Genomic DNA, 144,179 nt, shown 5'->3' with positions numbered 1-144,179 from the left:
CTGACACAAGGGACTAAGTGGCTCAGGTATTGTCTCCAGAATTGACGGCCATGTGTTTGGTGCTGGAACCTTTACAAAGCAGGGGCAGTTATCAAGTGTAGCTCGCCGTACGGAATGAGTCAGTTGTTGGAACCACATGTTCTTATTAGCCCATGGGTCAGTAATTTGCAATACCGAAGAATCAAACCCAAATGCCCTCCATTTATTTTCTCTTTTATAAATTGTCTGTTCATCCGCAGCTGCGTCATTTTCTTGCTGTTCAAAATCTAGTGTCTCTTTGTCTAATTTCCTATTGACATGGTAAATGGTGTCCGATGGTACCACCTTTTTCTCTACCACGTTTGTTGGCGGAGCAGATTTCGCTGTGGTATTCCCTATCCTGTTATTGTTATTGGAGGTAGTGTTCATTTTCGCTACAGTCCCCCGAGCAATACTAGTGGTTGCCGGTTCTATTATTTCCCCTTTGGATGTGTGTACGAGTGGAGGGAGTTGTGTTGAGACAGGTGTTGTTTCAGGAATTATCGTCTTTGTTTCCGCCCCTCCATTTCTTAACCTTAACCTTACATATTTGACTTCAGGTTCAGCTCTATTACGCCCTTCTTTCCCCTGGGTTGGGGACCCAAAATTTATACACGTATACATTCCTTGATCCCTTTTTTGAACATGATGCACAAAAAGACTACAGTCTCCTTCTTTTTTCACCCTCCTTGCCTCATTAACCAGTACATACTTTGGTGGTGCGTTGATGGTGGCGTTTGAGTAGGTTATCAGTTTTCCGTAGTTGTCTTTCCACTGTGGTCGATGGGGTCCTCCCACGTCCACCACTTTGCACTCGCATGGAAGCTGGGCCGACTGACCCTCGGCCACTATTACCTTAATCGCCGTATCTCTCGGGTTTGGTCTTTCTGCGGCCGGACTTTGGCCTCCTTGGTACGGCTGACTCTGTGCCACTTCTCGAAGCGTCATTGTTGTTCTCTTTGATCTTTGTTGGATAGCTTTCTGGAGAGGAGGCCCCCGTTGTCTCTGGCACGTGTTGCAAATCGATGACCCCAAATCTTTGTATTGGTGGGCCCCGGTCAGTGTCATCAGGAACAGGTACAGAAGGATCATAGCTGTTTGCAACATTATCAGTCTCCTCTCTCGGACCTTGATATTGAGCATTCTCGGGTGTTTCGACTCTGTCCGTGCTCCCTCCGTTTGACCCTTTGTCTTGCGTACCTTTAGTTTGAGTCTCTTCTTCTTTTGCTGCCTTGACACAGTGTGATAGGTGGTACCACGTGGGAGACCTTTTTACTTGGACCGCTGTCCCTGTGTTGCGCACAACTTCAAATGGTCCTTCCCGGCGTGCGTTAAACCACTTTCTCCTAAAGACCTTTATGAACACTTTGTCCCCTGGCTGCAAAATGTCTCTCTTTTGCTCCGCAAGCTTCTCCTGCTCGTGGTCCTGTTTCTGCCTGTCAATGACATACGTGGATATGTTCCTATGTAAAGTAACCATATACTTAACGTATGTCTTCATTTCATCTTCCAACAGAGATAAACTTGGACCTTTCCCGTTTGTTCGCAAAAAGGGCGTGGGCATTCGTCTGCCCGTCACCAACTCATGTGGTGTCATTTGTAAATCGCGAAGTGCGCCTGAACGGCATGCCATTAGAGCAAGTGGAAGCGCTGCCACCCAATTCAGTCCCGTATGTTGACAGATTTTTACAAGACGGTTTTTCAACACGCCATTCATTTTCTCACACATGCCTTGGCTCTGTGGATGATAAACCGCTCCAAGACGTTCCTTGATTCCTAGTTTCTGTAGGATCAGTTTTACAGTTCTATCAACAAATTCTCGCCCGTTATCTGATGATATTCTATCTGGAAGCCCCCATCTGGGTATGACTTCACGACACAGGAACTTAGCGACAGATTGAGCGTCTTTTCGCCTAGTTGGGCAGGCCTCTGGCCATTGTGAGAACCTGTCCACTACCACCAACATGTACCTTTTGCCATCCACTGGTTTTATCATGTCAACAAAATTCATGACCAACTCCCGCATAGGGCCTTTTGGAGTCGGAATATGCCCTAGAGGACATGTCATACCTCTCCTAACATTATTTTTCAAACAAATGGCACATCTTTCGATGACGTGATCAGCCTGTTCGAGCAAGTACGGTGCCCAAAAAACGTACTCTTGTGTGATCTTCCTCCTGACTTCCCCCCTTGCAACATGGGCTTGCCCGTGTGCTTCCTGAATGAGCAGACCTAACAAATCTGGGGGCGCCACCATCAAACCCTCATGGTTTCTCCAAAGACCCGTAGGGTCTTGACTGGCACCCCTCTCAGCCCACAGCTGCTTGTCCATTGCCGAGGCTGCTTCCTGTATCAAGATCACATCTTTAAGTGTGATTTTGTCTTCCAGGTACACCTCATCGGTGACCAGGAACATCTGACCCGTTCTGTGAGCCCCTGTGACTGCTTTCGCTGCCTCATCTGCCGCTGTGTTACCTTGCGTAACTCTCGACGTATCTGTTTTGTGGGCCGCGCACTTCGCTATTGCTATTGCTTTGGGTTTCATCATAGCATGCAACAGTTTAATTATTTGTTCATGGTGGTGTATGGGAGAACCGTCCGTTTTCTTAAATCCCCGGTTCTTCCACACCGCACCAAACAAATGACATACATTGTGAGCATATGCCGAGTCTGTGTAGATCGTAATCCGTTTGTTTTCTGCCATCAGGCAGGCTTCAGTCAGGCCAATAAGCTCCGCCAACTGTGCTGATGCAGGTTGCGGTATTAACTGAGCTTTGTCAACAACAAAATCCGTTCCGTGTGCTTTCACTATCGCATAGCCGGCCACCAACTCACTGCCTACCCGATAACAGGATCCATCGGTCCAAAGTTCCAGATCTACTTCTGGCTTGCAGATCCGATCTCAACTTAGAGTTTCTCTCTGCTTCTTTCACACAATCGTGTGGCTCCCCATCCTCAAGAGTAGGGAGACTTTCAGCCGGGTTCACAGTAGTACATCTTGCCAGACTAACATCCTCCTTCTCCAGGAGTCTGTGGTAGTTTCTCAATCTGGACATGGTCAAAGTATACTTTCCGTGATTTAACAGATTCCGCAAACTGTGATGGGTAAGGATTGTTGCCGGGTAACCCATGGTAACTGCTGCTGCTTTTTCATACATCAAATACACCCCCACCATGGCTCTGTAGCACAATGGTAGTCCCAGCTCCACTTCTGAAAAAGCAGTGGAGTAATAGGCAATGGGCTGTGGACTCGTTCCTGTGCCTGTAGGCTGACAGAGAACTGCGCATGCAAATCCACCCCCTGTTGAGGTTGACACGTATAACACGAAGTTCTTTGAGTAATCAGGTAATGCCAGCGCTGGTGCCTCCTGTAACTTCTGCTTCAGTGTTTCAAATGCCAGACAGCCGTCCGACGTCCACGTTAAGTGGTGATGAAGGTGTTCACTTCCTGTGTCCTTGATCATGGCTCTCAACGGCCCTGTCAGTTTGGCGTAGTCCTCAATCCATGATGAAGAATATCCCGCCATTCCCAGGAACGTCATCATTTCTCTGACCGTCCTAGGCTTTGGTGCCTTTTGAATAGCGTCCACATGACTGTCTGAAATCCTCCGATGTCCCTTGGTTATAGATTGTCCCAGGTAGATCACTTGTTCCTGAACATATTGCAGCTTCTTTTGAGAAACTTTGTGGCCTTTTTGTGCCAAAACCTGCAATAGCTTGACTGAATCTTTGTGACAAGTCTCTCTGTCCGAAGAGCAGATGATGATGTCGTCCACATACTGAATCACCACACTCTTCAAGATCTGACCTATGCCCTCCAGGTCATCTTTCAGAACTTTGTTAAAAATGTGAGGACTGTGTTTAAATCCCATGGGAAGCCTCAGGTATTTGTAATACTGTCCCTGATATGTGAACCCAAACAAGCCCTGGGATTCGATGCTGAGAGGAACACTAAAGAAGGCTCCACACAGGTCCAACACCGTGAAATATGTTGCTTCTGGAGGGATTTGGGCCAGCAAGGTATGCGGGTCCGGTACTTCTGCTGGGAAATCTGTCACGACTTCATTTACGGCTCTTAGATCATGTACCATGCGGTAAGAACTAACTGGCTTCATTGTTGGCAGCAAAGGTGTGTTGCTTTGTGGGTTTTGGGTTATTGCCACGACCTTTACTGTTAGTAGTCCTTCAATTTGTGATGCAATTCCGTTAGCGGGTACTGGTTCTTCCATGGAGGTCTAGCTCCCGGTCGGAGCTCAACTTTCACTGGTTGGGCTGACTTTACTAAACCAATGTCAGTACTATGTTGTGACCACAAACCTTCTGGAACTTGTCGTAGCATCTCTTGTCTCAAAGTATCTGAACCTGGCTGGACACTGCAAATGGACTCATATGTTATCCGTACCGTTTGTGGTCGTCCCAGACCTTGAGCTGAGGTCATGATTTTCAGAAACCGTTGGTCTTCACTTCTCCAGATAGCAGCGTTTTCTTTTATTGGCGTGAAGGTGATGTCCTCCGCTTCAGCCACCATTTCTCCTACATGTTTCTGTTCATATCCATTTGCTATCCTTAGAGTCACATGTGGGATGCTATGTTCGACTTCATGTTCTTTGTTGAGATAATTGCTTCGATCGATCTTCATAGCCGCCCCTTGTGGTCCCAAAATTATACAGCCTGAGCTAAGCTGGACTTGCTGTGGCTGGTGGCTCAGCCAGTCATCAGGGTTTGGTGTGGTCTCTGTTTTGAAATATTTGAGTGTACAGTGAGGTGGGTATTCGGGGGTTGTTGTGTCATGCATGTTTGCGGTGATGAACTTTTCCCACACTCTGGCTGGTTCCATTAGATCTTGACTCAAATCTCCGATCCAAAACACAGAGCACAGTCTCTGTTGTCATTGTTAATTGTTGGTACTCCTTATAGGGCACTTCAACCTGACAGCCGTCAGGCGTACATCGTATGGTACAGTTCAGTCTGCATAGAGCGTCTCTTCCCAAAAGACTGATTGGTGTATTTTCTGACACTAGTATGGGTATGGTTGTCCTTTGGGTCCCATAGCTAATCTCGACAGGTTTTGTGAAAGGAATCAGCTGTTTCACACCCTCAAACCCGATCGTCCGTACAAATTTGCCAGACATGGGGAGGTGTGTAGCATCTTCGGACTGAACACATGTAAAGGCAGCTCCACTATCCGCCATCATGCTTAATGGTTGCTTATTTATTCTTACCATTATTGTTGGATCTTGCTCCGGTCCTGACACTACCAGCTGACACCTCCCACTCGGGTTCTCCGGGCCTCCCTAGAACCCAGGCTCCGGGCCCCTGTTGGGGTTTACCGGTCCCCGGGGTGGCTGTGGTTGCCCCCTGTAACCTCCTCTGTAACCTTGACCGCGAAATCCTCCACGGGTTTTGTTACATTAACGAATTAAGTGTCCAAACTGTCCACAATTACTACAGGGTCCTAGAGGCTGTTGAAAACCTGGATTGAAAGATCCCCTTCCTCCGTTTCCCCAGTTTCCTCGGCCTCTTCCTCTCCAAGTCTGGGACTGATCAACGACTGGGGGTGTCGAAAAGGTCGTTGAATTTTCTGGTAGCTATGGTCTTGTCTGGTCATACAATGGTTGTGGTTTATTCCATTGTTGTGGTGTAGACTGGCCCTGTATAATCACGGCTTGTGTCTTCTCATTTCTCCTGTTCTCCGTGAGTTGTATCTGAGTGAGCTTCCTAATAGTGTCCTCATCTTGCTGTTTTTGAGCCTGTTCCTTTTTCCGGTGTAGCTCCACCTGGTGTGCTACATAATCAGTGTAGACGCTCTTTGTCATACTCCCAAGTCCTACCACCTCAGCCAGCTTGTTTCTTACTGAGGGTGGCAGTCCCTCTTGTAGCTTGGCTCGGAGGATTGACTGTTCCATTTGGTTTATATCCGGATCATTTCCAGTGACATTTCTCCAAGATTGATGAGCTCTCGCCACTTAGGCTCTCGGATTTTCCTGGTCTCCCATTGGCTCGATGAGAATATTGTCCGGGTGTACATTAGTAGGGAACGTTTCTCTCAGAGCTCTCCAAATTCGTCCTCGACTTGCTGCAAACAGATCAGCATCATTTATTGTGCTAATAGCATATCTGCGCAAACCTGCTTTTTCTTTTTCTGTTATCTTCAATGTATGCAGTTTTTCTTCCAGACGTTGCTGATTTTCCAGACTGTTAGCTTGGCTTAGGTCTGCACGACATTGTTTTATTTCTGACCCGATTGTTATCAAATCTCGTCAGATCTCTCGACCTTCAGGTGACCACAAGGTGTAGGGCGAACCCCGTTCTTCCAAGCTGTGGTCACTGTTTCCAGACTCAGGTTCACTGGTGTCAAGGTCCACTGTGAGTGGCTTCTTTGAATGTGCCGATCCCTTTGTTTCAGCTTTTTCCAATATCTTTTTGATCTTTGGGTCGTATCCTCCTACCTCTTCCTCTGTGTCACTCTGATCACTGTCTCTTCCATCCGTTGTCTTCTGGGATCCTTTTTTCCTGTCCTTTGGTGTTTTTTCCTTCTTGCTTCTGGGTGTGGGGTACATTGTGATGGTTGTTTGTGCCTTCCCTGTTTCTATTACACGCTCTTGATCATCTTCGATATGATACCTGCCTTCTTGGTTGATCACTGGGAGCTGAGGATAGATGTCCACGTACGGAGTGTCCATCTCGTACGGTGGGGGAGACTGTACTGGTGATGTGTGTGAGAAAGGTTTATCAGTCTCCATCCTCAGTTTATCTGCTCTTGCTGAATTCTTGTCAATGGTTTCTTTGAAGTTCCTCTGTTTATCGATATCCGCCTTCAGACGTTTCTGTCCTTCTTTCAGAAACAGCTGTAGGATTCCAAGTTCCATGTCCCGTTTCTCTGTACGCTTCTTCCCCTTCTTACCTGTCTTCTGTTTGGCCTTATATAAGGACACCAGCACTCGCATTGTCCCAATCACTCCAGGGTTAAGAGTCCCTTCCTCTGGCCAGGGTTGGTCTATTTCTGGCCAACGCTTGCTCCATTTCTTTGACACTTTATCAATATCTTTAACAAGAGGATTACTCCTCTGAACTAACTCGACTGGGGTAGTCCCCTGTAAAACTTTGGAAATCTTTTTTGGCATTATGAAAAAGATTTGCTACAAACAATCACGATATCTGAATTAATACACAATGCAAACCTATATTTTTAATACGTCTGTGAACTCAAACCAAATAATTTGCAAAATTATATTTCTGATACGTTTGTGAACTCAAACCAAATAATTTTCAAAAGAAGTACAAAGCAACGTGTAAATACGGCAGACCAACTGAAAGTATAAAAAGACAAAGACCAGATCACCTCCCAGGGACTTTTTTTTTATTTTATTTTTTTTAAAAAACAATAATTCTATATGACGCCCAGTCTGTCACCAAGTTATCCTTTTTATTTATGAAATTTATCTATGTGTGTATGGAATAGTACGGATGTCTGATATCAATGTCCCCGTTCTTGTGTTTTTCTCACTTGGTCCTCATTAAGTGTGTACTACAGGAATGTGTGTGTGTGTGTGTGTGTAAGTCTGGTGTATGTCTTAATCAGAATCAGAATCAGAATCAGAAAAGGTTTTATTGCCAAGTAATTTGTACATCACAAGGAATTTGGCCTGGTCTGTTTGGTGCCATAAGAACAAGACAAAAAATATAATAATAATAGAATAAAGTAATAATAAATGTAAAAAAATTTAAAAATATGTGCAAAGTATTTTTAAGAAGAGTGCGTTAATGTAACGTTAATATATAAAGTGTCAGTGGGGATAAGGGGTCATTGGGGTACAGCGGGCCTTGTTGGTGAGGCCAACTGCAGAGGGGAAGAAGCTGTTCTTGTGGCGGGAGGTTTTGGTCCTGATGGACCGCAGCCTCCTGCCAGAGGGGAGTGCCTCAAAAGGTTTGTGTCCGGGGTGGGAGGGGTCGGCCACAATCTTGCCTGCACGCCTCAGCGTCCTGGAGGCGTACAGGTCCTGGAGAGATGGCAGATTGCAGCCGATCACCCTCTCCGCAGAGTGGATGACACGCTGCAGCCTGCCCTTGTCCTTGGCGGTGGCAGCAGTATCAATCAGTTTACCGAAGCTACAAATGGCTCCAAGACCGAAAACAGTATCTGTGATTTCATCTCAGCAAATTTACACCTTGACTAATATGTGAGAAGCAAGCGCCACGCCTTCACATTGCACAGTTATGATGCATTATCGATGAAACCAACAAGAAACATTGTGACTCAGAAGGCCAGCCGTGACGAGCGCGCGTCCGCGATCCCCACCAAACTTGACCAACTACACTCTGTATCACTTAAAACAACGAATATTGAGCAACATTTCCCACTGGGCGTCCACCGGCTTATCAATTTTGCGACGACGCGGAGAAGGCCTATTTAAGCCGCTCAAAATCCTAGTGACATCACTGCGTATCACGCACACACTTTTTAATAACAGCAACTCACAGTCCTGTTAAAATTTACTTCATCAACTTCACTATTTATATCAACCTTAACAATTTAGACAGATTCTTCCCCACTCACTGATAACCGTAGGCGACCCCTCCACCCGGACAGGCCCTAAGCATGCCCCCCCTGCAAAACAGTTTTCCCCCAGCCCCCAGTGCAGCTAAGCAGCCCTCATGAGAAGATGACAAACTCACCCATATTATTTATTAGCCGGCCTCACGACGACTGCAGTTCCACTGAGGACAGGCGGAACCCAGATGCTGGAGCAGAAACTTTCAATTCGTGACGCCAAAATGTAGTAAATGTGAGGTCGCCGAGCCGGTAGAGATGAGTGGTGAAGAAGTCTGAAGACACGGCCTTAGTCGAACAAAAGAAATCTTTATTTCTGTCGTCAGGTCCGCTTCATTACAGAAAATGCATCTTCTGGGAGAGTGTCAAATCGCTAAAAAATGGAAAACCCTCTGCTCTTGGAGAGAAAGTCCCTTACCTTTAAAGACGATTCAAGGCCACTGGTCCAGGCGTAAAGCCAAGAGATATGGTCTGACTGTAAGGATGTCTCCTATCAAATCTACCTTATTTGGTCATGTTAAGTGTTTATTTTCCAGTGTATCTGGAAAGCGTGGAAGCGCGCGCAACAATTATGCACTTGATGAACTTACATAGCTGTGTACTCAAATGAACTCAGTAAGGCCTGTTCCTCCATTTTGCCTGTGGGTCCATACACCTCAAGAGTAATGAATCCAGACGGGTGTGGTGAGGGGTCCAGCACATAACCAACTACAGACCCAGACGAAATGGAGCGGCTGACAGTGTGGTGCACAGAGAACAACCTCATCCTGAACACCACCAAGACGATGGAGATCGTTTTAGACTTCAGGAGGAGGAAAAAGGCCATTTAGCCACTATTCATTGGCGGGAAATGTGTGGAGAGGGTCTCCAACTTCCTGTTCCTCCAACATTAAAGACAAGTTGACGATCAGTAACAGGTCTGACTCCAAAATCTGTAAGACCCTTTTGAAAAAACCTGTCGGCAGGATGTCTAAACAGCAAGAGGATGAGTTCAGCTAACATAAGATATCCTCCAGGTCTTTGCTGTTAATGGGTTGGAACTGTGTCATGGTGTTACGGGTTTTTGGTGGAGACGGTACATATGCTCAACTTGCTGCTGATGTACCAACTGCTTTTCTAATATTTTGGATTTTGTCTGTAAAGAATTTTGCAAAGTCATTGCAGGCCATGGTGGAATGAAGTTCAGTTGCTACTAACACAGGAGGATTTGTTAGCCTGTCAACTGTAGCAAATAATGCCCGAGCATTATGACTGTTTTTGGTGATGATGTCAGAGAAGTAGGACTTTCTTGCATTCCTCAGTAAATTATAAGAGTGAAGTTTCTCTTTATAGATGCAATAATGAACCTGGAGATTTGTTTTTCTCCATCTGCGCTTAGCTTTCCGACACTCTCTTTTCCCATTTTTCACCAGTGTGGAATTTCGCCATGGAGACTTCTTCCTTCCAGAGATAATCTTCACCTTAATGGGAGCAATAGCATCCATAACATTTAACATTTTAGCATTGAAGCTGCTGATGAGCTCATTGACTGAACCCCCAGACAGGGCAGGTGTTAAAGACAAAAACCTAGTTAAAGATCTCCCTACTGTTTTCAGTTATACACCATTTTGAGATCACTGCTGTTGAGACATTTGTGTGCACTGAAATTGTACTCTCAAAGAAAACACAGGAATGATCAGACAGGCCCACATCAGACACAGTAACCTTTGAAATGAGTCAGCCCAAAGTTGTCCAGAGTGTTACTCAGGTCTTTAGTCCCTTTGTCCTGAGGGTTGTCCACATGGATGTTAAAATCCCCAACAATAATTACACAGTCAAAATAAACACAGATCATAGAGAGCAGTTCACTGAGGTCATCAAAAAAGTCTGCACAGTATTTGGGGGTCCTGTAAACATTCAGAAACAGGACTCTGGATGAGGCCTTCAGCTGTACAACCACATATTCAAAGGACTGAAAACTTCCAGGAGATAACTGCTTACATTGAAATGATTCATTAAATAACACTGCTACCCCTCCTCCTCTCCTGCTCACTCTGGCCTCGCTGATAAAGCTGTAACCAGGAGGGGTCGACTCAATGAGAACAGCAGCACTGTTATTTTGGTCTAACCAAGTTTCAGTTAAAAACATAAAATCCAGGGTGTCCTCAGTGATAAAATCATTAATTAAAAATGTTTTTCCAGCTGAAGACCTAACATCTAATAAAGCCAACTTAAGTGTTTTAGAGGTATTATTTGCCCCCTCGTGTTTGGGAGCAGTCTGTGGCATACAAGGTATGTTTACTTTATTTAAAGATCTTTTAGAGTGCAACTCTCTGTGTTCTGACTGGGCCACATTTCTCCTTCTTTCACCTAAAAGTACAGAAATTTTAGTCACAACTGCCATAATCCTTTGACTTTGTAAATGGTGCAATTCGAAGAGAGCGTGTGTTCAGAGACTTCAGAGATTTGCTGGCACATGATGGCAACTGGCTCATCAGTCATTTTAGGTTCCCGAGGGCTATCCTCATGGAACTGTGCACAGAGCTGCAACAATCTGGCGTTAGAGCGCAACACAGAGGCCAACCAATTGGGACTTTGCCAGTCGACCCTGAGCCGAGACATGCCAGTCGTGTGGGATGGAATTATCTGCATCTCAGCCAGGTATGTCAAATTCCCATACAATGCAGTTGAACAAGCCAACATTAAGCGCAATTTGCAAAGAGCCTGTTTTCCTAATGTAATCGGAGCTATCAACTGCACACACATTGCCATAAAAGCCCCATCACACGATGAATTTGTATATGTCAACAGGAAACATTTTCATTCAAACAATGTACAGATCATATGTGATGCACAAATGCAATTAACCAACATTGTTGTGATGTGGCCCGGTTCAACGCACGATTCATACATTCTGAGTATCAGCATTCCGACCCGCAGCATGGGGGGCTTCCCGGTGAATAACTTTATTCTGTAATTGTCCTAATATTATTCCCCATGACGTGCATCGAGCATGTGCCAATTTCTATCCCGTCTTCACAGCATCATTACTAGTCAGTTGTTAAAGATAGTGCTGTTGCTTGCTCTTTTTTGCTGGTTTAACTACAGCTTAAGATCTTTCTAACAAGCCCCTGATCGTCTCTGTGTGCAAATGTTAATTTGCTTTGAGTGGAGTCTTTATTTAGTGAACAATAAAAAACAACTCAATCCACTCGTACATTTGCATTCTAACTCAACAAGAGATTTTTGAGACTTTGCAATTTTGGTGGGAGTTTGTTCTCTCCCAAGCCAAGCATCACTCTTTGAATGAAGCCAAAAGTGTTTTTCATGGCTTTCGGGTAGTCCAAATGTAAAGCGTATGACAGTCCAAACAAAAGGCAAAGTGCCTCAGGTAGATTCTGGAGACCATCCATTACAATACCTCCCTCAACAATGATGGCAGTAGACACTGGGTGAAGGTGGAGCTGATTTGGAAGGAGCTGCACATCTTCACGGACAACAGTCAGCACCCCGACAGATACTTGTGCCCAGGTCTCATCAGTGTCACAATCCTGTGATGAAACCAAACAAAAACATTACATTACAACAGGGAAATGTTGTAAATTGTCAATTCGAAATTGTCACTATTTCATGTGTCCTGCCGACAATGCCTTTTTTGTGTCTGCACGTCCAGTAGCCAGCTTTCAGCTCTTACAATCGCCGCTTAGCTCAGCGCAAACAATGGCAGTGGATAGAAGTCAGTGGCATACTCGGTAAAAGTGAACAAAATATTCACTGCCGTGAATTGCGCTAAGCTAAGTTGCGATGCTAACAGCTAGAAGGCAGCCACTGGACTATATCAATCTAGAAAACATTTAAGATTTTTTTTAGGCATTTCTGCTTTATTTGATAGTGACACATCAGGTTACGTAGAGCCCTCTCATCTCCTTCTCTCCTCTCCTCTCCCTTCTCCTTCTCCTCTCCCATCTTCTTTTCCTCTCCTCTCCTCTCCTCTCCTGTCCTCTCCCCTTCTTCTTCTCCTCTCCCCCCTCCTTCTCCCCTTTTCCTCTCCTCTGCCCCTCTCCTCTTCTCCTCTCCCCCCTCCTTCTCCTCTCCTCCTCTCCTCTCCCCCTCTCCATCACCTTCTCCTCTCCTCTCGTGATGTGAGGGTCTATAGGCAGAGGATGTTGTTAAGATGCTATGTAAAGCTCTTGGAGACAAACTGTTTGTAAAAATGGGCTATACAAATAAAAGTGCCTTGCCAGTAGAGAGAAAGTAAAAGCAGGGGGGGGGGAGGAGGAAACATGCACCAAAGTGCTCCTTCCAAATCTAACCCCAGATGCTGTGGTTTGGACTCACCCTTGATATGTGATACATCTCTACCAGGTGAACTACCAGACAAACCAAATGCATCTGCATTTAAAACATAATACTTTTTTTCTTTTTTAAATGTTAAGTCAAATAGGCGAGGCAGGAGGGGTCTGGCAGGTCACCTGGTAGAGCATGTATCACATATTGAGACTGTGTCCTTATCACAGCGAGCCCGGGTTGAATCCGTTGTTGGCCATTTTCTGCATGTCATCCCCTCCCTCTCCCCTTGGATTTACTGTTTCTCTCCACTGCATCATTCAAAATAAAACAGAAAATCACAAAAAAGAATATGTACAAGGTCTTGTACTTAAAGAACTCAGTTTTGGAGATGAGAGGTATTTCTCTCACTTCACAGGAGCTAGGCTGGTAACTTCACCCTTCTGGTATACACCAAGCTCAGTTAGCAAGCAGCCCATGTCAATGTTTGTACTGAACTCATGGATATATTCAGTACTACGTTTTGTTTTGTTTTTTAATCTCACTCACATTGAGACACTGGTAAATACAAATCAAGTTTCCCCACAACTGTGTGTGCTCCTTGAAGATGCTCCTATGAGAACTTACGAAGCAAGTGTTGTAGAAGTCACTGGGGTCATCACCAAGTAGAACAGGGAGGCCTCGGAGTACAATGGTGCGCATTGCAGTCACATCTGGTTTCTAGAAGTGGATGATGAACAAATTAATCTCTAGATAATGCAGCATTCAAAAGCTACAGTACAAAAATGTCTGTGAAAGTCTATATGAAACAAGTGTCACTGCATTATTTGAAAGTGCAGCAAACAAGTTATTGATTGGAGAATTAATTTTTAAGAAACAATCCACAGCTGTAACAGCGAGTAGCAACGTAAGTTCTACAGGGGTTGTAAGTTGTACTTATATTGTATCATATGTACTGTATATTTCTTGGGATAATCCATCTGAGTTAATCGGTGGAGGCGAGTTGGACACCTTTGCTGTGATCATCAGAGACAGCTCTTGCATTTATCAGTCTCTCCTTACTTCCATCAGGAGGACAAGTTCTTCAAGGCCAAAAACTAGCTTCACACCATCAGAATGTACCCCTACTAGGGATGTTTCTGGCGACTAATTTGCTAGTTGATTTGTCTAAAATTTAAATTTAGACTAGTCGACTCGTCTAAAAGTAAGAAAACACCCAGAAAACTGTCGAAATTTACAACAATTTAATCGACATGGTCTGAAAAAATACTGCATGTATGTAGCCTGGCTGACGCGTCCACATCTCGATGAGATGGTGGTCTGGGAACTAGGTGTGCATTTTCTCGTATTTGAGGCGTGGTTTACGAATCCCTAGAGCCGTTTATTGGGCGCTACGAATGTCTATCAAATGGCTAAACTTGCGCTCTAAGCTACTTAAAACACTTTCTAAGGCTGCATCGAACGGTAATGTTGTGTCCGCTGCCATGTTGAATTAACACTCTACAAGCTTCGGTGTAGCGCATAGACGTCGTCATCGTCTTGCACCAACTCTGTCAGGGTCTGTCCCACACTTCCTTTCTTTGCCTTGAAGATCTCGAAAAAGTGTGGTGTGTGGCGGTCCAGGGCCTCAAAGAAGTCCACCTGTAGGTTCTTGGTGACTACCCTATTGAACTCTGCATACACCTGCAACACACAGCAAAAAGCATGGTGACTAAATAGGGTTGGACCAGTGTGGAAAAATACATTCATACATACTATTGCAGAGCAGAGAGGGTGGAGTACTGCAAAAAAGTGCTTACTTGTCTCTCCGTAAAAAGAGCTGGCCACCGATCCTTCAAAGTTTTCACTGGAGGTCCAGCCTCCGCAATCTCTCTTCTCCGCAATGGGAAGATCTGGTCCATCTTTGAGGCAATGACTGCTCCACTAGGGTTCCGTTTTTTAATTTCTTCAACCAGGAGTTTTCTCTCTGCCTCTAGGCTATCTTCATTCTGCCCCTCAGGAATGTCCGGTAGGTAATTAACCTCATACCTTTTGGGTCTTTTGAGGCCTTTTGAAGCCATTTGTGGTCTACCTCCTTTCCCAGCATTTATCGCAACCTCTATACATCCTGCTCTTTTCAGTTTACCGCGATAGTTCCCCATTTTGAATTTCAAGCTATACTTCCAGCCAGAACACCCATCTGGTGAACCTGGTTCCCTCAAACAGGGATGTTTACTGATGAGTGCAAGTGCCACAGAGTGGAGCCGTTCAACACTTGGGTAGGTATCAAATTTGTAAATTGTTTCAGCAAGCTTTTCCAGAATACTATGCTTCACGTCTTTCGGTGGATTCCAGGGTGTTTTGTCTCTTAGATATACAAGATTGGCCTGTCTCAGTCGAAATTCCACATCAACTGAGAAATTTGGAATGTCAAAAAAAACTCTGGCCATGGCTCTGGTCTCATTGATGAAGTTGAGCTGTGTGTGGACAGAATCTCTGTATCATCGGAGGCACACGAGGCATCAGATGTGCTGGTGGTGGCGGCAGTCACCATCAGTGGAATGACCTTCACAGTAGCTCTTGTAGCTGGCAAGTCTCCTAGGTTATCGAGGTTGCAGAGGGCATTGTCAAAGTCAGGATCTTCATACATAACACTGAAGTCATACTGCAGCTTGCATTTTTCCTTGATTTTGGTCTTCAATTCTTCAACCGTTTCTGGTTTTCCATCTAGTGACACTTTCTGCATGTCCTGTTCCGTTATGATTACTCTCAGTTTGTAGCGTTCCATGGTCCTGGAAAAAGTGAACATAACTTGAGTGCATAACCCACATACTGTCATTCATCATGATATGTAACGCTTAAGTGTCACATACACGTTGCCTTTCACTTGGTAGGAGGATAAGGGGAAAACGTCATTCAGCTCAGGCAACTGGGTGACAGTGAGAGAACCTGCCCCACTGGGGCACAACTCATAAGCACGTAAATGTTCAACATACCACGCAGTCAAAAGCCTGCAGACAAACAGGATTTCTGTGTTGATGACAACAATGTGTTTTATTTTCCTGAACTCAGGGAGACCGGAGCAACTGCCAACTGAAATGATCATATCTGTGCCGTATTTAACACCATGAACATAAGCAGAAGATGCAACTAGCACTGTACTTTGCTTGGCATTTCGCTGATGTAGCAAACGCTGAACATTGTCAGGGAAAGATACGACCAACACTGACCTCACTTTATCAATTTCCAAAGGAGGCTTGAAGAATGTTGAGGAGTCTAAATGAAAGGCCATCATCTTCTGGTGTCTTACAGCCAAGGTATGTGCCAAATTCTTGAAGTTACGAGTGTCATGCACCACCTTTTTGAAAAATTTATGTTTCCCCTCAAAACGCATCGTCCACGTATCTACTAGCGGGCCAAAGATTTTTATCATTTGAGGGTAATGTTCAATGAAATGATGTTTTGGACGAAGTTTGTAGTTCGGAAAGGTTTCCTGCAGCAACCCTCTATGTTCTGAGATTTTGCAAACCAGGAAGTGAATTAACTCATCTGTAAAGTGTGATGACATAACCAACTCCAGGATATCTTTAAGAAGCATCAGAATCTCCCATGCTTGGTCCCCCTCAAGGATATCGTGGCCTATCATCAATGGAAGCAGCCTCAGGAGAGACCAATTTTCGTGTCCATTTCCCCCAGTAGTTCCCTTAGAGATGAAGGTCTTTGGAAGGATCTGTGGTTGGTCAGCTTTATCAGAAAATGTATAAGGAAACTGCAGAATGTCAGGTGGGAAACCGTCAACCACATGGAAGTGTGTCAGGTTTTTATTTAATGGACACACTCTTTTAAAACCATGATATCTGGCCATAGTAGGGTCACGTATAACCTCTTGCACATGTGAATCATGGTTCTCTCTTGTCCTTGGATGGTGTAGACCTGATCGGACCTCCTTATCCTGTATGTCATCTCGCTTACACATACAAAACCGACAAAACTGATCTGCTTCAAAACTCTCCTGGAATCCTGCCAGAGAGTGAGCCCCCAAGTTGTCTGCTGCTACATGCAATACAGTGCCTCTGACACTTTCGGCTAATTGTTCTATACAAACACCATGTTCCTCAAGAGTTGCAAGATCCTGAAGGAGTGGACGAAGAACCTCTGCATAGCCATGTTCCTTTACAGTGTTGACCTTACACAAGTGCTAGTTGAATGGAGTGAAGAGCAGATCGATATTTGGAGTCAAGATTAGCAAGTACCCAATATACGGCACATAGTTTATGTTTTTTCTTGGAGGTTCCCAGTGGATTAGCCACTTCAAAATCATCGATATATAGCCCAAGAACAATCCTGAATTCTTCCACGTTCAAAAGAACATTTTCTTTGAAATGAGAGCCATCTCTGAATGAGTGGTATCCTTCTGATGAATTCATCTCTCCACACAGCACCTTGTCCAAAATATCCTTATTACTTAACAAAGCCTGTAGCATTTTCAGTACAGGGACATATACAACAGACTGACTATCTCTGTCAAGAAGAAACTCAACTGGCATTACAACTGGAAATTCTTGCAGTATATAAGATGCTCTCCTGGCAGCTGTTGATAGGGATCCTCCTTTATTGGTGTACTTCAGCAGGACATTACTTTTTGAAACTACACCTAAAATCTCACTCACTATGGAATTATCCACATCACCACAATGTTGACTGATAATCCTCTGGACTGCACTTTGTAGTAATGGCTGTGAAAGTAAATGAATCTGGTTGATCTGCTGAAATACTTCTTGTGCAGCACTTTCAGATATGTGCAAGATTGGTTGCATTTTCAAAAAAAGTGCAGCCAGGTTACGTTCCAGTTGGATTTCCAAGTCCTGTATGTCATCTACAGACTCAAACTCACCCTCAATGTCATCCTGTAAAGGGTTTTCTTCCTCTACTTCAGGCAGCTGATCTGGACCTTCAATATTTGACACTATTCCAGTTTTAAACTGTGATGTAGCACTCCCACTGTGTACTCTACTTTTATGTGCATTAAATGTTGCATATACACTGCTCTGAAAATTGCAGCCTTCATAAGGACATGGAACTCTTTGTTAAAGTTTTAAATGGCTGCGTAAATGTTTGAAAAACTCATCATCTGTGCAGGGCTCCATAAATTCACATAACTGGCAATGAAACGCAACTGTGGGTTTACTTGCTTGTCCAATGTCTGATTGAGAATGCCAAACAGATAAATGAACTTTGAGTGCATTAAAAGATTTAAAAACGCACAAGCAATCCATATGAAGACATGGTATTGGTAGTTGCCGAGTAAAAGCTCCATGTTTTAGGCGACAGTGTTTTAACAACTGTCCTCTTTTGTCTGCGGAAAAGAGGCACTGCTTACAGCCCCAATGCATCTGCAAGAAATAATTTAAAAGGAGATTATAAGTAAGAATAGTCTCTCAATTTAATTTAATTAAGATGCAGCACTTTGTCAAAAACTGTTCTACTGCTGGTGGTTATAACTCCTTAAAGGAATAGTTCACCCAAAATTTAATATACAGTTATCATCTACTCACCCCCTTGCTGGTAAGATGTCAGGGGAAGTTTTTTTAGCCCTCTATGCACAGCTGGAGCTCCACGGGGAAACAGCTTCCTGTATTTTTCCAAACAATGGATGTCTGTGGTAACCACAGGCAAAAGCACTCTGAAAAAGACAAAGAATATTGTAGTTACAAGGAAGTTCCACTGATATTGGGGTTTGTAGATTACTGAAACATTCCTTAATATGTGCATGCTTGACAGAGGTATTACAGGAACATGTTTTTAATAATAAAGTACAATTTCAGGCAAATTCAACCTGGGACTATAGTTTCCTAATAATTTTGGTCAAAAGAATTATCTGTATTTATTATTTTTTTAATTGCTTCTATTATGCAGTAGTTCTCTCTGTCCTCACATTGGCACAGCAGCTTAGAATGGGAGCGGATGGAAAAAAATTGAAAATGTGAAATGTAACATTTTAATTTCATTAGACCTTAAAGGTGGTCATGTAATTAATCAATCTTAATATATATAGCACATTTCTACACCCAATGTGCTGCACATGATAGAAAGACCCTGCAACAAAAACAAAAAGCACAGCTGAGCAAGGACACAACAAGTAAGATAGCATTAGGCTATAAATGAACTAATAATGGAGGCACCTTGCTTAAAATTCAGGCTAAAAAGATGTCTTAGGATTTCTTTTTAAATATCAGAGGTGGAGGTTATGATTTAAAAATACTTTTGGCAGTAAAATTGCACCTAGAATAACAACTTAGCCTGGTGGTCTGGGAACTAGGTGTGCATTTTCTCGTATTTGAGGCGTGGTTTACGAATGCCTAGAGCCGTTTATTGGGCGCTACGAACGTCTATCAAATGGCGTCTGGATCTTCCCATGCTGCTTTGCGCGCGATTCATAGCCAATTGTATCACTTATACCAGATGACGTATGTAGAGCGACAGAAATTCGACGAGGAAGAAGGCAATGAAATCTTTCAACGCCAAACGTTGCTCTTTTTTAAAAGTAAACTTGCGTTCAAAGCTACTTAAAACACTTTCTAAGGCTGCATCGAACGGTAACGTTGTGTCCGCTGCCATGTTGGATTAACACTCTACAAGCTTCTGTGTCGCGCATAGACATCGTCATCGTCTTGCTGCCCCCCCCACCCCCCGTTCTGTGATTGGTTCCCTAACTCAGGCAAAGCAGCATGGGAACCAAAGTCCGACTGTGTTTTAAGTACTTGAGGAAACTGCAAAAATTTATATTAACAATTAACTATCTTGGCACATGGAGCTATTTTTTGTCCGCCTGTGTATAAATGCTATAATCATAAAACATTGCATCAAAGAATGAACTTGAAGAAGTATGACTTCCATGTCCATGGCTCATGTTTTCATTGTATAGTATTCCATTCATAGGTAACGTTTTGGAATCAAAATCAATTAAAAATGTTAACATTTGAAAATGTCCACACTTCTCTACTAAGCTGTCATCTCTAATTTCTCATTAAATATCCAGCCCCTCAGCCCTTCAAATGACTATACATTGCTTCCCTTGAGCTGCCAGTTCGCTTTTATTTCTCCTCTCCCTCGGTCCAAGCCTCCCGCTGCTCGTTGACGTCGTCAAGTCAGAGTCTCCAATCACTCCAGAAAAGTCTCTAGATTTGTTGCTAGTCGCTTTTTGGGAAAAAAACAAATCGCTAGTGAAAAGTCGCTAAATATAGCGACAAAGTCGCTAAGTTGTCAACACTGGACCACTGATTAGTGTGTCAATAAACAACCGAAGCAGCGGGGTTAGAGGTGGTGCACAGGTGGTATGAGTTGATGCAGTGCATTGTGGGATTTGTAGTTTGAGTGTAGGGAATGCGATTTACCGGCGGGCCATTAATAATAGACGTATAAAATTATCCGGCCACAGAAAAAATATTAGCAATGACTTATCGAGTCATTTCATGCAAGTCTAAGTCAAGTCATGAATACGAATATGAATATTTCTGCCATGGCCTGAACAGGCTAACGTTACGCCTGTTTGGTTCGCTAGCTAGCGAACACTAACAGTCGTAGCAGTAATAAAAACACATTAACAGACAAACTTACTTGATAACTTACCTTACTATTTTTCTTCAAAAGAATAAGCAGGCTGCCCTCAGTGCCCCGGCCTATACTGGACTGGTGCGCTGGTTGCTGAGCGGGAGACTGAATCTTGCTACTGCGCATGCACACTTCTTCTTCTTCTTCTTTGAACGCGTGGTGGGAATGAGACTGTTTTGGCTACTTTCAATTCAATTCAATTCAATTAAAAAATACTTTATTTATCCCAGAGGGAAATTAAATGTTGATGTAGCTCAATTAAATCAAAGAGTTATTACAGATGCTGATGGCTGTGGGCAGGAAAGATTTCCTGTAGCGGTCCGTTTTGCATCCAAACTGAAGAAGCCTTTGACTGAAGAGACTCTGTTTTCTGATAACAGTCTCATGGAGAGGATGTTCAGGGTTGTCCATAATTCTCTTGATTTTATGCAAAATCCTTCTTTGCATTATTGTCTTCAGAGGTTCCACAGTCGTCCCCAGAACAGAACCAGCCTTCCTTATCAGGTTGTTGAGTCTTTTTAGGTCCCTGGTTCTGATGCTGCTGCCTACTTATTGTTGCGAGTGAGCTTAACTCTAAATAAAGTAATCTTCACTCTAAACACTAAGTATTTTGCGTTTTTCACCATGCAAGTAACTGTTACTTCATAAATATAAGTCATAAGTGCATATTGTTGATAACCTAGTAAAGTTAACTGATGAATGTATGTCAGGGCAGCTATTAGATTTTACAGTGCACAGCGTAAAGTGTGAAATTTCTTAATCCACTTCAACTTTTCCCTTGCGCACTTCTGCACTAGATTACTGTATGAACACGTTTGTTGTGAGTTACACAAATACATAGGTATTTACCTTGGTGGGTAATCAGAGTCACCCACATGGGTTCCCACCACCCCTGGGAGAGCAGTATCACCCATAGTTGACTCTCTGATCAAACAGGGTGGACCCCTCTTCTCTTGCCTCCCATTCTCTTGCGTGGACAGGAAGGAGTCGGGTACTCCAACATGTGCACTCAATTCCACGTTGATTGGGATGTACAAAGGAAATGTGCCAGGCACCTACAGTTTTTGTCTGTAGTGCAACTCGCCCAGCAGACAACACGCAAAATCACGAGTCGCCTTCAAAGCTTCATGTGTTTGTTGGATATCAGCATGTTGTTGACCCTCAGAGAATGCACAGTCCAGGAGGGCCGTAGAACAAATCCCAGCTGGTAGATGAGTGTCTTCGAGCTGATGGCATTCCTCGCAATCCTTTTTCGAAGGGCTGCCAAGGGCTACATTGGTGCCATGCGACCAGAGCCGACCCAAGGCATATGCCAACTACGCGGTCGCTTAGGGCCACGCCACCAGGGGCCCCCAGAGAGCACCGAGACGTTGTGATAAAAAAGTAAATATATACATGAAATTAAAATAACATTGAATAATTTAAACGGACTTGTATTACACCAGAAAAAAAATATATTAATTTTGACAAAATACTAATACTAGGTTAATTTATGCCTCCTGTTGGCTGCTGCCACCGTTGGGCAAAATTATTTAAGTATTGTATTTATTATTTAAGTATTTAATTTTGATTACAACTTTATTTTTCTGTAAGATAATGTGAATGTCATTTGATTCTATTTTGTATTTGTATTTTGAACATTTTGCACACCATTGCACATCTGAAAGAAATTAAACTATTTAACGTGTTTACTATAAATGTAGTCTCCAGCCTGCTGATGTTACTTTCAAATAGTTAAATTAATGAGCCATACTTATACATCACTCTTTATGTAGAAGTTAATTAAACCATATTTATGAGTTTGCTATCCCTTTAAGGTTAAAAACAAGAATGACACCTGTATAATGTAAGATGATTACAAATAATGCTAATGATTGTGGGTCCGTTACACACATAACGGTGTAGCCTATGGAATAATGAGGCATCTGGAGCTGAGGTGATGGTAGGGGGGCCCCAAATGAAATTCTGCTTAAGGCCCCATAAAGGCTTGGGCCGGCCCTGCATGCGACTCATGTCGGCCAATAGATTCGGCAACCCAGATATGAAACCGCTATAATGCCCCGTAACCGCTTTCTTGAAATACAGTGGAACCTTCGTCTCGACAACAAGAACACCAGCAAGGAGCGCATACGAACAGACAGATTTGCAGCAATTTCAGACAGACAGGCAGCGGTTTGTTCAGAATTGTATGTCGTCCTACAGTCCAGTGCAACATGTTACCGTGGATGAGCAGTTATTTCCTTCAAAGGTTTGTTGTCTCTTTCTGCAGTACATTGCATCCAAGCCTGACAAGTTTGGAATCAAGTTTTGGATTGCAGTAGATCTGGGGTCCGTTTCACAAAGCAGGTTCAACATACTCTGAGTCTATTCCTGACCTCTGAGTTGATCTACTCTGAGATAGAAAACTCTGAGTTTTCGGTTCCAGAAACGCTGATTTGAGTGAGTTTAATCAATTCTGAGTAGGTTCACCTTGAGTTTTGCGTGTGCGCCACAACTTTAAAAAGCCAGCATCAATGGAGCCCCGATTCGACGAGTCACCATGGCAACGGGGAAGAGGAGGGGCTACTTTTTTCACCAACCTCGAATTGGAAATCTTAATGCGCTCATACGGCGAGTTTCAATACGTTTTTAGAAATAAGTGCACCGCTGCAGCAGCAAAAGTGTAAGTTTAAATGTAGTCCTTTGCAATCACAATAATATTACAGGGGAAACTGCTTGAATGGTAGCCCATTCATTTATTTCATTTAGGTGCAATCCCGCGGGGGAGAAGCGCACTTGGCACCAGTTTAAGATGAAATATAAAAACATTGTTCAAACAGGTGAGACCTCGGCATGGAGGTACCTCATTTTGATCATATTTTACACTGTAAAATAAATATTAAGTGGCTATTTGACTGTGCACTTATTTTATCCCCAACATAATGCTGTTTTCACACACATAAATGTCTTCTCATCTATATCATGTTCTGTTAAATAATTAAGCCTATTTAAACTAACACAGACTTCTACTCAGCCAACAGAAAGAAGGCAGATGCCCGTAAAACGGGTGGTGCCCAGCACCGCCACCTCTAACGGGAGGGCAGTGGCTGAGGGAATCCACCCCCAAGACACAAGTGTCTTTATAAAATATAATAGGCCTATATATCTTTTTTGAGCCTATTCATAAAAATATTTATTTGTCTTTTATGTCTTTTTTTTCTTTTGTCCCAACAAAATTCTGATGGTGCCGCTCAAAAAGATAATTGTCTGTAAATGCATAAACATCTGATAAACATCTCCCAACGAATATTTAATTCTCTGCTCAATAATGCTGCACCTTCATCCACGGGATCGTTGTCAAAAGGACATGCCATGTTCATGAAAAAAGTCATCTCCTACTGTGCCTAATGGACTTCTAGAAGTAGAAGAACTAGCTCTGCTGACTGAATGAATGAGGAAATCAAATGGCGTGTGTGGCTGAAAGAGGGCGGAGACAGAGAGAAACTCGAGGTTTCTTGAATAAAACCTGGTCCCGACCAGGTTAGGTTCATAGAGTCTGTTACTCCAGTAACTGACCGAGAGGTTAAGTTACCTCTCTTTGTGAAACAGGCTAGAGTTACCCCTCTTTCTCGGGGTTGAGTTATCTCCCTTTGTGAAACGGAAAACTCAGAGTTTCCCTCATTTCAGGGTTAATCAACTCAGAGTTTTTACTAAACCTGCTTCGTGAAACGGACCTCTGGAGGCAAAATACATGTGTAATGCCATCCCTTACTTGGGAAAAGATTCCACTCGTCCGACGGGAGAGAGGCTGTCAGAGAATGTTGTATTGAAATTGATGGAACTGTTATAATTGGCTTTGTTCTTAGACATTATGTATCCATATTCTGTATTTTATTAAATAACCTATGTTCCGAGCTTGTACTTTTCCACTCTGCTCATACAACGCAATGTATGTCCTTGAACGGTCCAAGACTTTAAGATGACATAACGGGAGTCCAGCGCTACCATACTTTACATCTGACCACGAATAAATACTTTGTTTAACTTAAGATTTCTCCAGCTCGTTCTTCGGCTTCCAATGAAAGTATCAGGTTAAGGGGCGGTCGGTGGCGTAGTGGGTTAAGCAGCCGCCCCATGTACAGAGGCTGCTTGCCCCGGTTCGAGTCCCGCACCGGACGGGCCTGTGCTGCATGTCTTCCCCATCTCTCTGCCCCCTGCTTCTTGTCTCTCTCCAACTGTCTATCCATTAAAGGCATAAAAAGCCCCAAAAAATATTTAAAAAAAAAAAAGAAAGTATCGGGTTAACAGAACCATTCATGGACCAGGGAAGGACTGTCACTATGGACAATTTCTTTACCTCTTTGTCTTTGACTGCAAAACGAATGATGTTGCAGGGGCAACTGGTAAATATTAGAAACGCACACGAAGTATGTTGAGCTGATCAGAGTTCATTCAAACAGCAGTTTGACCTTTGTCATTACAGGCTGCAGCCTCTGTACAGGGTTGGAGTAGCTGTTCACAATTCAATGGAGACAGTTAGTACCTTGAGAGGAATACACAATTTTTGCAGAGGGGAGGGGGCAGAAGTAAAATTAGCCGCTTTCGGACAGAGCCGTTCTAAGAACGGTCCTCCTCGAATTCCGTTCTGATAACTGTCCTTCCCCAGCGGAACTGTTTCAGTCTGCATTCACACATGAGTCGGGACCAGGTCGGGACTGATGCGTCGCAGCTGTCTGCGACAGTGACGTGTTACTTTAGCGCAAAACAAACAAAACAAAACCCGCGAAAAGTAAGGAGAGAAGAAAAAAACACCACAAAGAACCTAATACTAAAGGCTGAGTTATACTTCTTAAACTGCCCTTGCGCTTGCGTCTTGCGCTTGTGTTAATGGCTCGAGACGTTTATGCTTCATTTAGCTTTGCCGGCGCTTGCGTGTGCTGCGTGGCGATTCACCGCCAGGACAGTTGGTGGAGCAACGGGTTTTTTCAATGACAAGCCTACCACGATGAAAGGAAATTCACCGCCAAGACCTCTTCGGCAAGTCTCTCTTCGAGTGGATTCATCATAGACATAATATATATAATATATTATGTCTATGATGAATCGACTCGAAGAGGGATTCATGCTTCTTCTTCTTCTTCTTCGCTTTCTACCTTGGCGTTTGAAAACAGCGGTCTTTTATTAGGGGATGAAACCGGAAGATGAACACGCTGCCGGATGTGATGTAGATAGTGGCTTGTGCTCGCGTCCAGAGTGGCTACTCTATAGCTCTGCTCGCGTCTTGCGTCTTGCGTGAAGTTTAGAAAATTGAGGTGACACACGCAAGCACGCAAGGGGGGGCTTGCAACCGCGCAAGGGCTTGCGTTGCGTCTTGCGTTGCGTCTTGCGTTGCGTCTTGCGTTACCGACTATAAACCAGGCTTTAGGCCACCGTGTTCATGGTCTGCATGATGGTGATATTAATCATGAACAATCACATCGGGCGTCTAACATCGAGGCTGGAAGAGCACACAGAGAGAGTCAGGAGACGAAGGATCGAGCGCAGGCGATACTTCTTCGTTTCATGAAGGAAGAAAGGAAAACTGATCGCCGCAGACAAAGGAGACAACGTGTAAGTTTAACTTATTAAACACGCGCAGGTTGTGTCCGTGTCTTATGAGTAAACATTGCAGCCGTGACAGCATGACATGGGGCGTAGCTACCGACCACCACACACCTCCGTCAGATGTGTTCCTATAGAACCCAGAAAAGACCCAGCCTCGGAGAAGGAGCTAAAATGGTTATAGGAACTGAGGGAGATGGTCCCGAGTTCCTGTATGTCCGAATGCGGGAGAAAACGGCCCCGTGGATTAAAAGGTTATAAGAACTGCCAAAAGTTCTTACAGTCCGAATGCAGCTAATACCTGGGCCTGCTAGTGTTAATTAACACCCAGAAAATAATTGTTTTAAACAATTTGTCTTTGAATTATCAACGAAACCATATCCTACATCCTGCTCCAAAGTGTGAGACACCCCCCACCCCGCCCCTTCCTCAGGTATAAATAGCCGCATTTGGAGAAAATGCTAGTTGACCAGCACAGTCCCTCATAAGCCTTGTACAGAGACTCCATCTGGGCCTTTTATCGGTTAAATGTGTTAACCGATTTAGTGTTGTGTATCTGTTTAGTGTTGTGTCTTTGTCTGTTTGTCTGTTGCCCTGACACTCTGACCATATACCTACACTCCCGGTTCCATGTTTCTGAGACAAAGTAATATGCACAATTATCAGAGGATGTTTCTGACTTCAGTTTAGATTTTCCCCAGTTTTCAGATTACAAATCCCACAATAGAATAAATGATATGGATCAAGAGAATAACATTTTGAAAAATATTAATTGTGCATATTACACAACATTGACACAACATTTACTGAAAAGATAGCATTGGATAACATGTTATCAGTAGTTCACTTTAATAGCAGGAGTCTATATTGTAATTTTGAAAACATCAAAGACTATTTGTCTCAATTCAAATCAACATTTAATATAGTTGCAGTCTCAAAAGACATGGATACATTTGGATAAAGTTACTGACTTTGAAATGAATGGCTATTAATGTTCTGTATGAAGAGACAACATAAGGAAGGAGGGGGTGTGGCTTTATATATTGATAAGACTATGGACTGTAAAATTATTGAAAATATGTCACTGGCAGTGGAAGAAGTATTCGAATGTATTACAGTTGAAATTATGTTGCAAAATAGAAAAATATTCTTGTAAGCTGTGTTTACAGAGTTCCAGGATCAGACATTAGTTTATTTACAGACTGGATAGAAAGATTATTTCCTGTAAAGTAAAAAAAAGACATTATATTATGTGGTGACTTTAATATAGACTTACTAAATGCAAATAAACACAAATGTACAGAAGATTTTACAGACACAATGTTTAGCATTAACCTGTGTCCATTAATCACTAAACCAACCAGAATAACGGCACATAGTGCTACTTTAATTGATAATATATTTTCCAATATTTGGGATAATAAAGTAGTTAGTGGTCTTTTACTACATGATGCCAGTGATCATTAACCAGTTTTTATGGTGTATGATGTCAACTGCAAAACAACTAAAGACAAGGATAGTCTAAGCCACTCTAAGATCAAAACAGAGCAGTCGCTAAGAGATCTGAAAAATTATTTATCCTCATATAACTGGGAATTTATTTACCAGGAGTCAGATGTAGACACAGCTTACAATTCTTTTATGGAAATATTCACTGCACTCTATGACAAACATTGTCCAATTAGAAAAGGCAGAATTTAAAAAAAAATAAATAAATAAAAAAAAAATAAAAAAAAAAAAATCACTCACTGGACTAGTGAACGCATGCAAAAAGAAAAATCACTTGCACAAACAATTTCTTAAGTACTGAACTACTGAGGCTGAAGAAAAATATAAAGCATACAAAAATAAATTGACAGCCATCTTAAGAGCAAGTAAAAAAGAGTATTATACAAAATTACTTGATAGTAAAAGATATAATATTCAAGACATGTGGAAGACACTGAAGTGTAATTATGTCACACCCAGGGAACGGAGGACGCAGATGCAGGAGTTGTAATTCCAAAGCTTTTATTGTGAGGGCAGAAAGTTGAACAAGCTCCTCCTGAGAGAAACTAATCAGGCTATATAATATTATTCTAATAATATACTTTTCCAAAATGGAAAAGTACATCTATATAAAAATTATCAAAACTCAAAAATCACTCCACTAAACGGAGGAACAAACAAAGAACTATAAAACGTTACGGGTAACTAAAGATCACTCCTGCTGCGGAGGAAAAACAAAACACCTCTCCTATAAAACGGAGGAACTACACTATGAGAAACTTACAAACAAAAATCACTCCAACTAGGAGGAAAAAACAAGAAGGCTATAAACAAAGCTATCACTGTATCTCTTACAGGATTTAATTATCAAATTTAACATGAAAAAACAAAAACTCTCTTTCGAGGATAAATACCAACTGGTAAACTTGGAAAACGAGGCTTGGGTTCAGGCTTGGACAAAGGCGAGAATGATGCACTACAATTGGACAGATACACACTGGCACAGGACAGGGGGAGACGCAGACTCTTAAGCACACCGGGGTAATGGGAAACAGGTGGAATCATTCATAGGACAATCAGACTGGAGCACGAGAGGAAGAGCAAGTGACCTGAAACGAGAGGGAAGTTAATCTTTCAAAATAAAACAGGAAATGACGAAACAATACATGAGACGAGACAAAAACCCAGCTTGACCTCACCGCGGTGTGACAAATTAGAGGAGGTTCCCTGCTATCCAGAGTATTTTATGGAGAATGACAAGGTTATTCGGGAAAAGCAGGAAATTGTGGACAGATTCAACAACTTTTTTTGTGAATATTGGACCTGAACTCGCTGGTCAAATTCAAACTAATAATGAACCAATGATTGATACTAATCCAAATTCTATGTTTCTTGCTCCCACTGATGAAAAAGAGGTCTTAGACACAATAAAAAAATGTAGTAATAAAACATCTCAGGATATTGATGACGTAGACATGAGAACAATTCGAAGTGTTGCAGAAGCAATTGTCAAACCGCTTACACATATTTGCAACTTATCATTTCAGTTTGGTCAATTCCCCTCCAAAATGAAAACCGCTAGAGTTATCCCTTTATTTAAATCTGGAGATAAACACTGCTTCCTATTACCGCCCCGTCTCCCTCCTGCCGGAGTTCTCAAAAATAGTAGAAAAAATATTTAATGTAAGATTATTCAAATTTATTGAAAAAAATAATTTATTATCCAACAGTCAATATGGTTTTAGACAAGATCGATCCACAGCACTTGCGTTGATTGAACTTTCAGATTGTATTGAAAAAAACAAATTTATTATCGGAATTTTTATTGATCTCCAAAAGGCTTTGGACACTATTGATCACCATATTCTATTGAACAAATTGGAACGTTATGGCATTAGAGGAACTCCATATAACTGGTTAGAGAGCTATTTGCGGGGCAGACGGCAGCTTGTTCAGGTTGTTCAACATAAATCTATATGCAGAAAAATTACATGTGGGGTCCCACAAGGTTCAATTTTGGGGCCAACTCTCTTTTTACTTTATATTAATGACAAATGTAAAATATCTAAAATCATGAAATTTATTCTATTTGCAGATGATACAAATATATTATGTTCAGGGGATGACCTGGAGAAACTTCTGAATAAAATAACGCAAGAAATGTATAAGTTAAAAAACTGGTTCAATATAAATAAATTATCATTGAATTTGAATAAAACTAAACTTATGCTGTTTGGAAACCAAAGAAACAATGTGCCTGTACAAATAATAATTGATAACATAATAATTGAAAAAGTACAACAATATGTGTTTTTGGGTGTAGTTGTTGATGAAAAACTATCTTGGAAACCTCACATAACACATGTACGATCAAAAGTGGCTAAACGTCGGTGTGATGAAACGCTGTAGTTTTGTATTAAATCAAAGTGCTTTATTTATACTATATCACTCCTTTATAATGTCATATTTAAGTTATTGTATAGAAATCTGGGGAAACTGTTACAAGAAAAATTTGTTACCTTTAATCACACTTCAAAAACGAGCCATGAGAATTGTTCATCACGTTAAAAATAATGAACACACCAACACACTTTTCCTCAACACCTTCAATTTAAAACTGTGTGACTTGATTAATTATAAAACAGCTCAAATAATGTACAGGGCATCGAAAAATTCTCTTCCTAGAAATATTCAAAACCTATTTCAAGATAGGGAAGCTCACCACAATTACAAATTAAGGGGAATTAATAAATTATACTAACCAAAAGTAAGAACAACCCTGAAATCTATGTGTATTTCGGTGAGGGGAGTCACATTATGGAACAGTCTAACAGAGGAAACAAAAACCTGTACGAATTTGGTCAAGTTTAAAATAGTGTTCAAACGAAAGGTGATGAGGAAATACCAGGAGGAGAGTGACTGATGCCCAAAACCTATTGTATTAACTATTGGTAGTTTTATTTTTATTTTTTAACTACTACTACTACTCTTGCTGCTACAACTACTATATATATATATATATTTTTTAATGTATTATTATTATTTATTTATTTATTTATTTCCCTTAATATACGGATTTTATGTATGTTATGTGTGTATATGTGTATATTTGTGTGTATGTATATATATGTGTATGTGTATACATATGTATGTATATAAATGCACATGTATATTCTGTGGGGAGAGGGGTGTAGGGTTGGAGTATGTCTGGGCCTGTCTGTGTCTCTGTCTTTGTCCTGTGTTTGTGTTGAGAGTTATTGTAGTGTATTGTGTTTTTATGTTTGTTTTGTTGTGAATTTTGTGATTGTTTTGTTGTGAGCGGTTGAGTGAGGGGTTGGAATATTAAAAGCAAAGCTTCCTCCATCCCCTTTTCAAATCGTAGTGTTGTAGCTAATTGTGAAACTCTATTCTGTATACAGATTTGAAACAAATAAAGAAACAAACAAATAATTCGAATTTTCTGTTTATGAAGATGTTTTTCGAAAATCAGGATTTTTTTCCGCCAATGCACTCCGTGGGCTTCCGAAGTTCAGAGTGAGCTATCAAAGAATAACTTGTTCCCAAAAAGGGCACCATTTCATCAATTATATGGAACTGGTTCGGTTTTGAACAGTATGTTTTGAACCTTATGAATGAAGCAATTAATATATTTTAATCAAATTAATACACATCTATACAAAATGTACATGCCTGATTCATCATGATGGTATATGTACCATGTAAGTGAGTATGTGTGTCTGTGCGTGCCTACATCAGAAAAATGTTGAAATCTGAAAAAAAAATTGTTTTGACATGTAGGTTGAATGTAGCTCATTATAACAGTAAACTGATGTGTTTGTGTTTTCATTACTGTACAGAGAGGGGTGTGAATGACCCTCAGATTGAATGTGGCATTGGGGTTTGTAATAGGCTACTGCTGCCTTTTCCTATAGTTGGATAAAAAGAAGAGAAATTAATTAACTAATCTGGTATAGACTGTTCTTTATTGTAATCTGGGTGCATTTTACTGCAGCTGCCATGACAAGGGATCATCAGATATTCATATTTATCATGCAAACTCACAATTTATTTTTTGACCATGTGTAGTTGCACCTTCACATCATGTGATTAACTGAATTGTTCTCATAAGAATGCAAAAAAAAGCAGTAAAATGGCCCTTTTCTGCATTTTCACAAATCAGAAAAAGGTTTCACAATTCCCAGACAAGGTTTTAATGAATCTACAGCCTCTTTAGAATAATTCTATCCAGATTTGAGCAGTGTAACTATTTTAGTTTCCATACAGGACCTAGTTTAAAGGGATTAAAAGCCACGTTTAAAGTAGTCCTCAATGTACTCACAATCCATTTCTGTGTCAATCTTCCCACACCAAAGAGCTTTAACGGCTGTGCGAAAATATCTCATAATTTTGACTTAGTATCTCATAATTTTGACTTATTATCTCATAATTATGAGATAGTATTTCTAAATTTATTTTTATTAAGTGGCGGAAAGGTGTTCCATACATTAACTTAAAGCACTTTGTAGAAAGGTGCTGTATGACGTTCAGTCCATTTCCTTTTATCAGTTTACACGCAGATCTGCCACATCCAATATGGCGGACGCGCTGACGTAACGCAGCAACGGACCAACCTGCTCAATGAGGCGTTATATGTCTATGGGCAACTGGGGCAACTCACCATCTTGCCACGTTCCAGAAAAAATTGGGAGGAGGGGCAAACATAGGACTATCCACACGGTTGAATAAGCCCAAAGCATCTTGAAATCTATTGGCCTTAATACTTTTCAGCTCCCGCCCATTTTTGTGTGGCAAGTACGTTATTGGCTTAGAAAGCTGTTCGTCTTACAGTGGACGGGTTCTTTGGATGTGAGCCTTATGAGGCATTTTGATTTCTTTTTACTGCAAGAAATACAGGTCCAGGCTGCTCCAATACCTTCTCTGCTGTTTTGTCAAGCTGCCACAGACTCACCATGGCTTCAAAGAAAAACGCTAAAGTGCACGTTAAATCAAAAGGTGCGTTGATACTACTCCTTTTCATTCTGTCATAGGTTGCAGGCCTTTAAAAGTTAATCGAAGGTTCGGCTATAATTTCATTCTATAGAAAATAATATCACTGATGGATGCTGGGTGGAAGGGAGCTGATTTCGTAGTACTTCGTAAATTCATAGAGCATGTAAACAGTTTGAGTGGAACCATGGTGAGTTTAACACGTCAACGCAGCTGAGTGAAAGCTTTTACTCGTTAGCTTTACGTCAAGCTTGTTGAAAATGATTTCATATCGAGATGTTTCACTCCTTGCCACCATATTGTTTTAAACCATAACGAGTATTATAGCTCAGCTTTTGTGGCCGTTTGTTCATGCTCAACAAATGGGCTTGTTTACCAAGGAAAATCCAGTGTTTAGGGTTTCTGTGGGACACTTTCGCACGCGAGATATCGTCAGCCTTCTCTCGTGAGGCTTCGCTGCCTTTTCCACATAGTCAGTAGGATAGTACGTAGGTCCCAACGCTTACTCATACGATAGGCCATTTCCCAATCAGCCCTCTTGGATAGACACGTCGAAGTGTACCACTAAAGAAAATGTGCACCCGCCTCTCAGTTTATTCCTTCTCTAAATGCCCACGTGTCAATATACCATAAGTGAGTGGGTCATACGTGGCGCTCGGGGATCCCGGACCCTATGCAACAATTCGCCTACCGATTGAGGCTCCAGAGAACGGTGCGCACTAATCTGCTCGGATAAAGTGCTATTGGATCTTTAATCCTGCGACATGCATTCGATCTGCGATTGTACTGTTAAATCTGTCGCACAAACCGAGCCCTTTACCAAATTAACTTTTAATTTAGTCCTATATAGATAAGACAGTAATAATTTTCAATCCGACACGTGGCTGTAAGTAGACGAGTGAGCCCACGTGATACAAACTATACCGAAGGTGTGTGTAGTTCAACTTTGAGAACACACTGTCCTGTACAGAACACAGAACTTTTTTTACGACCCCCATACCCAATTAAATCTGAAACGGATATGTAACACAGCTTTAAATTATGCACTGTTTATTAATTTATTTTATTTGTTGTTATTGCAGTTTGATCAGCAGATAGCTGTGTACCAAACAACAGGGAAGTGTCAAGGTCGAAAAAAAGTGACTGAACAAAATGTTTTTTTCCCTGACCCCGCCCATTGCAGTTCCTATATATTTGGTGTCTGACTCAAGTTAAAGCTGCAGTCTGCAACTCTTTTTCAAGCATAATGCCTGGAACTGTCCGGGGATTCTGAAAGTAGTACATTAAATACCCCAATACAAAATAAAATTAGTTCTCTAGGTCCCCTATATGTCCCGCTAGGTCCCTCCAAAGCCAGCAGGTTTGTTTACAAAATTGCAGACCGGACCGGTAAAAGGTAACCAATCAGGTTACGAGCTGGGCTCTGCTGCCTGTCAATCACCGATCGTCCCCACGCTTATTTATCTAGACTATTGAACTTCATTACGGGCTAGTCTACTTACTGTGTCTTCCATGATCGTAAATGACAGGTGAGTTGATGAATGAGGAGTCGTGTATCTGGCGTTCACGTAGACGTGCACGAGTTCTCATGTGTTTTGATGGGGCGGGACAGGAAGTTGAATAACTTTTTATTTTTCGGTTAAAAAATAAGCATTTCTTGCATTTTGCGACTATGGAGGTCACCGTTTTCAACTTCAAGCGTTCTGATAGATCATGTAAACTCTTAAAATGCCAAAAATTAGGACTTTACGTATGACAACAACAAATCCTGCAGACTGCAGCTTTAAGCTTCAGATACAAAATATTCTAGATAGAAAGAAGATATCAAATTGCTTTTTCAAACAAAGATTGGTATTGATTAAATTTGTAATGATACTTTGGGTCTTGTTTTGAATGTCAGCATTCCAAAATAAGTCATGCTCATTTGTTTATGAACTGCCTCTATAGCCCAACATGCTACTTCAGTGAATTTAGTGAATTATATTTACATTTGGAAAAGTGCAGCCAGATACAGTATGCAGTGGTTCTTAATAGATGAGCTCTGAAAGAAGCACACGAGACTATAGGACACGTTGAAACAAGAGGATGTATAACCTAAACATTAATGTTAAAGCCCTGCCAAATTTGGACCTTTAACTCAAACTAATGTTGACCAGGAACTAATCTTCCTCAAATCCATGGTAACATGATTTCTTGCCTTTTGCACAGTAGAACATCAACGGAAGTGTTCATGAAGCAGTGGTGAGTTCATTAACATAATTGAAAGAGAGAAACTAGTGCACTTTGTTTCCATTTACCTAAGTTACATCAAGTAATCAAATACTGATTGTGGCATGTCAAATGCCAATTGTTTTTTGCCTTGCACAGTTGAGCTTGAGTAATGTTAGCAGTGAATTGTTTGAAAGCCTGATAATATTGAATGGATCTTGGAGAATACATGAGAGGGATTTGTGTATTTGTTGATGACGTGCAGATCCTAATTTAATTTTTTTGGCTTGTTTTTACTAATTAAAAATAAAGAACTATCTCTCAGGGTTCTCTTTCCTTCCTCCTGGAAACTGCTCAACATGGGAAAGATGGAAGGGTAACAGACTTGTCTATTGTGCTGTGTCCTTTGCATTTGCAGACTGTTTACGTTTTCTTAACTAAACCCTTTACACTGAAATGCATGAAATTGCAGTGTTGTGTTCATCTATATCAGGGAGAGATATTTAATTTGTAGCAGCATTGTACTGATTGCTGTTGAATAACACTGACAATTCCAAGTTTAATTTGAGAACCACAGTTTTCTTCTTTTTTGATGATTGAGATTGATAATTAACAAGGAATGAGATGAATTTAATTAATGTAGAGTTTATCATATTGTCCTTTCAGGTGAGGCTGTGTTGTATACCAAGTTTTTTTTATTTATACCAGTATGAAATCAGATTATAGCATTGATACTGATATAAACTAACCCGGTCTGTATTCCCTGTAATGCTACCTGTGTGCATTTTGTCCTTTCTCACAATGTTTGTCAGCAACAAGCTGAGCTGCACTTGCTTATGTTGTCTTCTCATTTTTGCCAACTCAGCAACTCGATTTTTCAAGAAAGCATTCACCTTTACATTTAGCGAGATCTTGCACAAACTATGGTTAATTTCTTCAGAAGAGTGTCGCCACAACATCCCCACAAGGGTCTGCAGGCGACAGCTGTCTTTTAACCAGGACTGCCCCTGCCTACAGCTTTCCCGGTCAACCAGCAGTTTCAATCCAAAGCGAATGGTTGATGCCTGAATATATTTGGCAAACAACATGCATATTTTTTATCTCTTGCTAGCTGAAATTGTGAAAAATTCAGAGCTGCAGACGTCTGAAGCTCTACAATAAAGCTGTCCACCTGTCATACTCCATATCAAGAGATGTAAGATGCTCCCTGAATGTGTGTGTATACAGATGTACAGTACGCACATATATACATACTTATACACATATGTATATACATAAATTTGTTCTTTCCCACAGACCCAGATTTTTCCTCCACTATGGTTCATGGTGTGGGATATATTGTTTGTGTTGTTGTTTTTTTTTTCTTTCTGTAGGTCACAGCCAGCTGGTCTAACACCACTATTAATAGATGTCTATGATATCTGCAGCCACACTAGGCACAGAAAAAAAATTGATAGAGCTTGACTCACTGACGAACTGAAAGAAAGCCAGCCAGTCAGTCAGTCGAGAGAGGGTAGGGCCAGATAGAGACCCACAAGAAGTGAGACCGGGGGCGTGCAAGGCTGTTCTTGTCCCTTGCTTCAGACGACAGCTTTTCATTTTGACCACTTAACCTCTTCTCAGTTATCCATCATACGGGAGGGATGGGTGATCCAGCAACCTTGGTAGAGTCTGCTATTTTTCCGGCAATTCCTACAGTCATAGCGGGGGAAGTGCAAGGTGAGAAATGTGGCTATTCAAGAGCTGCTGACTGGCGAGTGAAGGACAGGGCAGTGTGGAGGTCAATGTGGGCCTTTTTTTTTTTTTTTTTTTTTTTAAAGAAAAAAGGGGGCGGGTTATTTTAAAAAATGTTTTTGTTGAAGGACAGAGGTCTCCTCAAAATTCAGTTTCATTTTCAGGATCCAATTTGCACTGTTTTTTTTTTTTATCTTATCAAAATCTGAGTTATTAATCTGTCAGTTGAGCGTAAATCCTGAATTTCAAATGTAGTTTTGAAAGGAACTGTTGCAGTATTCTCATGGAAATGTATAACCAAATCAATTTCCAAATTTTTGACTATTGTTCATGTGGACTAATTTAGATGTAGATTAATTTAGAAAGTGTTGATGCAGTAGGCTGTGTTCTCTTTGTATGCTTAACTATATAAATAAAGGGGACCCAGAGAAATTAAGCCAATATTGATACACTCAGATTCTGAGAAGACATGACATCTGCTAATTTCACTGTAAGTAGGAGTCTTTAAGATTAGTCCATACGTTTCAGCCGGGTTGATGGATTTTCAGCTTATTACACTGTTCAGAGTAACACTACATGGGAATTTATCTTTGTAAACGAGTGTTTGCCAGTGTCTGAAATTTGACCTCTTACCATGTTGCTACTTTAACACCTGTTCATTCTCTCTTGCTATTTTTTCCCCTTATGTACTGTAGGGTATCTTTAGCACTCCCAAAATAGCTTCTATATGGTATATTTTATCCGTTTCCTTTGCCTGTTTGTCCTTGTTTCCAGTGCAAGATGAATTGGTTATTGCAGATATTATTGATGATGTATGGTTCCTAACAAATTTTCTCAGGTTTACTTTTAAAATTTAATATTCTATTATCACTGGGACATCTTGGTGTTCCTGCGCTACTTGGCAAGTCGGTCCTCGTGACACTTTGCTGGTTTTATATTTAAATCAAAAAGGGAAGCGGACAAAGTTGAACAAGAGATTCTGAGCAGATATAATCAAGTTCAACAGTTTTATTCAGGTTGTGCCCTTGCAAATTACATTTAGCTGAATCTGTTGGTAAAAATGCCATTTTATGAATCATTTTGTTTTAGTGTATTATAAAAACACTGCACAGGTCCTCTTTCGTTAAGCTTGAAATATTGCATGGCCTTGTTTCATGTATAGCTAAATATTGGCTCTAGAGAATACTCATTTGTTTGTTTTTCCACTGCTTCCTGGAAAAGGTAGTGATGTGAGGGGTACTTAGTTGGTGGCAAACTGCAATTTTGCTGCAAGATATTGCAGCAAAATACACACCATTGCAGCAAGATACACACCATTTCTTTAAAATGCTTGAAGTCTGGCAGTTTGGTGTTAATGCATTTTTACCTAAGATGTGTGACTATCATTCTTCTAATTACTTTGCAGAAAATATCTTCCTTGTCCTCTTACTTAACTTGGTTAATTCAAAATATATACATTTACAATGTGCTGAGTGTGTTAGGCTAGATTTAAACTCAATATTTAATTATAATCATAAGGAAATGCCATCAATAAAATATGTTAAATCTCCCATCTCAACCCAATATTATCTCTTTTTTTATTTTTTATTTTTTTTTTCCACAGATGGCACTAAATCTCAGTCAGCCAGTAGGAATGGGAAGAAGGCAGACTCCGGATCAAAAAGTGCCAGCTTCTTCACTTGGTTCATTGTGCTGGCCCTGCTGGGCGTATGGACATCTGTTGCTGTGGTTTACTTTGACTTGGTGGACTATCAAGGAGTTCTTGGTATGTACATGTTGTAACACATACATGCATGCTTCCGATATAAAGAACATCTGAATGTGATTATTCCACTTCATTTGTCCTGCTTGAAAGGTGTGGTAGCACCTAGTTTGTCCTTTGTCTTTATGTGTTGATAAACACAGCACCTGCTTCTTTCAAAGTGATTTTTAACCCTTAATAGCAACCAGTTGAACAAGATATATATTCTGGTCATTAGTGTTTCGACCAATCGGCAGCAATAACAAATCTAAGATTAGTATGCTTTGTTCTTTGCGCTGCAGAGCAGCAGTTTTTAAATAAGTACTGGAGTAAATAGAATGCAAATTAGCAATTATAAACTGGCCACAGGTAAGTTAGACTAATAACTTAAAAAGTAAACTAAAAACAAAAAGAATTGACACTTGTAACTGAGCATGTCTGCTGCTTTGAAGAGTAGTCCTACAGATGCATCATAGACACGTTATGAGTGTTAAGGCCAATCCAGTCAGGAATATGACAAATATTACTAGCATAAAAATGGACAAGCTTCGAACACTTATGAGTAGGGATGGGAATCGAGAACCGGTTCTCGAAGAGACTAACAATCCCGCTTATAGGTTCTACCTTGCCTGCATTCAAAACTTGAGAGCCCTGTAACGTAAAACTTCCATGTCCTGTTGATTGTAATAATGTTAGTGACATACTGTATGAATAATTTCCATCCATCCATCCATTATCTTCCGCTTGTCCGGGGATCGGGTCGCGGGGGCAGCAGCTTGAGCAGAGAAACCCAGACGTCCCTGTCCCCGGCCACTTCCTCCAGCTCTTCTGGGGGGACCCCGAGGCGTTCCCAGGCCAGTCTCTTCCCAAACATAGTCTCTCCAACGTGTCCTGGGTCTTCCCCGGGGCCTCTTCCCAGTGGGACGGGCCCGGAACACCTCACCAGGGAGGCGTCCAGGAGGCATCCTAACCAGATGCCCGAGCCACCTCATCTTCCAATAATTTCCATCTAATATTAACATTTAGTTGACGAGGACTGCAAGAGTGAGGCAGGCTCAGAGGCAGGCTCAGAGGCAGGCTCAGAGGCAGGCTCAGAGGCAGGCTCAGAGGCAGGCTCAGAGGCAGGCTCAGAGGCAGGCTCAGAGGCAGGCTCAGAGGCAGGCTCAGAGGCAGGCTCAGAGGCAGGCTCAGAGGCAGGCTCAGAGGCAGGCTCAGAGGCAGGCTCCCGCATACCTGTAGCTACCCCTTTCATTATGTTATATCTTCATTTGTAAGTCGCTTTGGATAAAAGCGTCTGCTAAATGCATAAACATAAACATTTAGGCAGGGAAAAGTAAAATGATAGAGCTTGGTGCATACTTGAAATTAAAGTGTTACTGCAACCAAAGCCATTTGTACTATATATAACTGGATGAAAGTTGATAATGCAACCGGAATTGCTAAATTCTTAACAATTCCCATCTCTAATTATCAGGACACAGCAGGAAGATATGCAGTGCAGTATTATGTGGGTCATCAGATGCAGGATCCTGTACCCAACTCCAATGCCTGGCTTTCAGACCGAAAAAGTATACCATTGATACTGCCGAAAGTGACAACAAAAATAAGGGTTAACAACAGATAAAAATAAAATCAGTTTTCATGATCTTGTAATTAAAAAGAGAAATCTAGAAATCTATTCAAGAAAACTTTATATATCCCAATGGGAAATTATAATTTTGCAGTACAACACATATATATTTATTATTTTTTTTTTTTCAAACAATCATAAGCTATCATTATGCATAGTATTTGCTGCTGGCAGGACCAATGACCTTCTGTACCAGTCTGTGTTACAGTGGAGCTGAATAAGCCACTCACTGGTCAAAATTTTTTTTAGCAGACATTGAGGGACCTAAGCTTCCTCAAGAAGAACAGTCCGTTATTCCTTTCTTGAAGACACTCGGTGTTATATTTACAGTGTAGTCTGCTGTACACATACACACACAGGTATTCCTCAACCACCTTCACTTCTTTATGTAAGATGGAGGCGGTGATTTCTTATGCTGCATAACATAGTCCACCTAAAACCCACAGTCATCTGTTTTTTGTATTGTTTGTGTTTAAGCTAATGCTAATGCCACAAAGGCAAAGCACAGTCACACCTTTGAAGGAGAAGCCCACCGATCATTAGCCTGACTACGTCATACTCACGATTCTAGTCAGAATGTGAGTCTGATACCGCTCAATAGAGATTTGAGTATGGGGCGTGTTTCAACCGAACCAGGAGAAAAAATGACTCTTCGCTCAATTGGATAGACCTACAACCAATCAGAGCAATGTAGTATGTGACGTAGATTAAGCAACACACACTTGTTGTAGGAAGGACGGCAAAAACTCTTTTTCTATCGATAAAAGCCTTTATCGCGTTCCTCTGTTCGTCTTTCAAAATTAATGCAATGTGGAGATCCTGTAGAACAGACTCGATGGCTCGTTCATGCTCGCACTATTTTCTTAGCGGTGGCGGAGTAATATCAACGAACATCCAGTACAAAATGTCAAATAAAACACGACAGAAGCAACTTTTCGCCACGAAATTTGATATGGATTACCAGGGCACACCAGTAACCACTCCGGTGAGTTGATTATTTTGAAAACGGACGTTTATTGTGCTTTTACGGACCTTTCTAGACATGCGCATGACATGCCATTCTGAAGCAGGTTGAGAAGAATCAAAATTAAGCAAATACCGGAGACAGCAGTAAACATAAAAAAAGCGGTGAGGGGGGTTCTAAAACATTGCAGACGACTCAGAAAAGAGGCTTAATGTTGAAAATACCACAGTTCCCCTTTAAAAAACAGCTCTAATGCAATGAGAACCTAAAATGATGGCAAGGGGACTAATATCCTCAAAAAAGGATGAAAGACCTGGAGATATGAATACTTGCTTCCAGTGTAGCACTTTCACAATAAGCACGAGCATGAAGAAAATGCAGAGATTTGTGAGTTTTTGCAATAATTGAGATAAAAGGCATGGTATCCACAGAGTAATATACATTAAATCATGACATTCCATCAGTGCATCCTAATCTGTGGGGAAAATTATCCAGCTCACTGATTGGTGTTTTAAGCATCCATTACATAGTGAGACTTTTGATTAATTCAAACAGCTAAAATGAAAGGCATTGCTGTGTCATCACTTGTTGGCTTTCATGGTATATTTATTTTTTTTGGTTAATGTCATAATGGTTGCACAATTGTTATATGTTACCTTAAAAGGCGGTTTTCCATTACATGGCAAGGCTCCTCTACAGCATGGGCTGTTTCTTTTTTTGTTTGTTTGTTTGTTTGTTTGTTCTGTTTTCCATCAAATAGTATTACGTAACAGATGCCACTTGTTTTTGGTACTACCTAAACTGAAATTCCAAATTGTTTGTGATCCTGTACACTCTTCACTCCGAAGGTGCTTTTGATAAAAATATCTGTTAAATCAATGGAATGTAATACATACACACAGCAAAGTCGTGTGTCATCTGTTGCTGCCTCTTGACAGATACAAAGTTTAATGGCTGCCTGTTATTTTTTACTCTTATCCTCTCACTAATTTTCACTCTACTAATAAATGGTTCATTCTTGTGTGCTTGGAACTAAACAGATTCAAATGTCATGTATGAACAACAGATCCATTCTGTTTCCTAATCTTGTTTTTCCAATATGTATGTTCTTTGTTTTGCATGCAGACAAGGCTAAGGGCTTACAAATTAACCTGTCTGAGACCCTACAAGGTAAAATCACAAGGCACATTTATTTTTGTTACATTAATTGACATTGTTGTGTTTTTCAAGAGCTTTTTGACAAAGTTTTAAAAGGCAATACCTTCTCCAGATTTGGCAGGCTAGCTGACAATTATTTCACTGCCCATTTGGTCATAAAATAAATTTACTGTTCATGTTATGAGCTACTTTTTAAACACCCCATCAACTTTTTGTACAAAGTATATAGCCTTTATGCAGCATCAAAATCTGTTAAAATATATATATATATATATATATACACACCAGTTGCTGCTATAGTATAAAAGTCAAACTTGTTACTATCAAAGTTGGCAGTCACAGAAATCTGAAGTCTTACCGCTATTGCTGAATTATTTGGAAATTTTAATTACTGTTAAATTCTGATATTTATATTCTGATATATTTGGTGAATTTTGCACCAAATTTCATAATGAAAAAGAAAGCTTTCAAGAGCCCACTAAACTGATTTTCCTTATTTAGATCAAATGTTCTTTTTGCATGACCTGTTTAACCTGTCCTGCCATTTCAGTGTGGTTTTGAGAAAGCGCAACTTATCCAATGACCCAGCTGATGCCACCTTTCTAGAAACTAATCACAAATAATACTCTGAATGAATTAACTTTTCTTGTTTCTTGTATTGTTCCCCATATTCTGATGAAACTACTGGATTCTGGTAACAGGGTGATGACCAGTGACCCCAATGCTTGGTGGATTTTATTTAAGCCATTTCCCATCTGACTTCTAAATTGAATTACTTTGTGATAGGTTCAATAGTTTCAACAATACTTTTCAATGAATATGCATGCAATATTTTGCACGGTGTTTTGTCCATTATTTTAAAATTCTTAATATTTTTGTCATTTTTTTTCAATGTATTAAAAAAAAAAAAAAACTTGAAACAGTGACTTGTCTATGTTGAATGATGCATGTTAATCTGACTTGACAAAGCCCTAAGTCAACATGTATATTTCTCAATGCTGTAGGTAAACTGGCGGCCTACGATACAGATGGAGATGGTGATTTTGATGTTGAGGATGCAAAAGTTCTACTAGGCAAGTTTCTAATTTATAACCAGTTTTAAAATGTATTGTCTTACAAAAGAATCTATGATGACTAAAAATTGGCACAATTTCTTTAGGACACTGCAGGGATACATTTTGTGTTCGTGAATTGCACAAAATGGTGATTTTGGGTTTGTTTTGCATTGCTAAATTGCTTTATGTTACTTTAGTAGATTCAATGCTGTTAAATCTGTTATAATGGCAAATGATGATTTAAAAAAAAACGACAACAAAACAGTTCCTCCATCACTTCAATATTGAGTTTTCTTAATGAGTTTGTAATTTGGAACTAACATTTGTTTCTTTGAATGCCTCCTTCTATATTGCTTGAACTTCTAATTCAGTACAACTAGTTGTTGCTTCAACCAGAAACGTACCTTGCAGAGGTATTTTAAAAAAAGGGAAATGAAATCAATGATGGACATATTCAAGAGGAAAATTGAGACATAGAAGAATTAATTTTCTCTCTGGGAATATTTTGGGTATTATATCATAACTGAAGGGATGCTGGACAATCACAACAGTTAACCGCTGGCTGAGAATGGATAGTGGATAGAACGGGTAGTGAGTCACATTACTTGAATTTTTGCCAGACGGATCAGACATTATTTGCAAAATTGTTTACATTCCCTTTATGGCGCTTGAAGTCTACTTTAAAAAACGGGCAAAAACCAACTTGTGGGTCCAAAAACTACCTGAAAGTTGCAGTCATATTGATATGCTGCATTCAATGTCAGTTCGAAGCAATTAGTATTTGTTGTCATTGCTTATTATTCAAGGCATTTAATCGATTTATTTATTTCCAAACGACTCATGGTCTTGTACCAGTCCCTGGTCTTGTACCAGTCCCTGGCCTTGTTTGGAGATGCCTTGAACAAGGAGTCATTAGGCTAAAATCCATGTTAAAGCAATACTATGTAACATTTCTACCTTAAAATAACAGCTTGAAAAAAATTGTGCAGCTAGAATGAGTTTTAATATTACGATTGGCCTGTCTCCTATGCCCTTCGGGGGTCTGAGTTGGAATAACTGCGCTATGTAACTTTGCTGGACAGGCCCGGGAGTGGCCCGGGAGCTGAGCGGAAGTACTTCAACTTGCTTTCTGGCACACCTACCGCAAAAATAAATAGACCCCTCTCACGCTCCCAGGTACATTTGATTACTCTTACCTTCTCGGTCGACATAGCTTGCACCTTCTGACTCCTCGCCGGTTCGTCAACAAACGTGAAAGCGAAAGGGTGTTGTATTTACGACAGTGTAACCGTACATTACCTCCAAGCCTGTAGGGGGAGCTCCATAATTGTTTTTTATTTAGAAGTTACATTGCATTGCTTTAAGTCATGAGTCATTGATTTTATCATATCATTATTAATTTCTAGAAATGTACTGTACCGAAGTTGGCAGCAAGTTGCTTCAGCTCTGATAGAAATGTCTATATTGCGCTACTTTCAGCAAAAAAGATTTTTGAAAGATTTTTCTGCACTGGTTTGAAAAGCTTTGCTGTTAGAGTGGATTTTCCTCATATTTTTGACATCTGTTATAACGAGTTGCTGTGCCAACTCAGAAGTCGTATACAAATGGGAGCAGCTAATTCAGCTTTCCAAATGTCAACTGAACCCTCAGAAAAGGCTCGCCCAACAATTTTAAGAAGAACCTTTGTAGATGTAGGGCAGGAGCAAGATTGAGAAATGAGTGGAGGAAGTCCAGGTCAGGTCTTCACTTGATACTGATGGGAAATGTCGGATTGCTTGCAAAGTTTGGACTGCTCAAGAGGCCAACGACTCTGTACCAGGCTTTAAAACAAGAACATTAGGAACAGCAAAAGCAAGTACGTGCTTATTTAAAAACAGGTGGTGAAATCCTGGACGTGTCACTGCGAAGATATGGATCTGTACCCGGGACATTGAACCTTGATGTTTGCGTTCATATTATCTATCAAGAGAGCTCACCTATGTTATTCTGATAGTGGTGTTTATTACGTGGCGCCCCTGCGGACACAGTCTAACTTCATAAGCAAAAACCCATCCCAATGCATCCCAATAACCCTAATGGCAATTTTTTGAGATTTTATTCAAATCTCGAGATTTTATTCAAATCTCAACATTTTACCAGTTTGTCAACTGCTCCAACAGAGAAAATAAAAATTTTTTTTTGTAAAAGATGCAATACATCTCCTCTACCCTGCCCCCTTTTAGAAAATCAGACCACAATCTGGTTCTCCTCACCAGAGGTGGGGACTTGGACTCGAGACTTGAGACTTGCCTTGGACTCGAGTCCCGATTTTGATGACTTGAGACTTGCTTGACCAAATCTAAAAAAGACTTGGACTCTACTTGGACTTGAGAGCAAAGACTTGAGACTCTACTTGGACTTGAGAGCAAAGACTTGAGACTCTACTTGGACTTAACCCTCTGGACTTGAGTCAAGTCACATGCAGGAAGCACAAATATTAAAATATTTTTTAAAAGTGTTGCATCAATACTCTAGCAACCAGCCAGAAATCCCAGCCGTCAGTGACACCTGAACGCCGCCTGAACTTCACGCCGCCCGCCACGTCACGTCACTACGTCACGTCACTACGTCACGTCACTACGTCACGTCACTACGTCACGTCACTACGTCACGTCACTACGTCACGTTACCTTATGCACAGCTAACAGTAGTGGTGCAACGGATCATCATTGATCCGTGATCCGTTCGGATCAATTATTTCGGTTCGGCACACACATGATCCGCGGATTGATTTATGAAAAAAAAAAAATTGTGCGCATGTTCAGTCCTCACACAGCCGTTATAATTCCTGCTAGTTCCAGGGACAGGGCTACTTTCCACGCTCTGGGTAAAAGTCTGCAACAGTTCCCTCTTCAATAAGCAAACAGTCCTATGGCTCGTTTGTGATTTATTGCCCTCAGCGTACAACACGTAGAACAGTGGGCATGGAAAATAAAAGTAGGCTAGACTTCGGTGACTAGGCCTACTGTAACGATAACTGCTGCCTCTAGTGCTACGTCTGTTTCCATATACTCGCGCTGCCACACAAACCTGTCGCCTAGGTTACCACACAGACATAACACGTAGCTGACATAGCGATAGCTAACATAAAGAAAACCCCTAACCTGCAACACAGTGTGGTCATGGCGAGCGGAGGAACAGAAGAGCTTGAACGCCCCACGTCATTTAAATCCCCTGTTTGGGAGCATTTTAGCTTCCCTGTCAAATTTAATGAAGAAGGAAAGAGGTTGGTGGATAAAACCGTGACGGTGTCTAGGCACTGTGGCACAAGAAAGCCACACAACAGTGGAAACACATCGAGCATGGCCACGCATTTGCAGCGACATCACCCCGGTGTTTCACTGACAGGAGTGAAACCGAAAGCGGCTCAACAACCGCTCATCACCGCGGCATTTAAGCAGCCCCTTCCTTCACAATCCGACCGGGCTAAAGCGATCACAAACGCTATCGGTGTATTTTTATGTTGCACTTTAAGTTGTTTTTCTTTGATTATGTTGAAAGAAGATGTTAATTGTGCACTTTAAGTTGATTTTATATATTTCAATTTAATAATTTAAAAGTGTTAATAAACAAAAAGACAAAACATGTTTATTTGTCTTGTCTATTTTTTTTTTTTTTTTTTTTTTTTGCTGATCCGAAAAATGATCCGATCTGTGACTCTGATCCGAGGAACGATCCGAACCGTGAGATTTTTGATCCGTTGCACCCCTAGCTAACAGACCAGTGGTTCAACCTGGTCATATCTGGGTGCAGCTGGTTTTGAATGGTGTTTTTTTTTTTTAATGATTTTTTTTATGTGCAAGTTTCAGCAAGTTTGTGTAGAAATAAAAGGAGAAATACCTCCCAAAGTCTATTGTCTATTGATTTACAAATGCACTCCTGTTATCAGTCTTGGCTGGATAATTAATGCCAATACACACAAAAAAAGATACTAAGGACATCGCCCAATTTTTTTCAATTTCAAATAGCTTTATTGGCACAAGAAGGTAGTGCTTATATTGACGAAGCATCTAAACACAATATTAATAAAAATAAACAAATGAATAAGTGGCAGAACATTAACAATAAAATATAAACAACTTAATTGAGGCGTGGTCATGATCCGTATCATTAATTATAATCGATTTGTTAGGACTTGGTTGGGACTCGAAACAAAAATCTTAGGACTTGGTTGGGACTCGAAAACAAAAATCCTAGGACTTGGACTTGAGAGCAAAGACTTGAGACTCTACTTGAGACTTGAGAGCAAAGACTTGAGACTCTACTTGGACTTGCAACATAGGGACTTTCTCCCACCTCTGCTCCTCACCCCTACTACCCACCCATTGGGTCTCATGCGAGAACATTTTCGTATTCTTATTCTAAATTTCTCTCACTTTTTTCGTATGAAGGTCTCGTACGAACACGTCGGATTCAACAAACGCTCTTAACTTCGGAAAAGGGTGTAAACGACCTGCGTAAATGATGAGTGCCACCAGTGCATATTTAAGTGCACGTGCAGGAGAATAGTAAATTAGCATACTCCACACTCAAAATAATGCCATATAAGGCTATGTTTCCCATCTCCTGTGCCAGGAAGTGTTGAGTCATGAGAACGACATCAAGGCGCTCGATGACTGCAACTAAAGCCGTGCAATTGCCTCATCATGATGGCCCTTTGATGGGGCGGTCCATGAGGCCTGGGTCTATGCTGTCTGCCTGGGCTGGTTTAAATAGTGGGAGACCTTCGTTCATGGCAACATTGTGCAAAACGCAGCATACCAGAATAATCTGGAATGCCTTCTCTGGGCTATAGAGCAGTTTGTTTGACAGCGGTGTATGGAAATTTGATGAACCATAGGTGATAAACTGATGAGCGTTTTAATGACCAAGGGGAGCGCACGACTCACATAGGACTGGGACACACCCGATCTGTCTCCAATCTCACTCTGAAAGATACCTGTGGCCACAAATCCAAAGGTGGTGAGGACCTGGACATGTGGTGGAATTGGATTTGATCGGCGTGTTTCTCTCTGCAGTTGTGTATCTGGCAAGCTGCATATTTGCAGCAGCGCAGTCCTTGGCAATCTAAATTGTGATGTCAGCCATTTGTCTGTCTCCACAAGGATATCTACACGGTCTCGAAACACACGCTCTCTTCCCAGAGCCTGACGCGCTAAGGCATCCAAAAGTACCAAGTCAGCCGTTGGTTACACTTCCCATTGACCTTGTTATATACAGAGTCAAATTAACCTTAAATTTGTGCATAATTTAAGTCAACATGATCTGTAGTAAGTGAATTCTGACTGGAGTGAGAGACGTTTTCAATATTAATCTGGGGATGGAAATGGGGGATGTGGTCTATAATCTCTCTACTTGAGCAATGCGTTCAATTAGTCCAATTTTTTTTTTTCCCTTTTAGTGGTCTAGGTGTCTTATTTGTGCTAAAATATATATTAATGTGGTTGAAAAGCCTTTCAACAAATTTTTAATCCAAGAGTAAGTATCCACCCATTGTTAAAGCTGCCGTCGGCAACTTTTTTTTAGTCATATTAGCTTGAACTGTCATGGGATTCTGGAAGTAGAATATTAAATAGGCTGTTAAGGAAAAATCCCAAATTCTGTAGCTCCCTCTGAAGCCTGTAATCGTGCTTGCAAAAATCGAGCGCTCCCGGCTGTTTTTAAACCAATCACGTTAGGTTTATTATTTATCTATTATCTGAGCAGAACAGTCACCAACCACGTCTTCCATGCTGAGCGTGAGTCTTTCCCCAGCTTGTGTGCGCGCACACTGGTGTGAACTCACGTGCACAATCTCGTCCACAGAGGGGGAGGGACCTGAAAGTTGTATCAGTTCGAATTTTCCGACTTTAGACTCGGAATTTTGAAAACCTGCCGACGGCAGCTTTAAGCAAAAACCTGTCACGGACCTGTCACGTATGATCTTTGAAAAAGTTGTCTCGGGCGGCTGAAGATTACGTGCAGGGACGCTTTGAGCCCTCAGACTGGAATACACTCTGTGAGCAACATGGAGATGATATCAATGCCATGACTGAGTTTGTTGATTATAACCTCTGTATGGAGAGCATTATTCCCACAAGGACAGCAAGGTCCTTCCCCAATAACAAACCTGGATTACCAGTGACAGAGGGGAAAGAAGGTACAGAAAAAAGCTTGAGTAAAAAAAGCTGAAGTAAAGTTGAGCAGAACAACATGAGAGGCGTGTAGTCAAGGATAAGAAAGATCACAGGCTTTAAGGTGAAAGAGGATCAGACTGATGGAAGCCTCAGCTCAGATCAACACTTGGCATGCTCCTCCCCCATCTCCAGCAGCATCTGAGCCAATGCTCCAAAGAAACTGAACAAACTGATAAAGTCGGACGGCTCTATACTGGCGACTTCTGAGGAGTCCCCGGACCTGATTGTACAAGAAGAATGCTGCACAAGTTCCAATCATCTTCATAACATTGTGTTAAAATAACGGAATGTGATCAGTGTGAGGCTTTCTTAACTCCTCTGTAACATGGAGATATACGAGGTCCTTCTTTCGAGCAGCAATGACTCTTCATAATAAAGCTAATGATGATTGTTTAAAAAATAGATACACAACTGTAACAGCATGATTTACCTTTTGGGAATATGTTTCTTTTTTTTTTTCTTCATTTAATTTTCCTTTGAATTGTCTTAAAGGGGAACTCCGGGGCACTTGAAGCGCATTTCCATTGCTAGAGGTTGTCAAATACTGATAGTAGGACACAGACAGGTGCAAATCTGCGCTCCCTGTGTGGAGATCGCGCTGTTCGCACACCCTGTCATGCGAGGCTAATACGTGGTGGCTAAGGGGCAAGAGCTAACCCTTCCACGTAAAACAACAACTTGCACACTGCAGAAACGTCACACCACTTTATAAACCATCCGACAATAAAGTCACAAGCCTTATCATCAAAACCATATGCATGGTTCTCACATTACTGGCATGGGGACGTTACAAAACAACTTTATAAACAGCATGTAACTCACCGGTTGGTTGTACGCTCGCGCATGTGAAAGCCCAAAAGAGTCGATGGACGATAATCCCATATACAAAACAATTATCTTCTCTAGAAAAACTGTGTTCAAGTATTTAAAACATTAAAACAATATTACTGGGCATGTATTGTTGTAATGTTTTAAATACTTGAACGCAGTTTTTCTAGAGAAGATAATTGTTTTGTATATGGGATTATCGTCCATCGACTCTTTTGGGCTTTCACATGCGTGAGTGTACAAAAATCCGGTGAGTTACATGCTGTTTATAAAGTTATTTTGTAACGTCCCCATGCCAGTAATGTGAGAACCATGCATATGGTTTTGATGGTAAGGCTTGTGACTTTATTGTCGGATGGTTTATAAAGTGGTGTGACGTTTCTGCAGTATGCAAGTTGTTGTTTTACGTGGAAGGTTTAGCTCTTGCCCCTTAGCCACCACGTATTAGCCTCGCATGACAGGGTGTGCGAACAGCGCGATCTCCACACAGGGAGCGCAGATTTGCACCTCTCTGTGTCCTACTATCAGTATTTGACAACCTCTTGCAATGGAAATGCGCTTCAAATGCCCCGGAGTTCCCCTTTAAGGAGTTACATGCGCAACTCAACTTGGACCTTTTGACCTTTGTCAATTTTCTTGACACCTCTGATTTGAGTCAAAGTTTGGTAACTTGAATCCACACCTTAAGCACTGCACTCTGAACTACAGTTGGTAGAGGTCACTTTTCCTTGACAGAAACGCACATATACCAAACATGTCTCACATGTCTCACATGGATGTTCTGAAATTGACAGCAACAGCTCATAGACAAAATGAGATGATTGATTGATCAGTTCCGCTTTGTGGTGCTGATGTTCATAGTACTATCAAAAATATCATTAATGATTTTCGCAGATCGCTGTGTCTATCAGAAATTGTAGAATAATGTGTAATGTCGTCTTTTCAGGAGATCATATTTGCAAGCTTGTCTGCTGAGAGGTAGTGGTAGTTACCTGACGGTTTCTGAATACACTAAAATTACTGGCAAAAGGAAAGAAGTTAATTGGCTTGCTGTAGTTGGTGTACCCCAGCTTGTTAAAACAAGTTTAAACATGGCACTTTCGGTGTGAAAACAACATATTCTGAAACTCACGAGTGCTCAAATTTTAGTGAGAAATAAGTTTTCTTCAGTGCATGACTTTAAACAGTTCAGCATTTATTCTTTCTAAAACCACAGTGACATTTGTACATTTGTATTGTGGCAGGGCTCTACGGTTTGCAAATCTGCTCAATTTCAGAAGAATGTTGAACTTTGCATAAAGTACTTTTTATTGCACTTTTTATTAGCAGCTGAATATTTGTTTTTGTACCATTTATTGTTTTCTGCCTATTAAAATGGTATGTTTGCCTCTGATATCAGGTTGGTAAGCAAATCAACACATAAGTCACTATGGAGTAAAGCACACCTGATTCAAATGAATGGGTCTTCTGCAGAGTTTAAAGAGCTAACCAGTGTATTTGAATCAGGTGTGATACATTGAACACATCATTGTGGCCCTTTGACAATGGGTGCATTGAGGACCAGGGTTGGGAAATGTTGTACTAGATGACTACCTAGAAATGTTATGTGAAGTCTCATTGCTCACATGTTCATTTACATGGAGAGTAGTGAAGACAAATGTGCATTTCTCTTCTCCATTTTGAAATGTCACAATAAAAACAATAGGATGCCGTTATTACACATGGCAGTCTTGACTGGTGCTAACAGGTGACCCCACTCCTAAGGAGACCTATAAAATTTGGTGAGAATTTGCCAGTGTGCAGGACTTCTAACCAAACAACACAATCTTGCATATCACCAACTTGTTTCACAGAACTGAACAAAATTTGCCTTTTGGAAAGCTTCTGCAAAGCCTGCTGCATTTAGAACTGTGTATACTTTCCCTTTAAGCTCTCATTGTTGGAAACTGCTTCTCAGTTAATCTGCCTTTATACAAGCCCATAAATGCTCAATTGGATTGAGATCTGGACTCATTCCTGGCCATAACATGCTAGTTTTTGACTTCTGCTCCAAAGAGATTATTTTTTTTATTTTTACTCAAGCAATATGTACATGTGCATTGTCATGCTGAAAGATAATGTTTGAATATTGTATGTATATTGTATATGTATGTAATGTATATTGTTTTCACGAGGGGAAAGCTTTTGTAGACTGGAAGTTGAAGCTTGGTCATATCTGATAAGGTCACCAACTTTAGCAAAAGAAAATGCACCCCAGACTATTATCCCCGCTCCATCATGTTTCACTGTGGTAGCAATACAATCTGGGAAAAATCTTTTCATCTTTCACTTTCTTATACAACATTGGCATGAGGACACAATTGGAAATGAAATCCGTCACACATAGGGCAATTTAGATAATTCTGTCTCATGCTGCCCACATATGGATGTAAAGCTGATGACGTGAGCGTCTGCTATCGGAGGGAAAAGAAAAAGAAGACGCGAAAGGTGTTTGCTAACGCTAGCTACTAGTTTGAATGAAGTGAAGTGAAGAAAAGCAGAATGGATAAATTTATCATAGTAAAAAGGCCTCAAGTTCAAGATCCTGCAGCTACTCCATCAACCTCTGCCACAGGTGCTTGTCCTGAGGCCGCCTCCTCTGCAGCACCTGCCCCAGGGGCAGTGGAAAAACGCAAGAGAGAGAAGAGTCAAAAATATTCAGAAATGTTTTGGAAATTTGGATTTTCATTCAAAGAAACCAATGGAGTGGAATTGCCGGTGTGTGTTGACTGTGTCGTGACGCTATCGAAATGAAAGCATGAAGCCATCGAAGCGACATTTTGAGATGAATCGCGCCCACTTGCAAGGTAAACCACTTGGCTACTTTCAGGCTCGTCTGCACACTCTCCCAGGCCAATGGACAATTATTAGAAAAAATCATCAAAAGCAGGAGACCTTGCTTCGAAAGCCTCATATCAAGTTGCTCTTCGGGTTGCTCAGTGTAAAAAAACGTACACAATCGCTGAAGATTTTATATTGCCTGTGGCCACTGATATGTGCAAGACTATGTTTGGAGTGATGATTATGTAAAAAAAAGTGGCAGATTATCCCTTTGTCAGACACAACAATTGCCCACCGGATAAGTCTAATGGCATTGACTTGCAGATGGTTGAAAAACTAAAAAGAGCGGATGCATTCGCACTCCCAATTGGATGACTCGGTGGACATGTCCAAAGATGCACAGCTCTTGGCATTTGTGCGCTTTGTTGACCAAGACGAAATGTGTGAGGAGTTTTTGTTTTATAAGAAGCTTCCGAAACGCACAACAAGTGCTGAATGTTCCAAAGTGATTGATGACTTTCGTAGAGAAAATTACATAAGCTGGGCAAAGTGTGCCGTCTTGTGTACTGACTGGGCACGCGCCATGACTGGTCAAAAGAGTGGGCTGATGATGCTTGTCAAAAAAGTCGCTCCTAAAGTGTAGCACTGCATGCTACACAGGGAATCCCTTGCCACCAAAGAAATGAGTTTGCCGACGTTATTGACACTGTTGTGAAGGTTGTCAAGGTTGATGATGAACAATGATAATAATAATAAATTTTATTTAAAAGCTTTTCTAGATACTCAGACACTTTACATAAAAAGAACATTTAATCAGCAAAACAATTTAAAATAGTACACTAAAAACCCAGACTGAGCTGAACATTAAAAGCAATTTTAAAAAGGTATGTTTTTGTCAGAGATTTGAAGGTGGGCAAGTCAGTACAGTCACGGATGTGTTTGGGGAGAGAGTTTCAGAGGGAGGGGGCAGTTGCAGAGAAGGCTCTGTTGCCTCAGGTTCGGTGCTTGGTTTTTAATGTTGGAGTAAGGAGGTTAGTATCGGATGAATGGAGGCCGCGGGATGGATTGTGGCGATGGAGCAAGTCAGTGAGTAAAGGCGGATTTACAGTTGACGCGTCGCTCACGGCGGTGGCGGCCCGTGACGTCAAAATGACATTTCAGGCATGGCGCTTGCCTTGAAAAGACGGCGCAGCGCGTTGTCGTGCACCAGTCGATTTTTGTAACTTGGCTGCGCCGAGAACGACAAACCGGATGGATCAATGTGAGACCAGGCTCAGTCAGGAGGTGCGTTTGTACAGGCACCTGTACGAAACTGCAGTGAAACAGCACAGGGACTACGTAAACTCCCAAAACTCGTGGACAGAGATTGGCAGAACTTTGGGGAAAGAGGGAGAGTTCTGTAAGAATGTGTGGAAGAAGTTATGGGACAGATGCGTGAAGGCAAAGAAGAGGGCAGAGACTCGAAGTGGTGATGCTGGGGGCTTCAGACCTTCACCTCTATTGACTGAATTAAAAAATTAAAATGATCTAGATACTGCAGCAGTACCATTGATGACAGTATTCCTGCTCTTGACAGTGGCATTGTTTTCTTCTCGACTTTCTTCGTTGTAGAGTAGCGGTAACCTTCACATAGCAGCGACACCTCTGTGATGGAGAAAATTGCTACTAAAAACTACTGGCGCATCGACTTGCGCCACTATATATAGCCGGCACGAAATCATGACGTCATCAACAGATGGGCCAAAAGTTTGCCATGATATCAGGGTTGAGTCCAGGTTTTGGAGGTTTTCATGCCCGTCATTAATTTGGGTCAGAACAACCAACATCTTTTTCCACTCTCAGTTAAATTATTTTCTTGAAGGAGTTTTCTTATCCATTTCATTGTCTCGACATGTAGCTCACTTGTTGGGGCCATGTTTCCTGCCAAGAAGAAATGCAAATTACCCTGTGATTTCATAACTTTTTTCTTCACAATTGAGTAATTCTATTTTTTTTTTTTTTTTTTTTAATTCACCAAAAAAAGAAAAGGTTTCAAAATGTGCTACAAAGCCAGAATGGTTAGCTAGTAAATAATTTCTTATGTAATTTCTTAATACCTTTATCATAACTGTTTATATTTTTTTAGAAAATAAAGACTGGATGAACATCTTCTAAGTGCGGTGATTACATAATTTTTGCTACGGGTTGTGTACCCAGACAAAGTGATGGGGATGGCTCAGGCAGTTTTCCTCAACAAATTTCTATTCTTAAGATACAGTATGGTAACTAGAAAATGCACTCTATCGAACAGTACCATTTAAGGTTTAATGGTATAGGCCTCCATTTACACCTTTTTTACAAAGCAATGCTATTTGCTTCCTGGCATTGTGATGCTCATTCCCTTGTGTATGCATGATATACCCTTTATTTTGTTAAAATTTTTGTGCGTTTTTAACTTCTATGCATTAGAACATGTCTCTATTTGGCTCATTATTTCAATTATTTTTTATTGAACCATAGAAGTTTTGTAAGATGTGTCAATAGAAATTTGTCTGCAATAATGCCTGCTTAAATTAATCAATATAAAGTAAGTTTATCTAAAGTGGAGTAAGTATTCTTTGTATTAAAATCTAATTCCTCCTAATTTGTAGCAAAGTATTTGCACATATTAGTTTTTAATTTTTGTCCTGCAACCTCAGGTCATTGAAAATCCAACTTCAACTTTCCTTCCTTTCTGTGTCTTTTTGTCTGTTTCCAAGGATATTTGCACATTGTAAGGAATGTCAAATAATGCATTATGATTGTTAAATTCAGCCTTTTTTTGCACATATTATTGCTTACCATAATGACATAATGGCTTTAGCTAGAACAAAGTGATTTAAAAAAATAAAAATAAATAAATAAATAAATTTTGTTAATCATGCTCAGATAGCCAGTCTCTGTGGCTATGATAGACTGAGAGTAGTACCCTCACTGCCTAACCTACTCTTAAAGCTTTTCTTACCTTCTCCTCTTCTTTCCCTCCCTCTCTTTCCTTTTTTCCCCCCTCACCCTCTTCAGTACATTTTGTCTTTTATTTGTTTCCACCTTCTTATGCTTTCAACACCCCCACCCCCCCACCACTACGACCACCACCTCTTCACATAACATCCTTCAATCCCACATATTTAACCTCCCACCCCATTGGCCATATCTCCACCCCCCCCCCCAACCCTGTTTGCATAGGCCTGACCAGTGAGGCTGATGGTCAGGGTGAAGCCAAGGCTCTGGATTGGTTAGAAGAGGTGGAGGAAGGTGACTCTCATTGGTTTAACGGTATCTTCAATTTCCTGTATGGTCTTATAAACCCACTGGAGTCCATGGAGGGTGTTGAAGAGCATGGTGCTTCAAGAAGAGTCATGAACGTGCATGAGGAGGAGGATGACGAAGATGAGGGAGAGGTTAAAAGAAGAGGAGCCAAAGATGATGAAAATCGGGGGCAAAAGATTGTCATAGTTGGCTTACATAACCAGTAACTCTTGGTCAGCTGCAGCAACCTGAAGGGCCAGCTGAATGGCCTCAAAAGTCCTACAGACACTACAGTGTTAAAAAAAATAACTATTGCAGCGCTTTTTTTGTTCTGAGCCTACTTTTGCAGGTTTTGGCAACTTTACCCAACCAGTCACTCTGGATACCAATACTTCCAGTCTAGTTGCGTGTTGTCGGCCTCACCCAGGTTTCATCTACACTACCCCTCAAAAACTGTCAAACTTGATTAAATTGATTTATGTATTAGCAGAATCTTTAGATTAAATTCTTTTTAGAAGTTATATTGCATTATGTGGATTCATATGCCTGGACATAGTTGATATTCAGGAACATTTTTATAAGTTATTTAGCGTTTTTAAAGTATTGATATATGACTTTTCTCTACACTTGTTGGCAATGTTTTAAACAACTTTAAATGAATCTTGCACTTGGATAGCTGCTCTGTTGTCCCTTTCTTTTCTGTTGCTGCAGAATGTAAAAAAACAAAGCTGAAAACATTAACTCTAAAGTTTTGAACTGTGCACTTTTTTTTAACCTGTGTTAAGATCAAGGCTCTTGACTTTGTGTTGTACCAATTCTTCGAGCTGGTAGGATTATGCCAGCTGTACCTGGATTTCATTCCGCGTGCCATTGGAAAGAGCACACCACATCGGGAGGTACTTCTCCCTGTATGTGATCTCAGTCAGATGTAATTTGCATCTGTTAAGCTTTGTCACAGTTCAAATCAAAATTCTGCTCATCATGTTAAAAGATAATTACTGATTCATTCTGCCTTTTATGTATAGTTACAAAATGCATTTGAAAAAATGTATGCCAAAGGAAACCTCAAGCAGCATATCTGTCCACCACTGTTACAGTTTGTGACAAAACACTTGTACTAGAAAATTGCCTGTGGACAGTAGACAGTGCTTATTTCCTCGTTGACATGGACAGGTACAATTGTTGCCTCGCATGAATTTTTAGAACTATGTGGATTGAAATATTATATTATTGTTCTTTGTCCATATAATACACTTGGTATATTTTAACTTTACCCGAAACTGTTTAGGATTTTCGTTTCAATTTAACGAGTATTATGTAGGCCACCACAAACACAGGAAGACATGTGGAAATTACTGAAAATAATTGCTGTTATTGAAGAGCTCTCTCCAATTGCCATCATAAATCACCTGGGGACCTGATACACAAACAAACAAAAAAACATGCACCCACCACAGGAGACCAAGGAGAAGATCTGGGACCATCAGATTATCTATTTAGCCAAGATGATTATGATTTGTGGAAATCAAGATCCAAGCATCTTTAACCTTCTCTTATCCTGTCAGTCATGAGAGCCTTTTAATCTTTTTTAAAAAAAAATCCAGTTTATTTAGTAGATTTGTAAACGTGCACAGTTGGAATAGCTGAATCTGCTAATGGCTGTAACAATCTTTCGCTTTCACACTAGGATAGTCCGAGGGACTATTGGGCAGATTGGGTGGGGAAATGCCAGAAAATTTCACACCTTCATTTGTTTAGGTTTACTTTTTTTTTTGTCTATCCAAAATGCACTACGCTCTACATCACTTCCTCTCTTTAGTTCGCTGCATAGTCCGTTTGCTAGTAAACCGAGAGCATGTATTAAGGCAGACCAAAGTTTGCTTGTTTGGTCCACACTAGAGTTTGGATGAGCTTTCACACTTGCCCAAACAAAGCGGACTATCTGAGGAAACCCACTCTGATCTTTTTAAAGCGGATCAAACAAGACTAGTAGGAAGATACCCTTACAGAGCTGAAACTAACTGTAGGTTTATTATCTTGTGTATGTGACGGGGTTTCTATGTCAGCAGAATTGCAATGAATTTAATGGATGTTAAGATTGCAGATACAGGCTGTTTAACTTCCTGTTATGGGTTGGAGTAACTCTTGTCTTGGCTTGTTACTCATTAAACTCCATCTACTTTAAGAACAAAAACTGAAAGACATGAGCTATACTAAACTTTTTAGCAGCTTTGACTTAAAACAACACTAGATAAGTGTGTTATCCTTAAAAATATGTTCTTCTGACTCTATATGATATAAACTCAGTGTTGTTATGCCCTTTCAAGCCAGAAACTGCCTTAGAGTGCCCGGGGGCTGAGATATACTTGTTGACGGCATTACTTTCCACCCCTGCATCACACTGTCTTGTTTGATGGTCACTTAACATTTCTGTGCGCCTTTGATGGCGTCTTTGAGGCCTCTTCAACATGACAACAAATTGTATGGCTGTACATTTGCAGGACTTGCATAGAGATTTGTTTTTATAAAAGTGGTGTCATATCCTACAGCTGTAAGGGGAGCCAAAGAGCAAAAAATTCAATTAACAATTAAAAACTATAAATAACAGGAATTTTAGGATTTTATCGATGCCTGCTTTTTAGCAGTATTGTTCAGGGCTAGTGCTAGAGCAATATGACACATTAAATTTCTCTTCCAATACTTTCTTGAACCTTCCTTTTATTGTGTCCTGATCACAGTGCAGTATATACAGGTGCACATTACATGTCTTTAATCTTCCAACATTTACCTAGTTTTATTAACTCTGTTTAAACAATAGTCGATGCTTGTAATAACTCTACAACGCCCACCTGCATTTCCCAATGCTGACTGGTATTTGAATGGCACTGCAAATGGTATTTATCAAAACTTTTTAACGCAGGATCTAAAAACGCCAGATGGCAATATTGTTCATAACTATAGCTACAAACACTGTTTATAAATTTTGTTGAAAACGGTGATTATGAATGCTGCTCTATGCGACACATTGGGCAGCATTTACAAAATGACTTGCAATATTAAAACGTTAAACAGTAGGAAGATGTAACGCTGAGCTCACGTTGTTCCACTTCAGCTTCAACTTTACATCCATGCTTGAAGCTCAATTTTTATTTATCCATTTTTAATTCTTTCTTAAGCAAAACAGACCAGATTCTACACAGACTCTGACTTTTTCTTCATCAAAATAATTTTGTTTCGTCTTGTTGGTCTCCATAAGCTCGACCCATTGCTCTCATGTAAAACTTTTTTGCTCTGGCCCTGTAAAATGTTGCACCTGTTTTTTGGGGGCTGAAGCCAGTATGTTGTCAGTTGAAATGGAAAGAACTAGTTGCAAGTTCGGCACTGCCCCCAAATCTGTACTGGAACCGCTTTGGTGGAGTTTGTTTGGAGATGTGCTGCAAGAAATGTATTGCTTGAGGTTTAAAATCTCTTTTAATCAACGCTAAATACAACTGAAGTCAAATTGTGGAAGCTTGAAGCTTCAAGTGGACCTAAAAATTGCTATGATATATGGAATTATGTAACTTTTTTTTTTTAAATGTAAAATACAACTGCTATTGGTCAACCAGTGTGATCGTTTGAATTCTATATAATGGCTCAGATATTTCATGTAAAAAAGCTGATTATCTCTTATCTTTATGCAACACTAGATGAAAAACCTGGAGATGGGGTCAGGGGAGGAGTAAAGAAAGGTATAGTCCTGCAGCCTAAGCTGTGTTTTGACACAGTTTGAGTTGGACTAATGTTTAAAGTTTGACCTACTCACAAGTCATTGTGGTCTTTAATTGAGCAAGATGTGTGTTTATTTGCTCATTTGTATTAATTAACTAATTTTGACAAATTAAGTTTGGAATTATTTGGTTTTAACGGGGTTGGTTTGTTGACATTAATGAATATCTGGATTGACTGTGCCCGGACTTTATTATATTTTCTTAGTTTAATATGGCCTTTTCTAGAGAATCTCATTTTAAGCACATTTGTAAGCTATGGGTGTAAATTATGTTCTATGATGGTTTACACCTGTTTCAACAGAGTATAACAAACTATAGGTGTCTACAAAGTGCTCTGAGAAAAAGAGATTGGCATGAGATTCCTGTTGCTTTGAATGAGGCATGGGCCAGTATGTGGTTCTGAAATTATGTGAGCTTCAGCAAAAATTATGGTTTCACAGTACTTCACCATTGCAGTGATAGCTCTAAAATACACTGCTCAAAAAAAATAAAGGGAACACTAAAATAACACATCCTAGATCTCAATGAATGAAATATTCCAGTTGAAAAATCATTATTCATTACATAGTGGAATGCGTTGAGAACAAAATAACGTAAAAATGATCAATATAAATCAAAATTATTATCCCATGGAGGTCTGGATTTGGAATTATACTCAAAATAAAAGTGGAAAATCACATTACAGGCTGATCCAACTTCAGTGGAAATTCCTCAAGACAAGTCAAAATGAGGCTCAGTAGTGTGTGTGGCCTCCACGTGCCTGTATGACCTCCCTACAACGCCTGGGCATGCTCCTGATGAGGTGGTGGATGTTCTCCTGAGGGATCTACTCCCAGACCTGGATTAAAGCATCAGTCAACTCCTGGACAGTCTGTGGTGCTGGTGGATGGAACGAGACATGATGTCCCAGATGTGCTCGATTGGATTCAGGTCTGGGGAACGGGCAGGCCGGTCCATAGCATCAATGCCAATGGTGAATCTTCCAATATTGGTGTTCTCTGGGAAATGCCAATCACCCTGCACGGCGTTGGGCTGTAAGCACAAGCCCTACTTGTGTATATCGGGCCCTCATACCACCGTCATGGAGTCTGTTTGAGCAAAAACATGCATATAAGTGGCCTGCTGGAGGTAATTTTGCAGGGCTCTGGTAGTGCTCCTCCTATTGCACAAAGGAGGAGGTAGCGGTCCTGCTGCTGGGTTATTGCCCACCTACGGCCCCCTCCACGTCTCCTGGTATCTCCTTCATGCTCTGGACACTGTGCTGAGAGACACAGCAAACCTTCTTGCCACAGCTCGCATTGATGTGCCATCCTGGATGAGCTGCACTACCTGAGCAACTTCTGTGGGTCGTAGACACCGCCTCATGCTACCTCTAGGGGTGAGAGCACTGACAAAATGCAAAAGTGACCAAAACATCAGCCAGAAAGGATGAGAACAGAGAAATGGTCTGTGGTCACCACCTGCAGAACCACTCCTTTACAGGGGTTGTCTTGCTAAGTGCCTCTCATTTCCACCTGTTGTCTGTTCCATTTGTATAACAGCAGGTGAAATTGATTCACAATCAGTGTTGCTTCCTAACTGGACAGGCTGATTTCACAGAAGTGTGATTGACTTGGAGTTACATTGTGTTGTTTAGGTGTTCCCTTTATTTTTTTGAGCAGTGTATATTATTTTGACTCGACTGGATAAAATACTTTTTCCATTTAAAAAAAAAAAAAAAAACACCAAAAGTTATTTGTAAACAAGATATAAGATATGGAGCTCTGCATGGTGGTATGGTAGTTGGCACCATTGCCTCACAGCGAGAGGGTTCCTGGTTCGAATCCCAGCTGGGGCCTTTCTGTGTGGAGTGTGTGGGTTAATTGGTGTCTCTAATTTGTCCTCGGAGTGAGTGTGCATGTTTGATTGTGTCTGTGTGGCCCTATAATGGACTGGGATCCTGTCCAGGGTGTAAACCACCTCCCGCACAATGACAGCTGGGACAGCCCCTCAGTTTGATAAAGAGTGATGGGTATTTCCTCGGGTAGATTTGAAATTCTATTTGATTGTCATATTGCACACAATCTGAGGGATTTCTGTACTTGATGTCCTTGATTCATTAAAAACAAAAAGGAAAAAAAATGCATACAACAGGACAATATAATGGGAAAAGAAATTTAAACCGTGATATAAAATGAAATTAGAAACTTGCCAATGCCTCCTTTTTTAGCTATCATGAATTCATCCAGTGATGTGCAAATGCCTGCCTTCGTGCCTGCTGTGTGATGCTCAGTAACAAAGTGAATCAATATAAAGCTGTTACCTTTTCATGGTTTTCCGATTGGTGAAACACCAAACAGTGTTGTTCATCATTCCATCCCAGAAACCTCTTCAACCAGGGATGTGGGTTTAAATCTCCGGGAAGCTCTAAAGCAGCAGCTGGCTCTCATCCATGCACGCGTAGAGGCCAAGAAGATTGCCAAGCTGGCCCTGGCTGAAGTCAGAGAGCTCTTGGCAAAAGAACAGGAGGAGAAGGAGATGGAGCTGGGGAGGAAGGAAATGACTGTGAGAGTGAAGGAGAGATTGGCCACCAAACTGAAGGATGAGGAGGAGAAGATGGAGAAAGAGGAGATGGAAAAAGCTGTGAAGAAACTACGAATGGGAAAAGTTAAACAAGACGATGCTAAAAAGGAAGGAAAGGGCAAGGAAGATAAGTGGGGTGGTGGGGGAGCAAAAGATGGAGAGAAGGATGAGAAAGTGGAGGGGAAGAGAAAGGAAGCACAGAATGAGGATGAGACGAGGAATGAATCTGCTAAAGAAAAAAAGAAAAAAGCTGACAAAACTGACAGAGTAAGCAAGGAATGAAGTCAAAGCTTCTTGGTTTTTGCATGAATCATTTGATCCCATTGGAAAATGGTGTTAGCTATTTTTTAACTTGATTGCTGCCTATACTCTATGTATTTGTATCATGCATCAACTTGCTGAAAGTTGGCATCAAATACTTTCAAACTTGCAATACGATTATATTTTAGATCAGATGAAAGAATTTTTACCAATTTTAGGCTATTCAAAGATCTATCCATTGTGTTGATTAGAAAGGAACTTGATAAATATTTATGTTTCTCAAAAAAAAAAGAACCGTGTTTGTTTGGCTACAGTGAATTTCCAGAAAAATTTAGAAAAACCTTTTTTTCAGCATTGACACCATTTTTAGTTTTTAGTTGTAGAATATTCAGAGGTACAAAAGTCTTTGCCACCGGGCACGTACTGAGAGAGAAGTTCCGGATTTGTGTGTCACCATATGGTTGCTGTTTAGAAAATATGCTTGTATTTGCAGGCTCAGGTGAAGTGTCTGAAGAATTGTGGAACGGATGCCAGCAGAGGTTGCATTTTCTTCAGGAAAACATTAGGCACAGGAATTCTAAACCTATTTTGTTTAGAAGTTGTGATCTTGGTCTAGCAGAAATTGGATATCAACCAATGGCAGTGGCTGATTTTTATATTTATATATATATATATATATATATATATATAAAAAATATTTCCTTTTGTTGGGCTGAAAAGTCAAAGAGTTTAACAGAGTTTCTATGGTTTAACATGATAAAATAATTTTAAACCGTTTTTGTTTTTTAAACTCATCTTTCTAATCTTTTTATGTTCGATACATTCGTATGAAGAATTTGTGCTCATTCACAGATAGTGTGATGAAAGGTAGAAATGGTTATATTTTATTCAGTTTTTGTTGAGTTTTTTTTTTGCCTATTTCAATGTCTCCCGAGCCTTGCATTAAAGGGAAAATAAATATAAACAGTCCAGAATGCCACAATTGAAAAATCAATAAAGAAAGTTTGGATAAAAAAGTGCCACATTCAGTCCATCCTTGGCTTTAGAAAAGCTATTTTTTGTATTCAAGTTTGTCTCAACTTTTCCATGGAAGTAGCTCCTAGTCCAGTCACATGTGTGGACAGTTGTCTTCCTACACAATAATGCCTCCCACAAATTTTCATTACAAGACTTTTCAAGACTTTTGGTCAGATTGCAAAGGTGTTTGTGCCCGTCAATATTTTACACCAAAATACAAGGCAGGTGATCTGAAAAATCCTGGCATTTATTTTTTTTTAAATAGTGTTATTTTATGCTCTGGAGCTTAGCCCAAACACTTGCATAAAAGTTGTAGCAACTATATTTGTCATCTTTGTTGAAGGATGTGAAATGTACATGCCCTAAAACATTAAGTATGATGTTGATGTACTTCAGTGTTTGTGATTTTCTTATTTAAGATTTTACTAGATCTCAGATTATTGACCCCAGTGTGTAAGCTTGTGGCAACGTAAAAGAGAGATTTGTCTCACAAGTATACTATTTTATCTTGCAAATAAAGTTCCAGATCTTTCTTTTTTTTCTTTTTTTCTTTTTTTTACTTTGTGAAAAATCTCGAGTGTGTATGAAGTTATACAGAACCCTTCACAAATTCATCCACATGTATTTTTCTCTTGCTATAGAGCCTTAACTTATTTTTCAACGGCAGCAAACAGTGCATTTGATGGACCATATATTGTTCTTAATTATAAAACAAATGCATATATACCAAAGAAGATTTTTCAAAGGTAATTTTTATAAAGAAATATTCAGTACTGGACACGTGGGGCCACAAGGGGGTTATTGTTTGATTTATTGCAAAACATAACATGTCATTATTTACTGTTATTGAAATCGCAGACTTAAACTTTGTGTCAGCAAAGGAAACCCAAAGCCATTTAAATGTATTGATTTGTTATGTTTACAGTTACTTATGACATGATTTTTCATGTGTTAAGGTTCATACTTCACACAGACTGATGACATATGTTTTGGATTTTACACATGCAAGTTTGACACTATTCACAAATACAGCTTTACCCCCAAATATGTCACAGAAACTGAATTCATAGTATATTATTATTCAAGTATTGAAAACAAATACAGTGGATATCTTGTATTTATACCATACATATACATGTAAATCCTTCCAACAACATGTGCATCATTCAATGTAGGACTGAAAGAAAAAGCTGTTGTCGTCACTTCCCATAGCGAGAAGGCAGCTGACCCTGTGGAGACTGCAGAACCTGAACCCTTACAAGAAGGTAACTCATACGTTGATGTACACATTGTTCCTAACATTATCTCTTCAATCGAAAAAAAACAACTTTATTTGTCCCGAGGGGAGGGGTGGCAATTAAAGAAACTCATTGATAGAAGAAAAGTGTGTTGTGTGATGATATAACGTCACACTATCACTGGCTCAGAAGCTTGTGGTTTTCTTTTTCTGAAACGGTTGCAAAAGCAGTGAACAAAATGGTCAAAATGGACCTTGCCCATCAGTGCACAATATTAAGCCTACTATTCTTTCTATGGCCTACCTTTCTCTTACCTCTTGTCTCACAAGCTGCCACTCAACACTTTACACACACATAATAGCATATCGACCAGCTGTGGCCAAGTGACAAATGGATTAATCTTAATAACATAGGGTAAGGTTTGTAGTAAGAGAAATAATACTACTAGATGCCTGACAGACACGATTGCTAAGAAAAAAAATCTGGTGTGATAACACAATAGTCGATAAAAGTATACTTGGTAGCAACGTCTGACAAGGAAGAGAAGTGATTCTCTTAAAGCACAGCTTTCTTTGGCAAAGTCCAAACAAAATCAGCTCATATTAGAGGTGCCCTCCCTAGGCTGCCTGCTATGCAAATTTGGGTTTAATACTTCAGAATCGGTTGGTCAGGTCTGAGTCACTTTTTGTGTAGTATCTTCTGAAACCCTTCTTTTGTTTCTCGACATCATTTATTTAGTTTTTTCTGCCAGTTTCTGTTTTACTGTCAGCTTGCAATTTTGCACATTTCTATAATTGCCATGACCCACTATTCCACGTGTTCTAATTTTTAATTAATCCAATAATCCTATTTCAGTTATAGATGGGAGTTAATTGATGATGTGCTTGAATATGAAAAACTTTATATTTGCATTTTTTTTTTTAACGTAATTTAACATTTTCAAGTACATGAAAGCACGACGGCTCAGAAATTACATGGCACATTCTGGCACTTTAATTACAATGTATACAGCAAATACAGAGGGCTGCTTTATTCTCACAAAAAGTAATAAGAGCTATATCAACATGGTTCCATTTGTTTCTTAACCTTACTGATGATCTCTTCATGGGGACCACTGATTCTTGCAGGCCTTAATGCAGTAAGACTAGATGCATAAATGATTGATGCGCTTGTGATCAGAATTAGAAAAAATATGCCCTTGCATTCATGTTCATCGCAGCCACTTGGTTCTGCTTATTTTCTTCATGATCAAAACAACATGCTTTTAAAATGATAATAAAAAAAAAAATAGATAAATAGAAGTTAGCTTTGATAAAATGTCCTTGGCCGTTTCTTCACACATTGACTTTTTTGTGTTTGATATTATACCTTTTTGTTTACAGAAATTTTTGAGCCTGACCCTGTGCCTGTGGAAGATGTGACTGAGGAAGTGATTGAAGCTGCTGTAGCAGAGGATACTGCTTTACCACTACTTGGTGCGTTTGTCAGTGAATGCCGTGGTTACTCTGATATAGCCACCGTGCATATAAGGCTGGCTACCTTTCTTGCCCAGCCACACTAGAATTAGAGTGCTACTCTTACACTCATAGAACTTGAGTTGCATGAAAATCCTATTTTATTTTAAAAATCAATCAACTTGACTTTCTTTTGATATAGCACCTTTTTTATACGTAATGAATATAGCACAAATTGCTTTACAAAGACAAAAAGCAAAAACAATCAAATATTGTTGTATTAGTTATTAAGATTAAAAAATACTGATGTTCTATGTTTAAAAAGCAAATGAATAAAACAAATAAACATACAAACAACATCAATTCAAGGCACTAATGTGGAAAGCTGTAGCTTACGAGAATACCTGGTTGTCTGCCAGTTGGAAAGTCAGTGGTTAAAGTCCCACTTCCCCAGTGCACCTCTAAATGTCCTTGGGCATGATACTGAATCTAATGTTACCTTCAGAGTGTTTATTAGACTGTGAGTATGGGTGTGACAGAAAAGCACTGCATAGCATGTGATCCTGTATAAACGAAGACATCACACATTTAGCTGTGTGTGAATGGGTGCATGTCATTTTTAGTGCAAAAACGTTGTGAACAAGACTTAAAAAAGCGATACATAAATGCAGTCGATTTACCATTTAAAGAACTGAGGAAATCCTGTCAGATTTATATATCATCAATCTCATAGATTTGCAAAGAGATGTTAGAGAAAGATAAAGTGCAAAATTGTTCAGTTAAGAAATCGTAAAATTGTACTATCGTAATGGTACTACGATCATAAATATAAATCAAATAAAATGAAAAAATAGATTTATTTGTATGGGATACAATAAAAATTAAATAAATATATAAAAGAAAAGAAAAACTATTAAATGAATCTTATAATATGTAAATATAAAATTCTCATGAAGCAATTCATAAAGTTTAACATTACAGACTTTTTCTGAACTAATTTTCTCAATCAAGGGTTCCGTTTGTGCAAATGAGATTTACATGAAGATTATCTGGCTCCGCCACTGCTTTGCATTCAATCTAAAACTGTAGAAGCATTAATGAATTTGGGTTGTTGCCCTGTGTTTGGTGTTCCACAAAAAATATGCAACCATTGTGGATTTGCATGAACTTGCCTGAAAAACACACCTTCACTGAAATCCTGAAATGCTGGAGAGGTGGGTTGGGAATTCGCAAATCTCTGCAACATTCCACTTTCTGTGGATATTTTCTGTCCACCCCCTCGTAAAAATCACCAGGACATCAGTGGGTGAGACAATATACCAACATTTCAACAAACAGCAGTGCCTGTTTATTAAGGATTAATATCTACTTTATTATGGAGTTATTTTCAAACTTACATACTGATCAAAATTTGTTTATAGCTAACAATACTGTTATTATTTGTGCGCAAATGGTAGTAACTCTAAACTCTATACTTTTTAGGCACCTCTGCATTGATTCCTCAGACCTATTGCAACAAATATATTTTATATTTATCTCTAGAGCCTGAACTTGAAGTAGCGGCTGAGCCTGAAGTGTTAGCATCTGAGCGTGAACAAGAACCTGAGGCTGAACCAGAAACCGATCCTGTGGAGAGTCCTGAGGTTGGTATACACAAAGTAATTCATAATAACCTCAACAGACATGGAGACATTAGCTGTGTCGAAAATTGGCTGATAATCACAAAATTTGTCCCTACATGATTCCTTTACATCCTCTTACACTGATGCAACCCTGGCAGTTGGTAAAGATTACTGGCTAAATTAAAAAAAAGAAAGTATACTTTTTTTTTTTTTAGTTAGTTAGTTCTGAGGTTTAACGTACTGGGACGAAAAAAAAAAAAAAACATCTTTCCCTACCAGGTCCTGAATGTGTACAACCTCATGTGAACAACATATGATGAATATTCACCAAGATATTTATTTGACAAACACTAAGCCAAAATGCAAAAGCTTTTGGTCTTCAAAATTGGCTTATTTTCAGTCACAGTTTCTGACAAGGTTAGAAGTCCAACACAGAAAACAGGAAAATATTTGAATGAGAGTAGCTTTATTGGGAATTTGCCTGTATTAGTATACACTTACCGTTTTAAAAAAAAAAAAAAGATGTGCGCTATCCATTGTGGTTGTTTGTTACCAGCTTCTTCCTTCTCAATGATGGAGTTGTTGAGCGCCTAAGCTAATTTGAGGCTATTTGTGGGTAAACATGGATGAGTAATTCAACCTCCAACTGCATTATCTGGGTGTGCTTACCTAGCTTTGAGAACTTTAATTTCATATGATTTTGGTCAATCTAACGTGTTTACATGAAATACAAAGTCTGCTTTAAACTCCCCAAATACTGCCATGCCCGTCCAAAGAAAAGTCACCCCATGGATTTAACTAAGCAAATAGGTAAGAGCTTCCCATCGGATAATTACTGCATAGTTGATTATGTTTTAGCTGACAACAAGTTATTTAAGAGGTTAAGAAGAAAAGATGTTGACTGGGGTTGCTGGAGTTGGTAAGGTCTAGGTTCAGCAACGTTATGTGCCCAAATAATGAGGTAAACTGACTACCTGAATATACTGAATGACAATGGGGCCTCACAAAAAAGTGGTGTACACAGCTTTTCATGTCAACAATCAGATGTATCAAGAGCGAAATGACCGTGGAAATGTGCGGTGCCTCACACCAACTTCAGGGCTGGCGTATGCACTTTTCTACAGCTGTTGATTCTTTGGCGACACTTAGAGGTGATGTTGGGAAACTGTTATAATAATTAAATGTGAACACAATTTGTCCTCAAACTGAGTGATGTGCATATCTGAGACACATGAACAATTAACACCGATGAACAATTAACACACAAGTGCAATTACGCGAGTGGATATAATTATGCTCAAAGCGGTGTAATGCATACCATTAAAATAAATGGCTGCTTTAGCAGTACATTACATTACATTACGGTCATTTTGCAGATGCTTTTATCCAAAGCGACTTACAATAAGTGCGTTCAACATCGGTAGGCAAAAGAACTTCAGGTCACAAGAAATCATAAGTGCATTTCCTTCCAATACCAAACAGCTAAGAGCAAAACTAGTGCTAGAGTAAGTGCGATAAGTCAGGTACCTCAGCTTCTCACCAACTGCACACCAGTCACAGCGGGGTGGGGATGCAAACCCTGGTTCGGGTAGGGGAAGAAATAAAAGAGGTAAGAAAAGCAGGAATGGGATGCAAACCCTGGTTCGGGTAGGGGAAGAAATAAAAGAGGTAAGAAAAGCAGGAATGGGATTCAAACCCTGGTTCGGGTACGGGGTAATGAAAATATAGAGGGTGCCAGTGGTGGAGGAAACAATAAGTGCGTAAGGAACTAGGACGGAGCAGGGTAGTGTTTCCCGAAGAGGTGGGTTTTCAGCCTGCGGCGAAAGATGGACAGCGACTCAGCTGTCCTGATATCAGTCGGGAGATCGTTCCACCATCGGGGTGCCAGAACAGAGAAAAGCTGTGACCATGTCGATCGTGCGCAGGGACCCCTGAGTGACGGGGCAGCCAGGCGCCTGGTGGCCGCAGAGCGAAGTGGTCGGGCGGGGGTGTAGGGCTTGACCATAGCCTGGATGTATGAAGGAGCTGTTCCTTCCACTGCCCTATAGGCCAGCACCAGAATCTTAAACTGGATGCGAGCAGCTACAGGGAGCCAGTGTAGAGAGCGGAGAAGGAGAGTGGTGTGGGAGAACTTGGGGAGGTTGAACACCAGACGAGCAGCAGCTTTCTGAACCAGCTCCAGAGGTCTGATGGCAGAAGCCGGGGCGCCAGCAAGGAGGGAGTTGCAGTAGTCCAGGCGGGAGATGACAAGAGCCTGGATGAGCACCTGTGCTGCCTTGTCGGTGAGGAAGGGGCGAATCCTCCGGATGTTGTAGAGGAGGAATCGGCAGGAACGGGTCACTGATGCGATGTTTGGCGAGAACGACAGTTCGTCGTCCAGGGTCACACCCAGATTCCTCGCGGTCCGGGTTGATGTCACCACAGAGTCATCCATGGTAGGGCTGGGCGATATGGACCAAAAGTCATATCTCGATATATTTAGGTTGAATATCGATATACGATATATATCCCGATATTTTTTTCCGCAAAGTGAGAGCTGTGATATGAAATGCTCAGTCAAAGCCAAATACGAGTAGTTTCATTGAAAACTCACTATAAAATGTAAACATAAACACTGTATAACACACTGTATAACAAAGCTCCGTAAGGTGCACATTTAAATAAAAAAAATATCTTAAATAAAATTAGCCTATAAAATAAAATAGGTAAATCTTTTTCTGAGGGCAGCATTTATATATAAAGAGATAACAAAATAAAGTGCTCAGTTTAAGAAAAACGTTTTTAAACATCAGCTTGAGATTACCTGTTTATTTTTGTTAATTTAATAGCTTATCTGAACAGTCTCAACCAGTTGCCAAGCTGTTTTCATCTCCCAGTCTTGCATGAAGTGAACTGTCACGCTCATATAAGGTTCGCACAGGTTCTGCTTGACCACATATCGCTGGTCAACGCAAAATGGGTGACGTTAGCGAGCCGGTCCGCAACGTTCTGTCCGTCTTCACTATACATTTGCGGCAGTGCTTCTCGTGCAAAATAGTTGCGACTGGGAAGCTCGTATCTCGGGCCCAGCTTTTTAATAAGCTTTTTGAACCCAACCTGTTCCACTGTTGCAACAGGGACCATGTCTTTGGCAATGTGAAAGGACACTTGACGCTTTCTCATACGGCACACAGCGGGAAAATGAAGCTTGCAGTGAGCTTTGTTTTGGGGTTGGAGCTTTGTCAGGTTGGGGACGGCTTGTGCCTGTGGCTGCTGCAGCACGCAGTTTCACACACTCTTCATATTGCACTTTGTGCCACGTTTTTAAGTGATTAAAAAAGGTTCGTAGTGCTTCCAGCACTGGCTGCAATGTGCTTATGGCACTCCCTACATATAGCTTGGTTTTGTTGCTCGTCTGACAATTTGTATCCTATCCATCTCCAAATGATTGAGCCACTGCTTTTTCTTTTACCAACCAAGGGGCTCTCCTCTGTATGCTCCGCAGGTGTTGTTGCCTTCTCCATGTTTGTTTAAGAGTGCCGGAGTGTTCCTCCCCCTCCCCCCTCTGTGCATGAAAGAGGAGGGGCGGAGCCGGAGCAAGGGAAGCAGTGCAGAGAGCTCTGATCAACGGCTTGCCTGAAACAAGTATTACAGCGCAAATTTTAACTATATCGATATATGCGATATGGTCTAATTCCATATCTTATTTAAAAATCTATCGATATATCTTAAATATCGATATATCGCCCAGCCTTAATCCATGGTGATGGCCAGATCTCGGAATGGGCAGCCCTTCCCCGGGAGAAACACCAGCTCAGTCTTGTCCAGGTTGAGCTTAAGGTGGTGCATCGACATCCACCCCGAGATGTCTGCCAGGCACGCAGCAATGCGTGCTTCCACTTGGGTGTCAGAAGGGGGAAAAGACAGAATCAGCTGGGTGTCGTCTGCATAGCAGTGGTAGGAAAAGTTATGGGAGTGGATGACAGAACCAAGAGATGATGTGTAGAGGGAGAAAAGAAGAGGACCCAGGACCGAACCTTGGGGAACCCCGGTGGTGAGCCTACGTGGCTTCGACACAGACCCTCTCAGTGTGACCTGGTAGAAGCGATCTGTCAGGTAGGATGAGAACATGGAGAGTGCAGAGCCAGAAACCCCCATTCCCTCCAGGGTAGAGAGAAGGATGTCGTGGTTCACTGTGTCAAATGCTGCAGACAGGTCCAGGAGAATCAAGACAGAGGAGAGAGAGTTAGCTCGAGCAGTTTGGAGTGACTCAGTTACTGCTAGGAGGGCCGTCTCAGTTGAGTGGCCCACCTTGAACCCGGACTGGTAGGGATCCAAGAGGTTGTTCTGGTGGAGGTAAGGGGACAATTGTTTAAAGACTGCACGTTCAAGAGTTTTGGACAGAAAGGGTAGAAGGGATACCGGTCTGTAATTCTTGATCTCTGAAGGGTCAAGAGCTGGTTTCTTTAGAAGAGGAGTGACTCTGGCAGTCCTGAAAGCAAAAGGAAAAGAGCCTGATGTCAAAGATGTGTTAATGAGGTGGGTCAGGTAAGGAAGAAGATCAGGTGCAGCAGAATGAAGGAGAGGGGAAGGGACTGGGTAAAGGGAACATGTGGTGGGGCGGCTGGATGTTACAAGGTGAAGGACCTCATTTGCAGAGAGGGGAGAGAAGTGGGACAGAGAGGGAGGGAGAAGGTGGTAGGGAGGGAGGAGTGGGAGAGCGACAGGTGTGGGTGGTGTGGACAGCTGGGAGGTGAGGGAAGGAAGATCGGATATTGTTAACCTTCTTGTCAAAGAAGTCGGCGAAATCGTCAGGGAGGAGGGAGGAGGAGGGGAGAGGGGGTGGGGGTTGGAGGAGGGATGAGAAAGTTTGGAAGAGTTCTTTGGGGTTGGAAGCAGAAGTTTGAATTTTGTTACAGAAGAAGGTAGTTTTTGCAGCAGAGAGAGAGGAGGAAAAAGTGAAAAGCAAGGACTGGAAGGCAAGAAGGTCTTCAGGAAGTTTACTTTTCCCCCATTTGCGCTCGGCCGCCCTCACGCTCCGCCTCTCAGTACGCACTGAGTCCGACAGCCATGGGGCAGGTGGAGCTGAGCGTGCAGGCCTGGAGGTGAGGGGACAGAGTTTGTCCAGAGAGGAGGACAGGGTGGAGAGAAGAAGATCAGTAGAAGTGTCAGGGGAAAGAAGAGAAAAAGATTCAGGGGCAGGCAGAGCAGAGAGAACAGAAGAGGAGAAGTCAGTGGGGGAGAGAGAGCGGAGATTGGAACGAGAAGATACCAAGTGGGTGGGGGGAGGTCGGGAGGGAGGAGAGGAGAGGGAGAGGGAGAGGGTGTAGGACATGAAGTAGTGGTCAGAGAGATGAAGGGGAGTGACAGAGAGGTTGGCGCTAGAACAGTGCCTGGTGAAGATAAGGTCCAGTATGTTGCCAGCCTTGTGGGTAGGAGGAGATGGGGAGAGAGCTAGGTCGAAGGAGGAGAGAAGAGAAACAAGAGGGTGAAGCTTCTCTGTCTGGATGTTGAAATCACCGAGAAGGATGAGGCCGGAGCCATCATCAGGGAAGTGAGAGACAACAAGAGTGTCCAGCTCCTCCAGGAAGTCCCCAATAGGGCCTGGTGGGCGATAAACTACAGCGATGGTGAGCTTGACTGGGTGAGAGACAGTGACAGCATGAAATTCAAAGGAGGAGGGAGAGAATTGCAAGAGGGAACAAAGAGAGTATTTCCAGTCCTTGGAAATGAGCAGGCCACGGCACTGTAACACCATTCAAAGGATATCTGTTGGAACAGGGAAACACGAGTTAATGACCATAATAATATCACATATACATAAAGAGAGTGAAGTGAGGAAAGGTGTGTCAGATGAGGCCCCCCAGCAGTGTAGGCCTATAGCAGCTTAACTATGGGATGTTTCAGGATCACCTGAGCCATCCCTAACTATAAGCTTTATCAAAAAGGAAAGTTTTAAGCCTGGTCTCAAAAGTGGAAAGGGTGTCTGCTTCCCGGACATTTACTGGCAGCTTATTCCACAATAGAGGGGCCTGATAACTGAAGGCTCTGCCTCCCATTCTACTTTTAGAAACTCTGGGAACCTCAAGTAAACCTGCAGTTTGGGAACGAAGTGCTCTGTTAGGAAAATATCTTACAATGAGATCTTTAAGATATGATGGAGCTCGGTCATTAAGAGCTTTATATGTAAGGAGAAGAATCTTAAATTCTATTCTGAATTTAACAGGGAGCCAATGAAGAGAAGCTAAAACTGGAGAAATATGATCTCTCCTGTTAGTTCTCGTCAAAACTCTGGCTGCAGCATTTTGGATCAACTGAAGGCTTTTCAGAGAATATGTGGGACAGCCCAATAATAAAGAATTACAGTAGTCCAATCTTGAAGTAACAAATGCATGAATTAGTTTTTCTGCATCACTCTGAGACAAGATGTTCCTGATTTTAACAATATTACGAAGGTGAAAGAAGGCAGTCCTAGAAACCTGTTTTATATGCGAGTCAAATGATAAGTTCTGGTCAAAAATAACTCCAAGGTTCCTCACTGTAGAACTAGAAGCCAAGGAAATACCATCTAGAGTAACTATATAGCTAGACAATTTCTCCCTGAAACGCTCAGGTCCAAAGATAACGACTTCAGTTTTGTCTGAATTTAGCAGCAGACAGTTCTGAGTCATCCAGGTCTTTATGTCTTTAAGACATGCTTGTAGTCTGACCAACCTATTGGGTTCATCTGGTTTTATAGATAAGTACAGCTGAGTATCATCAGCATAGCAATGGAAATTTATGCCATGCTGTCTAATAATGTTACCTAATGGAAGCATGTATAAAGTAAAAAGAATCGGTCCAAGCACAGAACCCTGGGGAACTCCATGACTCACTCTGGTGTGTGAGGAAGATTCTTCATTTACAAGAACAAACTGAAATCTATCAGATAAATATGATTTAAACCAGCCTAATGCAGTTCCTTTAATCCCAATAACATGTTCAAGTCTGTGTAATAAGATACTGTGATCGACCGTATCAAATGCAGCACTGAGATCCAACAGGACAAGCACAGACACAAGTCCGCTATCAGAGGCTAAGAGGAGATCATTGGTAACTTTCAGCAGTGCAGTTTCTGTGCTATGATGCACTCTGAATCCTGACTGAAACTCTTCAAACAGATTATTTCTATGTAAATGATCACAAAGCTGAGCTGCAACTATTTTTTCAAGAACTTTAGACATAAAAGGGAGATTGGATATAGGTCTATAATGAGCCAACACTTCTGAATCAAGAGTAGGTTTTTTAAGTAAAGTTTAATTACAGCAACCTTAAAAGTCTGAGGTACATATCCTGTCAACAAAGACAGATTGATCAAATCCAATATGGAAGTGTCAATTAATGGGAAAACCTCCTTGAACAGTCTGGTTGGGATTGGGTCTAAAACACAAGTTGATGGTTTAGAAGAGACTATTGCTGTTGTTAGTTCAGAGAGATCAACTGGGCAGAAGCCGTCTAAATACAAATCAGGTTCTAAAGATACTTCTAAAGCTGCTGTACTTGATGATACATCACTGATAATAGTGGGAAGGACTCCATCAATCTTCTCTCTGATAGAAACAATTTTATTAATAAAGAAGCTCATGAAATCATCACTGCTGAGAGTTAAAGGAATAACTGGCTCAGCAGAGCTCGGACTCTTAGTCAGACTGGCTACAGTGCTGAAAAGAAACCTGGGATTATTCTTATTCTCTTCTATCAATGATGAATAATAAGCAGTTCTAGCTTTACGAAGGGCTTTCTTATACATTATTAAACTATCTTTCCAGACTAACTGAGACTCTTCTAAATTAGAGGAACGCCACTGTCTCTCCAGCTTTCTTGCAGTCTGCTTTAAAGCACGCAGCTGTGAATTATACCAAGGAGCCAACCTCTTCTGACTGATTACCTTCGTTTTCAGAGGGGCAACATTGTCCAGTGCTGTACGCATTGAAACTATAGTGCTGTCAACAAGAGAGTCAAGTGCTGCTGGAGTAAAGTTTAGGTAGTCGTCCTCTGTCATATCTGCACATGGCAGTGAAGAAAAGGATGATGGAATTAATTCTTTAAATCTGGTTACAGCATCCTCTGATAGACACCTTCTATACGTAAATTTCTTCTCAGAAACTGTATAGTCAAGTAATGTAAACTCAAAGGTTATCAGAAAATGGTCAGATAAGACAGGGTTATGAGGGAACACTGTTAACTGTTCACTCTCAATGCCATAAGTCAGCACAAGATCAAGGGTGTGATTAAGGCAGTGAGTCGGTCTGTGTACACTCTGAGAAAATCCAAAATAGAATTAAAGTTCATATTCAGGCTGTCATTTTCAACATCTACATGAATATTAAAGTCACCCACTACAATGACTTTATCTGTACTCAGCACTAACTGGGATAAAAACTCTGAGAATTCAGACAGAAACTCAGACTAAGGGCCAGGTGGACGATACACAACAACAAACACAAGAGGTTTCTGGGATTTCCACTTTGCGTGGGAAAAACTGAGAATCAGATATTCAAAAGAGCTCAAACTAATCTTGGGTCTGGGACTGATGAGTAACCCTGATCTGAAAATAGCTGCCACTCCTCCTCCTCTGCCTGTGGTTCGAGGAACGTGAACATTTAAACAGTCAGAGGGAGTTGCTTCATTAATGCTAACATGATCCTCCTGCTGCAGCCAGGTTTCTGTAAGACAAAATATATCAATATGATGATCACAAATCAACTCATTCACTAACAGAGACTTCGAAAGGAGAGATCTGATATTCAGCAAACCACATTTAATAGTTTGATGTTTTTGTTCAGTTAAAGTTTTTGTTTTAACAATTTCTTTTTGCACAAGAGGATTTGCTCCTTTTGTGTTTATCGATTGGGTGGGTAGCAGCAGGTGGGAAGCTGCAGAGAAGTGTGTAAGACTACAACTCTGCATCCTGGTCTGAGCCCTGGGTTGTCATGTTTTAGGGTGGCAAATAAATTCATCCATATTTCTAGAAATGAGAGCTGCTCCTTCCAAAGTGGGATGGATGCCGTCTCTCCTCATCAGACCAGGTTTTCTCCAGAAAGATTGCCAATTATCTATGTAGCCCACGTTGTTTGCTGGACACCATCTAGACAACCAGCGATTGTAGGACGACATGCGGCTAAACATGTCATCGCTGGTCAGATTTGGCAGGGGTTTGGATTTGGAAGAAGTCCACAGCTCCTCCAGAAGGTCGAACACACTCGAATACCTTCCAATCGCAAAAGGTGCAATTCGGAGAGAGCGTGTGTTTAGACAGAGTATTCGCTGACACATGATGGTAACTGGCTCATCAGCCATTTGAGGGCAATCCTCCTGGAAATGTGCACAGACACAACACAGCGAGGAGCCATGCGCTGCCTGTGCCCACAGGTGATGTGCACACAGGGTTCCTAGCAACCGGGGCACTCCAGAGGGAGCTGGCCAACCGATTGGGACTTTGCCAGTCGACCCTGTGCTGAGCCATGCCAGCCGAGTGGGACAGCCAGGTATCTCAGCCAGGTATATCAAATTCCCATACAATGCAGTTGAACAGGCCAACATTGAGCGTAATTTGCAGCGAGAGTCATTTTCATTTGATCAATGTACAAATCATATGTGATGCGCAAATGCAATTAACCAACATTGTAGCGAGGTGGCCTGGTTCAACGCACGATTCATACATTCTGAGTAACAGCATTGTTGGGAACAGACTACAAGGTGGCACTGTGCGCGATGGTTGGCTTCTTGGTGAGTAACTATCTGTGTAATTGTCCTAATATTATTCCCCGTGACGTGCAATGAGCATGTGCACCCCCAATTTCTATCCCGTCCTCACAGCATCATTACTAGTCGGTGGTTGACGTTAGTTTCTTGTTAGAAAGATCTTAAACTACAGCTCTTTCTAACAAGCCCCTGATCGTCTCTGTGTATAAATGTTGAAAAACCCAACATGCAACCCAAAGCGTAAAGTGTGAAATGTCTTAATCAGCCTCACCTTTTCCCGGTGCACTTCAGCACAAGGGAACTGTATGAACACGTTTGTTGTGATTTACACAAATAGGTATTTACCTTGGGGGTAATCAGAGTCACCCACATGTGCCCCCTGCATCCCTGAGAGAGCAGTTTCATCCATAGTTGTGCCAACTCTCTGTTCCAACATTGTGGGCCCACCTTCTCCTGCCAAAGACCAGAATGACTTTTAAAGTAACACTCAAGAATTTGTCTCTCTTTTTTTTATTTTTGCTCTTTGGTTCCCACTACATTTGTGGGATGTAAAAAAAAAAAAATCTCTTTACAGCCAAACAGATGTTATCATGTTAAAGACGTCACAAAGATGCCATCACAATGCAAAACTTTGTGGTGTGGGGCAGGAAACCCAAGTCACAACTTGTGGTATCTCTGTCCTCAGGTGCTCGTGGTCAGTTCCAGGCGTTGAATGTAAATAGAAAAAAGTCAGTGTACTCTAAAACAGGTCAGAAGCTTATAGTTTTAAGATTTACAAACTTGTCTCGTGTTGCTTTAATTTCTTGCTTCCAAATTCAAGCTAGACTGAGGTTGTTGTTCTTGGACTCAAGTGTCTCGGGACTGTTACCAACTCATTAATCCACAGTTCGCAGCGTGTTGGAGCGAAAAACCCGTCTGTCCACTTCTGTTTGTAACTCATAACTTTGTTGAGTGGAAAATTCTCATATAGCCCCATCCGCTAGATGGCGACCGACCTCTGAACTTCCAAAACCTCCAAAAGGTGCCGCAACGAACTGTTCCCTTTTGCCAATGCCAAGGACAGCTTAATTGAAAAACTACAATTAATACTAACAAATGAAACACATCAAATGAAAGAAGAATGCAACGTATAATACAACGTATAAGGGGAAAATATAAGCATAACAACAATAGAAAAAGAAAAAAAAATGCAATGCAAAATACAAATAACAGAAGAAAAATAATAAATATATATACACTGAATAGTGCAAAAATACAACAGGTTATTGGTAAAGTAAAAAAAATTAGTAGCTGTTATGTAGTCTGATGGCAGTGGGGAAAAAAAAGAGTTCTTGAGCCAGGTGGTCTTGCATTTCACATTTTGTACCTATGGCCTGAGGGGAGAAGTGTGAACAGTCCATGTTGGGGGTGGGTGGGATCTTTTATGATGGACGCAGCTCTCCTGTTGACTCAGCGATTGTTGATGGGGAAAAAAAGTAATCACTTTCTTCTGACTTTTCTGTGAACCTGATAATGGCATTTTAATTGTGTGTGCTTTTTTAGGTGATTGAGGAGGATCCAGAAGTCCTAGAGGAGGATGTCCCTGTGGAGGAGGTATGTGGTTTCATTATTTTGCATTGTGTCTGACATCAATGATTTCTAATTACTTGTTTTGCATTAGAAGAGGTGGGGATGTATGGAAGAATTGAAGTGGTATGGAAGTGTAAAAAAAAGATAAACGCAAGCATGTACTTCACCCATGCCATTGAACACATGAGAACGCTGGTCAGCAATATGAAACACACTTCAGATAATGTGGTGGCAAATTAACATTTAAAACATTACATTTTTCAGTGACAATATGACTAGGTCTGACCTTGTAATATCTACACATCACTTTCAACACTGCACAATTCTAAACTGCTGCATTCACATTAATACACATGCTCACACAATAGTGGTGTGTTAATTTAAATTCAATTTAGTTTATTTATATGCCGCTAATTCACAACATATATAATCTAAACACTTCAAACGGAGAACAAGTGACACAAAAGTCAAATTACTTCCATCCATAATCCACTTCATTGTTGTCCAGTTAGAAGTTATGATCCAGTTCAGTCCAAATCTGCCCAATTCATCATAGTTGTATTCACAAAATAATTTTTTTTTTGTTGGATTAAATCCCCTTGTCAACCAGGGTTGGTTGGTGACAGTGGAGAGACCTCAAGCAAAACCGGCCTCAGATCTGTTCGGGGGTGGCAGGGGGCAAATGAAGATAGAAAACTGTTTTGAGGAGCTTCTGCTCTGTTTAATATAGATATTTTTAACCGCTCTGACACACCTTAGAAGCTTTGCCAAGTTGGATGCAAAACTTTTTTCTATTCTCCCTAACGTCCATCACGTCTTCTTTAAAAAGTTACATCAAGCAAACTTTTTTTCGCGCATTAGTGGATATTTAACCTTTTTTTTTAATTTTTCTATTCACCTTTTTTGCATCTTGTGAATGAAAATTAAAAGCGGCAATGAAAACCCAGCTAGGATGCTGGCTGACATATGTACTGCTCTGCATTAATTACTCTATCAAAGAAATGTACATTTATTATTTGAATTCCAGATTGCGGTGCTTTACGAAGACGCAGTCATCCCTTGTCAATGTAATTATATAGCTGTTGATAAAATACTGCTCTTGATTCAATTCAATTCAGTTTTATTTATATAGCGCCAAATTACAACAAATATCATCTCAAGGCACTTAAATAGTATAGTCCAATTCAAGCCAATTGGAGTTCAATTCATTGTAATCATAATTAATTTCTAAATAATCCAAATCATTCATAAAGAGCCAATCCAAAAACAATTTCCTAGCTAAGGAAACCAACAGATTGCACCGAAACTTGTCTTCAGTCCTGAGCGTGCCCGAGGCGACTGTGGAAAGGAACGACTCCCTTTTAACAGGAAGAAACCTCTGGCAGAACCAGACTCAGGAAGGGTGGCCATCCGGCTCAATCCGCTGGGGTTTGAGAAGACAGAAAATAGGGGGGAAAAGCACTGTAACACCATTCAAAGGATACCTGTTGGAACAGGGAAACACAAGTTAATGACCTGTTAATCACATGTACAGAATATCATTTGAGAAATTATACGGGGAAAATAGAGAGTAAAGTGAGGAAAGGTGTGACAGATGAGGCCCCCCAGCAGTCTAGGCCTACAGCAGCTTAACTATGGGATGTTTCAGGATGCTATGCCATCACAGGTTTCTAGCTTAAGCTTGCCCTCTCTACACTGAAATGACTCCAGATTTATTAAAAACTTTTATGTGCAACATATTATGTGCAACGTGAACTGAGAAAAATATTTAATTTCAGGAATAATTTATTTAAATGTCTCTGTGATTTTTGTCAATAATTCATTGACAAACTTTAGATCTTCCTCCCATCTTTCCTGTTTAAAGACTTGTTTATAATAACTTGTTTCTGATATACGGTTCTGCATTATAGCATAATAAAATTGAGGTAACATTTGGGCAGGTGCCGGTTCAGATGAACGTCAACCATATATAATTTCAGTTGGTTCAGTTATGTTTTGTGAAGGGTCTTACTCTTGATTCTCAATCTTTTCACTATTTTTACCGAGGAGCAGGGAGTAACTGCTGATGAGGTAGCTAAGACCGTAGAGGAGGAAGACGCTGCTTTGGAAGAAGCGGCTTTCGAAGAAGCTGTTGAGGAGCCAACTACACAAGAGGAGGGTGCTCCTGCATTAACAGAAGAGGAGGAGGCTGATCCCTCAGAGGAACCTGCAGAGGAGGCTGCTGAAGAAGAGGCAGCATCTTTGGAAACATTTGTTGAGGAAGTAGCAGTAACAGAAGAGGAGGAGGCTGATCCCTCAGAGGAACCTGCAGAGGAGGCTGCTGAAGAAGAGGCAGCATCTTTGGAAACATTTGTTGAGGAAGTAGCAGTAACAGAAGAGGAGGAGGCTGATCCCTCAGAGGAACCTGCAGAGGAGGCTGCTGAAGAAGAGGCAGCATCTTTGGAAACATTTGTTGAGGAAGTAGCAGTAACAGAAGAGGAGGAGGCTGATTTCCCAGGGGAACCTGCAGAAGAGGCTGCTGAAGAAGAGGCAGCCCCTTTGGAAACATTTATTGAGGAAGTAGCAGTAACAGAAGAGGAAGAGGGTGATCTCCCAGAGGAACCTGCAGAGGAGGCTGCACCTTTGGAAAATTTTGTTGAGGAAGTAGCAGTAACAGAAGAGGAGGAGGCTGATCTTCCCGAGGCACCTGCAGAGGAGGCTGCTGATGCAGCTACAGAGAATGCTGTCAAGGATTTAACAGAACCAAAGGAAGATGAGGAAGCTTATTCAGAGGAGCTTACTGAAGAGGATGCAGCCACAGAAGAAGGTGTTGAGGGTGTGGCATTAGAAGAGGGGTCACTGCCTTTCGAAAATACTGATGAGGAGGCAACACTCTCAAATCAAGCTGCGGAGGAACCCACTGTTGAGGATGAGGCAGCTGCTACAGAAGAAGCTGCTGAGGAGCGAATTGAAGTGGAAGAGGCACCTATCGAAGAAGAAGTACGAGATGCTGCATATGCAGCAGAGATGGAGGAAGAGGATTTGGATGAGCAAAAAGTAATAGGTGAGAAGAAAGTATACCAGTATACCAGTGCAGAACATTGCTGTTGCTCTTGGTTTTTTAATTACTTTCTTTTTTTTGTCCCTAAATTCATGGACACTGAAGAGGAAGCAGTACAAGACGTAGAGGACGTAGTAGAGAAAGGTGTGTATACACACTGGTCTGCTAAAGATAACACATTTTTGATAAGACATATCTTGTTGATTTAATTGATTTTTTAATTTTTTTAATTTTTGTCTTGTTTCTGCATGTGTGTCTTTATTTGCAGCAGCAGAGTTTGAGACAGAGGAAAGGATTCAAGCAGAGCCCTCAGGTAAACACTATTTTCAACCAGCTTGGTAGTCAAAAATATTGTTTCTGTGTTGTGTGGTTGTGCTAACTATACCAGATAACTTTGGCAGTGTTGAGTTATACATGCTATTTAGAAATTAGTTGGAACCTAAAGCAGAAATAAGCAGTCTGAGTTTGTCAAATTATAGAAAATGTGTTATTTATCCTACATTAACCAAACATAAATTATTTAAATAATAGTCAATTACCAAAAATTACATTTCAAAATCAGAAGAAAATTAGTTGGCTCTTTGCTATAATATACTTGGGGAATATCCACTGAGGATGCTGGCTGACATATATCAGATTAGCTCAAAATTACTTCACTCAGGAGATAAAAAGGGCAGAGTTTGTCTTAACCAAATTAAACTGCTTAGAAATTAAATCACAAACGAACACTGTAGAAGTTAAACACTTAAAGTTCAATAAAAGTTAATAGAAGTTATCTTCTAGCTGTAGAGTAAGTTACCAACATTGGGCCTCATGCAAGATCATTTTCGTATTTTTATTCTAAATTTCTCTCACTTTTTTTGTAAGGTCTCGTACGAACACGCCACGTCAGATTCAACAAACGCTCTTAACTTCGGAAAAAGTGTGTAAACGACCTGCGTAAATGATGAATGCCACCCGTGCGTATTTAAGTGCACGTGCACGTGCACGAGGATAGTAAATTTGCATACTCCACGCCCAAAATCATACCATATTAGGAGATGTGCTTCCTCGCTCCTGTGCCAGGAAGTGTTGAGTGTTGAGTCATGAGAATGGCATCAAGAAGTAAAAATAACAAGTTTAGGGAATCTGAGATTGAAGTTCTGCTTTCAGAGATCCAAAAAGGAAAATCTGTCATTTTTAGCAGAGTCAGCAGTGGAATTACGGGACCTTCTATAGCGAAGAAATGGGAAGTTATTACGAGTGCTGTTTATTCCGTGTCACCTGCAGTTCGTAATGTCAGCAAAATAAAAAAAGAAATGGTTTGATATGAAAATGGCTTAAAAAAAAAAAAACGTCTCACCATGGCCAGGCGCTCGATGACTGCAACTAAAGCCGTGCAATCAGTTGTTGCCTCATCATGATGGCACTTTGATGGGGCGGTCCATGAGGGGGGTCCTCTGGCACCACACCTTCTGGTCTGCCTGGGCTGGTTCAGGTGGAGACCCTCATTCATGGCAATATTGTGCAAATCTGGCATGCCTTCTCTGAGCAGTTTGGCCCCCGCTGTATCGAGACACATTCACCTGGCCTTCAGCTCAGTGCGCTCCACGACAGCACGGGTGCTTTAATGTGTATATGTGTGCATTGCTCCGATTATGATTGGCGGTCCAGCCACGGCATGAAAGTCCCTCTTAATTTGTACTTGTTGGACAGTGGTGTATTGGAATTTGATGTACCATGGGTGATAAACTGATGAGAGTTTTGATGACCAAGGGCACGACTCACAGAGGACTGGGACACACCCGATCTGTCTCCAATCTCCCTCTGAAAGGTTCCAGTGGCCAAAAATACAAGGGTGGTGAGGACCTGGACGTGTGGTGGAATTGGGTTTGATCGGCGTGTTCTTCTCTGGAGTTGTGGCTCTAGCAAGCTGCATATTTACAGTAGGGATGTTAACCGATGACCGTATGACCGATGGTTGACCGAATCAACGTCGTCCGGTTAGAATTTTTCTGCCGTCGGTTTAAAAAAAATAAATAAATAAATAAAAAAAACCTCACTATATCTTTAGAAATGTTATGTGAGCATGAGCCATCCCACGATGGAAGAACAACCGCAGCAGAGCTCACGTAGCGCCCTCCTCAGAGGTCCTCTCTTACACCGGTTGCAACTTGTACGCCGTACATGACGGGTCCTGTCTGCGCAGTTAAAAAAAAATCGCCACTATTAACCTAAATAAAGCCAATGTGGCTGCGTGTGGACTACGACATAATGACAATTGTAACACTGTAATGGCAAAAGACACAAGACTAACTTAGCCTACTTGTTGTGATATATTTATCTGTACTTCAATGGCATGACGACAGGAACTTATTGCAAAGGATTTTGTGCAGCATAGGCTACGCCGCAGAGGCTGTTGGCATTCGGTAAGTTTTTTTTTTAACGAAGTCATTGGTTTACCTACTTTCCTGTAACACCGCCAAATGCACCGTTCTCTGTTTGTGACTTTGTAACGGGGGCTTTTAACAGCCCGAGTTCGGTGCCGCGTTTGATTCGTGTTTAAAAAGTACCGTGACTGGAAGGGCGCCGTTGCGCGTAATGTGTGGCTGTGCGTGTCTGCGCAGGCACAGCAATTATTTTTCTACCCAAAACCCTTATTCCTCCACAAGTACGCCTAGAACTAGTGGTCAATGATTGGGGAAAATGTATAATACCAAGGGCACGAACTAACATTGATTGTGTGATGGGAGCCTAACCATTCTAAAATGGGGGCATAACTTGTTCCACGAGGCAGAGAAAGACGCGCGACAGGACACAGATATCATAAATGGCACTTATAGAATTTTCGGTGACCGACTTTAATCGACTAATGAGGCTCAGTGGTCGGTCAAGACTTTTTTTAAATTTCGACATCCCTAATTTGCAGCAGCACAGTCCTTGGCAACGTCAGCCATTCGTCTGTCTCCACGTGGGTATCTACACGGTCTCTTCCAAGAGCCTGACGCGCTAAGGCATCCAAAATCAGAAAGTTACACTTCCCATTGAGCTTGTTATATACAGAGTCAAATTAACCTTCAACTAGTACATCATTTAAGTCAAACAGAATAATGTCAGCATAATTATGGGGTATAATGTATATATTTATTTATGATTGCTTCAAAGTAATTAAATATACAATCCATTAGTCAAGCAAACTTGATTCGATTAACAGCGGACTATTTTACGAAACTCCTACGACAGGTCTGGATCACCCGTAAATTCTGTTCGTATCTGAAAGAAAACGTAATATACGAAAAGATTGGTGAATGCGCTAATTCTCTTAAATCACTCGTACGCACAGATTTGTTCTTAAATCGTGCGTACGAGTGATTTAAGAGAATTTGCGCACGATTTAAGAACAAATCTGTGCGTACGAAAGGTTCTTGCATGAGGCCCATTGTCTGTTAAATTGTCTGACTTGTATTGGCATGGTGTGCAAAACTTCTAACAATGCAGCTAAGCTGTTGGCTGATGCTACCAGCTGAAATTAGGTGGGTGTTTACAATGATCCTCTGCTCTGTATTATATTGGCTCTGCACAATATCGGTCCACTATGCTGTCCATATTAACTCCTCTAAATTTGGTTCTCTATTTTAACTCAATAAGTATGGGCACATAATGTAACGTAACAACTTTGATTGCCACGTGTTTAATTGTAAGAACTGTAATGGCCTTGATTAGTACTCATATTGTATTGGCAAGTACTAAAAGGTAAGTACTTGTACTTGTACTCGGCTTTAAAAACTGTGGTATCGGTGCATCCCTACAGTCTATCTATAAACTTGATTTTATGTCTTGGCGTGTGTGGCCCCTCCAGGATTTGCAGAACCACATTTCAACTTTGCTCATATTTAAACAATTTCTAGCCCAGATCTCCTCTGCTGCATCATTGTGCTCTAATTTTAAACCATTCCTAAAAATAAAAAAAATCAATGAAATTTGTTTAATGGTCAAAATCCACATCTCAGCACAACATATACTGAAGTTTTTTTTGTAGAATTTAAGCAACTATTGTTGACACGTAGCATGTTTCAGTGCAAATCTCTGAATTTGCTTTAGTTTGCGGGTTGGCAACCTCTTTCATCCTTATGCTGCGGCTTTTTCTTCGCTCAAAATATGTGCCACACTCACCGAAAGCCGGTATATGCCCCCCAAAATGCTGTGCATTTATCGAGACTTTCAAACCCCAGGTAGGCCAAGTATGGAGAAATGTAAGAAAAGAAAAATATCTGACGTTTATAACAGAACGTTTAATGATGCCTGGGGAGATTCATTTGCATTTACCTCTTTACATTTACCTTTAATATGCCCCTTTTCCACCGCCAAGCTAGCCCTACTCTACTCGGTTCGATATAGCGCGACACGACACGACACGGCACCAGTACCATTTCCTTTTCCACCCAAACCGTGACCTGGAAGTGGGCGGAGTCGGCCCGTTTACCACTAACGTGACGTCGGTTTCAGGCGAAGAGAAGAAGAGGCGAGACGAAATACACTTGAAAAAGAAAGGAAACTTTGGCAATACCTGCACCTCGCTCACTGTCCATGGGTTGGCTTTCCTTCTCTGGTCTTCCATATTCGTAGTTCTGTTTACTCTCTGTTGCTCTCGCAGGTGTGTTTTCATACATGGCGGGTGATTATTTAAAGCTCCCCGAGCTTCGTTGCGTGTATGACGTAATTTCACCTGACCAATCAGTGGACAGCACTGATCACGTGACGTTTTAGTATCGGCTAGTACCGACTAGACCCACCTCTGAAGCAGATACTAGCCGGTGCTAAAAATCGTAACGGGTCCCACCTTCAACCCGCGATGGAAAAGCTCCCAATCAGGGTAGAGTCGTACCGTGTAGAGCTGTACTGGTACAAAAATGTTCGGTGGAAAAGGGGCATTAGTATGCCTAATTTGTGGTGAGAAAGAGACTTTCGACTCGGCGTGTTTTTTTTATTATTATTTAAGAGTTATATAAGAGTTCAAAAGGTGTTAATTAGATAAATACATTTTAATTTTCTCTGTAGCACTTCATTGATTTTGTAAGCACAACACTATAGTTGTTCATACAAAGCTTAAAGGTAGAAAAACAATATCTTCATTTTAGAAAGTATTTGCGGCTCCCAGTGTTTTCTTTTCCATGGAAACCGGGTCCAAATGGCTCTTTGAGTGTTAAAGGTTATCGACCCCTGCTTTAGTTGGACTTTAAGCCTGACAAATTTCTTGTTCTCGAAAAAAATCTTGGATGATTAGATCCACAAGACCTGCTCCTATTCAACTAAAAGGTTCTGCAGTTTTTGTCTGTTTTATTGAATTTGATAATAGTAATAGTAATAATAATTATCATTATTATTATTATTATTCTCCAATTAATTATCCAATTAATTCTCCAATTATTTTGCAATATAAAGAATCTATAACATTTTTGTCATTAATAATTTTAAAACAAAAACTATTAATTGCTTCTTGACTGAAAGCAATTCATTGTTTGATCACTATGTTATATAGATAGTGCAGTGTTGTCCATTATGTTGAGCAGCTTTTGCAATATTTTTCTTCATAATAAGCTCCACTGCCCCAAGAACAGTCCCCGGCTTGTTTGTTCAGTTTCCCTGAGTCACCGGCTATAACGCTGGTGCCCCAACATTTGGTTGCAAAACAGATTGCACTCTCTGCCAGAGTCTGCACTGTGCGTTCTTGTAGTGAACCTCAGAAATTTCCAATTCAGTCTGTTGTCCAGGTGAACAATCAAGTACACTATATTGCCAAAAGTATTCACTCACCCATCCAAATAATTGATTCAGGTGTTTCAATCACTTCCATGGCCACAGGTGTTTAAATTCAAGCACCTAGGCATGCAGACTGCTTCTACAAACATTTGTGAAAGAATGGGTCGCTCTCAGGAGCTCAGTGAATTCCAGCGTGGTACCATGATAGGATGCCACCTGTGCAACAAGTCCAGTTCTTTGGTAACGACAGCAACTCAGCCACGAAGTGTTTGGCCACGTAAAGGACCGGGGTCAGCAGATGCTGAGGTGCATAGTCCGCAGAGGTCGCCAACTTTCTGCAGTCAATCGATCCCCCCAAACTTCACGTTGCCTTCAGATTAGCTCAAGAACAGTACGTAGAGAGCTTTATGGAATGGGTTTCCATGTTCGAGCAGCTGCATCCAAGCCATACATCACCAAGTGTCGGATGCAGCGGTGTAAAGCACGCCGCCACTGGACTCTGGGGCAATGGATACGCGTTCTCTGGAGTGACGAATCACGCTTCTGCATCTGGCAATTCGATGGAAGAGTCTGGGCTTGACGGTTGCCAGGAGAACAATACTTGTCTAACTTCATTGTGCCAAGTGTAAAGTTTGGTGGAGGCGGGATTATGGTGTGGGGTTGTTTTTCAGGAGCTGGGCTTGGCCCCATAGTTCTAGTAAAAGGAACTCTGAATGCTTCAGCATACCAAGAGATTTGGTATTTGGACTTTGTGGAAACAGTTTGGGGATGACCCCTTCCTGTTCCAATATGACTGCGGACCAGTGCACAAAGCAAGGTCCATAAAGACATGGATGAGCGAGTTTGGTGTGAAAGAACTTAACAGGCCTGAGTCCCGACCTCAACCCGATGGAACACCTTTGGGATGAATTAGAATGAATGAATTAGACTGCGCGTCAGGCCTTCTCATCCAACATGTCTGACCTCACAAATGCGCTTCTGGAAGAATGGTCAAAAATTCCCATAAACACACTTCTAAACCTTGTGAAAAGCTTGCCCAGAAGAGTTGAAGCTGTTACATTTGTAAAGGGTGGGCCGACGTCATTTTAAACCCTATGGATTAAGAATGGGGATGAAAGCAGATGAGCGAATACTTTTGGCAATGTAGTGTATCTGTAGTCCCCCACCAACTCTCCCTGCTGGAAATATTGTTTGGCTTATACCTGGTCCTCGAAACACCATGTCACAATTCTGTCAACCAGTTGTCTGTCCTCAGCCTTTTGTCCATCTCTGACAGTCCACAACTGCAGTGTCATGCAGGTATTTGTAAAGATGACTCTGAGTTCCCATTATATGTGAGGATAAGAATTTTTTTAATCATATTCTGGATTTTACAGGGAACCATAACACTTTATAATAAGGTACACAAAAGTTTGCTTTGTTTCCAGGGTACAAATGAGAAACTGATAAATAACCAATATTTAATCATTAACTTGTAACCCAGGTTTATTAAGAAACTAATGATTAGTTACTCTACAAAAAAAAACAAGGTAGGATGAAGACCAAACTTATAGTTTCCCAGTAATTAATGATTTTACTAATTACCTACGTTTATTTGGCAACTAATGACCGTTTCACCAAAAATCAAGTTAGAATCTAATTAGGAACGACTGGATAGTTTATCAATACATTTAAGTTCTTCCCTAATAATTCCTGAAGGAAGGATAAACAAAAATAATAAAGGAGAGAACAGATGAGGATATCATATATTAAATAATCATTAGACAATGATTAGTGAATGATTATATATTTAGCTGATCATACTAAAGTGTCTCTTCGTGAGAGTTTTGGATTACCTCTGAATCAGCAGGTGGACAATACAATATTAGGAATAACTCAATAGGACCCAATTACTTAAACGATAGTTACAGTCTTGGCTATCTTCAGTAAATATATAAAGTGCAAAGTAGAGTGGTTTCACATTGCATCATTTTCAGCAGATTACTTGGCCATTATTTCTAAGGCACTGGCTGATTATAGAATTATTCTCTGTCCATAAATGACTCTTTTCCTGTACCTTCAAACAAAGCGGGGAATCATACCGAATATTAAATATGTAATTCTTCATTACATATACTTCATCACTTTACTATTACCTTCTGTTTCTGTGTACCCTCAAGTAAAGTGGTGTATTGTAATGTTCAGTTACTCATTTGCGCATTACTTCACCATTACCTGCTTGTGTACCTTCAAGTATAATAAAATAAATTACGCGTGAAAGTGATAGCCAACTTGGTCCTGTAAGAAAGTAGGATAGTGCTAACTAAATATTATATAAATTATGTTATCACTCAAGGGAATCTGTAACAATGCCCTTTACTCCCCTCTTCTTTGCTGTGGAGATCTGTCTGCCCCTGACCCTTTATCTTCTTACAGCTGGTACAAACTCTTTGGCAGGCCAGCTACAGTGATGAAAAGAAACCTGGGTTTGCTATTGTCCATCTCTATTAATGATGGATAATGTGCAATGATACACAGTTCTGGCTTTGCATAGGGCTGATTTTATACACACACATACATTTCACAAACTTGCAGTTATTGTTTTCTTGAGAAAAAGGGTTGAACGTTCAAGGAACATTTTAAAGCATGCTATCTCCTACGACATACAATGTAATTAATGCATGTGAAATTTGAAAGAGACTGACAGAACATCTTGTTTTTGCTTCCAACAGAAACGTAGATGCAGCAATAATCGCCATGATGATGGAGAAGAAACCCACTATCATTATATCTGCACCATCTGAGCGCATTCAGAGAGTTGAAGCATCTCCATAGATTGAGTTGTCATAATAACACTCATAACCCCCCCCCCTCTAATTTTTCTTTTAGTGAATGTGTAAGATAATGAATGAAACTTTAAATAATATGCTACTCTTCTCATTTTATCTTTCTTGTAAGTTCTTTGAGTATTTCATTATCTTTCTTCTTTAAGCAAAGAATCTTTTTCTTTTTAGAGTGTTTTATTTTACTGTGTTTGTGTCAGGCTGTTTTAGGGGTGTATGCGATACTTGTCCAGCCAATTTACCAGTCTTGTATCCGCTACAACAAACAACTCTGGGACTTCATTTTGAAGCTTCTCATTGATATTTGGTTTTGTGTAGCATAATTTTTCTGCCATTCATATTTCAGCCATTCATGGCTGAAGGCAAATCTTGAGTTTGTTCTTATGTCAGAGTAAGAAGACTCACTTTTTAAAGACTGGGACAAGAAAATCTTAAACCTTACTCTGATCACCTGCTCTGATCACCTACTCTGATCTTTCATTCTTATTAATTCAGTCAAATCCGTTCTGCCCATTCACACTGACTGTGATTGAATAATGCAGATATGTTAAACTCCAGTCAATTTTGTAGTCTATGCCAAGGTGTTGTGAGGTGTTGTCACCCACCATCCTCACTACACCACCTCCTCATCCCCTCACTCAGACAGCTAATTTACCACTCAGTAAGCTTTACCCCTTGATGAGCCATATGTTAAAACAAATGCTGTGTATGAGTGTTTTGCTATACATTCCTCTCTTTGAGCCATAGGTTTCAGGATGTAGTTCAAAAGACTGTTCAACTCTGACTACGTTTGCGTGTGTATTTGTTTTTTTTTTCATATTATATGATGAAAAGATGATGGTATAAGTTGAAGTTGTTACTTAAATCCTCGGCTGATTGAGTTTGAACTGTGATATAAATGAGGACACTGTGGACATTAAGACATTGTTTCTCCCCAACACATCAGCTGTAGACAGCTCCTGTAGACAATGGTGGTGGGATCAGGCAGGATGGAAGCATTTAAATTCTCTGTGATCTGGACTTCACTTTTGTAAAAAAAAAAAAAAAAAAAAAAAAAAAAAATTAATAATCATAATAAATTAAATTAAACTGTTATTCACAGAGGGTTCAAGTACAGATGTTATTTTAATGTAAAAACCTGACCAAAACCAGTTAACAGTTAAATTGTGTGTTTGTTTTTTTTTCAAATGGTAACTACTGCCTCATTCCTTCTTAAAAGAAAAATTGAAGGCATTTTCACCTTTCCCCTTTCTTTGGAAATCAGAACTGAACCTGGCATGTATGTGTGCTGTTTTTTGCTTTGCATGCTCCAGCAGGCTCCAAACATCTTACACCTGCAGCCATCGCAGAATGTTGAATTGAACTTTTTTTGTAAAAATAAAAAAATTTAAAAAAGCCAGCGAGGAGCATTTTACATCTCATCTTCATGGCCACATCTGCTTTACACTTAAATATAAGTGTAAAATCCTATGTTCTGGATGACATACAAGCATCACACTAAAAATATATACTGGGTGTGTAGAAATGATAAATATATATGTTATAGAATTTACTACAACACGCTGCATTTGATGGGAGTTGAGTTTTTGGTGTAAATGTCCCACTTTGTCTCTAGTGCTTAGATATTTTAACTATCATGTTTTTTGTTAGGGATGAAACACAGTCCATTGATGTAAAGTTTTTGTTTCGTTTGTTTTTTGTCTTATAACTCTAGTTGGTCTGTTTTACTTCCACACTTTTTAAGTCAATGTGAACTGTAACACTTTAAAGTAAAACTAGAGAATGTGGGAATGTGGGCTCCTCCTACAGTTGTTGGATGTAACACCACTGTCATAAAAACAAATCTCCATGTAAGCCTGGCACATGTACAGCCATACGCATGAATTTGTTGGCATGTTGAAGAGGCCACAGAAACGCCATCAAAAGCCCCCAAAAACATCAGGCGACCAGGTTTGTGTACTACAAATGAGTCAGAAGGAGATAGGTTTAAGGTTGAAAACTCTGGTGTTACTTTAAGATAACATTCTTTATCAAGAAAGAGCTAGATTTTTGAAAGAAACATTTATTTTAAAAAGGAAAGACATAAATTTGATACTCTGAAAATGCTTTAAAAAGCCTTTTTAAAAGCCATAAAATGTTTGACAAGCAAGTATAAGGGGCTGTTTCTTCAGCACAAACATATTCTGTTATAACACAAAAGGAAGAGCAATAAATTAATAAAATGGCAGAGCGATGACACTGCAGCAACTTTGTGTGGCAGTTCTGTTTACAAGCAAGGAAAAAGACAGTTTAAATAAGTGTGAAGGGAATGATATGTGATCGTTAGGATGAGAAACATAAAAAAAATTAGTTGCCATTCTGCCTCAAAGTTTAGTCAACCACAAAGTCTGTAAGTCTGATACTGCCCTGTGGACTGTGACTATGATTTAATGATGGATTTTTTTTTTCTTTGAGAATTGGCATACTTTTCTATAAAAGATTTGTTCTGGGAACTGCAATAAAATGTTTGGGACAACACAACAGTGACTTCAGTCTTTCTTTATCAATACAGTATTGTATGTGAAACACAAATTAGCTTTTCATGAAAACTACTAATTTTAGTTTAAGCTTTGAGGCAACAGATTATTTAGAGTGTTTGTCTTCAATGACTATTTTTTTTTATTTTTTATTAATCTCTATTATGTTATGCTGCTGGACTACCCAGTCCATCCAAAAGCCATAGCTTCATAGCATACATAGTCAAACATGGTCACGTCACAGCTTTTTTCAAAGTCTGGCTGGCAGAATTAAATTATCATATTGTGTATTTATATTATTTTTAGTCAAGAATATTTTAAAATCTTTGTATTCTGTGTTTTACATCATTTTTGAAAATGGAGTTGTACTTTATTTTAGTTGCTTCAAGCATAGGGAGTATAGTTGATTTCTAGCCTTTTTATGTGAAATATCGATTAACTTACAGTTTTTTTCATTCGCTAACAAACTTCTGTCCAAACAGTTGTCACATTTTCAAAACTAAACACAATTAGCACAGCATCGGTATTTTGTGGCCATACCATTCACACATTTCATGTCGTTTCCACACAATATGCAGTCAAACACATTTCCTTAAAGGGGAACTCCGGGGCATTTGAAGCGCATTTCCATTGCTAGAGGTTGTCAAATACTGATAGTAGGACACAGACAGGTGCAAATCTGCGCTCCCTGTGTGTAGACTTTATTGTCGGATGGTTTATAAAGTGGTGTGACGTTTCTGCAGTGTGCAAGTTGTTGTTTTACGTGGAAGGGTTAGCTCTTGCCCCTTAGCCACCACGTATTAGCCTCGCATGACAGGGTGTGCGAACAGCGCGATCTCCACACGATCTCCACACAGGGAGCGCAGATTTGCAGCTCTCTGTGTCCTACTATCAGTATTTGACAACCTCTAGCAATGGAAATGCGCTTCAAATGCCCTGGAGTTCCCCTTTAACAGACAAGCTATACCCCCCAACAAAATGATGGATTGTTTTTGTATTATTTACGAATGTTAACACATAACATCCCACAATAGCAAAAACAATATTCCAAACCTTAAATACAGTATAAAAACCTCTGCTTCTGCAGTGATATCAGTTCAAAAACAATAAATCTCAGCTGATAATAAACAAACAATTGAATAATTGACACTTTGAGAGGAACAGTGAGAGAGTCAAGGCGCTACGACGACAATATATCCAGGTATAGTACTGTATATTCAATTCAATGTCCAGTTCTATAAGCTTTGCACTTTGCAAGTAGGTAACCTACACAGTAATAGGTTACAGTACAGTATGGTATACAGTAATGAGATTTCCATAAACTTTGTTTCAGAGAGTTATGGAATTGGATGCCAACCAGGCCCCTCATGAATTCATATACATAGATGAGGCAGGATTCAATCTGGCCAAAAGGCGTCGACGTGGACGAAATGTAATTGGAAAAAGGGCCACAGTTGATGTGCCAGGTCAGAGAGGGGCAAACAATACCATGTGTGCAGCAATTGCAAATGCAGGATTACTCCTTCACAGATGCCAGGTTGGACCCTACAATACCAAGCGCCTCCTTGCCTTTCTCAATGATCTCCACCAGCGCCTGGTTCCAGAGCAGGATCAGCAGGGTGAAAACATGAGGACCTTTGTAATCACCTGGGACAATGTGACTTTCCATCATTCGCAAGCAATAACAACATGGTTTGAAGTCCACCCAAGACTGGTACGTCTCTTCCTTCCACCCTATTCACCTTTCCTCAACCCCATAGAGGAGTTGTTTTCTGCATGGAGGTGGAAGGTTTATGACCATCAGCCACATGACCAGATGTCCCTCCTTGAAGCCATGTATGCTGGCTGCAGGGACATCACAGTTGATGATTGCCAAGGGTGGATCCGACATACCAAGCGGTTTTTATCCCGGGTGCATCGCCTTGGATAATATCAAATGCGATGTTGATGAAAACATGTGGCTTAACCCTGAAGATTGCAGAGATTAGATACAGCAATTTTGTGCTTTCTTTTAGTCCCCCCCCCCCCCCCCCCTTTTTATCTGGGCTTTTTGCTGTTGTTTTTTTGTTCTTGTGTGTTTCATGGATATTTTGTTCACTGTAAGTGAACTGTTTTCTGTTCTATCATATTGTAAACAGTATTTCTACTGTATCTCCTGTAGTAAACAGCTTTTTACTGGAATGCTTTTGAATGTGAACATTACATGTGGACATACAGTTCCCAACCAAGAAATTTAGTGAAAAAACGGTGGTGTAGCGTTATTGGGCATTTATATATGCATCAAATATAAGGATTTATAGAACGTTCTCACTGTCTCAATACCTTAAACCTCGAATTTAGGGCACCACCTTCCTTTGTTTTGACTTGTTTTAAGTTACAGTCAGGGAGGAAAACTGTTAAAATCTTACGATCCTGGTATGTTAAATTAATAATCAATTTAATAATCAATTAATAATCAGTCTCATATCTCGCTACTTTCGTGAAAGTTCTCGTTTGGTTGGACAGGCATTACGTAAAGAAAGCATACGACACAATCTGTGATTATAACATATATATATAGATATATGAGCTATTTATTAAAATGATATGACCAAAACATGAACCTTTAAAACAAACAGGAGATGCATTGAATATGGGTGATTATATAAAACACTTAGTGAATGGAAAATAAAATATGGGGAATGGAGAGATACTGGATGTATTCAAATAGTTTGGGTTGGCTGACTATTTGACGCTAAATACTGACATTTCGGATTAATTTATCATTCTGTGAAAGCCTCGAGACATCCATCAAACCCACTTTAAGGTGAAAACGGGTCGGTCTTACTGTGCTGAAGTTCTGCTTAGTCAGCTCGGAACACGGCAGCGGCCACGGGGGGTCCGAGGGGATTTCTCTTCCGCTCTCTGGGCCTTCCTGGTTGTGGTGGCTGACTTTAGCGGACTTCTCAGTTGCTTCTTTTCACCGGGAAACGGGAACGATGGTGCCGAGGGCTGTGGTTAGATGATCAAATCCTCCGAGTGTCAGAGTTGGTCCGTTGCTTCTCTGATGAAGTGAACTTAAGTTCACAGAAGATTAATAAAAGGTTGCTTGGAGTTGGCTTCTTGGTAGGAAAAGGTGATGGTGGCGTGTAACGGTGGAGGTTAGAGCGTGCGACGTAAAAAGGACATGGATGACGATGGACGAACAAAAACACGAAAAACGTGCATCTTCAGACTTCATTCTGTTTCTTTCTTCGAGTCTTTCTTCCTTGGGTCCTTCTGCCATCTCCTTCCTCCCTTTTGTCGTATTCTGCACGGCTCATCCTCTCATCTTTCCGCTCTCTTCAAATCTCTCCAGATCTGAGAAACTGAACAACTGAAAATCACATCTAATCTGCTCCCTGAGCAACTGTGATCTCATCCATTCTCTGCTCTGCTCTCTGTGTCGAATCTCCTTCTTCTCTCTCTTCTCTTCCTTGTTTCTTCAAATCTGAGTCTGGTTTCGCAGGCTCCGGGGTTTGACTCTCGGAGGCGGGGCATGACGTAAGCTTACACTACTCTTTCAGTCAATGATATGCCTGAACTGTGGTGAACGTCTGCCTGGGTGTCTGTGTAAGGCGATCAGCATTTATATGGGGATTTCTGGATGAGACAAAGAAACTCTTATTTCTCCATTACTCTGTCCTATAGAACATTTGTTTCTGTTATTCTGAAAACACCACATCTTGTTAAGATATGCAGATTAAAGATATAACATAGACTTGCAATATAAAAACATCAAAATAACACACAACATAATAGAGACGATTATGAGTTTCAAAATTCAGATGGATATCTATGAAGTCGTGACATATGAATAGCGAACCACACAATGTTGATTTTCTGTGTTAACAATGGGGGCACCAAACAAATAACAAATAGATACTGAAGGGACATCGCTAAAAGTTAAATTGTTGCATATATTTTATCCATTTTACTGAGTCCTTGTGTTCAGCTATTCAACAATATAGACCACTAGGGGGCAATGTTGTTCCATCGCCGAGTTTGACCTTTCCCAACAAGATTATTTCTCAGTCGATATTTAAGCCAGAATCGTACAAATTGTCTCTATATGCGTCTTGTGATCAAGCTGGAAACCTGAAAGAAATTGTATACAGTTATCAAACACATTTAATACAGTTTTAAGATTCGACTAAAAGTAAGTATTAGTACAGTCTTCTCAGTTCGTGTGTAGCCATCTGGTCGGTTCTCTGGTGGAAAAGGGTGTTAAAGTGTCAACTTCGATTTATGGTGAAGATAAGATAGTACGGTGTCCCACTTTTCCAACAGAAAGATCCTTTGTTCATTTTAGTTTATCCCAATTTTATGGCAAGCGTCTGTTGGAGTTCCACTCCACGAAAAGCTTTCAAAGGGCCGAAGGTTGTTGTAAATTAGGCAGTTTCTGTCTCTTTTTCCCTTTGTGGAAAGAAAATGGAGATCTGTTTTTTATCCACATACATAAACATCCCCCACAGGAATGTTGGTTTCGTCAAAGTTTGAAGAGCTCTTAATCCACACGGCACTGTGACTGCTACAGTGGATTTCATGTTTTGCATGCAAATACCTGTAAAACTGAAACATAAAAGTCTATGCAGTTTTTGTAATGTCAACAATAGCCAGTATTTTGAAACCTGGTGTACTTTGATTGACTGCATGTACCTTGTGAAATGTAAACAAGTGTTATTCTTTGACAGAATAATTTCATTTTGAGTCAGATTTCCAGTGTTTTGGTAAAGTTAATGTTTGCAGAGAAAGATGTGTTCTATTATTTTTTTTTATTTTTTTATTTTTATTTATTTTTTTGTTTTCATTTAAAAAAGTAAAACAGACATGACAATAACAACAACAATAACAACCCCCCCGGCTCAGACACGCAAAATTAAATTACAAAAAGATACCTGTGACATTAGTAAGCACACATACACATAAATGAGTGTATAAACAAATATGCAGTAAAGCTACCAGTTATTTATCATCTGTCCTGATCTCATCCAAGGAGGCAAGGAAGGGCCCCCAAATAGTCAGAAACTTTCCCATTGAATTAGTCCTTGTGAACCTGAGTCTTTCCATCTGTATGACTGAAGCCATATCAGCCAACCACCTCTGAAAGCAAGGGGGAGACGTGGACTTCCACTCCAGTAGAATTAGCCTTTTTGCAACAGTCATCCCCAGCATCAGAGACTGCTGTGTTGCTGCAGGCAGGCCTGCTGTAGTCTGTGAGCAGCCAAAGATGGCAAGTTCAGCCTCCGGTTGGAAGGGTCTCTTATAGGCCTTGGAGAACCAGTCGAATATTTTGTCCCAGAGTCCGGTCAGCAAGGGACAGAACCAGAAGGTGTGAGACAGTGTGCCCTCCGACACTTTACATCTGTCACACAGCGGTGAGACAGAGGGGGCAATCCTGTGCAGTTTGAGTTTGCAGTAATGAAGACGGTGAACAACTTTGAATTGAATCAGCTGATGTCTGCTGTTAACCGAGCAGGATTGTATCATAGCCAAACACTTCTCCCATGTTTCTGCAGACAGCTCAATGCCTAGCTCTCCCTCCCAAGCCTCCTCACCCTGTCTGTGGCAGCCCCGTTACAATCATCAAACAAACACACAAATCTGGTAATGAGATGCCTGGAATCAGGGGGGCTCTTTAAGACATCGAAAAACACATGCTCCTTAGGGAGAGTTTTAAAATCAGGGATTTTGGATCGAACGTAGTCTCTGATTTGCAGGTAGCGAAAATGGTGCAAGTGTGGCAACTCAAATTTTCCCCGCAATTCATCAAAAGAAGCAAAATGCTCACCCACGTACAAATGCTTTATAGAAGTAAGACCTCTGTCCTTCCAGGCATGGAAAACTCTGTCTAATGCTGAGGGCATAAAGGAGTGGTTGAAGCAGATAGGTGTATGTACGGATGTCGCTGGCAGACCCAAGGCCTTTCTCACCTGGTTTAAAATTCTAACAGCGTTTTTAACGACAAAACTTTGACTCCTCAAGATGGCTAACTTCTCTGTTTTGCAGAACAGCAAGGCAGATAAAGATGATCCAACTACCGAGTTGGCCTCCATACTCAGCCAGGAGGGGGCCCCAGGGGCCAAACTGCCCGGAGATTCCAGCTGCCAAAACATCAGGGCCCTCATGTTAGCAGCCCAGTAATAATGTCTAAATATGGGTAGACCCAGTCCTCCCTCTGATTTGGCCTTTTGTAGATGGGCTTTTGAGATCCTGTGGTTCTTATAATTCCAAATGTATGGCAAAATTATGGAGTCTAGTTCTTTAAAAAAGGCTGATGCGAGGAAAATAGGAAGGTTCTGACAGAGGTAGAGAAACCTGGGAAGGGAGACCATTTTAATCGAGTTAATACGCCCGATCATTGACATAGGCAAGATCTTCCAAGCCTCAATATTTCCCTTAAGCCTGGCCACGTACTCTGAAAAATTTAATTTGAATAGGAGTCTGGGCTCCTTGGGTATTGTCAGGCCAAGATATGTAAAGTGGTCTTTAACCAACCTAAAAGGGATGTTTTCTAGGAAACGGGGCGTGTAGGTGTTTGAGAGGGGCATAAATTCGCTCTTTGCCCAGTTAATTGTATACCCAGACAGCTTTCCGAAAGAGGTGATCAGTTCTAGCAGAAGGGGAACAGATTTCTCTGGCTTTTTAAGGCCTAATATGACATCGTCTGCGTACAGGCTAATAAGCATTTCAGTACCTCCCACTTCCAAGCCCACAATTTCCGGATGGGTTCTTATCATTAAGGCGAGGGGCTCCAGCGCGACAGCAAAGAGGGCAGGCGAGAGAGGGCAGCCCTGCTGTACCGAGCGAAGCAAAGGGAATGGTGACGATCTATCACCATTAGTTAAAATGGAGCACATCGGGTTAGCATATATCAGTCTCACCCAAGATACAAAAGAGTCACCAAACCCGAATCTGTGCAGCTAACATATATGGCCACTCGACCTGGTCGAAAGCCTTGTGTGCGTCCAGAGACAAAATTGCTGCCCCACTGGTCTCAACGCGATCGACATACACAACATTAAGAAGGCGCCTGACATTGGAGAAAGAAAATCTACCGGGGATGAACCCTGTCTGGTCAGGATGAATTATAGACGACAAATACTTGTTTAGCCGACCAGCTAATATTTTGGTTATTATTTTCCTGTCCGAATTCTGAAGTGCAATAGGTCTATAGCTGCCCGGGTCTGTTTCCTCCCTGCCCTTCTTCAGAATGAGGGAGATATTGGCCTCATAGAGTGTTTTTGGTAACATTTTGTCCCTCTTAGAACTAACCATCATCCTGAGCAGAAGCGGAGCAAGGATGCCACTTATAAACTTCTTATAGAATTCGCAGCCGAAGCCGTCAGGTCCGGACGCTTTGCCTGATGGGAAGGACTTAATAGCAGAGATTATTTCTTCCAGTGTAAAATCGGAGTCTAGGTCTTCCCTGGCCGCATCACTAAGTTTAGGTGTTTCAAGAGAGGCAAAAAAGTTGGCCAGGTCAGAGTGGATGGCATCACATTTAGAAGAGTACAGCTCACTGTAAAACTCTTTGAAACGATCATTTATCTCTATAGGGTCGGTCAACAAGGTGCCTGCCTCAGATTTAATATTGTGAATCGTCCTGGAAGCCTGCATGCCCCTGAGCTGCCGCGACAGGAGCCCCACGGGTTTTTCCCCCAGTTCAAAATGTTTTTGTCTCAGTTTCAGAAGGAGGCTGTTTGTCTGGATTCCTAAAATGCAGTTATACCCCACCTGTGAAGCGGTATGCCGCTTCACAGGTGGGGAGAGTATTCCTGATTTCTAACAAACGCTTCTCTCTCTCTTTTTTGATGGGAGATTCATAGGAAATTATGTCTCCGCGAATAACGACCTTTAGAGTTTCCCAAAGAGTAGAATCCGACACTTCACCGTTATCGTTAATGTCTATAAAGGTTTTTAGTTTGGTAGTAATAGTTTCCACAAAGTTAACATCGGAGAGCAACAGAGGGTTAAAGCGCCAGGAGTAGTTTTGTTTAGGAAGAGAGAGGTTTAAGGACATCGACAGGGGACTGTGATCCGAAATTAGTATATTGTGGTATTTAGTAGTAGTGACAGAAGGAATTAGACGTGAGTCAATCAAGAAATAGTCTATTCTGCTGTAAGATTTGTGGACATGTGAATAAAAGGAGTAGTCTCTGTCCGTAGGATGCTGAATCCTCCAAATATCCACTGCATTTCTAGTCTTAATCAAATTGTTCAGGACCTGCACTGACATAATGTTTGGAGGTGGACGTGACGACATTCTGTCCAAATAAGGATCTAAATAGCAATTCAAATCACCTCCAATTATTATATTAGAGTTGGTGGCATCTGGCAACAAATCAAAAACTTTTTTGAAAAAATTAGGATCGTCTACATTCGGACCGTAGATATTCAAAAATGTCAATGGAAATGAATTAATAGTCCCAGAAACCATAATATACCTGCCGTTAGGATCTGTATTAAGAGAAGTGAGTTGAAAAGGAATATTTTTCTTGAAAAGAATAGCTATCCCACGAGCATGAGAGGTGAACGACGACAGATAAACCTGGGATATCCAGCTGTACCGCAGTCTATGCTGCTCAGTTGCTCTTATATGAGTCTCTTGCAGGAAAATTACATCTGCAGATAAAGATTTAAGACGTCGAAAAACCTTGTCCCTCTTAGTAACATGGCCCAGCCCCTTAACATTCCACGAGACCACTGTGACATCCCTGCCTCCTACTGTTACTCTATCCTGGGCCCCCTGCATACACGAGTAATGAAAGAGACGACATAAGTGAGCAAAAGCATATTAACCATTGTAAACCTGGGATATCCAGCTGTACCGCAGTCTATGCTGCTCAGTTGCTCTTATATGAGTCTCTTGCAGGAAAATTACATCTGCAGATAAAGATTTAAGACGTCGAAAAACCTTGTCCCTCTTAGTAACATGGCCCAGCCCCTTAACATTCCACGAGACCACTGTGACATCCCTGCCTCCTACTGTTACTCTATCCTGGGCCCCCTGCATACACGAGTAATGAAAGAGACGACATAAGTGAGCAAAAGCATATTAACCATTGTAACTTGACTGGCAGAATTAGAGAAGAATCACACAGAAAAACAACTAACACTGACGTGTCTGAGCCATATACAAAAACAGACCCCCCCCACCCCCACCCCGCCTCGTGCCTACCTGAACCTGGCACGTAGCATCTTACCTTCATCCTAACGGGAGCTGCTGGGCAGTAGATTAGTCACTACTAACTGTTACCGCTATCTCCCCCCTCCGCCACATTTTATAAACAAAACAACTGTATCATACCACAATAATTAAGTTATTAGAACAGGGAATATGACTAAAACTAGCACTTGAGTGAGGGAACATGACATCACTTTAAGTGGGCCTTAGTAATGGCAGATATATGAAAACAATGTACATGGAGATGTCTCAGTGTTGTGAGCGGCTAACCAGCCGCTTTGAAGAAACAGTTGCCTCACCCCAGTGTGGTCATAAGTTGAGCGAAAGGTGTTAGTGTATGGGCTCACTCCCCCTCGCCCAGGTTGTTCTTTCCCAGGGATCGCGCTGCCTCATCCGGGTCTGAGAAGATCATGGGCGCCTTATCATCCCGGGAGTAAACAAAGAGCTTGGCCGGGTACCGCAGGCTGTGTTTCACACCTCCGTCACGCAGAGCCTGCATCACATCTCGGAAGGCGCGACGCTGGGTCATCACCTCGCTGGTATAATCCGGAAAAATAAGCACCTTACATCCTTTGTACTCCAGCGGCTGCTGCCTGGCACGGCGGATAATTAGTTCTTTATCCTGAAAATGGTGAATACGTGCCAGGATGGTCCGCGGTTTAGCCCCGGTGGCCGGCTTCGGCTGAAGGGAGCGGTGCGCCCGGTCAACTTTAACTGGATGCGGGAAGTGATCGGCGCCAAGCAGTTTGGGGATTAGTCTGGAGACGAACTCGGTGGATTTTCCCTCTTCTTCACCCTCTTGTATCCCCACGATTTTGATGTTGTCTCTCCGAGAGCGGGCCTCAAGATCCTGCACTTTAACGCGAAGCTGTGTGTTACACTTCTCCAGTTCAGAGTGTCTGGCCTCAAGTGTTAGCATGCGTGCATCAAGTTCAGTAGCAGCCAGCTCCTGACTAGCCACACGAGCTTGTAGCTCCGCCTGTGAGGCTGCAAATGCATGAAGCTTGGTCTCGAAAGCATCGAAACGCTCATTAATGCAGCGCAGGATCGACTCGGACATCTCCTTACACATAGCATAAGTCTTGTCTGGTGGTGTGTCCAGCTGAATGGGAGAGTCGTTGCCGGTCCCGATGTTAGCACCAGCTAATGTAGGATGTTCAAAGTTTCTGAGGAGTGTGAGGAGAAAGAGGGAGACTGAGGCTGAAAATGCAGCAGGAGAAGCTGCAAATGGCGAGAGAGTGTGTGGGAATGCTTGGCTTCGGCATGTTGCGTTTTCAACTCACTAAAGTTCTTTGGAAGGCATATATATTCACTTTCACAACTTGTAAGCAGAAAGATGTTGTATTAAAATAGTTTTTCAAAGTGGCGGAGAGGAGCACATTCGAAACACGTCTACATCCTACACATGCTCACTAGCGCCCCCCAGATGTGTTCTATTTTGAAATGAAGAGTTATTATATATTTAACAAAATGTGTTTTTGAGAAGAAAATTATCCATTTGGCCAATTGTGTTTTGTAAGTGTGAGTCTCTGTTAAGAGTTTAGAAAAAGTATCTGAAGTATGGGTAAGCGCTTGTTAGCGATTGAAAAAAACTTTAATTCTGAGACAGGTACTGAAATTAATTCTAAGTAGGCAAAAATGTGGGAACAGCCGCTTCGATCTTGAACATTCATTGTATTTCATTAAATAAATACAGGAAACCCAGACATCCCTCTCCCTAGCGACACTTTCCAACTCCTGGGGGATCCTGAAGGCTCTAGCATGGTTGCCGCGTCTGCTCGCGCGAGCGGTGTTGATGACGTCACAAGTTCGTGCCCGCCATATATAGTGGCGCAAGTCGTTGCGCCAGTAGTTGCAATTTTCTCCGTCACAGAGGTGGCGCTGCTACGTGAAGTTTGCCGCTACTCTACAACCACGAAAATGGAGAAGAAAACAATGAAGAGCAAGAATACTGTCATTAATGATACTGCTGCAGTATTCGGATAATTAAAATTTTTTAATTCAGTTAAAAGAGGTGATGGTCTGAAGCCCCCGGCATCACCACTTTTTGAGTCTCTGCCCTCTTCTTTGCCTTCATGTATCTGTCCCGTAGCTTCTTCCACACATTCTTACAGAACTCTCCCTCTTTCCCCAAAGTTCTGCCCATCTCTGTCCACCAGTTTTGGGAGTTTACGTGCTCCCTGTGCTGTTTCACTGCAGTTTCGTACAGCTGCCTGTACAAACGCACCTCCTCACTGAGCCTGGTCTCACAACGGTCCATCCGGTTTTTTGTTGGTGGCGCCGCCAAGTTACAAAAATCGACTGGTGCACGACAAAGCGCTGTGTCGTCTTTTCAAGGGAAGCGCCATGCCTGATACGTCATTTTGACGTCACGGTCCGCCACCGGCGTGACAGATGCGCCTGGGGGACGCCATGGTTAACTGCTGCAGTGATGGAGTTGGAGCCTTTCAGAGTGATGTATTGTTTCCTGCTAGAGAGGTAAGACTGGAACCAAGAGAGTGCTGTGCCAGTGAGGCCAATGAGTTTAGAGAGACGGGTGAGGAGGATTGTGTGGGAGACAGTATCAAAGCCTGCAGCGAGGTCTAGGAGGATGAGGATGGTGATAAGACCATTATCTGTAGCGACCAGGAGGTCATTGGTGATTTTGATGAGGGCGGTTTCAGTACTGTGGTGGATTCTGAAACCGGACTGGAGAGGTACGAAGAGCTCATGGTGGGACATGTGGTGTTGGAGCTGGGCAGCCACTGCTCTTTCCAAGATCTTACTCAGGAAGGGAAGGTTGGAGATCGGGCGATAGTTGTTAGGGTCATCTGGGTCCAGTCCATGCTTTGTGAGGGTTGGAATCACAGCTGCCGTTTTGAAGCTGAGTGGTACCACGTCAGAGCTGAGTGATGCATTAATGATGGTCACCACTAAAGGGCAGAGGGTGGAGAGACAGGCCTTCACCAGGGTCACAGCAGTGGGTCTAGACTGCTGGATGAAGTCCTGGCTTTGGTGATGAGGTCGGAGACTTGGTTGGCATCCAACAGGGAAAATGAGGAGAAGCAGCACAGTGGAAAGCAGACAGATGGGTGGTTGGTATCCTCCTGCCAATGTAGCGTGGGCAGTGGGGGGGAGGTAGACATCAGGAGCTGCTGATGGATGGTATCCACTTTTTCTTGGGAGAAATCCAGGAATCTGGAGTAGAGGTCAGCAGCATCAGAAGGTAGGGGGGCATCGGGAGGGTCAAGAAGACGGTTGATGGTAGAGAAAAGCATTTTGGGATTGTTTTGTTGATTGTTGATGAGTGTGGAGTAGTATTGTGTTTTTGTCCGGGAGAGAGCCTCTTTATAGCTCTGAACATGGTCCCTGTAGGCTTCAAGATGGACAGTGAGACCAGATCTTTTGAAGAGCCTCTCGAGCCGGCGCCCAGTAGCCTTCAACCTCCAGAGCTCTTGGGTAAACCAGGGGGCAGGGCGGGCAAAGGAGACTAAGGGTGAGAGCAGTGTTGTAGTGTTCCACCAGGCCGTCGACTATGTGGTTTGGAGGGTGGGTAGCGAGGTTGATCGCTAGGGTGTTTGCCAGTGTAGGAATACACACACACTTTGTGTTCCTGTAAGTGATGGTCCGCTTTATGCACTGCTTGGGGAGGGGCACAGGGACTGAGAAAAGGATGGCATGGTGGTCAGAAACAGCCAGGTCTCTGCATTGGAGATGGGAGGGGGTCAAGCCAGCGCAGCATACCAGATCCAAAGTGTGCCCTTTAGCTTGTGTTGGGCCCTGTACATGCTGTGTGAAATTAAAACAGTCCAGCACTGACAAGAAGTCTGCAGCGAGGGAACAGCTAGAGTCCACGTGGATGTTAAAGTCCCCAAGTAAGATGGTGGTAGGGGACATGGGGCAGATGGAGGCCAGTATTTCAGAAAACTCCCGTAAAAAGCAGGTGGAGGCTTTTGGCGTCTGTTTAGCCCCAGAAATAATTGATGCGTTCCAGTTGGACACGGATGTGGGAATTTCCTAGATCCAAGTCAGATTTTTAATCTGAACCCCATGTGAAGTCGGATCCGGCTCGGAAAGTCGGACTAATCTCACCAGCCCTACACAGAATTCATGTTTTTTTTGTATGTTTGTAAGGCTGGGAGTGCTCAACTTTGGGGTCGCATTGTTCCGAGCTCCAAGTTCCGAGTTTCATTGCAAATGAACGCACCAAAGGGGACGACTGTCACTCCCCAGGGTCCTAAAGAGGAACGAGTTGCTGCACATGTGTGTTGGTGGGTGATTGGTATTCCAGACAGTTTCATAATGTACGGCTGGTGTTAATCGGGTCGGCCTTTGTTTCACAATGGTCAGTGTTGTTTATCCATGACTTCAAATAATTCTACAAGGGCTTTTTAGTGCAAACTATTGGCCCATAGAGGATTACAAAAAGTAACGACTTGAGCGCCAGTTAATGCCCAAATTACTCAAAAATAATTGATTGAGTTGAAATCATTTGTTGACAGCTTGTTCCCCCGAGTTCAAAAATCCCATCTGCACCCCTGAGCGTAACCATTTAAGTATTGTTTTATTAATTTACCATAATCAGTTGTTTAACTGCAATCCATCAAAGCAGAGATTCCCTCCCTCAGAAGCAAAGAAGCACACTCGCTGACCTTCTTCCCTGACGCACACACTCTCTCGCCATTTGCAGCTTCTCCTGCTGCATTTTCAGCCTCAGTCTCCCTCTTTCTCCTCACACTCCTCAGAAACTTTGAACATCCTACATCAAATGAAGTCTCAGTGAGCATCTTTCTCCCATCCTCTTCATCTGTATCTCTTTTTGGGACCCTTCATGCCAGCTGCCAAGGCAGGGCTTTGGAATGGGTAAATTGGTTATGATTTTAGAGGAATGATCAAATAAATCTGGCAGAAACTCAATGATTCCTGAAGTTATTTATTTACAGAGATGATCCTGGTTGTAAAAAAAACAGCTAAATTATCAGTGCTGCAACACTGACTGTAACAAAGACACAAACAAAAGTCCTTACATCTGTTATTCGTCTTGGTGTTTGTACAAAAAAACGTGTTCTTCAGGGATTTTAAGAAGTGGCCCAGTCCCTGTGCTGTCCCTTCACCTGAACAGTTTGCAGCATGATGGAGCTGGAATGCTGATAAGCTCCATCATTGCTCCATCTTGGATTAGAACAGCATGCTCTTTCAGTTGAGGCGTGACAGTCGATAGTATTTATTGTCTGTTCACAAGTGAAAGCAACAGGGGGATCGATTGTAGGTTAGGTGAAGCTACTGAAGTCACTCTGACGCTTAACCTTTGTGGTGATGTGGGACCCAATAGGGCACATTCCTTTAGAGCATATGTGTCAAAGTCAAAGCCCGCGGGCCAAATATGGCCCGCCACATCATTTTATGTGGCCCAAGAGAGCTTAAAAGGTCTGATTGAAGTCAAATACGTGCAGTGACCAAAAACTACATTTCCAACAATGCATGCCGATTATGTTACGCGCAAAGTGACGGCATCCCTCCACTGGACTGCAATGTTTCAGAATCGACGCGATTTTCCCAACAAGTGGAATTGAGAAATACAAATGATAATCCAAAAATGTCCAGGAAGAGAATCATTTTTCTTTTTCAAGAAAGATCGGAAGGCGAATACATGTTTGTGCTTCAAGGAGAAAAAACTATGTCTTTTGTGTTATGAGGCGGTGGCGGTTGTCAAAGAGTACGATCTACGTCCGCATTCTGAGACCAAACGCGGAGCTGAGTTTGCCAACATTAGGCCTCAAGAAAAATGACAAACTGCCCCGAGAATTAAAAGGCTGTTGATTGATGGAGTGATGTGGATTTCATAACCTGACAAATGAAATGGATTTATGATAAAATAACAGAGCAACAAGCAAACATATTTTTTTTTACATCTATGCAAATATATATGTAATATTTGTAACTTGAATAAGTCATAAATTAAGAGTTATTTAACATTAAGGAGTAGTTACATTTATAAGTTACATCTGGCCCTTTGAGGGCAACGATTATGCCGATGTGGCCCTCGGTGAAAATAAGTTTGACACCCCTGCTCTAAAGTATCTTGTGGATGTCCAGGACTACACCTTCAGAGTGGGAAATCAGGGTAGTGGTCCTCATTTTTAAAAAGGGAATTTGGGAGCTGTAATCCAACTGTCAACTATTAAGCCTCCTTGGGAAAGATTACTCCAGGATGTTGGAAAAGAGGGTTGGGTTTTCTGCTTTAGAAATCCCCTCAAACACACACTGGAACTTCTTCTTCAGAGCTGAGCAGATTTACGTTTTTCAATAAACTGATCTGGTAAGCTCTTCAGTGCAGACAGTTCAGTTGATTGAATGAAACAAGTCAGCTGTGCTGTTGCAGGGTTGGAACAAAAACCTGCACCCACACGGTCCTTTCATGGACCAGTTTGACACCCCTGGGTAATCTGGACTCAGAACCTTCTGCATCTTCTTCAGGTCCTCCTTCACAAAAGTTAGCATGTTGTCCTCCAGCAGCTGAAACAGAGTACTATATGAATGAGCCAATCAAACTGAAATCATGGAGCCAAACATCAGTTCCATGTTAGACACACTGACAATCCACTGGTCTACAAAGTGCAGCATGGAGATGACTGTGAACAGAATAGATGGAAAAGTAGTGGTTGTACATGTACAGACCATAAATATGGAGTCCAGCTGTGTTTGATGCTGCTGGGCAGACTGACCACTGGGAACCTCTGAGCTCTGCTGGTCCACTCTGTGGAGGAATCATGAAGAAAGAGCTCACATTCTGTCTGTCCACACAGAGACAAACACAAGGTAAAGGTCCATGAAGTGATGTGTGGATGTGAACAGTGAATCAGAGGATTCCCTGTAGTGGGAAAGCTTTACTAGTCCTGCTGATCCCACTGAGAATCAACAGCACAGTCTGCAGCTGCTTTCAGCTCACTTTGGTTGGGTCCCAACAGCTCTCACCAACCCCTTCAGAAAGCTTTCTCTCCCTGCTGAAGTGCCCTGGAGCAAGGCAGCCAGAGCTAGTGTGTGCTTGGATCAGACTGGTTGTACTCGTATGTTCCCAGTGTTGACAGATAGATGTTTAAAACAGAGTCGTCACTGAGAGAACTTTATCTGTGTCGGTAAAGTTGTCCTGAAGATGTAAAAAATAAATGAAATGCTTTTGTTTCTTTCTGTCATCTGTAAACTATTCCAGCACCTTCTAACATCTGGGTGGTGCCTTTTCCTGGGAGTATGTTTTATAGACCGGTCAGTCTTCTGGGACTCAGAGCTGGATTTAGGTTCAGGTGAGCCTTTTTTTTCCCAGCTTCCTACTAAAGAACACAAAACAATTTCTGCACTGCACTCCAAAGACAAAAAGACATGCAATGACTATACATTTAAAAGGATTTTTCTGAAAATCTTGTAAAATATTTAAAACCACATTTTGTCTCTAAGTCGAGACCAGACTGATGGGCAATATTTCAACCACATAAAAAAATACCCAAAACACAGATATATCATCATCAACCTGCACAGACCTGACTGAGTTCTTTAAACTCAAGTCATTAATTTGTGAATGAACTGCACTTTTACTCTGAAAGTCTGCTGCTTCACACTTCCTTCACTGTGTTATAGCCAAAGCACAAAGGTGACACCTGCTGGACGAGCTGATGTCATACAGACACTCAGAAACACCTCCTCCAACATCCATTAGTTCCTCTTTGTCTGCTGTGTTTGTGGAAAACGTCCGACACACACCGCTTCACATATGAACATAGAAATGGATGTGAGACAGAGCTGAGCTCACATTGAACACATGTTGGAATAAAAACTGTTCAAACTGACTCTGCTACATTTTACTCTGTTACAACATTTACACTCAGCTCACCTCTTAAAGGATGGACGTTGGTCTGATTTGAAGTAAATAGGAAGATCCTTTGACTCGTTGCTCTTCATGGACACACAGCTGGTTCCAGGTCCACGTCCAGGTCTGAGTCTCTGATGGATTCTGACAGAAAAACACTTGTTTTCTTCAAACTAAAGTATTCAGTGATAGTGTTGAGTCTGCAGTGAGACGGCCCGTCAGAGAGTCAGTGTGGCTGCTATGGAACAATGTTACAGCTCCCCCTTGTGGCAGCTCTGCCATTCTGCAGGCAGATGTCAGCAGGTGTGTGAAACTGGAAGCTGGCAGGGCGTAGCCAGGATTTTGGAATAGGCGAGGTCCATGCCGTGCCGAAATTTTTACAATATATATATATATATTTTTTTTTTAAATTGTATAGTTTTTAATATCTAGCCTACATTTATGTATATGTACAATATATATTTATATTTTTTTATGTATTTATTAAATTACGGGTCACACAAGAGTTGTATTGTTTAAATGTCTTTTAATTGTATAAACCAGCATTTATTTTTTTAAATGTACTGTACTAAATTTATATTTTTTTTTATCGTACACCACCATGTTTTTAAAGAATATAGGGGGTAACTTTGAACTTGTTGAACTGAATGATGAATGGTAGTGATATTCCAAAATAAAAATAATATTCAAGTAGAAATAAATCATTGCAAATTACAGCCCCTAAAAGTACAAATGGCATCACCTAAAATCTCAACAATCAACTTTTTCATCAAATGCAAGCTGAATCCTCCTATGACCAGAGGCATCCCACCGTCGAAGAATATTCTCCCGGTCCACTTCCACTTTCTGATGTACGTGCATCCTCGCCAGGCCCGTCAGTCTGTCGTTGGACATGGTAGATCTAAGCCATGTCTTCAGTCTTCGCATGGCTGAAAATGACCTCTCACAGGCACAAGTTGTCACTGACAAGGTTAAAAAAATCTTCAACATACATTTTATGTTCGGGAAGAATGACAGTTTGTGTTTTTGTAGAACTTCTAGGGCAGAAGAAGGAAGGGGGCCATCTTCAAATTTATGTCTCCAGCGCTCAATTTCATGTGTGGCAGTGTCTGGGTCAGGGAGGTCTTCGTGGTACCACTGAAGCATCTCATCCTCTCGTTCTGGTGTTAAATATTGCAAGGAGGATGGCACCAAGTATGATGCAAGGATAGGGGCCCATTACTTTTGGCAAATCTCTCATCCAACTGAGCTGTGATGTGATCTAAGAAGGGGTAGAAGAGATTTATCCTATAATGGTCCTCAACTGATTCTGTGGTCACATTTGCTCTGTAAGTTTGTCTCACAGATACCCTCCGCTTGGCTGGGACAACACCTATTGATCTAGCCAATGCAGTGGCTTTCTCAAAGCACAGCATGAAACCTTTGTCTTCTCTTTGGTTGGCAATGACCTGCCGCATGTTTCTTGCTTCCTCATAGGCTGTGAGGATGTCCAAATTTGTAGCCTGCAACTGTTTGGTTAAAGGATGTATGTATCCAAGTATTTCATTTACCATCACAGCTGTAATTATGGTCTCAAATGATTCCATGCTGTGCCTGAGGGTGGCAGCCTTTGCAGAAACAGAAGGTTTTTCGGCCCCCATTTTTTCCAACACAGAATGCACCGCTGTGAACTTCTCCACAAATGCGCTGAGGGTGGTTGATCTGCTGCTCCATCTAGTGTCACTCATGAGTGGGATTCCTGATTTCTTTGTTGTTTGACCTTCTTTACTGGTTTCTGCCTCCAAAGCACCTTTTCTGGCACTATACTGGTGGTATTCAGAGACAGTTTCACCTGCAAGATGATGAATATGCAGACTTTCTCCTCATTTGAATCTCAGATGGTCAAGGTGGGATCTACAGACTGTTTTTATTGTGTGCTGGTTTATCGTCCTCCTGGTCATGCTGCTGTCTTTTTAAAGGATTTTAGTGACTTTTTATCTTCAATAATAAAGTTAGAAAATGTTTTATTAATGGGTGATTTTAATATTCACATTGACAACAGCACTTCTAGTGAAGCCTCTGAACTTTTAAACTTGACAGAAACTTTTAATTTTGAGCAGCATGTTTCTGGTCCCACCCACCAAAAGGGCCATACCCTTGATTTGTTTTTTTCTCTTGGCCTAAATGTCGCCAATCTCTCTGTGGAGGACGTCCACATGAGTGATCATAACTGTGTTCTTTTTGATGTATTTTTTACCCCTGAACCGAAGCCCTCTGTGATTAGGTCTCAGAGGCGCATTTTCTCTGAGAATACAGCTGAAGGGTTTTCTTCAATATTCGATTCCAAATTGTTTGTTGACTGCCATGATGTGGACAGCTTTCTTTTTAGTTTTAATAGTCACTGTGAGGCCATCTTAGATCAGGTTGCTCCTGCCAAATCTAATCTGGTGACTAGGAAGACTACTTTTCCCTGGACCAACGACAATATTCGTGAACTAAAGCGAGTATGTCGTAAAACTGAGCGCTTGTGGAAGTCCTCTAAACTTGAGGTCCATAGACTGCACTTTAAGGAACTTATTTCCTCCTTAAATGAAATGATAAAGAATGCCAGATCTGAATACTTTCGTCAGTTGATAACTTTGAATAAGAAAAGACCCCAGGTTCTGTTTGACACCATCAAATCTATTGTATGCCCCGTCGCTCCCACTACCCCTGTTTTTTGCCTTCGTCTGCAAAATTCAGGACATTAAGGCTACATTTCCAATTAATTATTTGGGTAACACAGTTGCTGCTGAGCCTGTTGGTCAAAGTTGGTCCTCTTTTAAGTCTGTAACACAGAATGAGATCTTAGCTTTGGTAACCAAGATGAAGCCATCTTTTTGTCCATCTGATGTTGTTCCTTTTGGACTATTTTTAAAGTATTTACAGTCGTTGGCCCCTGGGTTACCAAGCTGATAAACATGTCACTGTCCTGTGGTGTATTTCCCAACTCTTTTAAACATGCTTTTGTGGAACCGCTTCTCAAAAAACCTAATCTGGACCCCACTGTTCTAAAGAATTTCAGGCCTATCTCGAAACTTTCATTCTTGTCCAAACTCTTAGAGAAGGTGGTCGCAGAACAATTCACATCTTTTTTAGAGAATTCTGACATCTTTGACCCTTTCCAATCTGGTTTCCGCAAGCATCATTCCACGGAAACTGCTCTGATCAAAGTGTCAAGTGATATTATGATGTCTGCGGATGTTGGGAAATGCACTGTCTTAGTCCTGCTGGATCTCTCTTCGGCATTTGATACCATTGACCATGAAATCTTGTTAACAAGACTGCGTGACCTGGTTGGTCTGTCTGGTCCTGTACTAGCATGGTTCACCTCATATTTGTCGAGTAGGACCTTTAGCGTCTCTGCAAACCAGTTCACTTCGGACTCTGCAGATTTGCTGTGTGGAGTGCCCCAGGGTTCTGTTTTGGGACCAATTTTATTTGTGCTCTACGTCCTTCCCTTGGGTAAAATTCTCCAGGAGTTTGCTGGTGTTTCTTATCATCTCTTTGCAGATGATATCCAGCTATATTGCTCTTTTAAGTCCTCTGAGATCCACAAACTGAACTCATTAATGAATTGCCTTGTGAGAGTAAAACAATGGCTCGGCGCAAACTCTCTGCAGTTAAACTCCGAAAAGACTGAGGTGCTGGTTATTGCCCCTGACAATGAAATCCCAGGAATCAAGCAATACTTGGGTGATCTGAGCTTGTCTGCTAAATCAAGCCTTAGAAATCTGGGCATTATCTTTGACAGAGAGATGTCACTGGAGCATCATACAAAGCAGCTGACAAGAAACTGTTTTTATCAGCTCAGGAATATCTCAAAACTTAGAAGTTTTGTTTCCAAGAATGATCTGGAGTTGATAATCCATGCGTTCGTGTCTTCTCGTTTAGACTATTGCAACAGCCTGTTTTCATGTCTAAACAAAAAGGAGCTGTCTCGTTTGCAGCATGTCCAAAATTCTGCAGCGAGGTTACTGACCCGCACAAACAGAAGGGCCCATATCACTCCCATTCTTAAGTCCCTTCATTGGCTTCCAGTGGCTTTTCGTTTTAATTTTAAAATCCTGGTGATGACTTTCAGAGCTCTCCATGGTCAGGCTCCTTCCTACATTAGAGCCCTTTTGTGTCCGTACACTCCCTCGCGAAGGCTGAGGTCAGAGGACCAAAATCTTCTCCTGGTCCCTCGTACTCGTTTTAAGACCGCTCCTTCCAGGCCGTCGCTCCGCGGCTCTGGAATGATCTTCCACTCTCATTACGTTCGCTTGATACAGTGGATGCTTTCAAGAGTGGACTTAAAACCCATCTGTGTCGTCAAGCCTTTTAACCACAGCAGTGTGTTGGCTGTTTTTATGACCACTTTCTTTGTTTTATTTTTATTTTTATTTTTTTATTTTTTTAATAACTGTATGTTTTTATTGTCGACTTTTATTGTATTTTACGTGCACTTCTTGTGAAGCACTTTGTGACCTTCATTGTCTGAGAAAGGTGCTATATAAATAAATATTACTTACTTACTTACTTACTTACTATATCCTGAAAAGAACACTGCTATTTCCTCAATAATAGACATTGTATTCCTCACTATAGGCAGATCTGAACAGCCATGCACTACAAGTGCATGGCTCCTGCAGTGGGTGTACATTGCCCTGGGATGAACATCACTGATTCTTTTTTGGACTCCACTCACATGGCCAATCATTGTAGATGCCCCATCATATCCTTGGCCTCTTAAATGCTCAGTGTGAAGTCCCCATTCAGTCAGCTGCCGAATTACTGTGGCTATTGTCTTCGCATCTTGCTGAGACAAAGGGCAGAATCCAAGAAAGTCCTCTCTTATTTCAGAACTCTCTCCCTCCCCACTCACATACCGAACACAGAGTGATAGTTGCTCAATTCCACTTATATCCATTGACTCATCAGCTGAAACAGTGAAGAACTTTGCTGTTTTGATACTGTTGATGAGAGTCTCCCTTATGTCCTCTGCACAGCATGCAATGAGATCATTTTGAATTTGTGGGGATATGTATTTTGCATTCTTGGCTGCAGTCTCCAGATGTTGCTTGAGTGTAGTGTCAAACTGTGCTTTCCAGTTTACAAAATGGTAAAAATTTCCATTTTCACTGGATCCCTCCCAGTTCCCCCGGAAAGGCACATTTCTTTTCCCTAAACATACAATGATGTCTATGATGGAAAGCAAAGCCTTGCGGTTAGCCATGACCTTGTCATCATATTGCTTGCTGATAACGGATTTAATATCTTTCTTTTGGCCTTGCGTGATTGACATGAAATTTTCAGCCAATTTGGTGGCTCTCTGGTGTCCCTCTGAATGGCTATGCTTTGGGATCATGCCTCTTTTATCACCAACTGCATTTTTCCAGTCAGTAAAGCCCTTTTGTAAGGAAGCTGAAGTTCTGCCCTTTTACTTTATTAAAGCAGAGACAAGTGGCACAATAAGCTGCATCCTCAGATGGCGAGTAGCTCAGCCATTCATATTTTTTCTCCCACTGGGGATTGTATCTCAGCTGTTTTCCTCCAAAGGTACGTTGGGGATAGCTATATCCCTGTGGTGCTAACCACCGATTTTGGAGTACACTTTTTTTTTTCATCCTCAGTAAGGGCATCACCATTAATAACTTTGTTTTTTACCCTAGCAGGGTCAAAGGGATGCTGAGGGCATGAACTTCCAATTTCTTCTCCCCCCATTTCCCTGTTTCCCTGCTCCCTGCTGTATTCCATCTCTGTGCTTCTCTGCCCTCCCTCATCCACTGTGCTTCTCTGCGCTCCATCCTTCTCTGTGCTTCTCTGCCCTCCCTCCTCCACTGTGCTTCTCTGCGCTCCATCCTTCTGTGCTTCTCTGCCCTCCCTTCTCCTCTATGCTTCTCTGTGCTCCATCCTTCTGTGCTTCTCTGCCTTCCCTCCACTTTGCGCCTCTGCGCTCCATCCTTCTCTGTGCTTCTCTGCCCTCCCTCCTCCACTGTGTGCCTCTGCGCTCCATCCTTCTCTGTGTGCCTCTCTCCTTCCATCTTTGAATGACTCTCTTCTCTATGCTTCAGATTTCTTTCCCTATTCTCTCTTTCATCCTCCTTGCTTTCCTGTGTACTATCTCCATCTCTGTCCTTTTCTTTCTTTTTCTTTGACAGAAATGCATCCATTGTGTTCTGTTTTAATCTCTTGGACATGGTTGCCCTGCTCTTTGTGACTTGTTTTCTGTGGAATGGGTATTCAATATAAACACAAGAAACTTGTGCTAAAGAAAATAAAGAAAAATAAATAAAATAAAATAAAGGACCAGACTCAGTGAATAATTCCCTACACTCCCTATTATATAGATCAGTGAGCAGTGCTGACCAACATATCATTGGGGTCATCAGGTGGGAACCTCCTTTCATCAGTGTTTCGTCTAGTTGGGCCCACGACACCTCCAGGAGGCTAGACAATGACCACTGGCGTCCCAGAGTCACCCCCCTAATGCCAGCCAACACTGCCCCTCACACCACAACCACCATAATCTACTTCAGCCTCTCACCAACTGCACACCAGCACAGCGGGGTGGGGATGCAAACCCTGGTTCAGGTAGGGGAAGAAATAAAAGAGGTAAGAAAAGCAGGAATGGGATTCAAACCCTGGTTCGGCTAGGGGGTAATGAAAATATAGAGGGTGCCAGTGGTGGAGGCAGGACAAGACACACTACCAGATTCAGCCGACAAACTCACCTAAACAGTCCTATAATCACTAAAATACCAGCAAAAACAAAGCCATACAACTCACTCTCACCAACTACCAGTCACAGCGGGGTGGGGATGCAAACCCTGGTTCGGGTAGGGGAAGAAATAAAAGAAGTAAGAAAAGCAGGAATGGGATTCAAACCCTGGTTCGGGTAGGGGATAATGAAAATATAGAGGGTGCCAGAGGTGGAGGCAGGACAAGACACACTAGCAGATTCAGCCGACAAACTCACCTAAACAGTCCTATAATCACTAAAATACCAGCAAAAACAAAGCCATACAACTCACTCTCACCAACTGCACACCAGTCACAGTGGGGTGGGGATGCAAACCCTGGTTCGGGTAGGGGAAGAAATTAAAGAAGTAAGAAAAGCAGGAATGGGATCCAAACCCTGGTTCGGGTAGGGGATAATGAAAATATAGAGGGTGCCAGAGGTGGAGGCAGGACAAGACACACTAGCAGATTCAGCAGACAAACTCACCTGAACAGTCCTACAATCACTAAAAAATGCCAGCAAAAACAAAGCCATACAACTCACTCCAAGCCAACTCACCCAAAATGGCCGCCTGGTTTCAAAAGGATCACATGTGCCAAACCCTCCACTTAAATAGCTTGAACTTCTTCTTTGCTTTTTCAAAAGTCTGTTTACCCTAAGTGCTGCCAATGCTGGGCCCCCAGCTGCTATTGCATCTTCTAATCCAAATCCACTGGCTGGATTTTACTGCTTTATCTGACATTTCCTGCACGATTTTCCTCACACTCTGTCCACTTACACCCAGCTCCCTCAACAATGAGACAACAGACTTTGCAACAAATCCTTTGAACATTCTTATCCTTGAGTCGCACGCGTGCTTTGTGTTATTTTTTTCTCTCTTAGTTCTGCACACGTAAACGCAAAAAGCCGAAAGTCTATCAACGTATATCATAGGCCTTCCAATTTACAATCAAATTACCTTTCACGGATAGTCTATACTTTTACATGAGCCTATGTTTTTAATGTTCATATTTTATGCAGCTGATGGTGTCAGTCGGTGTTTTTTTTCCTCCACTAACTAAATGACGGCTTCTTAAAAACAGTGACTTATTGCTTCACAAAGTTGTCAAAGAAGACATCATAGCCTACTCATAACTCATTATGCATAGGCTACTGTTTTAAAACTGTTGGCTTTGTTGCGCCCAAGTGCTGCGCTGCGCAGGCTTAATCACTTGCGATGTCTGCTGAATTGCGTTCTCTTCCACGAGTCGCACCACTGCACTCGCACAGTCTTTTTCACTCACACAGGCAAAAAACGAAAACAAAGCCCATGGATGTTAACCACAATCTGCAAAGCACGTTTCACAGAGGTTTTGAGGTTTTTTATGTTTGATTCAGTTGGGCATTTTTGGCGGTCCAAAAAAAAAAAAAACCTCGGATGAAATAAGGGAGGTCCAGACCTCGCCGTCCTCTAATGTCGCTACGGCCTTACGACGTTTTCCAGAGTCTCAGGAGAGAGCGGAAAGACAATAGAATGATGCGGAGAGGATGAGCGGTGCAGAAGACGACAGGAGAGAGGAAGAAGATGGCAAGGACTCAAAAAAAGACGAGAAAGAAAGACCCGAACAAAGATAGAAACAGAATGAAGTAGTCTAAAGATACACACTTTCTGTGTTTTGTTCGTCATCCATGTCCTTTTTACGTTGCACGTTCTAACCTCCACTGTTGCACGCCATCATCAGTTTTCCTACCAAGAAAGCCAACTCCAAGCAACCTTTGTTAACCTTCTGTGAACGTAAGTTCACTCCATCAGAGAAATCAGCAACCAACCAACTCTGACACTCGAAGGATTTTATCATTCTGTACGGTGAGGTCCTCGACACCCAGCGTCCCCGTTTCCCGGTGAAGAGAAGCGACCAGGCAACCGCTGAAGTCAGCCACAAGGAAGGCCCAGAGAGCGGAACCCAGAGAAAACCCACTCGGACCCAGCGTGGCTACCACCTGCCGTGTTCCGAGCTGACTAAACAGAACTTCAGTACAGTAAGGTCAACCCGTTTTTCACCTTAAAGTGGGTTAGATGGATGTCTCGAGACTTTCACTATTAGAATGATGAATGAACCCAAGATGTCAGTCTTTAGCTTCAAATAGTAAGCCAACCTAAACTATTTGAATAAATCCAGTATGCCTCCATTCCCATATTTTTTATTTTCCATTCACTAAGTGTTGTATATAATCACCCATGTTCAATGCATTTCCTGTTTGTTTAAGGTTCAAGTCTTTGGTCATATCATTTTAATAAATAGTTCATGTATCTATATATATGTATATTCACAGGTTGTGTCGTATGCTTTCTTTACGTAATGTCTGTCCAACCAAATGAGAATTCACGAAAGTAGCGAGATATGAGACTGATTATTAATTGAAACATTAATTTAAGTCGAATCTCGGATTCAGGAGGTGCAGTGTGGTTTTCGTCCTGGCCGTGGAACAGTGGACCAGCTCTATACCCTCCGCAGGATCCTGGAGGGAGCGTGGGAGTTCGCCCAACCGGTCTACATGTGTTTTGTGGACTTGGAGAAGGCGTTCGACCGTGTCCCTCGGGGATTCTTGTGGGGGGTGTTCCGGGAGTTTGGAGTGCCGGACTCCTTGATATGGGCTGTTCGGTCTCTGTATGACCGGTGTCAGAGTTTGGTCCGCATTGCCGGCAGTAAGTCGGACATGTTTCCTGTGAGGGTTGGACTCCGTCAGGGCTGCCCTTTGTCACCGATTCTGTTCATAATTTTTATGGACAGAATTTCTAGGCGCAGCCAGGGCGTTGAGGGGGTCTGGTTTGGCGACCTCAGAATCGGGTCTCTGCTTTTTGCGGACGATGTGGTTCTGTTGGCGTCGTCGGGCCGTGACCTTCAGCTCTCACTGGAGCGGTTCGCAGCGAGTGTGAAGCGGCTGGGATGAGAATCAGCACCTCCAAATCCGAGACCATGGTCTTCGGCCGGAAAAGGGTGGAATGCTCTCTCCGGGTTGGGAATGAGATCCTTCCCCAAGTGGAGGAGTTCAAGTATCTCGGGGTCTTGTTCACGAGTGAGGGACGAATGGAGCAGGAGATTGACAGACGGATCGGTGCGGCGTCTGCAGTGATCCGGGCTCTGCACTGGCCCGTCGTGGTGAAGAAGGAGCTGAGCCAGAAGGCGAAGCTCTCGATTTACCGGTCAATCTATGTTCCTACCCTCACCTATGGTCACGAGCTGTGGGTAGTGACCGAAAGAACGAGATTGCGAACACAAGCGGCCGAAATGAGTTTCCTCCGCAGGGTGTCTGGGCTCTCCCTTAGAGATAGGGTGAGAAGCTCGGTCATCCGGGAGGGGCTCAGAATAGAAATAATAAAAAATAAATATAGTTTTAGAGGCAGAGCGGCCAGTGAAGCTTATTTACTGGATTCTGTGAAAACATTTTCAGAATAAAAGGAACATATTTCCCCATTAAAAAAAAGGTGGTTCCAAAGCCCTCCACCCTCCACAGGGAGACATTTTTGAATTCATGACAAAAAGGGTATGGGGCTGAGAGTGTGGAGTGTGTGAGTGAATGGATTAAAAGCATTCGTTTCCAGAGGGAGGCTCATTTAGCCCCATTGTAATCAAGGGTATTAAGAAGAAGCTGCAAAAGGAAGGAAGAAAAATTAGAGAGAAAAAAGAGAGTTGGAAGCTGTTATAAGACATAGAGCATGTTTAAAATGTTGGCAAGAGGAGTGTGAAAGGCGATAAAGAAAGCAGCGTGCAAAAGAAATGTTAGGGAGAAATGATAAAACTGGGGCTTTTGGGGGACGGACTGACAATGCTTCTGTATCTGAAAAACCTCCTCCATACACTAAACCTAAACTTTCTTCTCCTTCTGTTTCCCCTTCTGTGTACCATGATTTGAGCGCTCACTGTGTGCTTGATCCAGACCAGGACGCCTTCCCCCACCACCGTCAACCTACACCTGCACCCAGGCCCACCCTGACAATGACTATGAGAGGAAATGGTCTTGCACTCCTTTTGAAAAGTTTTCTACATTGACTTTGTTTTAGAACTCACAAACTGCTGCATTGTATGTGTCCCTCACCCCCATGCACCCCCATGGTTTTTATGCCCACATCTCCTTGACAAAACCTATTTGGCTCCCTGTTGGAAGGATGTGGGTGGGTTTGTTTCTACATGCAGACATTACACTGATTGGACTGTTTCACCTGCTGACACAAATGTAATGTTTTCTAAACGACTGCCGGCATACAAAAAATGCACAATGCATTGTCAAAGAACTGTGGAAGTAGTTCACATCACAAAATCACAGTTAGAAGCATGCTTTTTATCTGAAACTGATCTGCCTTCGCCACCCCTGTTGGTTGAAGTGCCCACTGATCTTTGGGCTAAGAGCAAATATGATGTGGGGCTGATAAAAGGCTGTGAACCGGTAATTGTCACCAGGCCCGCCACTCCGCATACGCAGAGTATGCAGAGCGCGTAGGGCCCCAAGTACCTGGCGGGGGCCCCCAAAATTAAGGTTGTTAAAAAAATTTCATGATAGTTATTATATTATTACATTAAAGAAATTATATAAATTAGTCATGAACAGGCCCAGCGTTGTTTTTCTTAATTGTGTGCTCGATTCGGGCAAATTAGATGTGTTTACCTTATCTATACCCCCCCTTCCTGAAATGGTACAATGGTTCCTGAATGGTACAGTCTTCAAAGTTACCGCATCGGAGGTGGTGGAGCATCCTCCTACCTGACTTTTTCCGAGTTATGCCCGTTAACAGTGAAGAAGATTTAGAATGTCAAGTAAAAGACCACATGATTCTGGCGCTGACAAAAGAAAGAAAAGAAAACGGTGAGATGACGCTCGTGCATCCCTTGCTGGTAAGTTTGTGTTTTTGGTGTAATTGTTTTGCTAACCTAACATTCAGTGGTATTGCTGCCAGCTAACGTCAGCAACCTAGGCTTGGTTAGCGATTGGATTTGACGAAAAGTTTGGAGTTATGAACAAAATCTACGAATGCTGGCGACCGTGTGTAGAGTTTGTGTAAAGTACAGCGTCGAGTGGCGTAGCAGGTCGCCAACAGGTGTGATGGGAATGATTGACATCTACCCATCATTCCCCTAAAAAGCGAGAAAAGTTAACAAGACAAACGCCGTAATGGCATCATAAAGAAGTTATATTAGTGGCGCGGCAAAATGGAGGAAGAAAAACGGCCCGAGGACAAAGGTAAGGCATGTGTTGGGTGATGTGGGCCGGATAGCTGGAGGTGGGATGTTTTTTGTGTTAATTTGTCCTGCGAGCTAGCCTCGGATAAATGTTATGTAGTTGGCTGGGATTTGTTCGTTATAAACTCGGCTTCAGTGTTTGCCTCATGAAAGTTTGCTTATATAAGATGAGTATGTCACACGTGAATGAACATTCACTCCTGCCACGGGAATGACTGACTGACTCCAGACCCGTTTATTCAGATTCTAGCAGGGAGGGAGGCATGTTGTTGTCCTGCTCTGTCATTGTTCAGTGGAAGTTGTCTCTCAGGTATTTGACACGATTTTGGCATTACTTAGGATTCATTTACTAAGTTTGGTGTGTTATTTATAGACATCTAATTAGAAGTGTTCTACTGTTAGTTTTTTAAGTGATACACAAATATTACTAGGCATCCTGTTGATTATTTTAGAATATTGTGGCAGTGAATCATTTTTCTTAGTTTTATTACTTTAACTAGTACAATGTGTAGAAAAATGCAGAAACTTCTTAAAAGTGACAACTTCAAAAACTCTTTTGTTCCTCTGGCCATCAGGATGTACAACAGCTTTAAGTGATGGCACTTCTGTATTTCACTGGTCACTTTATATTTCACTTTGGTCTTATTTCACTGGTCACTTTAGATTTTTAAACTTTTTTTAAATAGTTTTTTAAATTCTTAGATTGTTTTTAAAGTGTTTATAATTGTATAAACATTTTTTATTGCTTTATGTCTTGCTACTGGATGCTTGAATTTCCTTCGGGATCAATAAAGTATCTATCTACTTTGTAATTGGGTACAATCTTTAAAGGGACGCAGTACATTACAGTTTAATATTTAAAAAAAACTTAAAATCTTTTATTTATTGTTTTCTTTGTATTATATATTCTTATTAGTTTAACTTGCCTGAGTGGTTCAACTTAAGATGTTTAATTTAAACTCTAGCCTGTTTTGTTCATAAAGTGTAATAGATCTTAGTGTTCCATCTAAATGGTTGGGAATCTCTTCATTGTAGTTTGACAAACTAGGGGCCCCCAAACGGTATCTTGCTTAGGGCCCCCACAAAGCTAGAAACGGCCCTGATTGTCACCCCTAAATCTGACTACTGTCCATGTAAAAAACAATGCCCTTTGAAGCAATTAAAGGGATTAAGCCTGTTTTTCAATCTCTTCAGAAAACAGGCATCATTGTTCCCTGTGAAAACTCACCTGTGCGTACTCCATTATTTCCTGTAAAAAAGATTAGAGATGCTGGCCAGCCAGATGAATGGCGTTTTGTACAGGACCTCCAAGCTGTGAATGCTGCAGTTCAGCCACGTGCTCCCACTGTGCCCAATCCCCACACTATTTTTTCTCAAATTCCATCAGATGCAGTTTTTCTCAGTTGTTGACTTGTCCAATACATTTTTCTCTGTCACTGTGCACCCTGACAGACAATTTTGGTTTGCATTTGAGTTTGAAGTGAGATCTTGGACTTTTACCCAGTTATGCCAGGGGTACTGCAAAAGTCCCACTATTTACAATAGCTGCTTTCGGACAGAGCCGTTCTAAGAACGCAGTTATCAGAACTGTCCTACTCGAATTTCGTTCTGATAACTGTCCTTCCCCAGCGGAACTGTTTCAGTCTGCATTCGCATATGAGTCGGGACCAGGTCAAGACTGATGCGTCGCGCGCAGCCGTCTGCATCAGTGACGTGTTACTTTAGCCGTTTAGCGCCACATTCAACAACAAAACAAAACAAAACAAAACCCGGTAAAAGTAAGTAGAGAAGAAAAAACACCACAAAGAAGCTAATATGGAGAGCGGGGAGGCCACCGTGTTCATGGTCTGCATGATGGTGATATTAATCATGGACGATCACATCAGGCGTCTAATATCGAGGCTGGAAGAGCACACAGAGAGAGTCAGGAGATACTTTTTCATTTCATGAAGGAAGAAAGGAGAGCAGAGTGCTGCAGACAAAGGAGACAACGTGTAAGTTTAACTTATTAAACACCCGCCGGTTGTGTCCGTGTCGTATGAGGAAACATTTCAGCCGTGATAGCATGACATGGGGCGTAGCTACCGACCACCAAACACCTCCGTCAGATGCGTTCCACTGAACCATGAAAAGACCCGACCTCGGAGAAGGAGCTGAAATGGTTATAGGAACTAAGGGAGATGGCCCCGAGTTCCTGTATGTCCGAACACGGGAGAAAACGGCCCCGCGGATTAAAAGGTCATTAGAACTGCCAAAGGTTCCTACAGTCCGAAAGCGGCTAATGCTGCCCTCAAAACCAGCCTGGACCCTCTCCAACTAACCCCAGGCTCTGCTCTGTTGCAGTACAAGGATGACATCCTTTTATGCAGCCCATCTACACAACAGTGTGAAAAAGACACAGTGGCTCTGCTGAAACATCTTCATTCGTATAGCCACAAAGCCAGCCTAAGTTACAGTTTGTACAGGACAAAGTCACACTTTTGGGCCATGTGATCTCCAAGGACGGGCGCTCACTTTCTCCTAAACGTGTTGCTGCAGTCCAGAACAATCCTAAACCGGTCACTAAAAAACAGCCCATGTCATTTTTAGGCATAACATCTTACTGCAGGAACTTGATTCCTGACTACTCATTTCTTGAAGCCCCTCTAGGTAATATAATTAAAAGAAAAACTTCTGTGGACTTGTTTCCACACTTTAAGTCACTTACATTTTTAACCTGCAGGTTGTAATTTAAATAGAATAGAATAGAAATAGAATAGAAATATACTTTATTCATCCCCCAATGGGGGAAATTCAAATTAGTCAAGTAGCTCAAAAAAATTATTAATATTTACATCCATTCATCCATCCATTATCTGCCGTTTGTCCGGGGATCGGGTCGCGGGGGCGGCAGCTTGAGCAGAGAAACCCAGACGTCCCTGTCCCCGGCCACTTCCTCCAGCTCTTCTGTGGGGACCCCGAGGCGTTCTCAGGCCAGCCGAGAAACATAGTCTCTCCAACGTGTCCTGGGTCTTCCCCGGGGCCTCCTCCCAGTGGGACGGGCCCGGAACACCTCACCAGGGAGGCGTCCAGTCGTCCGTGAACAAGACCCCGAGATACTTGAACTCCTCCACTTGGGGAAGGATCTCATTCCCAACCCGGAGAGGGCATTCCACCCTTTTCCGGCTGAGGACCATGGTCTCAGATTTGGAGGTGCTGATTCTCATCCCAGCCGCTTCACACTCGGCTGCGAACCGCTCCAGTGAGAGCTGAAGGTCACGGCCCGACGACGCCAACAGAACCGCATCGTCTGCAAAAAGCAGAGACCCGATTCTGAGGTCGCCAAAACAGACCCCCTCAACGCCCTGGCTGCGCCTAGAAATTCTGTCCATAAAAATTATGAACAAAATTGGTGACAAAGGGCAGCCCTGACGGAGTCCAACCCTCACAGGAAACATGTCCGACTTACTGCCGGCAATGCGGACCAAACTCTGACACCGGTCATACAGAGACCGAACAGCCCATATCAAGGAGTCCAGCACTCCATACTCCCGGAGCACCCCCCATAAGAGTCCCCGAGGGACACGGTCGAACGCCTTCTCCAAGTCCACAAAACACATGTGGACCGGTTGGGCGAACTCCCATGCACCCTCCATGATCCTGCCGAGGGTATAGAGCTGGTCCACTGTTCCAGGACGAAAACCACACTGCACCTCCTGAATCCGAGATTCGACTATCCGTGGGATCCTCCTCTCCAGTACCCCATGAATAGACCTTACCAGGGAGGCAGAGGAGTGTGATCCCCCTATAGTTGGAACACACCCTCCGGTCCTCCTTTTTAAAGAGGGGGACCACCACCCCGATCTGCCAGTCCAGAGGCACTGCCCCCGATGTCCACGCGATGCTGCAGAGGCGTGTCAACCAAGACAGCCCTACAACATCCAGAGCCTTGAGGAACTCAGGACGGACCTCATCCACCCCCGGGGCCTTGCCACTGAGAAGTTTTTTAACCACCTCGGCAACCTCAGCCCCAGAAATGGGAGGCCCCACGTCCGAGCTCCCCAACTCTGCTTCCTCATCGGAAGGCGTGTCGGTAGGATTGAGGAGGCCCTCGAAGTATTCCCCCCACCGACTCACGACGTCCCTAGTTGAGGTCAGCAGAGCCCCGCCCTCACCATACACGGTGTTGACGGTGCACCGCTTCCCCCCCCTGAGCCGCCGTATGGTGGACCAGAAACTCCTCGAGGCCGTCCGGAAATTATCCTCCATGGCCTACCCGAACTCCTCCCAAGCCCGAGTTTTTGCCTCAGCAACCGCCGAGGCCGCGTTCCGCTTGGCCTGTCGTACCCATCAGCTGCTTCCAGAGTCCCACTGGCCAAAAAGGCCCGATAGGACTCCTTCTTCAGCTTGACGGCTTCCCTCACCACTGGTGTCCACCAGCGGGTTCGGGGGTTGCCGCCACGACAGGCACCGACCACCTTACGGCCACAGCTCCGGTCGGCCGCCTCAACAATGGAGGCACGGAACATGGCCCATTCGGGCTCAATGTCCCCCACCTCCCCCGGGACATGGTTGAAGCTCTGCCGGAGGTGGGAGTTGAAACTCCTCCTTACAGGGGATTCCACCAACCCTTCCCAACAGATCCTCACAATACGTTTGGGCCTGCCAGGTCTGACCGGCTTCCTCCCCACCAGCGGAGCCAACTCACCACCAGGTGGTGATCAGTTGACAGCTCCGCCCCTCTCTTCACCCGAGTGTCCAGGACATACGGCCGCAAGTCCGACGATACGACCACAAAGTCGATCATGGAGCTGCGGCCTAGGGTGTCCTGGTGCCAAGTGCACATATGGACACCCTTATGCCTGAACATGGTGTTCGTTATGGACAGTCCGTGACGAGCACAGAAGTCCAAACACAAAACACCACTCTGATTAAGATCGGGGGGGCCGTTCCTCCCAATTTATAGAAAAAATACCAATTTGTCCTTATCTCATCAAAGGAAAGCTTTTGCTGTGTTTCTTTCTCAAACAAGGTAATTTAAAGAGGTTTTTTCTTGGAACCTACTTAGAATGGCTATATATGAAGGACAAAAGAGTTTGAACTTGTTTTGACAGAAGGAATTCCTTTTATAGCAAAAATACCAATTTGGCCTTATCTAAGCAAAGGAAAGCATTTGCTGTGTTTCTTTCTCAAACAAGATAATTTAAAGAGGAATTTGGTTGGAACTTACTTAGAAAGGCTATATATGAAGGACAAAATAGTTTGAACTTGTTTTGACAGAAGGAATTCCTTTTATAGCAAAAATACCAATTTGGACTTCTCTCAGCAAAGGGAAGCTTTTGCTGTGTTTCTATCTCAAACAAGGTCATTTAAAGAGGATTTTGGTTGGAACCTACTTAGAATGGCTATACATGAAGGACAAAAGAGTTTGAACTTGTTTTGACTGAAGGAATTTGTGTTTTTAAGCAAAAATCTGAATTTCGTCTTAACTTCGCAAATGAAGGCTATTCCTGTATTTCTTTCTCAAACAAGGTCATTTAAAGAGGTTTTTGGTTGGAACTTACTTAGAATTGCTATATATGAAGGACAAAAGAGTTTGAACTTGTTTTGACTGAAGGAATTCCTTTTATAGCAAAAATACCAATTTGGCCTTATCTAAGCAAAGGAAAGCATTTGCTGTGTTTCTTTCTCAAACAAGGTAATTTAAAGAGGATTTTTGTTGGAACCTACTTAGAATGGCTATATATGAAGGACAAAATAGTTTGAACTTGTTTTGACAGAAGGAATTCCTTTTATAGCAAAAATACCAATTTGGACTTCTCTCAGCAAAGGGAAGCTTTTGCTGTGTTTCTATCTCAAACAAGGTCATTTAAAGAGGATTTTGGTTGGAACTTACTTAGAAAGGCTATATATGAAGGACAAAAGAGTTTGAACTCTTTTTGACTGTAGGAATTTGTGTTTATAAGCAAAAATCCGAATTTCATTTTAACTCCGCAAACGAAGGCTATTCCTGTATTTCTTTCTCAAACAAGGTAATTTAAAGAGGATTTTGGTTGTAACTTACTTAGAATTGCTATATATGAAGGACAAAAGAGTTTGAACTTGTTTTGACTGAAGGAATTCCTTTTATAGCAAAAATACCAATTTGGCCTTATCTCAGCAAAGGAAAGCTTTTGCTGTTTTCTTTCTCAAACAAGGTAATTTAAAGAGGATTTTGGTTGGAACTTACTTAGAAAGGCTATATATGAAGGACAAAAGAGTTTGAACTCTTTTTGACTGTAGGAATTTGTGTTTATAAGCAAAAATCCGAATTTCATCTTAACTCCGCAAACGAAGGCTATTCCTGTATTTCTTTCTCAAACAAGGTCATTTAAAGAGGTTTTTGTTTGGAACTTATATGGAATGGCTATATATAAAGGACAAAAGAGTTTGAACTTGTTTTGACTGAAGGAATTCCTTTTATAGCAAAAATACCAATTTGGCCTTATCCCAGCAAAGGAAAGCTTTTGCTGTTTTCTTTCTCAAACAAGGTAATTTAAAGAGGATTTTGGTTGGAACTTACTTAGAAAGGCTATATATGAAGGACAAAAGAGTTTGAACTTGTTTTGACTGTAGGAATTTGTGTTTATAAGCAAAAATCCGAATTTCATCTTAACTCCGCAAACGAAGGCTATTCCTGTATTTCTTTCTCAAACAAGGTAATTTAAAGAGTTTTTTTTGTTGGAACCTAATTAGAATGGCTATGTATGAAGGACAAAGGAGTTTGAACTTATTTTGACTGAATGAATTCCTATTATAGCAAAAATACCAATTTGGACTTCTCTCAGCAAAGGGAAGCTTTTGCTGTGTTTCCATCTAAAACAAGGTAATTTAAAGAGGATTTTGGTTGGAACCTACTTAGAATGGCTATACATGAAGGACAAAAGAGTTTGAACTTGTTTTGACAGAAGGAATTCCTTTTAAAGCAAAAATACCAATTTGGCCTTATCTCATTAAAGGAAAGCTTTTGCTGTGTTTCTTTCTCAAACAAGGTAATTTAAAGAGGATTTTGGTTGGAACCTAATTAGAATGGCTATACATGAAGGACAAAAGAGTTTGAACTTGTTTTGAAAGAAGGAATTCCTTTTATTGCAAAAATACCAATTTGGCCTTATCTCAGCAAAGGAAAGCATTTGCTGTGTTTCTTTCTCAAACAAGGTAATTTAAAGAGGATTTTGGTTGGAACTTACTTAGAAAGGCTATATATGAAGGACAAAAGAGTTTGAACTTGTTTTGACTGAAAGAATTTTTGTTTATAAGCAAAAATCCGAATTTCGTCTTAACTTCACAAACGAAGGCTATTCCTGTATTTCTTTCTCAAACAAGGTAATTTAAAGAGGTTTTTGGTTGGAACCTAAGTAGAATGGCTATGTATGAAGGACAAAAGAGTTTGAACTTGTTTTGACTGAATGAATTTGTGTTTATAAGCAACAATTCGAATTTCGTCTTAACTCCACAAACGAAGGCTATTCCTGTACTTCTTTCTCAAACAAGGTAATTTAAAAAGGTTTTTGGTTGGAACCTAATTAGAATGGTTATGTATGAAGGACAAAAGAGTTTGAACTTGTTTTGACTGAAGGAATTCCTTTTATAGCAAAAATACCAATTTGGCCTTATCTCAGCAAAGGAAAGCATTTGCTGTGTTTCTTTCTCAAACAAGGTAATTTAAAGAGGATTTTGGTTGGAACTTACTTAGAACGGCTATATATGAAGGACAAAAGAGTTTGAACTTGTTTTGACTGAAGGAATTTGTCTTTATAAGCAAAAATCCCAATTTCGTCTTAACTCCGCAAACGAAGGCTATTCCTGTATTTCTTTCTCAAACAAGGTAATTTAAAGAAGTTTTAGGTTGGAACTTACTTAAAATGGCTATATATGAAGGACAAAAGAGTTTGAACTTGTTTTGACTGAAGGAATTCCTTTTATAGCAAAAATACCAATTTGGCCTTATCTAAGCAAAGGAAAGCATTTGCTGTGTTTCTTTCTCAAACAAGATAATTTAAAGAGGAATTTGGTTGGAACTTACTTAGAAAGGCTATATATGAAGGACAAAATAGTTTGAACTTGTTTTGACTGTAGGAATTTGTGTTTATAAGCAAAAATCCGAATTTCATCTTAACTCCGCAAACGAAGGCTATTCCTGTATTTCTTTCTCAAACAAGGTAATTTAAAGAGTTTTTTTTGTTGGAACCTAATTAGAATGGCTATGTATGAAGGACAAAGGAGTTTGAACTTGTTTTGACTGAATGAATTCCTATTATAGCAAAAATACCAATTTGGACTTCTCTCAGCAAAGGGAAGCTTTTGCTGTGTTTCTATCTAAAACAAGGTAATTTAAAGAGGATTTTGTTTGGAACCTACTTAGAATGGCTATACATGAAGGACAAAAGAGTTTGAACTTGTTTTGACAGAAGGAATTCCTTTTAAAGCAAAAATACCAATTTGGCCTTATCTCATTAAAGGAAAGCTTTTGCTGTGTTTCTTTCTCAATACTGGTAATTTAAAGAGGTTTTTGGTTGGAACCTACTTAGAATGGCTATACATGAAGGACAAAAGAGTTTGAACTTGTTTTGACTGAAGGAATTTGTCTTTATAAGCAAAAATCCGAATTTCGTCTTAACTCCGCAAACGAAGGCTATTCCTGTATTTCTTTCTCAAACAAGGTAATTTAAAGAGGTTTTTGGTTGGAACTTACTTAGAATTACTATATATGAAGGACAAAAGAGTTTGAACTTGTTTTGACTGAAGGAATTCCTTTTATAGCAAAAATACCAATTTGGACTTATCTCAGCAAAGGAAAGCATTTGCTGTGTTTCTTTCTCAAACAAGGTAATTTAAAGAGGATTTTGGTTGGAACTTACTTAGAATGGCTATATATGAAGGACAAAGGAGTTTGAACTTGTTTTGACTGAAGGAATTCCTTTTATAGCAAAAATACCAATTTGGCCTTATCTCAGCAAAGGAAAGCTTTTGCTGTGTTTCTTTCTCAAACAAGGTAATTTAAAGAGGTTTTTCATTGGAACCTACTTAGAATGGCTATATATGAAGGACAAAAGAGTTTGAACTTGTTTTGACTGAAGGAAATTTTGTTTATAAGAAAAAATCTGAATTTCATCTTAACTCCGCAAACGAAGACTATTCCTGTATTTCTTTCTCAAACAAGGTAATTTAAAGAAGTTTTAGGTTGGAACTTACTTAAAATGGCTATATATGAAGGACAAAAGAGTTTGAACTTGTTTTGACAGAAGGAATTCCTTTTATAGCAAAAATACCAATTTGGCCTTATCTAAGCAAAGGAAAGCATTTGCTGTGTTTCTTTCTCAAACAAGATAATTTAAAGAGGAATTTGGTTGGAACTTACTTAGAAAGGCTATATATGAAGGACAAAAGAGTTTGAACTTGTTTTGACTGAAAGAATTTTTGTTTATAAGCAAAAATCCGAATTTCGTCTTAACTTCACAAACGAAGGCTATTCCTGTATTTCCTTCTCAAACAAGGTAATTTAAAGAGGTTTTTGGTTGGAACCTAAGTAGAATGGCTATGTATGAAGGACAAAAGAGTTTGAACTTGTTTTGACTGAATGAATTTGTGTTTATAAGCAACAATTCGAATTTCGTCTTAACTCCACAAACGAAGGCTATTCCTGTACTTCTTTCTCAAACAAGGTAATTTAAAAAGGTTTTTGGTTGGAACCTAATTAGAATGGTTATGTATGAAGGACAAAAGAGTTTGAACTTGTTTTGACTGAAGGAATTCCTTTTATAGCAAAAATACCAATTTGGCCTTATCTCAGCAAAGGAAAGCATTTGCTGTGTTTCTTTCTCAAACAAGGTAATTTAAAGAGGATTTTGGTTGGAACTTACTTAGAACGGCTATATATGAAGGACAAAAGAGTTTGAACTTGTTTTGACTGAAGGAAATCCTTTTATAGCAAAAATACCAATTTGGCCTTATCTCAGCAAAGGAAAGCTTTTTTTGTGTTTCTTTCTCAAACAAGGTAATTTAAAGAGGATTTTGGTTGGAACCTACTTAGAATGGCTATATATGAAGGACAAAAGAATTTCAACTTGTTTTGACTGAAAGAATTCCTTTTATAGCAAAAATACCAATTTGGCCTCATCTCAGCAAAGGAACGCTTTTTTTGTGTTTCTTTCTCAATCATGGTAATTTAAAGAGGATTTTGGTTGGAACTTACTTAGAACGGCTATATATGAAGGACAAAAGAGTTTGAACTTGTTTTGACTGAAGGAATTTGTCTTTATAAGCAAAAATCCGAATTTCGTCTTAACTCCGCAAACGAAGGCTATTCCTGTATTTCTTTCTCAAACAAGATAATTTAAAGAGGAATTTGGTTGGAACTTACTTAGAAAGGCTATATATGAAGGACAAAATAGTTTGAACTTGTTTTGACTGTAGGAATTTGTGTTTATAAGCAAAAATCCGAATTTCATCTTAACTCCGCAAACGAAGGCTATTCCTGTATTTCTTTCTCAAACAAGGTAATTTAAAGAGTTTTTTTTGTTGGAACCTAATTAGAATGGCTATATATGAAGGACAAAGGAGTTTGAACTTGTTTTGACTGAATGAATTCCTATTACAGCAAAAATACCAATTTGGCCTTATCTAAGCAAAGGAAAGCATTTGCTGTGTTTCTTTCTCAAACAAGATAATTTAAAGAGGAATTTGGTTGGAACTTACTTAGAAAGGCTATATATGAAGGACAAAATAGTTTGAACTTGTTTTGACTGTAGGAATTTGTGTTTATAAGCAAAAATCCGAATTTCATCTTAACTCCGCAAACGAAGGCTATTCCTGTATTTCTTTCTCAAACAAGGTAATTTAAAGAGTTTTTTTTGTTGGAACCTAATTAGAATGGCTATGTATGAAGGACAAAGGAGTTTGAACTTGTTTTGACTGAATGAATTCCTATTATAGCAAAAATACCAATTTGGACTTCTCTCAGCAAAGGGAAGCTTTTGCTGTGTTTCTATCTAAAACAAGGTAATTTAAAGAGGATTTTGTTTGGAACCTACTTAGAATGGCTATACATGAAGGACAAAAGAGTTTGAACTTGTTTTGACAGAAGGAATTCCTTTTAAAGCAAAAATACCAATTTGGCCTTATCTCATTAAAGGAAAGCTTTTGCTGTGTTTCTTTCTCAATACTGGTAATTTAAAGAGGTTTTTGGTTGGAACCTACTTAGAATGGCTATACATGAAGGACAAAAGAGTTTGAACTTGTTTTGACTGAAGGAATTTGTCTTTATAAGCAAAAATCCGAATTTCGTCTTAACTCCGCAAACGAAGGCTATTCCTGTATTTCTTTCTCAAACAAGGTAATTTAAAGAGGTTTTTGGTTGGAACTTACTTAGAATTACTATATATGAAGGACAAAAGAGTTTGAACTTGTTTTGACTGAAGGAATTCCTTTTATAGCAAAAATACCAATTTGGACTTATCTCAGCAAAGGAAAGCATTTGCTGTGTTTCTTTCTCAAACAAGGTAATTTAAAGAGGATTTTGGTTGGAACTTACTTAGAATGGCTATATATGAAGGACAAAGGAGTTTGAACTTGTTTTGACTGAAGGAATTCCTTTTATAGCAAAAATACCAATTTGGCCTTATCTCAGCAAAGGAAAGCTTTTGCTGTGTTTCTTTCTCAAACAAGGTAATTTAAAGAGGTTTTTCATTGGAACCTACTTAGAATGGCTATATATGAAGGACAAAAGAGTTTGAACTTGTTTTGACTGAAGGAAATTTTGTTTATAAGAAAAAATCTGAATTTCATCTTAACTCCGCAAACGAAGACTATTCCTGTATTTCTTTCTCAAACAAGGTAATTTAAAGAAGTTTTAGGTTGGAACTTACTTAAAATGGCTATATATGAAGGACAAAAGAGTTTGAACTTGTTTTGACAGAAGGAATTCCTTTTATAGCAAAAATACCAATTTGGCCTTATCTAAGCAAAGGAAAGCATTTGCTGTGTTTCTTTCTCAAACAAGATAATTTAAAGAGGAATTTGGTTGGAACTTACTTAGAAAGGCTATATATGAAGGACAAAAGAGTTTGAACTTGTTTTGACTGAAAGAATTTTTGTTTATAAGCAAAAATCCGAATTTCGTCTTAACTTCACAAACGAAGGCTATTCCTGTATTTCCTTCTCAAACAAGGTAATTTAAAGAGGTTTTTGGTTGGAACCTAAGTAGAATGGCTATGTATGAAGGACAAAAGAGTTTGAACTTGTTTTGACTGAATGAATTTGTGTTTATAAGCAACAATTCGAATTTCGTCTTAACTCCACAAACGAAGGCTATTCCTGTACTTCTTTCTCAAACAAGGTAATTTAAAAAGGTTTTTGGTTGGAACCTAATTAGAATGGTTATGTATGAAGGACAAAAGAGTTTGAACTTGTTTTGACTGAAGGAATTCCTTTTATAGCAAAAATACCAATTTGGCCTTATCTCAGCAAAGGAAAGCATTTGCTGTGTTTCTTTCTCAAACAAGGTAATTTAAAGAGGATTTTGGTTGGAACTTACTTAGAACGGCTATATATGAAGGACAAAAGAGTTTGAACTTGTTTTGACTGAAGGAAATCCTTTTATAGCAAAAATACCAATTTGGCCTTATCTCAGCAAAGGAAAGCTTTTTTTGTGTTTCTTTCTCAAACAAGGTAATTTAAAGAGGATTTTGGTTGGAACCTACTTAGAATGGCTATATATGAAGGACAAAAGAATTTCAACTTGTTTTGACTGAAAGAATTCCTTTTATAGCAAAAATACCAATTTGGCCTCATCTCAGCAAAGGAACGCTTTTTTTGTGTTTCTTTCTCAATCATGGTAATTTAAAGAGGATTTTGGTTGGAACTTACTTAGAACGGCTATATATGAAGGACAAAAGAGTTTGAACTTGTTTTGACTGAAGGAATTTGTCTTTATAAGCAAAAATCCGAATTTCGTCTTAACTCCGCAAACGAAGGCTATTCCTGTATTTCTTTCTCAAACAAGATAATTTAAAGAGGAATTTGGTTGGAACTTACTTAGAAAGGCTATATATGAAGGACAAAATAGTTTGAACTTGTTTTGACTGTAGGAATTTGTGTTTATAAGCAAAAATCCGAATTTCATCTTAACTCCGCAAACGAAGGCTATTCCTGTATTTCTTTCTCAAACAAGGTAATTTAAAGAGTTTTTTTTGTTGGAACCTAATTAGAATGGCTATATATGAAGGACAAAGGAGTTTGAACTTGTTTTGACTGAATGAATTCCTATTACAGCAAAAATACCAATTTGGACTTCTCTCAGCAAAGGGAAGCTTTTGCTGTGTTTCTATCTAAAACAAGGTAATTTAAAGAGGATTTTGGTTGGAACCTACTTAGAATGGCTATACATGAAGGACAAAAGAGTTTGAACTTGTTTTGACAGAAGGAATTCCTTTTAAAGCAAAAATAGCAATTTGGCCTTATCTCATTAAAGGAAAGCTTTTGCTGTGTTTCTTTCTCAATACTGGTAATTTAAAGAGGTTTTTGGTTGGAACCTACTTAGAATGGCTATACATGAAGGACAAAAGAGTTTGAACTTGTTTTGACTGAAGGAATTTGTCTTTATAAGCAAAAATCCGAATTTCGTCTTAACTCCGCAAACGAAGGCTATTCCTGTATTTCTTTCTCAAACAAGGTAATTTAAAGAGGTTTTTGGTTGGAACTTACTTAGAATTACTATATATGAAGGACAAAAGAGTTTGAACTTGTTTTGACTGAAGGAATTCCTTTTATAGCAAAAATACCAATTTGGACTTATCTCAGCAAAGGAAAGCATTTGCTGTGTTTCTTTCTCAAACAAGGTAATTTAAAGAGGATTTTGGTTGGAACTTACTTAGAATGGCTATATATGAAGGACAAAGGAGTTTGAACTTGTTTTGACTGAAGGAATTCCTTTTATAGCAAAAATACCAATTTGGCCTTATCTCAGCAAAGGAAAGCTTTTGCTGTGTTTCTTTCTCAAACAAGGTAATTTAAAGAGGTTTTTCATTGGAACCTACTTAGAATGGCTATATATGAAGGACAAAAGAGTTTGAACTTGTTTTGACTGAAGGAAATTTTGTTTATAAGAAAAAATCTGAATTTCATCTTAACTCCGCAAACGAAGACTATTCCTGTATTTCTTTCTCAAACAAGGTAATTTAAAGAAGTTTTAGGTTGGAACTTACTTAAAATGGCTATAAATGAAGGACAAAAGAGTTTGAACTTGTTTTGACTGAAGGAATTCCTTTTATAGCAAAAATACCAATTTGGCCTTATCTTAGCAAAGGAAAGCTTTTTCTGTGTTTCTTTCTCAAACAAGGTCATTTAAAGAGGTTTTTGGTTGGAACCTACTTAGAATGGCTATATATGAAGGACAAAAGAGTTTGAACTTGTTTTGACTGAAGGAATTCCTATTATAGCAAAAATACCAATTTGGCCTTATCTCAGCAAAGGAACGCTTTTTTTGTGTTTCTTTCTCAAACAAGGTAATTTAAAGAGGATTTTGGTTGGAACCTACTTAGAATGGCTATATATGAAGGACAAAAGAGTTTGAACTTTTTTTGACTGAAGGAATTTGTGTTTATGAGCAAAAATCCGAATTTCATCTTGACTCCGCAAACGAAGGCTATTCCTGTATTTCTTTCTCAAACAAGGTCATTTAAAGAGGTTTTTGGTTGGAACTTACTTGGAATGGCTATATATGATGGACAAAAGAGTTTGAACTTGTTTTGACTGAAGGGATTCCTTTTATAGCAAAAATACCAATTTGGCCTTATCTCAGCAAAGGAACGCTTTTTTTGTGTTTCTTTCTCAATCATGGTAATTTAAAGAGGTTTTTCGTTGGAACCTACTTATAATGGCTATATATGAAGGACAAAAGAGTTTGAACTTGTTTTGACTCTAAGAATTCCTATTATAGCAAAAATACCAATTTGGCCTTATCTCAGCAAAGGAACGCTTTTTTTGTGTTTCTTTCTCAAACAACGTAATTTAAAGAGGTTTTTGGTTGGAACCTACTTAGAATGGCTATATATGAAGGACGAAAGAGTTTGAACTTTTTTTGACTGAAGGAATTTGTGTTTATGAGCAAAAATCCGAATTTCGTCTTAACTCCGCAAACGAAGGCTATTCCTGTATTTCTTTCTCAAACAAGGTAATTTAAAGAGGTTTTTTGTTGGAACTTATATGGAATGGCTATATATGATGGACAAAAGAGTTTGAACTTGTTTTGACTGAAGGAATTCCTTTTATAGCAAAAATACCAATTTGGCCTTATCTAAGCAAAGGAAAGCATTTGCTGTGTTTCTTTCTCAAACAAGATAATTTAAAGAGGAATTTGGTTGGAACTTACTTAGAAAGGCTATATATGAAGGACAAAATAGTTTGAACTTGTTTTGACTGTAGGAATTTGTGTTTATAAGCAAAAATCCGAATTTCATCTTAACTCCGCACACGAAGGCTATTCCTGTATTTCTTTCTCAAACAAGGTAATTTAAAGAGTTTTTTTTGTTGGAACCTAATTAGAATGGCTATGTATGAAGGACAAAGGAGTTTGAACTTGTTTTGACTGAATGAATTCCTATTATAGCAAAAATACCAATTTGGACTTCTCTCAGCAAAGGGAAGCTTTTGCTGTGTTTCTATCTAAAACAAGGTAATTTAAAGAGGATTTTGGTTGGAACCTACTTAGAATGGCTATACATGAAGGACAAAAGAGTTTGAACTTGTTTTGACAGAAGGAATTCCTTTTAAAGCAAAAATAGCAATTTGGCCTTATCTCATTAAAGGAAAGCTTTTGCTGTGTTTCTTTCTCAATACTGGTAATTTAAAGAGGTTTTTGGTTGGAACCTACTTAGAATGGCTATACATGAAGGACAAAAGAGTTTGAACTTGTTTTGACTGAAGGAATTTGTCTTTATAAGCAAAAATCCGAATTTCGTCTTAACTCCGCAAACGAAGGCTATTCCTGTATTTCTTTCTCAAACAAGGTAATTTAAAGAGGTTTTTGGTTGGAACTTACTTAGAATTACTATATATGAAGGACAAAAGAGTTTGAACTTGTTTTGACTGAAGGAATTCCTTTTATAGCAAAAATACCAATTTGGACTTATCTCAGCAAAGGAAAGCATTTGCTGTGTTTCTTTCTCAAACAAGGTAATTTAAAGAGGATTTTGGTTGGAACTTACTTAGAATGGCTATATATGAAGGACAAAGGAGTTTGAACTTGTTTTGACTGAAGGAATTCCTTTTATAGCAAAAATACCAATTTGGCCTTATCTCAGCAAAGGAAAGCTTTTGCTGTGTTTCTTTCTCAAACAAGGTAATTTAAAGAGGTTTTTCATTGGAACCTACTTAGAATGGCTATATATGAAGGACAAAAGAGTTTGAACTTGTTTTGACTGAAAGAATTTTTGTTTATAAGCAAAAATCCGAATTTCGTCTTAACTTCACAAACGAAGGCTATTCCTGTATTTCCTTCTCAAACAAGGTAATTTAAAGAGGTTTTTGGTTGGAACCTAAGTAGAATGGCTATGTATGAAGGACAAAAGAGTTTGAACTTGTTTTGACTGAAGGAATTTGTGTTTATAAGCAACAATTCGAATTTCGTCTTAACTCCACAAACGAAGGCTATTCCTGTACTTCTTTCTCAAACAAGGTAATTTAAAAAGGTTTTTGGTTGGAACCTAATTAGAATGGTTATGTATGAAGGACAAAAGAATTTGAACTTGTTTTGACTGAAGGAATTCCTTTTATGGCAAAAATACCAATTTGGCCTTATCTCAGCAAAGGAAAGCATTTGCTGTGTTTCTTTCTCAAACAAGGTAATTTAAAGAGGATTTTGGTTGGAACTTACTTAGAACGGCTATATATGAAGGACAAAAGAGTTTGAACTTGTTTTGACTGAAGGAAATCCTTTTATAGCAAAAATACCAATTTGGCCTTATCTCAGCAAAGGAAAGCTTTTTTTGTGTTTCTTTCTCAAACAAGGTAATTTAAAGAGGATTTTGGTTGGAACCTACTTAGAATGGCTATATATGAAGGACAAAAGAATTTCAACTTGTTTTGACTGAAAGAATTCCTTTTATAGCAAAAATACCAATTTGGCCTCATCTCAGCAAAGGAACGCTTTTTTTGTGTTTCTTTCTCAATCATGGTAATTTAAAGAGGATTTTGGTTGGAACTTACTTAGAACGGCTATATATGAAGGACAAAAGAGTTTGAACTTGTTTTGACTGAAGGAATTTGTCTTTATAAGCAAAAATCCGAATTTCGTCTTAACTCCGCAAACGAAGGCTATTCCTGTATTTCTTTCTCAAACAAGATAATTTAAAGAGGAATTTGGTTGGAACTTACTTAGAAAGGCTATATATGAAGGACAAAATAGTTTGAACTTGTTTTGACTGTAGGAATTTGTGTTTATAAGCAAAAATCCGAATTTCATCTTAACTCCGCAAACGAAGGCTATTCCTGTATTTCTTTCTCAAACAAGGTAATTTAAAGAGTTTTTTTTGTTGGAACCTAATTAGAATGGCTATGTATGAAGGACAAAGGAGTTTGAACTTGTTTTGACTGAATGAATTCCTATTACAGCAAAAATACCAATTTGGACTTCTCTCAGCAAAGGGAAGCTTTTGCTGTGTTTCTATCTAAAACAAGGTAATTTAAAGAGGATTTTGGTTGGAACCTACTTAGAATGGCTATACATGAAGGACAAAAGAGTTTGAACTTGTTTTGACTGAAAGAATTTTTGTTTATAAGCAAAAATCCGAATTTCGTCTTAACTTCACAAACGAAGGCTATTCCTGTATTTCTTTCTCAAACAAGGTAATTTAAAGAGGTTTTTGGTTGGAACCTAAGTAGAATGGCTATGTATGAAGGACAAAAGAGTTTGAACTTGTTTTGACTGAAGGAATTTGTGTTTATAAGCAACAATTCGAATTTCGTCTTAACTCCACAAACGAAGGCTATTCCTGTACTTCTTTCTCAAACAAGGTAATTTAAAAAGGTTTTTGGTTGGAACCTAATTAGAATGGTTATGTATGAAGGACAAAAGAATTTGAACTTGTTTTGACTGAAGGAATTCCTTTTATGGCAAAAATACCAAATTGGCCTTATCTCAGCAAAGGAAAGAATTTGCTGTGTTTCTTTCTCAAACAAGGTAATTGAAAAAGGATTTTGGTTGGAACTTACTTAGAACGGCTATATATGAAGGACAAAAGAGTTTGAACTTGTTTTGACTGAAGGAAATCCTTTTATAGCAAAAATACCAATTTGGCCTTATCTCAGCAAAGGAAAGCTTTTTTTGTGTTTCTTTCTCAAACAAGGTAATTTAAAGAGGATTTTGGTTGGAACCTACTTAGAATGGCTATATATGAAGGACAAAAGAATTTCAACTTGTTTTGACTGAAAGAATTCCTTTTATAGCAAAAATACCAATTTGGCCTTATCTCAGCAAAGGAACGCTTTTTTTGTGTTTCTTTCTCAATCATGGTAATTTAAAGAGGTTTTTGTTTGGAACCTACTTATAATGGCTATATATGAAGGACAAAAGAGTTTGAACTTGTTTTGACTGTAGGAATTACTATTATAGCAAAAATACCAATTTGGCCTTATCTCAGCAAAGGAAAGCTATTCCTGTATTTCTTTCTCAAACAAGGTAATTTAAAGAGGTTTTTGGTTGGAACTAATATGGAATGGCTATATATGTTGGACAAAAGAGTTTGAACTTGTTTTGACTGAAGGAATTTCTTTTTATAGCAAAAATACCAATTTGGCCTTATCTCAGCAAAGGAAAGCTTTTGCTGTTTTTCTTTCTCAAACAAGGTAATTTAAAGAGGATTTTGGTTGGAACCTACTTAGAATGGCTATATATGAAAGACAAAAGAGTTTGAACTTGTTTTGACTGAAGGACTTTGTCTTTATAAGCAAAAATACGAATTTTGTCTTAACTCCGCAAACGAAGGCTATTCCTGTATTTCTTTCTCAAACAAGTTAATTTAAAGAAGTTTTAGGTTGGAACTTACTTAAAATGGCTATAAATGAAGGACAAAAGAGTTTGAACTTGTTTTGACTGAAGGAATTCCTTTTATAGCAAAAATACCAATTTGGCCTTATCTTAGCAAAGGAAAGCTTTTTCTGTGTTTCTTTCTCAAACAAGTTAATTTAAAGAGGTTTTTGGTTGGAACCTACTTAGAATGGCTATATATGAAGGACAAAAGAGTTTGAACTTGTTTCGACTGAAGGAAATTGTGTTTACAAGCAAAAATCCGAATTTCGTCTTAATTCCGCAAACGAAGGCTATTCCTGTATTTCTTTCTCAAACAAGGTCATTTAAAGAGGTTTTTGGTTGGAACTTATATGGAATGGCTATATATGTTGGACAAAAGAGTTTGAACTTGTTTTGACTGAAGGAATTCTTTTTATAGCAAAAATACCAATTTGGCCTTATTTCAGCAAAGGAAAGCTTTTGCTGTTTTTCTTTCTCAAACAAGGTAATTTAAAGAGGATTTTGGTTGGAACCTACTTAGAATGGCTATATATGAAGGACAAAAGAGTTTGAACTTTTTTTGACTGAAGGAATTTGTGTTTATGAGCAAAAATCCGAATTTCATCTTGACTCCGCAAACGAAGGCTATTCCTGTATTTCTTTCTCAAACAAGGTCATTTAAAGAGGTTTTTGGTTGGAACTTACTTGGAATGGCTATATATGATGGACAAAAGAGTTTGAACTTGTTTTGACTGAAGGAATTCCTTTTATAGCAAAAATACCAATTTGGCCTTATCTCAGCAAAGGAACGCTTTTTTTGTGTTTCTTTCTCAATCATGGTAATTTAAAGAGGTTTTTCGTTGGAACCTACTTATAATGGCTATATATGAAGGACAAAAGAGTTTGAACTTGTTTTGACTCTAAGAATTCCTATTATAGCAAAAATACCAATTTGGCCTTATCTCAGCAAAGGAACGCTTTTTTTGTGTTTCTTTCTCAAACAACGTAATTTAAAGAGGTTTTTGGTTGGAACCTACTTAGAATGGCTATATATGAAGGACGAAAGAGTTTGAACTTTTTTTGACTGAAGGAATTTGTGTTTATGAGCAAAAATCCGAATTTCGTCTTAACTCCGCAAACGAAGGCTATTCCTGTATTTCTTTCTCAAACAAGGTAATTTAAAGAGGTTTTTTGTTGGAACTTATATGGAATGGCTATATATGATGGACAAAAGAGTTTGAACTTGTTTTGACTGAAGGAATTCCTTTTATAGCAAAAATACCAATTTGGCCTTATCTAAGCAAAGGAAAGCATTTGCTGTGTTTCTTTCTCAAACAAGATAATTTAAAGAGGAATTTGGTTGGAACTTACTTAGAAAGGCTATATATGAAGGACAAAATAGTTTGAACTTGTTTTGACTGTAGGAATTTGTGTTTATAAGCAAAAATCCGAATTTCATCTTAACTCCGCAAACGAAGGCTATTCCTGTATTTCTTTCTCAAACAAGGTAATTTAAAGAGTTTTTTTTGTTGGAACCTAATTAGAATGGCTATGTATGAAGGACAAAGGAGTTTGAACTTGTTTTGACTGAATGAATTCCTATTATAGCAAAAATACCAATTTGGACTTCTCTCAGCAAAGGGAAGCTTTTGCTGTGTTTCTATCTAAAACAAGGTAATTTAAAGAGGATTTTGGTTGGAACCTACTTAGAATGGCTATACATGAAGGACAAAAGAGTTTGAACTTGTTTTGACAGAAGGAATTCCTTTTAAAGCAAAAATACCAATTTGGCCTTATCTCATTAAAGGAAAGCTTTTGCTGTGTTTCTTTCTCAATACTGGTAATTTAAAGAGGTTTTTGGTTGGAACCTACTTAGAATGGCTATACATGAAGGACAAAAGAGTTTGAACTTGTTTTGACTGAAGGAATTTGTCTTTATAGCAAAAATACCAATTTGGCCTTATCTCAGCAAAGGAACGCTTTTTTTGTGTTTCTTTCTCAAACAAGGTAATTTAAAGAGGATTTTGGTTGGAACCTACTTAGAATGTCTATATATGAAGGACAAAAGAATTTGAACTTGTTTTGACTGAAGGAATTCCTATTATAGCAAAAATACCAATTTGGCCTTATCTTAGCAAAGGAAAGCTTTTTCTGTGTTTCTTTCTCAAACAAGGTCATTTATAGAGGTTTTTGGTTGGAACCTACTTAGAATGGCTATATATGAAGGACAAAAGAGTTTGAACTTGTTTCGACTGAAGGAAATTGTGTTTACAAGCAAAAATCCGAATTTCGTCTTAATTCCGCAAACGAAGGCTATTCCTGTATTTCTTTCTCAAACAAGGTCATTTAAAGAGGTTTTTGGTTGGAACTTATATGGAATGGCTATATATGTTGGACAAAAGAGTTTGAACTTGTTTTGACTGAAGGAATTCTTTTTATAGCAAAAATACCAATTTGGCCTTATTTCAGCAAAGGAAAGCTTTTGCTGTTTTTCTTTCTCAAACAAGATAATTTAAAGAGGATTTTGGTTGGAACCTACTTAGAATGGCTATATATGAAGGACAAAAGAGTTTGAACTTTTTTTGACTGAAGGAATTTGTGTTTATGAGCAAAAATCCGAATTTCATCTTGACTCCGCAAACGAAGGCTATTCCTGTATTTCTTTCTCAAACAAGGTCATTTAAAGAGGTTTTTGGTTG

At 40.7% G+C, this 144,179-nt stretch overlaps 1 protein-coding gene and 1 pseudogene across 7 annotated transcripts; one reads left to right on the top strand and one right to left on the bottom strand.

The window, feature by feature from the left end:
* The first annotated feature begins 32,337 nt into the window (after positions 1–32,337).
* On the top strand, positions 32,338–93,457 carry asph (aspartate beta-hydroxylase). Of its 7 annotated transcripts, none has more exons than XM_075484082.1 (14): positions 32,338–32,506; positions 34,712–34,741; positions 35,021–35,084; positions 38,046–38,207; positions 41,903–41,947; positions 42,940–43,008; positions 64,906–64,995; positions 66,351–66,443; positions 67,965–68,065; positions 79,310–79,360; positions 81,389–82,379; positions 82,482–82,520; positions 82,645–82,689; positions 90,827–93,457. In XM_075484082.1, the coding sequence occupies exons 1-14, from the start codon at positions 32,369–32,371 to the stop codon at positions 90,832–90,834; spliced, it is 1,926 nt and encodes a 641-aa protein (XP_075340197.1). In that variant the 5' UTR covers positions 32,338–32,368; the 3' UTR covers positions 90,835–93,457. The 7 variants fall into 7 exon arrangements, with proteins under 7 accessions (XP_075340197.1, XP_075340198.1, XP_075340196.1 ...); XM_075484083.1 differs by having other exon boundaries at positions 81,386–82,379; positions 82,648–82,689; XM_075484081.1 differs by having other exon boundaries at positions 81,386–82,379.
* Positions 69,808–73,800, bottom strand: LOC142399430 (uncharacterized; annotated as a pseudogene).
* Positions 93,458–144,179: the final 50,722 nt, after the last annotated feature.

Source organism: Odontesthes bonariensis, chromosome 14, assembly GCF_027942865.1.
Source record: "Odontesthes bonariensis isolate fOdoBon6 chromosome 14, fOdoBon6.hap1, whole genome shotgun sequence".
Lineage (NCBI taxonomy): Eukaryota > Metazoa > Chordata > Actinopteri > Atheriniformes > Atherinopsidae > Odontesthes > Odontesthes bonariensis.
This window is presented reverse-complemented; position numbering and strand designations above follow the sequence as displayed.

What these genes read in the sequence shown, in the direction of transcription:
- asph (XM_075484081.1), top strand. Translation starts at nt 32,369, where the DNA reads ATGAGGCATTTTGATTTCTTTTTACTGCAAGAAATACAGGTCCAGGCT. An exon ending in ACCTGAACCCTTACAAGAAG is followed by an intron (nt 64,996 to 66,350) that starts GTAACTCATACG and finishes TTTTGTTTACAG; the next exon opens with AAATTTTTGAGCCTGACCCT. An exon ending in AGAGGACGTAGTAGAGAAAG is followed by an intron (nt 82,521 to 82,644) that starts GTGTGTATACAC and finishes CTTTATTTGCAG; the next exon opens with CAGCAGAGTTTGAGACAGAG.